The sequence below is a fragment of the Corapipo altera genome, unplaced genomic scaffold, assembly GCF_003945725.1.
Source record: "Corapipo altera isolate COAL_440 unplaced genomic scaffold, ASM394572v1 1, whole genome shotgun sequence".
NCBI classification, from domain to species: Eukaryota; Metazoa; Chordata; class Aves; order Passeriformes; family Pipridae; genus Corapipo; species Corapipo altera.
In genome coordinates this window covers 18,578,582-18,722,760 of record NW_020884873.1, presented here as the reverse complement: position 1 = coordinate 18,722,760, position 144,179 = coordinate 18,578,582, and the positions used below count along the sequence as shown (strand labels likewise).

Sequence of the window (144,179 nt, the reverse complement as noted above, 5' to 3'; positions counted from 1 at the left end):
AGAATCCGACTGCATCTCCCATGAATTTTTAAGGGTGGCAATACCAAACAAGACCAAGAGATGGCAGCATTGGGTTATCACCGCTCAGCCTCCCTTCTCGGTGCTGGGCCAGATTTGTTCATCGTTTCATTGGTGCTAAAACTCCAACCTCAAAAATGTTCTGATTAAGCATTCCCTGAACGGCTGTCGATTTGCAGATCTTGCTTATGTGTGGTACAAATGTGGACTGGTAAAAAAGGGACGTATTAGAAAAGAGGGAGTAACTACTCTTCTTACTGGAACACAAGCCATCTCTAAAAGACTAGAACTGCCAGGCGCACAACTATTACGTTTACAATAAAGATCAGTAATTGCCTTACCGTAGGCCTCTGGTGTTCCAGTCAGAATTCTATCTAATTGTAGACTTGCTGAAAAAGCATAAATTAAAGGGCAGTCCCTGCAAAAGAAATTTACAATGTAGATTAGGACACACAAAATGAAAACTCACTGAAATCACTGAAAATGAGAGCAGAAGGATTGCAAAGATAATACAGAAAAATTATTCTACACACCCTCATACATATGACTTATAGCAACATGAAGCTGTACAGTAAAAATAGTTTTAAAAAATTGGTATTTTATAGAAAAAGAAGTATCTCTAGTAATCTCTTCAGTATGTCCAGCATATTTTAAAATCTAGCCATACAAGTCCTATTCAGATCCAGAAAAATGACTGCACAATGCAAGCTAGTCGTTTTGATTTCAGTAGGACTTCAGTCCACCTTTAAATATAAACTTTTGGTTCAGCTGTACCTTGGAAGATGATCTGAGGCTCAATCTGAAAGACACACAGTAGTCGAGCACTTAAAACACAAGAGGTAGACTAGAAGAAAATCAAGCACATTTTCACATAAACACATGGTTAGAGTTTCTGAGGTCACTGAGATCCACTATCAAACATTATTGTGAAGATCATTTTGCAGTACATAGTGTATTCATCACCAGTGTTAGAAACTTAGAGAAAGAAACAGTTTTGAGAGACTTAGAGTCATCCAGCCAATGCTGTGGTCACACAAACTAGGTATATTGTCTTTGACCCCATCACTTAAGTGCAATACAGGCACCAAGCCAGAGAGGCTGGGAAGTCCCTTGGGACATGCCATTTGTGCCCATGATCCATGGACAGGCACTAACTAGAAAGGGGAACCAGTGGTTCCACTGCAGGGGAAGCTGAGGGACATATCCCCACAGGGCTAGAGGGAGAGATCAGGGGACCAGGAGCTTAGGCTGTGGGGTACAAAGGGATGCTCTTCTCCTGCACCTCTCAGGTTGAGACTTCATGAGACAACTCAGTCAGTCTAAGGTCTTCCTGCCTTCTAAGAGGAGGTCCACTGCCTCCCTCCCACACACACCCTGCACCTACCAGTACTCTCCACCCCTACAGCACCCACCTGACCCGTTAGTCAACAGTGCAACTAGTTCGGGAGCAGAAAGGAAACCAAGCAGTACAGCAACAATGGTTTTCTGCTGTTTCAGCAAGAGTCCAGCTCACTAAAAGTCACCCAAGAGCCAAGAGTACAGAAGTACACATGGGAGCAGTTGAAAGGCAAGCATGCCTGACCCTCTCAATAGCCACAAGTTATTTGATCAGCTCTAACTATCATGCAACATGACCCAAATTAATATCTGAGGATTTTAAGCAAAGTGCTTTCAAGTAGCGTCAATCACAGCTCTATCCTAGTGTTGGCCACAAAAATCGGATTTGTCACTCAGTATGCAACAAGCCAATAATTACACACTCAAGAGAGACATTATTTATTTCAGAGTCACACAAGCCTGGCTGCTTGATGGTATTCCACAAATCAAGCACACCAACTATCAAAACTTTTTACTATTTATACATTTTGCCAAACAAAGGAATTAATGTTCATTTGCTACAAGTTACCTAGTTCTCTTATTAATTAGTATTCCATTGGTTAATGATTCTCTCGCTTCTCATGCTAAGTATTCCACATGCTCAGTCTTTCTGTTCAAGTCGGTGCAAAGAAAGCTAAAAGCTGAAGGTTCATATTTTACATCACATTCCATAGAAGAAACATGTCATCAGCAGACAAATTGAACAAAAAATTCTACAGTTACAATAGAATAAGTAAGTTTTGCGTGTGTCACTGTCATTTTGTAAACAGACTCCTAATCTTTTATTAGAAAATTAGGTTTATTGGTTTTCAAAATTACTTGCTCAAAAAACCCCAAGAGTTCCTGCTTAAATGATGGAGCTAAGAAATGTCTTTCCAAAGTTTGCAAAATTTACTAACCCTGCATTTACCAAACTGATGTGTTTGGAATTACAAGCTAATTAGAGGGAAATTTTTTTAGATATCATGTGCAGTAATCTGCAGCAAAGAGATTGTTGGGTTCATGCAGTGTTTCTTGAAATTCTGGAATCCTAATCACTCATGATGTGTGACTGTATTTCTCTGCATAAGACACAAGCATTATTAATAACAAAACAACCAGTGCAGGGTTCATTTTAGGCTACGACATCATCCTAATTCCAAGGCACTATGCACATTTTATAATGGTACTCTCAACGCCTCAGAATATCTCAAGATATTCTCAAGAACCGTCTCAAGAATGCATGCTATACAGACCTGATTTTTCCTGATCAAAGGCATTAAAGCTGTTTTAACACAAAAAAATTGATAACCCATAACCCACGCCACATTGGATTGACTGAAGAACAGAAAAGGGACCGTTGACCGTCTCTTCTTCTGTATTTCTGTTCTCCTGGAAGTACACCACGAAGTCTTTAAATGATGAAGAGACTTTTGGCAGTGTAGAATGGCCACATAAGCACAATGCCAAAGGCTGTTTTCTTTAAGAGAGACTATTTTAATTGCCTGAACTATTTTGCAGGAAAGCCCAAATGTTTGTGAACCTTGGTCAGATGACAAAAAACTTTACTTTTTTTTTTTAAGAGAGACAGAACAGGTTTCTCTACAGGTTTTTTGATAAAACAGTTGGAATAATCAGCAGCTGTTCTAAAAATATCTGGGTTTATTCACACAGCAATAAAAAGATAACAATAACTTTTACATAAATATTCTCTCACACAGAAACTATGGGGGTGCACTCTACTGTAATGCTGGCAAAAACACAGATTTGCTCCTTCTACAACATAAAAATGTAAGTCATGCAGAGTATTACTGATGAATAAAAAAACATTAAAAAGATTTTCCACTTTTCACTTTCTGAAGACTCTTCAATGATTTTATAAAACTTGAAATTGAAATGAACACTGTTGTTCCTGAAACAGATATGAAAGCAAAATAACATGGCACACAAAATTAAGTACTTTTTCAAAAATTTAATAAAATAAAATCTTAATTAAAAAGAAAAAAGTCTTTACTCCTGGTAAAAAAAATGACTTCTTTAAATTTTATTTTTTACTAAAGAGATAAATATTATGACCCCTAAGGTTAGTGTCCTGTTAATATTTTAGTAATGCTTTAAAATAATGAGGTAATCCCACTTCAACATCTTCACTATTTAAACATTAGAAAATGCCAGACCTTTGCTCACATGTACATGTAACCCTGTCCTTCAAAGAGGGGCATTATTATTGCTATTCAAACTTCAAATATTTCTTAGTCACATGGTCATTAAAATATAATATGCTGTTTATAATATTATTTTTAAAAGCCCACTACATACTAACAAGTAATTTCTTTAATTTATGTTGCGACTTTTTCTTTCTTCACTCTTTTTTATTAAGATCCTTTCTTTGCCTATGAGAATACATTTTGCAGCTATGAAAGATAAGAATCTTTTTCACAGTAGCTGAGATGTACTTACATGGTGTGAATTTTTTTTCTTCGTGAAGTGTCCGTTGGTCTCACAGAAAAGCAGATACAGATATACTGAAAGCTGGAAGTTGAACATAGGTTAAATTAATATGAAACAGTGCAAAAGATTGTCTATCAGATAAATTATTAATAGAAACAATGTTTCTCAACAGATTCATTTAAATCTTTAATTCAAGACTGAATATTATTTTGAAACTCTAAGCAGAAACTACCAAGTTTGATTTAAAAAATGGCGGTTCTACAGTCTCCTGAAGCGGGAGGTCAGAGATGTGTTGCTTTCACATCTAACCTTGAAACATACAATGATAAACATAATTCTCAAGATTACATATTTTATTTTTTTAATTTAGTCATTTCAAAGCACTTATGTGGAGAGCTGCATATTTTTCCTTACATTGGTTGTTCCACTGCTCTGCTTTAGTAGTGCTGTCTTGTAAACAGAGAAATACACAACATCATTAGGCAATCTCATTCAAAAGCTTATGCCTGCTTCAGAACATTCCAGTTCCACTTACATAGACAGAAAAAAATATACCCAAAATTATCAACATCCTGCACAGTATCCTTTCTTCACTTGTAATATAGGAAAGGAGGTCATTAATTGTGAAGCTAACATAAATGCAGAAGTAGATAATCAAAATTCCCAGGAGTACAACGGCCCTCACCTTTTCACAAAGGCAAACAAGGTTTCAGCCTCCCAAGTTGTCTGGCAGTTATTTCTGGAATTATTCAAATTAGCAGTGTTTAAACTCAAGTATTTTCCAAAGGGCACAATTCATCTCAGGTGACCTGGGACAACCAAAACTGCATTAGCAGGAGAGGACAGAGTCTGAAAAACACATTTGTTGTGATGCTTTCAAAGAGGATGGTGAGGACATGGGAAATACTTAGTGTCTCAGCAATTTGTGCTATAAATAACAGCCAACTATCCCCCAAGCAATTATATTACAGCTGCTGGCCATGAGAAGAGAACTTTGTATTGTTAAATAAAGCTTTTTAAACTACAAAGACATATTCTCCAGTCCAGTATGTTGTTATGCTACCTCTCGTTAGGGTTTTTTTCCTATTCCCACTTTTCTACCGCCTCTTAATTGTTAGTGCAATCAATGGTTGTTAGTCCAATCCTGGTCACGGATCTCTCAAGAGCTCACTACTTTCTCCATCAAAGTCTTTTCATTTTCACAATATCAAAATCAGGATGTGAAATTCTTTATCTTATCTGTCATAGGTTTACTTGTTCTAAAAAAACAAGCAGGGAATTTTTCTTTCCCCTGCCTCACTGTAAAAGAAAGACATGTAATGGGGGAGGGTGGTTTGCCTTGGGTGATTGATCTACACAAAAGAACTAATTAGCAGGCCTGCATTCCAAGCTGATGGCCCTCTCTAAGATTGTGGGGAAGGGTGATGAGTTGTTTTTTCTTCTCTCTGGAAACAGGGTGTGGCAGTTTGAGCCACATTAGAAATCCAAAATCCAATTTCCAGGCTCCCCACCCCTTCCCACAATTTATCCCAACACCGGAGAGAAACTTTCAGGCCAGAGGCTTCTATAGAGGAAGGGGAAGTATATACATTTATTTTACACAAATAAATACTAGACAAACTAAAGGCAACTATATATATATATATATATATATATTTACATTTCCGTCAGTCCTTTTAAGTCCCTCCCTTTAACTTTAGTCCAGGAAGAGCTTTTCAAGGCTGCTGGGTAACCAGTCTCTCTCTCTCATGGGAATGTTCTGGGCCCCTGAAACACTCCCTAACCAACCTTCAGCTGTTTACTGCAGTTTTTCCTCCTCATGAAGTCCAAGAAGATAGCTTCAAGTCCTTTCTCCTCCATCCTGTGTCACTTCTGCTGTGTGATCTCTCCCTCAGTCTCATACCTCAGTTCGTAGGCTGCTGCAGTGTAGTTCAGCTTATCAAGCGTCCTCCAAGTCAGTTTTCGGCTGCCCCCGGTCAGCTTTGGTAGGGCAACTCCCGAGCTCTTGGCCCGTCTCCAATTTCACCTGGGATTCTTCTCCCGAGCGCCGAACCTACTTCCTCCGGCCCGTCTCTTGGCTCAGCTTCAGTGCTGAGCCTCTCCTCCACTTACAGTGGAGGGAAAGAAAAAGCCCCCCTCCACAGCTTAACTGCAGAAAAGGAGGGGGGAAAGGGCTTGGCTGCAAAGCCTGCCTCTCTCCTCTTACCTCAGGTGCTGTGAATTTCTCCCTTCACAGCACACACTCTAAATGCTGTCTCCAACTCCAGCCCAGGCAGAGTTGGGGGGGCCGCAGGGCTCCCCTCTTTCCCCCAGAGGGGCGGGAAGAGGGAGCCCAGCCACCCCCTGGCCTCCTACACCTACACACATCAGACACCAACAGCACAACACTGCCAGCAGCTTCCGGTGCTGTGTATATATGATTTTGAGCAGAAGCAAACAATATGGACGGTGACTGGCTCTCCAGGGAACACTGCCCTGGCACCCAATCACCTCTGAGCCCCCCCGAACTCTCAAGGGGGGGGCCAATTTCAACCCATGACACAGGGGCACTTCATTTTTGCCTTAACTCAGGCAAGGTGTGTGTTGGAAAGGTCATTTTGTTCTCGGCCTACTCCTCTGGCTGTTTTCTGGCCCCGGCTTGCCTGCGCCCTGTTCTGCCCCTAGCCCAGATCTGCTTGGATTTTATCAGAGAGGCTTGACCCATCTGCAGAGGAACTTTTTTGGGGAGGAGGTCACCCTTTCCCTCCTCCACGCCTGTGTTTGGCAGCGGTTTGTGCCCATCAACAAAAGGGGGGAAATCCCGGCAACAGCCAGCCACAGATAGCGTGAGTTTTTGTGGGAAGAACCCCTTTTTCGCCTTTTTGCCTTCCCCTTCTTGGTGTGTGGGGGAAATCTCCATTGACATTTCTCCTGCACACCAGGGCCCCACACAGTGACCCTCAGAGCCCAACAGCGCCCCCTGCTGACCGTGGTTAGAATTGCACCAAAAAGCAGAAAGTACTGAACTGCTTCCTTTTGAAGGGGATTTCTGGGTACAGGATTATCATTTGGTTGGGGTTTGTGTTCTTTTGTTGTTCTGCCAATACACATATATCCTTTAATAAAGGGCTGATATTTTTCTTTCTCCATACTTCCTCAATTGGAACTTCTTAATTTTGGATTTACAAGTGCTTAGAGGGAGGAGTTTAGTCTTCCTCCTAACTCATTCTCCTCAGCAAAACACTTCAGTCTCATTAAACTGAGACATCATTGCTCCCAAGAGAGACAATACTGTCTTCAAAATTATAGAATATTTTCAAACTCCCATCCTTTTCAGTAAAGTCTTTTATTCTTTAGCTTTAGGGAGGGAGCCCACTCTCATACCAAACATTAAATTCACACACAAAAATATTGGCTTCCTATTGGCTGCTCTACACAGAACTATGACTGTTCTCCCATCCTGAAGATTCTGAAGTTTTATGTTCTATTTTTTTCAACTTCAGCCTGCTTCTTTTCCCTTTTCCATCTTGCTATCCTATTGTTCTTTTCCACTTTAACTTAAAACTGAACTCAGGAGCTGAGAAGCACTCCCAGGTTCCCACAGTCAAGAAGAGCTAAAAAGATGCTTTGAAGGCAAGGAGCTATTCAAAAAAATCTCACAGCAATCTCTAATCCCAGCTTTTGCTCTTCACAAGAATAAAAACTCATGAAGAAGATGTAAGTGAATAAAGGCACTGTCATGGAAAGCAGCCTAACAAACAGTGCTCGGTGTATGGGGCTCCTACTGATCTTCACAGAAGGCAGCATAAGGGATCCCTGCACAAAGCAAACTCTTCTGTTCACAGTTGCCTGAATTCAAGTAGAAAAGTGATAAAAATAAATACATGATTCATCAAATAAAATCACAGGGAATCATCTCTTTCTGAAGTACAAGGTGCACTCAGTGGTCTTCTATACCAACTGCAGATATGTAGATCTTCTCACATACAGATGTTGGAGGTATCTGACAAGCAGATGTAAACAGAAGGCAAGTGCAATTTTATCTGGAAGAAATGTCCCTTTCACAAGCAGCCAACTGTAGCAATCCAAAAACTCAGGTATCAGCAGAAAAGGAACTGCTAGGATTATGTAGCAGGCCATGGACAACAGGGGCTGAGGGAAATTCCAACATCTAAGGACCAGACAAGACCCACTGATATTCAACCATGTGGATTGTCCTACCTCCTGCAGCAGGATATGGAAGGACTGTGATGATGCTATCAGTCCATGCAGAAACCCCTTTGTTTTCTCCCCTCCCTAGTAATCCTTGTTTCAAGAAATGTTAACCATCCTCCTCCCAGTGTAATCCTGGTTACTGAAAATATCAATCCTCTTCCCCCCACATGTAATCCTGGATACAGGAAATGTTAACCATTTTTTCCCCATATGTAATCCTTGTTACTGGAAATACTAATCAATTGGGTAGTCCCCTAGCTGGCATAACCCGGCCTCCTCATTAGCACGTTCTGCCCCCAAGATAGCATTTTGCGTGTTCAATAAAGATTCCAGTTTCTACCTCCAAAATTGGGATTGTATAGTTTTTGGACCTTTACAGCCAACTCCCAACAACTTCAGTACTCCCTGCAAGAAACTTTCAGGTGGACTCAGGCAACAATAAATAATTAAGAAATACTACTGGTACTACAGTAGTACAATACTGCTAAAAGACACTGCAAAGTTACATGCAATCTTTCAAAGCAAGTTTCATGTAGAACTTGTAGTGTACAAGTTTACATTCATTATGAATAGTACAGTAATTAAAAAAAAAATCAAGTTGGAGTCCACTGAAAAGGCAATGTCACCCTACAGTGATTCAATTCACCGTTTCTTTTTTTTTTGACCACACATTGTGTAACTTTCATTGGTCACAAGTAACAAAGAAAATTATCAACACTTCCTGTTTTGGTAGTTGATGTCCACCACAGACAAGACGAACACCAAAACCATAAAGCAGTGTTCCTGCAATGAGCAACATAAATCAATCTGGTGGGCAAATGATTTAAAGTCTTGCACATAAGAGCATCAATAAAGTGCCCTTAAGGTGCTCCTGTTACTTTCAGATGGAAGATATCAGCAACTTGATGTTGCAAGCCTGAGTGCAGACTCTGTTGCATGTCTTCCCACCTCCCCCTGCTCACGATGATGCTTGGAGAGAGATAGACGGCACAGTTTGTGCTCTTGTGGTTACCAAAGCAATAAATCAGGGCAGGGTCAGTAAAGCGGACAACAACTGAGACAAAGACATTCCATCATCTAACAGACAAGCCTTACTGGATACACAGCATACAACTATACAAAACGAAGCAATAACCATAGTTCTCTTAACAAGACCTCACGAATCCTAGCTATCAGATATCCCAGCAGCCTTGGGGAGCCAGAAACAGTATAATGCAGAGATCCATGAAAATGCAGCTCCTTTATATTACGTTTTCATGGGTCCTTTCTTCTTGTCATTCTTTTTTTTTTTTTCCAGTTCTTTTGCGTCTTCTAATTCCATCCCCTACTTCAGCACTTGTTTTTCCTGCCTCTTTTCTAAATCCTTAAAAAAATTCTCCTCTCACTTTCTTTATCACCTTCCATTCTGCTTACAGGCTTTGAAATCACACAACAGCAGCTACTCTTTCTGTTTTACTTTGCTGGTCCAGTTCTGGATTACTTAAGCCAGCTATCACACACACCAACTACAGGCTGCTCTGCCTACATTAGAATGGCATGTGTAACGATTCTCTGTCTTGATTAACCTAGTATTAGACTCTAGGATACTGCCATCTCCCTAGCTATCATTCCAGAACATCAACCTTATTTCTGTAACCATGTCTGATATTAACATGAAAGAAATGTAAAGAAATATGAAAAGTCAACACATAGGATGTATTTATCCAACTCATACAAAGCCAATTTCCTTGAAAAACAAGTGAAACATAAACTCCGATTTAAACAACTCAAGCTCACAGGAGTTTGACTGTAAAACAACATGCAAGCAAAAAGGTTATAATACTTTCATCAAGCTCAAGAAAAGGGAGTGATATGCAATATGTCAATTTTAGCAAAGGAAAGCACAATGACTTTTTAAGATCTTATTTTGTTTTTAATAAAAAATTCCCATTCTCTCCAGATTTAGTGATTGTTGTGCTCTTTTTCTGAAAAAGTCAAGCTATGCTGTAGAAAAGTATAGGACCAACATTACTACTCTTATGTAAGCAGCTCTATGAGAGCATGCCAGGAAATTTTCTTGCACTGCCAGCAACCAGCAAGTGTATTCAGCTCTCAGCTCTCAAAGATCTCAGCATCCTTTGTCAGAGATCTGCAGGCTTCATCACTTGCCAAGAAAAAATTTCAAACTCAATTTTTCCAATTCCTTACCTCCTGTTCATTCACCTTCTCATCTCCTGCATCTCAACTCCCACCCCTTTCAACTCCCAGCTCTTTGCAGATTATTTTGCACCATGTGATCAATCTATTCTGCTTCCAAGCCTCCTGAATATAACTGAACACTTCCTCAAGAAAGCTTACCAGAAGAAATTCAGTAAATTAGATGTGTTTTTTCAATACTCACTCCTACATTTCTAAACCACATTTTTGTGACAAAATTAGATTTGTGAATAAAATCTTATGTTTCTTTCACTTGAAATATAGTGCTGCAGCATTACATCTGCTTCTGTGTATATTTTTCAGCTGACATTTCACTGACCATCTTGAGGATTTTAACATATTTCAAGACATTTGAGAATGACACTATCACTAATCTAAAATGAGATGATACAGAAAGAACCCATGCCAACTTCTGGCTATCCTCTGTACCTAGGTTTCCAGGAGTATTATCAGACTTTCATGTAGGAACTCAAACACCTGCTCTACTTTAAATTCTGTGCTAGTTTCTGTAATCACAGCAGATGCTAAGGAATTATCAAACCAAGATGAAATAAGGCATAGGGATAAGGAACAGAGGCAAATTCACATATCTGTAGAAACCAAATTTTGACATACATTTACACATGAATTTTGAACTTGCAGTCTTTCCTATTTAAGTACTGTTTTCAAATCTATTATTTTTAATGTGCTAATATGTTCCATAGTTTCTTGCTCAATTATCCATTTGTTATGCACATATTAACTAAAACTTTAGCAAATACACAGAACCAAAGTGGCAGAGGTACATTTGGCAGCAACAATCTCCTGTAGATTCTTATGAAATCTCTTTCAACTAAGGCTGCAGCCAACTCTCTCAGTCAGCTATAAAAGCTTTAGGTCTTGTGTATCCCTGATATAGACCAAGACACTTCTGAAGCCTGCAGGCACAGCCTACCTGGATGTCCATTAGATCCTGTCCTGGTTCTGGCCAGAACAGGGTTAATGTTTTACAATATCCAGGAAGGGGCACAGCTAGGACCCAGAAGTTATTCTGTACCATCTCACATCACTGCCAGGGGCAGGGGAAAGGGACTCTCTTACGAGGAGGAGTTCCTTCTGATCAAGAAAATATGGCAGTGGGAGCTGTCCAGTATTGTCTACTGTCAGGAGTTTTCTGTGTGAATTGTTTCTTTTCTTGTACCCTTCATCATTAGTATTGTTGCTGCTTCTGTTTGTTTTCTTATCTCATTGCTGTTTCCAGTAAATTGTTCTTCTCTCAACCCATGATCTTTTCCTTTTGGGCCCCCAGTTCTCCTTTTCATCTGTCACAGGAGGGAGAGGGAAAAGCAGAGGAGCAAGAGACCAGTGTGTGGTTGGACAGTCTCAGTGGGAGCATTGAATGGGAGAATACCATTCCTAAACCATGACAGATCCTTATTTGGCACCCAATGTGAGGTGTCGCAGCCCAGAGGGAATAAATGGATCAACCACTTTTGGAGTTAGAGGTGCAAATGGCTCCTTTATTGAGTGAGCTTCTTCCACTTGCTTACATGTTACTGGCCACTCATCGATTTCATCGGTGTTAATTGTAAAAAAGCTTGGTGTTAATTGTGAGAGTCCCCTAGGAAGCTATCGGTAAGGTCAGACAGGCCTATTGATGGTATACCCTGGGCGCCGCCATCTTGCCAGATGTTTTGGACTGGCAACCCAGAAGTGACCTGGGCTTTGGCACCGCCCTCTGCCCAGATATTTACATCCGGGAACCTGGAAGTGTCCTGGGTGGCGCCATCTTGGAGGATGTTATGGGTCACTGATGTTAGGGAACTTTGGGTTGCTATGTCGCCATTTTGTTCCTCATTAGCATTCTCGGATTCAGATATGGGTGTTAGTAAATTGTCCCGTGACTCTTGGTGGCCATTTTGTGATTGACCTTGGCAGGGACCGCCATTTTGAGTCCAAAGGTTGTGGCCATTTTGAGTTAGTACCTCATGTCCTTGCCATCCACCATTACATGATTTCCCATCACTAAGGTTGTTAGTTTCACTCCTGCCGCCATTTTGATGGTTAATTTTGGGTTGTGGGCTATTAACTACTCTGTTGTCTCCACGTACCACAACTCTCCCTTTTTATTGTTCACGCTGTTTTAGCAAAGCTAGCACCAGCCTCCATGCAATTAGAGCTTGGGAGGCTTGTTTGTCTCCCGTGTTGTTTTCCATAATGCAATCCCCATCCGAACCCACTGCTGATAATTTAACATTTTGGGGATCTTTCCTCGCTTTTTTGCCATCCACTTTGCAAGGGCTTTTAGGGAATCTCAATCTAAAGGATGTCCTTGCACACTTATGAAGATTTTTATATGATGGTATGCATCCTTTTCACATCTAGGAAGTCGAGCTCCCATGGTGCTAAATAAATTTTGGGATGGGTAGAGGGTGTATTAGGAAAAGAAATGTCTTTGTGACTGCTCACCTTCTCCAAAGGTTCTGAGCCTGCCAGACCTAGGACCCACTTTCGCCGTTCAGTCACGAGAACTGCCAGAGCTTACAGTCCAGTCCTGTGCAGCTAGAGTCCCTTGCGGGGGGTGAGTTCTCTAAATATTAGAGAAACATCTAGCTCTGCTCCACCTTGGGCGCCATCTGTCGCAGCCCAGAGGGAATAAATGGGTCAACTACTTTTGGAGTTAGAGGTGAAAATGGCTCCTTTATTGAGTGAGCTCTGGTTTATAAAGGGTAGGAATGGAAGGTACTGGAAGGAAAGGCAGGATCAGGGTGGAGCATGCAAATGAAGGACATAAAAAGAAGGTGGGGGTGGATCTTAACCATAAAAGGGGAATTATAACCTTATAAGGGATAACCATAAATGGAAATACTGCAATGCAGCATTTAAGGACCAATCAGGGAAAAGGGATGAAAGGGGCTTACAGAACCATAGGAAACTTTTACAAAAACTGTAGAAAAAAGGGATGCAACAGAGGGTAAAAGTATGGTTTGTTCCAAACACAAGCACAAACACAAGGTCCCAACATCTCAGGTCTTCAAATGAATGTATCATGGGCAGGGGTGCTGCAAATCTCCTTGCAGATTTCTTGCTCCTTCTTCCATCTCTCATTTCTCTTCTCACCTCCAACAGTGAGGCTCAAAGGGTTGAGATAACAACAGATCTGCCAGAGCGAGTTGGAAACAAATTTGATCTAAGCATTTGTTTTATTAGGTCCAGAGTCACTGGTCACGATGTTGCTTGGTCTGTTCATGTGGGTGTGTTATCTAACCCTGTATATGTTTCCGTTTATGCATCACGGGGCTCTTTTTTAGAGCAGGGAGAGGGATCAGGATTGTTTTGTTGAGATACTGGTAGGGGGGCAATGGTCAAAATAAAAATATGGGGAGGTCTGGCAGATTGATTACATCACACTCCCACAAACCTGCCACGGCAAGTGTTATGTGCAGACAATGGTGGTAACAACCGCTGGATGGCTGGAGACGTACCCTGTGCCTCACACCACTGCCTGGAAAACCATTTTGGGCCTTGAAAAGCAATTCCTGTGGCAACATGGCACTCCAGAAAGAATTGAGCTGGACAATTTCAAAAATAGCCTCATGGATACCTAAGCCAGAGGTTATTCCGTACCACCTCACATCATTGCTGGGGACAGGGGAAGGAACTCTCTTCTGGGGAGAAGGGGCTCCTTCCGGTCAAAAAAATATGGCAGAGGGAGCTGTCCAGTGTTGTCTACTGTCGGGGGTTTTCCCTGTGAATCATTTCTTCTCTTGTACCCTCTGTCACTAGTATTGTTGCTGTTACTGTTTGTTTTCTTATCTTATTGCTGTTTCCAGTAAACTGTTCTTATCTCAACCTGTGATCTTTGCCTTTAGTCCCTCCAATTCTCCTTTCCATCCTGCTGGAGGAGGGAGAGGGAGGGGAAAAGCAGGGGAGCAAGAGAGTAGCACAGGTTTTGGAGAGTCTCAGTGGGGGCACTGAACTGGGGAGTACTACTCCTAAGCCATGACAGATCCTTAAAGACTTAACCAAGATTATATACCCAGCAGTTTTAACAATCCATCAGTTTACCCACACTGAAATAGTGTGGTTCTCAGGCAATTGGTCTTTTACTGAAAAACAGAAGTTGTGTGAGTGCAAAAAGCAGACTAATTAATTCAACTGAAAATCAATTTTCTACCAAGTTATCAATAATTTGTAAAATTAGCAAATAACTTTCGTAATTCCTGTTGAGCTTAAACTGACCACTAAATGAACATCGAAAAATAATCCTATTCATATCCCCGCCTGGCTCTATTTCCTGTTGCTGCCCTTGGGCTGGCATTAGTGTTTGCACTCCTCACACAGGAAAACTGGGCTAGCAAAAGATAAATTAGTTTTCAACTGGAGCAATACCCTGACGCAAGACATCACATAGCCACAGGCATATGAGTGGCACGTAGGAAGTGGTGGGAAGAAGGAGCAGAAGACAGCAGGAGAAGGAAAGCCAGCATGCTCCTTTCAACAGCAACTGGTACTTCTGCCAGATAAAAATAGCAGTGCAATGACAGTCTAAACCACTTTGAACAAAGGAGGGAAGCTGCTTCCAGGAACATTTTTTTCCTTTGAAATTTCCATAATAGAACATTTGTTTGCTAAAGGGAAAGCATTCAATTATGACAAATTATGGAAAAAACAACACATGTTAAAAAAATCTCACAGTTATGTCAGGGTAGGAGATCTAAGTCAGTTTAATGAGCTGAAAATTCTGAAGAGTTATCACAAGACAATCCAGGACAATAAAAAAATCTATTTGACAAACAGCTTTCCTAAAGGATTCTGTCTAATTTACTAGAATGCTTGAATTTTCTGAGAATATATACTCTCCACTGAGAAAAAAACATAGGTGTACTCTTCATTAAAAATACAGTTGCTGAAGGCTAGTTTGGGGTTTTATATGGAAATGTTGGAACAGAATTGCTTGAGCTTTTATTACATTTCTTCTACATTCCATATTCTCTGAAGTGATTTTGCAAAGATTTTTTAATGTTGATCCTATCTTCCCTTTGCCTTCTAAATAATAAAATAATCTAATTGGCTACTTTCTTATAACTCAGACTCTGACATGCCTTATTCATCTCTACAGTTCTGCCCTTTTCTTTCCTGAATGCATCAATACTAATTGCTAACACGAAAAACAAAACAAACACAAAAACTCCAAATCAAAACAAACAAAAACCAAACAACAACAAAAAAAACCATCAAAAATTGTTCTCGCAGTCATGGTCCTCCATCTTAGGGCTCTGGGGCTCCCAGCGCCCTTTATTAGTGCAGAATACTGAAACAAAGAAAGCATTAAACATCTCTGCCTTGTCCATGTCCCTGTTTGGGAAGTGATTGTCCTCATCAAGTAATTGGCAAATGTGACTTCTGGTTCACCTTTTGCTATTAACATATTTTTAAAAGACCTTTTTATTATCTCCCACAGTACTAGTCAGCTTCAACTCTAACCAAGCTTTGGCCACACAAATTTTCTCTGTACAATGACAAACAGCTCCTCTGTAGTCCTCCCATGTCACCCAAACTTGCTTCCCCTTAGGTCCAGAAGACTATCCCTGCTCAGTAACGGGCACTGTCAGAATTAGAGTAGGAAGATTAGGTATTACACGAGTACCCCTCAGTCTATGCCCAGCCTCTTCCTTATACACAACAATAAATTAATTCCTTTTTTTTTGCATACATTTCATTAATATGACTCATTAAAGCCAAAGGTAAATATTGTCAGTCTGCAGTCTGTCAAATTCCCTTCAACTGATTGACTCCAGCTCTTCTCCCTGTCACCAACTCTTCAGAAATAGAGCCACCTCTTAGCTCCACTATTCCTGGCATCATTCCAGCATTCTGAGCTTGACTGAAAGTGAGCACTCCCCTTAGCAGATTTCCTCTTGGCTTATTTTCAGAGATATGGCAAGATTTATGTTTTCATTTCAAGATTTCAGAGGTGAATTTTTAAATACATAAATATTCATTTAACTATTCGATACACTGGAACAAGTATGTACACACAGAATTTTTTGCTCAGCCACATATTCACTTTGAGTTCTTCATGTATGTACAAAAGCCAAACAAAAACTTCCCTACTTACAACTCCGCAAATCTGGAAAAAAAATAACTGCCATTGGCCACGAGAGGGAGACAAATGAGAACAGCCAAAATCAGGACTATTGGTGCTCATCCTAACTGAGGCATATTGCATTAGACAGAATTTTTCCCAAAGAGGGCCAGTGGCACATGCCTGTTACAAAATAATCCATATTCAGTTGCAATGTAAAACATTTTTCTGATTCCTTAAATTCCTGAAGGTTTCTACTTTGTTTTCTGTGTTAGTCAGATTCCTGTAGTTACACATAAAAATCCAAACCTCTTCCCTAGACTATTTCAGAAACAGTCTGACCTGTCTTTTCTAAGGAAATCAGGGAAAGGGTGCAAGGGAGCAGGGCAGAGACTTTCCCTTTGTTGGAGTAACCTCCCAGAGCCACAGCCAGGTCTGCCAGCATTTGAAAGTTATAAATATGGTGTGAAAATGAGAGAATACTTTCAACTGTATGAAAAATGTGAAAATGCAAGTATTTTCTTTTGGCATGAGGGCTGAAGGCAATGAATGAGCTGGGGGAAGGGGAAGCAGTGCTTTCTATAAAGGGGCTAGTCCCTTTTAGCAGAGACAGTTGTTTGCAGGCAGCCTTCTGTGAGATAAGAGTGAGGCTTTTTTTCTTATTCTTTTAAATCATCTCTGTTTTACAACTAGGCAAGAACTATCTGTTTTGAAAAGCAGCATTCTTCTACTCCTGGAGCAGGAGTGTGCAGATGTGTGAAAGTTTGCACACGTGCGTAAATTTCCCGGAAGGTCATTGCTGTGAGTGGTGGTGTTTCCTTCGCAGGCAGTGCAGATAGTATGTGAACAGCCTTCTGTAAAACACTCTGCAGCTGGTGAAGGGATTTCTCACACTGTGGACAGAAAACTGGAAGAGGAGAGGTCAATGCTTGATGGTTGGGCTGTCACTCAACAGCAGTCCCAACAAACTGGAAAAACAGGTCAACAGAAACTTCATAAAGTTCACCAAAAACAAATGCAAAGTCCTCTACCTGGAACTGAACAATGCTGTGAAACTGTAAAGTTTAGAGAATCAACTAGAAAGCAGCTTTCCAAAAAAGGACCTGTGACTTCTGACAGGCAAGAAGCATTTACACAGCTCAGCAGTGCACTTTTGCAGAAATCAAGGCTAGCTACTGAGCTGCATTAGCCAGAAGCAAAAACAGCAAGTTCAAGGGAGTTGTTAATTCCTTCTATTCAGCACAGCACATTAGTAATTGCACCACTTCAAGGTAGGGTCCTGTTTTGGACTAGTCTAGTATTAGTAAGATATTTACAAGCTAGAGAAAGCTAGCTAGTGGAAGGCCACCAAGATAGTTTGGGGCCTGAATCAAGTAAGGTAGGAGAAAGGATAGAAAACGCGGGAAATAATGTTGCAATATTGTAGCAGCAATAGAACACCCTTAGGAAAAGATGATTTCATTTTAGAGAAAAACTGGTTTAATTTGCTTATTCACACTTGGTCCCAGTGGTCTTGTCAGGTTTCCTTGCAATTACACTTAAGACAAATGCCGCCAGCAACCAAGTGCTCCTCAGCCTTCCCGGGCTCTTAGCTTTGTGTCAAGATGTTCTGATAGATGTGATTTTTTGGTTCTGGGTACAGTTAGTGGAGGGCTTTTAGCAGGCTTTAGGAGCTGACACTAAGTAGTCTCTCCACCTTCTCATCTCTGTAAGTCATTAGGATATACCGCAAGCCATTTGTGTCTGTGGCTGTATTCAGATCTTAATGACCTCCTGATCTATGTGCCAGCAACATATGCCATTCTATAGCCATTTTTTCTGCCATTCTTGTACCACGACACCCGTTCATTCCCTATTAATACCAACCTCAATGTTTCTGTCTTCAAAAACATAACTGGGTTTCTTTAAATTGAAAAGGTGGCCATGGGGGAATTGAATTGCTGCCTTGAACTACCTATGCATAGCTACAGAGTAAACAGAACTGGACTGCTCTCAGGGGAAATATTAAGTAAATTAAAAGGAAAAAAATTTCACAGCAATGATGCTCAAATACTGGGCAAGGTCTGTTAAGGAAACTTTCCTGTCTGACCACCCAGGAGCCACTCTTGCCAGTCACATTCCCACCACCAGAGATTTTACCTGCTGGGACTGACGCCCCTATGCAGCAGGTGGCTCCAGTGAGCTGATAGGTGACCCTCTTGACTTCCTACACACACACACACACACTCATGCAGTCAGACAAGGTTTCTTTACTGGCTTGGACCCAGGTTTCCCATACCAGTCTCAGACCTCTGGATCCTTAAAGCAATTTAATCATGGTGTGATAATGCAGAAACACCTCGAGCTGGTGCCAAGGAGAGACCATGAACAAAGGAAGCCCTGGGCTTTTATACCCTCAGCCTATGTGCAGTAGTCTGGGGCCTACCTGCTGAGTCCTTGGCTCCTGCTTCGTCTCTGAGTGTCTGGTCACCTGGCTGGGCCATAGGTTCCCACGCCCTTTATTATTCAAAGGGTTGGCACCAGTTCACAACCACTTGCCTCAGGCTCCTACCATTTCCTGACACCCAGAGCTTAATCTGCAGCTTGCACACTGTTTGCACTAAATATATTGCTCAACACTCTCCGCCATTCTGCTGCGAATGGGGAGCATGCAAGCAGCTGGGTGAGAGCATGACAGTATGAACTTTACTTCCTACTTTACTTGAGGAATCTGCATTCTGCAAACATTTGTCACAACACACCAAGTAGGTGACTTGTGCCTGTTGTCTGTGCCTTAAAAATAACAGGAGTTGTACACCTATTTTGGCATCCAGATATGGGTGTGAATGGCATGCACCTAATTGAGAAGTCTTTACATCTTTAGTGTTTATACTCCTAAGGATGATAAATGTTTGACTTTCAGAGGTTCAGGTGCAGGTACACGTTGTTTCTCACTGAGGAGGAACTGTTCAGGAACAGCTTGACAGTGTCAGTGAGAAAAATAAATCCAGCTTGTCATGGCTTGCTGCCATAAATGGGGTTGTTTACTCCTTTGCTGCACCCCACTTGTGTGGCAGACCTACTCTAGAGTTGGCTGCAGCACTTTGCTGGACTCTCTGGTGAGCCTGCTCAACCCATGGATCTGGCAGAACATCTCTCGGAGGATGGGAGTAGGATCTAGTATGTTAGTGAACTAAATTGGCTCAATGAGGTGTCTGACAAATGCCAGAGCTAGCACAGGTGAAAGTGGGGAACTCCTTCAGCAGCAGCCGGCTGCTAGGTCTACTCAGCTGAATCGTCAAACCAAAGCCAGGTAAGAAAGTAGGAAACGTATACCTAACTGTCCCCCTGAGGTGTGTAGGGTCACTACCTCAATGCTGTAAGAAGCATGGAGGTCTGAAAACAAAGTTTCCACTGAAATTACCAAAAGTGCAGCAGAGCTGGCTAAAGCCCAGGCACATATACCACTCCAGCATGGCACAAACCCATGCTTGGCAAAACCACTCAGCCACAGAAAAATTGTGCCCTCTGCCTCCAAACAGGAGAGAGGCACCCCATGGCACCCACAGGGTGAGGCATGCTGTCTCCCTTCTGCTCCAGATGCCGCTGGAGGAAATTGCTCCACAGAAGGAAGTCAAACCTTCATGCAATATCCTCTCCAAAATGGAGTCAGGCTGATTTCCTTTAATCTGTAAGAATGGGGGGGGGGCTTGGGGGGGGGGGGAGGAAGAAGCAGTGTTTTCTGTGGTGATGAGGTGACAAAGGCAGGATGTATTTATCTTCTTGGTATCTCTGTGGGGCAGAAAGGAACGCGTAACACCTAGGTTTGTCTCTGTGCTGACAGGGTGACTAGGGGAAATGGGTAGGCACAGGGAGGCCTTTCTCTGCCATGGTGGTGGCCGGCAATGGAGCCACACTGCTTTCTGCAGGGCTATGACAGGACAGGGCAGAGCAGCTGGGGTCCTATGTCATCAACGGGGCATACATGTGCCAGGGGAGCAAGAAGCCACATCCAAGCATGGGACAGGCAGGAAGCTGCACCCAGAGAGCTGCACTCGATTCAAGGGGGGCAGGGGACAAGGAGCCCCCTAGCCCCCTGCAGCCATGTCCCTGCAGAGGCGGTTTTCGCCAAAAACAGCAAAGCTTGTGTTCTGCATTTTTTATCCTTAAGTGTCAGACAAACAAATATGCAAAATACACAGTATTTCCCTGACTCTGGAGGAGAATAAAATTGTGGGTAGGAAGCCAGGGCAGAGAGATAACACACTAATTGTATTCAGGAGCAGCAGCAGCCCCACAGGCAGCCCATGGTGGTGGGACATGCCTTGCTGTGGGGAGGGTGCGGGGGAGTCTCTGGGAGAGAAGCTGACGGAGAGAGGCCGAGGGAGGGAGAGAGAAGGAGGAGGAGGCGGGAGAGGACAAGGGAAGAACCAGCAGATCCGGTCTGGGCCGGTTGGAGCCGGTTGGGGCCGGTTGGGGCGTTGCAAGGACACAGCAGCCGCTGAGGCCGCCCCTGCACCCGGGCGGGAGCTGCTCTCCGGAACGGATCTTCAGAGCCCTCGGAGCGGGGCTCCGCGCCGCCGCCGGCAGCCGCGGGATTGCGCCCGGCCACGCCGCAGCGGGGAGCTGGAGCCACCTCCAGGCGGGAATCCTCTCCTGGCTTCCCGCCGCGCCCCGCGCGATCCCAGACCTGCACAGGCAGGAGGGCCCGGTGTCGGGTTTCAGAGGAGCCGGCTGCTGAGCCGGCTGCTCGGCCGGCGGAAGGGAGCGGCGGGGGAGGGGGCGCCCCGGGGCCGAACTGGGCCGGGTGTGAGGGGTTGCCCCAGGCCTAGCCGCCCCCCGGGATGCTGTCCCAGGTCCCGATGCGGGTCCCACCGCACGCATCCCGCTTCTGCCTGACGGAAAGACTGGGTTTATACCGGCCTGGGGTGTGCCAAGTGAACTGCACGGAGGGCAGGCAGGGCTGTGGGCAGCGCCGCTGAGGCAGCCTGGGATGGATGAGGAGCCTTTGGCTCGCTGGTCATGCGTGGGATAAGGAGCTTGGGTTTTCCCGGTAACCTTTAGGCACAGGTTTTTGGACTGAAATACCCATTTTCTGGATACCTTTTGCACTGTATTGGCAAATATATGTGTTGCCTTTGATCAGCCGCGTTACCATTGGAAGTGCAAAATGGCATCTGAACCTTTTTGTAGGGGAAGCGACAATGCTGCCTGAAATACGTTTGCTGTTTTTCCTCCTGTGGCCGATATAATCTTGGTATTGAAGTGTCTTGTCAGAGGAGCACAGAGCCACAGGCTCCTGACTTTCTTTGGAAAACAATTTCACGCTTTAATACCTTACCTGGTAGAAAATTCTTTATCCTTCCTCAGCCTAAATTATGGTTTCATTACATTGTACTTTCTAGATCCATTTTCAATGGCCACCTGCAGCATAGTAAGTCCATCACCTTCTAGCAAATGGTACACTTTTCACCTGTACCCATTACTTGAGTGGACATCTGCAATTAAAACAGATTCAATTCCTGGTCTTCATGTTCTTTTGTTCTGTCACACTGGGCTAGTACAGCAATGTACATTGGCCCATGGTGTTTCAACCTAAGGGCTAACTCAGATCATTTAGTCATTAGACTGAACAGCAAAAAAACAGCCTTGTCACCTCTCTTTGTATTAGATCAGATATGTTCGTAAGCATTTGATCTGCTTCTAATCTCTGTCTTTCATCTCTGCCTCTCTTACTGGGTTATACTGTTCTCCAGGTAACCCTGATAAATGGAAGATGCTCCCTGTCCACCTGTCCATCTGTCCATCATTAACAGTGGTTTTCCTTTTTTTTTTTGTTGCTGCCTCTCAGTGTGTAACCATATGTCACTTTTTCGTTGCTTCCCCAGCTCTGAGAATGGTGATACAAACAATGTGCTCCCTTGCTTAGTTATCTGATCCATCTGTAGTCTACGTAAATCCATTTAGAGAGGCCATTGATAAAAATTCTTGTGGTCACACAGCAGTATTGCCAGAAGTGGAGCTTCTCTGATAACTCCAAAGCAGTCACAGGAGGTAATCTAGCTGAGGCAAAACGTAAAGGTGTAGAAAGAGATAGAAACTGTATTTTGTTCTTCAAAAGCCCAGAGGAGTCAGCGTATGTCAATACGGACAAATTGGGTTTTTATAAGTATTAAATATGGAAGTCACTGGACCAGAGGTGTTCATGGTTCATCTCAGTGTGCTTTGTAAAAGAGATGTCAGTTGTTCATATCCTTATTTCCCTACAAGAAGATATGCAAGTAAATATAGCTTAGCAGCAGGTACTCTTGCTCCTTGACAGAAAAGATAACAAAGCAAGAGAGCTGCTTACTATTTATATTGGTTACTACAGTGCAGTCAGCTGTGGTGGTTTGGGTAAGTGAGTTGGGCTATACTCTTCTGATACTCTGTATTGTCAAAGGATGGGAGTGAGTCACATCCTGTTCTGTGGAATTAAAATTATATTGAAATGCATGGGACAGTTTATCCTCTTCTTCTGTTTGGTTTTTTTTTCTGTTTTAATAACAATATGCATACCTGTGCCTCATCACAGGAGGAAAAAGACAAAAAAAATTTCCAACCTTTCTGTTCTTCAGTTTCATGGGTATTGTGTCTTGAAATATTTCTGTACTTAAGAAAGTCAGACTTGATTATCTGTGACACCAATGCAGGAACTGTAAACTCTTGTTGCAGACAGAACTTTTTAACTCATGCTTACTTGAGAAATGTGACTCGATTAGTAAGCTGTTTCTTTTATCTCTTAAATATTGGTGAATATGTGTTGCTTCAGTCAGAGTTGCTCTGTTAATTTTGTCATGTTTGAAGTGTATTGAATTTTTATAAGAAGAAAATGTAAGTTTCTAAGTTATAAAAGACCGTTTTCCTCTCCTCTCTTATCCCAAATGTATCCCCCCAAGTATTTATTCTAGCATTCTGGTGTACCCATGAGTGTGTCAAATATTACAAGTGACTCAAACATGAAGGCAACTCTTTTGTCATTTGCATATTTGAGATATCTTGGTTAACACATTGCACAGTAAGTTTATGTTTTGGCACTTTTAAGGAACAACATCGTATCACCTGTGTTGCAGATCCTTTTATAGGCTAGACATGAAAAAAATTTGTTCACACAAGCATGAGAAGGAGGTTAAAGGAGTCATGCACAGGACATCCATCATCTGACAGCTAACTGCTAGGTCATACTACTCTTCTCAGATTACTGGGGTTTACATTTTTAAATAAAATTGAATTGGCACCCATCTTTCACCTATCTGCAAAGACTAGAATTGATGATTCTGTATCTGTAGAAACAGTTGAGAATACCATAAGTTTACGGTGTTCAGTGAAATATTTTGCTTTCATTGCTTTTATCCACTGTTGCCTAGGCAACAATGAACTTTGAATATGGGTCCTGCAAGAGAAGTGAAAGAAATACCATCCTTTTAGTGTAAATTCTACATATACAAGTGTACTGTAAAGAGTTGCTTAGTAAAATTGAATCTTATAAATGCAGTTTGTTGGTCTAGTCCTCAATTTGCCTGATGTTTTTAATGGAGTATAAAACTGTAGGACTAACAAAGTATTCTTCCAGAAGATCTTGGAGCATCTTGTCTCTTGTCACTGTCTTATCTTTGAACATAATGTCTTGGCCAAACTCCAGTTTGTGTAATTAGGTTTGGTCAGCTCAGGATTCCTCTTGTGTACCCTAAGCTACTGTGTTATATACAGCATGTGTGTGCAGAATTACAGAGATACTTCTGCCCCAGACCTGGCTGAATTTTAACCATGCAGACAAGACCTCTTAGGGATAACCAGAGGTGAAGGGTCTGGAGCATAAGTCTTATGAGGAGCAGCTGAGGGAGCTGGGGTTGTTTAGTCTGGAGAACAGAAGGCTCAGGCAATACCTTTCCTCTCTCTACAAGCATCTGAAAGTTTACATTAGCAAGGTATTACATATCTCCATAATTTTAAATGGTAACATGGTCATGAGTGCAGGTTTTTTACAGTCTGAAGTATTTTGGTTACTCAGAACTTGACGAAATCAGGGAAGGAGGAAGAGATGAGGAAAGCAAAACTGTCGTCTCTTTCTTGCAGAGTTTAAACTCAAAATTAGAAGAGTTGAGGACAGTTGTTCTGTGAGACAACACCAGAAAAGAAGGAACTATGGTGAAGAAAATGGAAAGAGAGAACAGGTTAGAAAAATTACATAAGGCATAGGAGGAAAGGGGAAAGGATTGTAGACTGAACAAAAGATAAAATGTAATGAAAGGTGGTTAGCACAGTGTTGTGGTTAAGGAATGGTACTCCCCAGTTCGGTGCCCCACTGAGACTCTCCAAACCATGCACTGCTCTCTCTCCCTCTCCCACTTCCCCCTCCCCGCTGCCCTGCAGCACGCTGGAGAGGGGAATTGGAAAGGTCACATGTTGAGATAAGAACAATTTACCGGAAACAGCAATGAGGTAAGAAAATGAACAGTAACAGCAACAATACTGAGGGTATAAGAAAAAAAATTGATTCGCACAGAAAAACCCCCAAAACTATAATGGACAATACCAGATGGCGACCTTCCACCATGTTTTCTTGACTGGAAGGAATACTTTCTTCCCCCAAAGGGAGAGTCCCTTCCCCCCTCCCCAGCAATGGCGTGAGTTGGTATAGAATAACCTCTGGGTCCTAGCCATGCCCCTTCCAACCCTGTCCTGGCTGGAACCAGGACACAGAGGAAAGGAATAAACCAGGAAGAAGGTCAAATGAAGAGTAAAACAAACAAACATACAGAGAAAAAGTACGAATTAATGAACAAGTAGATTTGCATCTTTCCTTCCAGAAATCCTTCAGAGGTCAAAATATCTCCATGGACCTCAGTATAAGGTCTACTTTTTTTTCTCACAGATTTATCTTCTAAATGTTAAAAAGTTTTGTTTGGTACAGTGTAGCTTAGAGTTCAAAAGCAGCACAAAACATGATGTATCTTGGTACGGCAGTGCTGACTACAGTTTATAAGTGTCCATGTTTACAGGTCTTTGAGCTATGAAATGACCAAGTAATCGTGATTCATCTGGTCTTTAGAAGTTACAAGGCTTTGCCTCAGAGCAGGCATAAGGTTAGCAATGTGATATTCCTGGAGATATCTTTTAAACTACATTCATTGATTGGACAGTAGCACTCATCTGAGTTACAGCTTTTTTAAATGCATTTTTCTGATTTCTGTTGTTTACCTATGAGTGGTGGTGGTGGTGGGTGTTTTAATGAATGTGCTCTGAAATACTTCTTTTCCTGAACTTGTGTAAGGAACTTTCAGCGTTAATTTTTCCTTATGCTGGAAGAGTGTCTCACTTGAAATAAGCAACAACTACCTCATTTCATTGAAGATGAGAAAAGTTAGCACTCCTTTATAGTGCCAGAGAATGGTTTCAATCACCAAATATGTGCATATATTGGCAAATAAAACCGGCGGTTTTTAAAAAAGTGTCTACTGTTATTAGGTTCCTGCTGATTTCAGGCAGTATTACTGTGTACAGTTTTTCTGAAGAAGTGGAATTGATCAAAGAGCCTCATGCTTCTGCTGTCATTTTCAACCTACTAAAAGTAAACCACAGTTCCCTGAGTTTGAGCAATAATTTGGGTAACTATATAAGATACCATACCAGTTCTGGATCACACATTGCCCCATACTTCTGTTGTGTATCCCTTGGCTAGAAATAAGGAATATATGTACTGAATGTCATGGATTTCACATGCATATTTTTTAAGAGTGCCTCTTATCACAGCAAATCATGTGTTAAAACAAGGTATTTCTTGTTTTTCTCTAATTGTTTGTCAGTTCTTTTTCTTTAATGCTGGAGTTACACAAAGTGTTGAGTGTTTGATAGCATAGAGACTTAACTCCAAATGCCAGCAGAGGTATGTAAAGAACTGTTTCCTAGAGCGAGAGAAGAATGATGAAAACTGATGAGACATTGCAGCAGAATTCAAAATAGCACTAATTTATGTCTAGCTAATGGGTGTATATCATAGTTCCAAGGTTTTCTTAATGTAATTTGAGCAGGACACATATTTTCAAGCAAACCATACTTCCGTACGTGAAATGAAAAGGCAGAAGTACTTTCAAGTCTTACCATGAAATGCTCATTGCAATCAGGACTATGAAACCAGTGAAATATTAAAAAAAAAAAAAAAATCTTCCTTTATATTTACATCAGGATTGCTAAAAAAGGGGAGAAGAGAGAAAATTTTTCTCATTGATAATTCAAATAACTCACGAGTGAACAATAGTGCTCTAGCCAAAAGCCTGCGTCTGGAATGGAAATCCTCTCCCACACCCTTCCAGACTGACCTTCCCTTCCCCATCTACCATAGCTCATATTTCAGAGCTGAGCTGGTTGCCAGCAGACTGTGAGCTGCTAGGAGGAACACATTGTTTGCTCAAAAGAAAAGGAAAGGCACAACCATTAACTGCCCCCTCATGCCTCACTCCCCACAGGATTAGGCAGATTTCTCCGTAAGGAGTGAACTTGCTATTCCTCATTGGTACAGAAAATGTCATAAAAACCACCATGGGTGCCCTCCCACATGAGGAGTTTATCATGATTAAGAGGCTGCATCTCCTGCCAGAAAGCTAAGTAGGTCATGGCAGCTGACCTGTCCCTATTCTCATGTGATCAAGTCCTAAAGCCAAATCCAGATTTGTCCCAATTCCCATGTGATTTAGGCAGTCTGCTCACATCTGGTAGGCAGTAAAGACCTGAATAAATCTAAAGTTTATAAAGGGGCATCAAGACTATGCTGTTGGCCTCGGACACAGGACATTTAACAACAGGTCTTGCCTCTACTAAGAAATGTTTATTTAGATAGTTACATGTTTGTACTAGCAGACACTGCAAGTGGATATGTATCAATAGCTGAGGATCTTTTGCCCATGCTTTGAACAAAAATTAATTGGCAGCAGTGCCCCTTGCACTATAGCTGCATCCATTCTTTGAATTTTTGGCCCTGTGGCTCTGTTAGTCATGGAGACTGAGATGGCTGAATTTTCTTTAATTTTGTCAGTCGAATAGGAAATAAGGAAGAAAAGTTCAAAAATCTGAAATTAAAAATGCTGCAATATTAGAAAATATTTATAAAAGCCAAGAATATTTTTGCTTTTCTTTTGCAGTGAACATTCACTCGCTACTAATCATCAAACATAATTGCAGCATATATGTGCACACTGTGCTTGGAATATATTTTGATTCCCAGATAGGCTTTACTTTTAACTCCAGGAGGACCTTTCCATAGAATTAGGTGTGATGAGGCAGAGGAAATTATTTAGAAAAATGGCTGGACGTAGTGACATGATGGCAATATAGCAAACTCAACATTAAACATTCCTAAATAGATGAACAAATTAAACCAAATGGCTTTGGTTCCTGTACAGGAATTTTTATTCAAGTAACCATTCAGATATGTTTTTCCATTGAAATATTCATATTTGTTCAATAAACATTCTTTATATCATGTCATCATGGGAAGCGTGGAATGGAGAGAGTTCTCCAGCACTTTAGGATGACACAGAAAAAAAAAAAAAAGGTCAAGGGCTGTCTGTATAAATGAAATATTGTGAAACAAGCCGGGGTGTAAATGTAAGAGCACAACAGTTATTCTCACGCCTTCTTAACTAACATGAAGAACACTCATTCTGTCTTGGATTATCAATGTTACACTGGCACAAGGTCTCAATTATAATGTTTGTTTTAACCGCACTTTGCAATTAATGTGAGTTGGGGGAGGCAATGAATTTAAAAGTGCAGTGGCTGCTCTGAAATAACTGTGCATGGATATTCCTTATTCAGAGCAAGAGTATCCACACATGGATCTAATCAGCGGCAGTTTCATGTATAAACAAGTATTAATGAAGTATTTATTTAGAGTCTAAGTGGCAGAATTGGTCAGTCAAAGAGCAGTTATTTATTAGTTCCACTTAGAAGATATAAAACTGAATCTAAGCAAGGCTTTTGGATAAGAAAAGACTCACCACCTCAACTGAGCATTACATAGGCAAGGTGTCAGAGAGGAGGCCAGCAAACCATCTTTCTTTTTTCCCCTGCCTCTGGAGCCAGCTTAAAGCCAGACCCATCCATTTGTAACTGAAAGAAGTCTGATGATGCAGTTAACTATGGAGGAGTGATCTTCTAGGCACCAAATAGGTAGAGATTTTTGAGCAGATATGTTGACAAGACCTGGGTCCAGAAGTATTGAGTCATAATTGGTTTTGACTCGACATACTTGAGAATATTCAGCATCAGTGCTGCCTCCCACCCTCAGCAGATAAAACACTTTTAGAGAGGACACAAGTTTAGGCTTGTATGTACAGGTTCCCCACTGCCTTTACCTTTTTGATTCTTTATTGTTAGAAAAAAGGTCTCTCCCCAGCACATGGAGAGATACAATCCCATGCACAGATTGCTGTATGGGAAGCCATACAGAGGAGCATTCTAACTTTTCTTTTTCTTTTTTTAACTGTGCCTCATCTTTTTTCCAGGTGGGGAAGAAGACATTGTCAGTTCACAGTTTACAGGAGGTCATGGCTGCTGTGCAGGAAATGCTGACAACTCCTGTACTGTTGTGTAAAGGCCAGCTAAACCTGATAAACAAGTATAGCAGCTCCCAGACATTACCACAACTCTGCTCTGCAGGAATGCCTGTGTATAATGCTACTTGTAGTCTGTCCTTCCAAAAGTGCATGGAAGAAGTCACTAGATTTGCTTCTAATTTCAGGTTTCAATGCCAAGGGATGGACAGAGCAGTTCCTTCACAATAGAAATGCCTCTAACCACTTCTTGTGGCTTAAGCTCTTGCCATCTCTTACTTTAAATGAAACTACATTACTATTGCAGCTACCAATGGAAGAATGAGCTGAGTGCATACGATTTAATTCTTTGGTAGCAGCAGCCAGTTCAGCATGGACTTTGTGCTTACAGGCTCTTGAAAGAGACTCTACCCTCATCAAACGAATCCTGCCTGGATTCCTTCGAAACCAGCTGCTGCCCTCCCCCACAAGAGGTGACTGGAGCTGGAGCATGAACCTTTGTACATTGCCTTCTTCATCCAGGATGACTAACACGTCTGCATGGCAATGCCGTGGAAACAGTTGTTAGGAAAGCAATAGAATTGCTGGTGACCAGGCCCAGGAACAGAGCTGGTGTCATAGGCCAGAGCTTTTCAGGACATCCAAACCTCATCTGACTTAGCTTCTCCCAGTGCTCCTACAAAGAGACAGCCCTTCAGCAGGTGACCCAAAATAGTTCTTCCAAATACTGTTTTCTCTGCACCAGATCCTGATCCTCAAAGTGTTTATTCCTCCTAGTACTTCTCCCTCACTAATGCAATTTATCCCACCTCAGTGAATCAGATCCATGAGGTGTGAAGCTACATGGTTAATTAGGTCATTGAAGAGGTGGGTGGAAAAAAAAAAGAAAAACACCCCAAACTATTTTCCCCTCTGTAAAGTTACATTTCAAACTGACAATTTCTGTTATCTGCTGTAAAGTACATCTCCATAAATGGTTTATCAGCACAGGAAAAGGGGTGGCAGGCAAGTAGGGGTAGGAGTGAGCTGACCTCTGCATCCCTATTAAGCTGATATCAAACTCAAAGCCAGCCTGTGGTGTGATGGTGCAGCTGGTGGTGTCCTCCTCCAGTTAAGTGTTAATAATAGTAGAATAAAGTACTTTTTCCTACAGGTGATTTTAAAAGAGAACTTTCTGCCTTCGACAGATCACTGACAATGACTGTCTGTTCCCAGAAGAGATGAGGTGTGAGTAGAGCATATGAACTTTAACACCCACTCTACTTCCTCCTTCCCCTTGACATTCTTTTCTGAGCCCACAAGACCTCTGCTAAACCAAAAGAAGTTTCATTGCCAACACAGGGACTGTGTTGTAGCAGGATATGTGAAGTAGAGGGATATGAACACAACTTCCTCAGAAAATAACCATCAGCTCATTTTGTACAGGCTGCCAAGAGCCACAAAGCAAATTAATCAGTTTTAGTCACTCATAGCCTGAGAACAGGTAGAAAAACCTGGGTGACAGATTCTGGTTTATTGATCCTTTTAGTTTATTTTTTTAAACATCTGTGGCACCATCCTGCCTTTTTACAGTAAGAGCACAAGAAGGTCCCTTCACTGCTCCGTTTGCTCCTTGCTGTTCATCCACCATGTTCTATTTGTTTACTTAGCCAGCTGAGTCTGATTTCCTCTCTGTGCTGTTCTTCACCTTCTTCCGCCCCTCCCCCCCATCTTAATTACCATGTATTTCCTTCCTGGCTTTTTGTCTGTTCCTGTCAAAAATGATGGTAAAAAATAATCAACCAAAAAAAATTGAATTTTGACAACATTGGAAAAAAGTATGTAATTTCATTTGCCAAACCATTTTCCCTAGAGAGAAAATCATCTTGCCTATAAGACAGAAAAACACTTTGATGAAACAAAGCAGAAAGCATCAGGAAAAGTTCGGTTCTAGCAAGATGTTTCTCTGGGCATTCTACAGCAAGGAAAGCATTATTTTGATAGATTAGAGTTGTTTAATTTAGTATACTTTCTCTTATAGTAATCAGTGTTAGTTGGTTCAGGGGAAGGTACAAGCTGAGGACTAACTTACCCATAAAAAGTCTCTTTTAACACTTCTCATCCTCCCAACAGAGCTTGTCTTCATTTGACTTTACCTTTTTGGCCATTAAACTTGAGGCACCTGATATTTTTGAAGGTTAATGTGCACATGCATCACACAACTGATCCAGATTCTAGAAGTTTCTTCCTTAAGATAAGACTATCTTAATTGATAAAAAGGGGTACTGCATGTGTGCATTCCTAAAATTTCTCACTGTGGAACTCTAGTGGAGACAAACACCTGGACAATGACTACTTCACTACAGTTGGACAAGGTCAGCATTATGCTTTAATACAGTCTTTCCACTCACACTAGTTGTAGTGTAACAAAAATGACAAGGCTCTGACTTTCATGGGATTTCCTAGCAAGATGGTTACTAAAAAGGAAAAAACCCTGTATTTCTGTCTGTAAGAACCACAGGCTGCTACTTGCTTTTCCCTGGAATCTGTTAGTTGCTTTTTCCCTTCCTCTTTCCCCTGTTTAAATATCATTCTTAAGTGATGACTCATGACAGGAAACAGAGCTGCCTCGTGTCCTTGTGGAAGCCACAGAAGGCATATGTAGGTCAACGGAGCATGTACAGAATGTCCTGCAAACTTGAATGCAGTGCACTCCCCATTGTAAGTGCTTACACTTAGCATTCATCAGTGCTGAAAGTACTAGTGAAACACTATGTCCCAGAAAAAAAAAAAAAAAAAAGAACTCCAGTAGCAAAGAATGGCATCTCCTAGGAAATATCTGGAATCATTGTTTTTGAGAAACTACTTTGTTTCTGATTACTGTTTACTAAGTTGTCTAGAGGTGCAGAAATGAGAGAACACCATGAAGTTTAGGTAATGTGCAAATTCCGATTAAAAATAAATAAATGTTAAAATTGTGTGGTGACCCAATTAGCTTTTTCCACTATCCAGCTTCTTCTGTTGCCTCTACACCTTTGATGTATGACAGGTCATTATCTCTGATTCACAGAGAATTACAACCTGTATATGTTGAGAGGTTCTGTCCAAAAGTAGTCAGAAGCATCTTCCAACAGTATCAGCCATTATTGACATGGAAAAGAACATGGAGCTTAGCCATGAAGATAAAAGTTTTAAGATTTGTTCGGATCTGTAGAGCCCCAACAATATAATGTGGTTTGCCATTTCACTTCCAAAAATCCCCAACATCCACTTCATGCTACAAGTCATGTATAGGGAACTTAAATAGATTTCTGAGGACTTTGCAGACATTGGGCTGATGTAAAGCTGGTTACTGCTTCAAAACACCACAGAAAAGCTGACATCTATGCAGCCAACCACAAAGTTATTTTTTCAAAGTACCATTCCTATGTATGATTCTACTTTATCGGGTTTTGACAGTTAAATTTTCCTGTTTCTCAAACTGTCTTTCTATTTACAATTGTAGGAAAATAGCTGTGATTCTGACTATGCATAAAATGGTAAATTCACAAGTTCAAAATGTATAAATTTCCTTGCCAGTAACCTCTCTCAGTTGAGCTGGAAATAAATATAACACCAGTTAATTATGGTGATCTTATGCTTTATCCTCCCAGCTCTTTAAGCTCTCCTGGGCCCATTTAGGAAACATTCTACCTTTTTTACTATTTATTAAGCCCTGAAGTGCCAGCAAATTTATCTGCTCTGAAACTATGAACACTGGTTGTCAGAAGTAATTTCTAATCAGAGGGAAATATGTTTTTAAACAATCCTTGCTCTGCAAGGAACCCAAATCTTATCTGCCTTTCCACTTGCCAACAAAACTGCAAAAAACTGCTGTATACATTTCAGACCTTGAATCTTTCTGCAGAGAGACAAGATGGAAGGCCATCCTCTAACTATGGAGGGCCTACATTGCCATGATGGGCAGTGTATGTGTGCCTATGCACATGGCACATGAAGAGTATAAGACTGAACGGAGAACAGAGAGATGGAGCTTTCTTGTTTTCCCCATGAAAACCAACAGGTTTGTAACTGTTGTGCTTCAGTGTACACGACTAACGGAAATAAAGTTGGAAACACTGGGAAGAGATGAAGTCAGACTTAGTTTCACTCTTTCATATGTCAGTCACAGAGAGAGAAAAGCCCCAATAAAAGAAAAGTTATGCAGGTTCTTGTTTGACGTAGTCAATATATTTCCCTCACAGCAGCATTGAAAATGTGTCTTTGTTAGAAAATGCCAGTAATCAAAAGCACACAATGTCCCTAGGAAATGTAAGTCACATCCAAAGGTCAAGAGACCTCTATTAAGGCAGCAGATTTTACCTCTCTCATTTAAGGGGTTAGGACTGTTTGCTTTGGGCTGGAGAGAAGTCACACAGAGTGGGGTTTGAAGAGGGTCAAATGAGGTATGCAGAGGCTGAAATGAGCTCTGTTCTGCAAAGAAAGGGTTTCAGCTGGGGTCCTAGGAAAAAACTATGCATCTGAGCTCTTTTGGCTTTACCCAGTTAGGCTTCTTGTTCATCAGCCCTGTCAAGGAGAGGCACCAGATCAGTGAATTCCTTTCTCATGTCTTTCTCTTACCCAACCTCATCCGCTGGGGGTTGTGCTTGTGCTCAGGCTGGGAACAGATTTCATTGCACTGTCTGATGTAAAGGGCTTCCATCGCTTCCATCTGGGTTTTATAGTATAAATTCTGGATTCTATGTAATTTACTTTAGCACAGGCTTTAAAATAGATCCATATAGCTTTGCAAGAGATTTCAACTGCTAAGCGCCGTTTCTCCCATGATGTTAGATAGCCACTGAATTTCCATTAGCCGGGTGTCTCAACCAAGTACATCTTGAAGTTGTAGCATGACGTTTATTTGAGGTGCTCTAGTGCTGTGGGAACATGAGCTGTTCAGATCTGGCACTGCCAGTAGAAAACCTGACCATGCTAGGAAATTGTGTAAGCTCATCGTCCTCATAGGTAATCTCCATTGGTTGGTCTTCTGATTGTCTTTGGATACTGTTAATAGTCCAGGAACAAATATGTTCACCAGCATTCAGCCATAATAACATAAATTTCTCTACTTCACATCTCTGCTGACAACACAGAAAAAAAGAATTTAGGGGGAAACAAAGGCAGGAGGTTTGAACACTGGATGTTCAAGAACAGATATAATTTTATTTTCTTCAGAATTCTCTATATTCAGAGCAGGCTTCCCAGAACACCATTTCCATCAGAAAAAAAAAATGAATAAAATAAATTCTTTAACCTGTAAATCTGCCAGACAGTATTCCAGATCCTGTGCTGGGTTTTTTCTTCAATATTTAAGATCACAAAACAGCCTGATTTTAAACTTTTCTATAATAAATTTAAGTAGCACTTAGTCATCAAAGGCAAAGTTTCAAAATAACTAAAGGTATGCAAAGTACCTAAATAAATGGCCAGACAATCAAGTTTTCAGGATGCTGGAAGCTAGGTGACTTTGGAATTGTGGCCAGTTGTGACCAAAAGTAATTATTATCAGACAGTTGTTTCTTACTCTGTGCAAAACAGTTAAGGTCTGTAGTTTCTAATGATTAGATGACTGCCTCCCGCTACGCACCCGTGTAGTTAGGAGTGTTGCCAGTTTTCAGCTGACTGAATTGAAACCAATAATCAAAAAGCTTAAAGTCTTTCCTGTTGTCAGAAACTGGGACATTGCAGTGCTAATGGTTGTTTTTATTTAGTGTACAAATACAGAGACACGCTGTATATGGCAACCTAGACTTCCACATATTATCCACTTCCTATGGATGAAAGTATCAGCCTGTGAGTACAAGATAAAGGTGGAAAGACCTTCTGGATCTACTGAATAGCCTGTTGTATTGGGTCTGTGTGAAAAGATTTTGGCCACAGGGGAGCTACAGGGATGGCTTCTGTGAAAGGATGCCAGTAATCTTCCCTAGTGTCTGACAGAGCCAATGCCAGCTGGCTCCAAGACAGACCTTCTGCTGGTAGAAGGGGGAAAAAACCTTTGCAAAGGCAGCCAGGAGAGAGGACTGAGAATGTTTGAGAGAAACATTCTTCCTAAGAAGAATTTTATATAATAAAATATTATTTATTCAACATGATCATGATAATTTAAGTAAACAGGGAACAGTGGATGAATTTCCTTTTACTTCAAAGTGAAAAGCTTGCTAAAATCTTAGCTATCAAATAGTATGCCCAGTTATGGGCACTACAGTCCAAGCAAATATGCATGTCAGCTGAAGAAAATCTGAAGATGAGAAACAAGAATTGTAAGTAATATAGAAACCTTAACCCAGGGTAGAAATAACTGGGCATGTTTAGTCTAGTGAAGAATGAGAAGAAATTTGGTTACAATTCAATTATTGAAAAAGTTGCTGCAAAAAGGAGCAGAATAATTATTTTGTTTTATGTCCACTGGAATAGGATGAGAAGTAACACAGTGGAAAGAGAAGAAGGTAGTTTCATATTAAGAATGTTTCACAGTTTTAGAAAAACTTTCCTAAATGTTAGGATAGATATATACTGGATGAATCCCAGTTGGAGGTGGTGAGGAGTATATTTATTGCAGGTACCTTGGGGTGCAAGCTGCAGATTGAGCAAAACAAAAGTCATGGGGTCCTGTGGCACCAGCCAGGTGACCAGACACTCAGAGACACAGCAGGAGCCTGGATCCATGGGAAACCTGGAGGCGAACTGATAAGGAATCCTGGTCTGACTGCATGAGAGTGGGTGTGTAGGGAGACAAATGGCTCACTGGAGTTGCCTGCTGCAAGGGGGCCTCGGTCCCAGCAGTCTCTGGTGGTAAGAGTGTGGCTGCCAGAGTGCTCCTGAATGATCAGACAGGAAAGTTTCCTTAACAGGAAGGCTGCAAAATATCTGTCTTCTTCACTTGTAAGATTTCTGGCCATTTGGTTGGGATGCAGCTCATCAAGTTTGCCCTTCATCCCTCTCTTCCTTGGAGCTTTATCAGGGGACAGCCTCTATCTATTAGGAGTGCAGTGGGCAGGTGGAAATAAAGAAAAAAAAATGACAGATCTTTATTGCCAAATACTAGGCCAAGCACAAGCAAGGATGACATTTTCTTTCTTTTCTTTATCATTTTTGGTGATTCCTATTCCCAGTTTGAAGTGCACTTGAAAAGGACTTTTTTTTTTCACTTGCAGCTCATTTCTACACAACCATCAAGCCTATACAGAGTTGGCATTCACTTGGAGAGCATCTAATGAATCTGCAGCTGTGATTGTAATTGCACGCTCAGACCTTGTGGTAAATGGTCAGAATTGTGCAGTGTTACTCTAAGTCTGTGAGAAATTGATAAGGCTGGTTGAGAAGAACATGAGCTGGGCCCCTTGCTTATCTTGCACCTGGCTCGAGTAAGGCATAACGATTGAAGGATCTTCTCTAAAAAGAACAGGGATCTGTCCAGGGAATCATGATATGACTATATTGAAGCACAGAAGGAGAGAAAAGTGTGACCACTCTATGGAGGTCTGCATATACTTGTAAACAAGTTGCAACTGCGAACACTCGTACTGCATGGTGCACTTGGCATTTAGACAGGAAGGTGACATCAGGTTAAGCTGATTTGAGAATAGGAGAAAGCTGTACACAAGTAAATGGAGAAGCTGATCCAGGTGAGGAGGAATGCCGGATGGAGAGCGATAGGCAGCAGAATGGCTTATCTTGAATATACGGATTCAGTGTGACCCTGTTTCCTGTAGGGCTCTCATGTGTGCAGCACTGAAACAGGTGAGATGACTTAGTGCCAGACTTTTGGATATATTTGTCAGTGCTGCTGTGGGAAGAAAGAAACCAGCAGGAAGGTTACAAAGATCTTTTCTTTGTTGGTCTTCATATGTAATGAGATCATTCCTTCTCCTCTTGATATAATCTGGCAATGGGTATAACGCCGTCTCCTGAAACTATGTGAGTCCTTCTGAATCATTAGTTTTCCTTTTGTTTTCTTTAAAAAAAAATAAGTGGGTTCTAAGGCAAAAGATTAAATATTCCTGAGGTGACTGTACTTTCATTTTGGCTCACTGGTCTGTTTCTAAATGTCTTCCAAGTCTTTCCTTTGTTAGTCATGTTAGTTTAAGAGGTGTACGTTGATAGTAGAACCTGGGCATCGTAACTACCAGTGCCTTCCAGAACTGGGTTTCATTTTCTGTTTTAGTTTTGTTTTTTTGTTTTTTTCCCTGTCATGTACATTCAATGATTTCAGTGTATCTTTTTTTTTCATGGTATCATGGTTTAACCACATTACTATTCTCATACTAAATTCAAATCACAGCATTTATCAGCTACTAAGAAGAAAATTAACTCTATCCCAGCTGAAAAAAGGACATAAGGGGGAAAATATAAAATAATTCTAGAAAAGCACCTCTTTGAAAGGAGATAGACAAATTACGCTTGTAATATCAAGAGGAAGCCGGTGGCTTCCCCACCCCCTAAATATTTCTAGAAAAAGCAACTTGGATTCAGGCACATATACATATAGAGGCACTATATTTCTAGGTTCTCAAACAGATCTTGCCTCCTAAGCACTTACACATTTTTTTGTCTACACTGTGGTAGTCCCAAAATTAAAAATATCTTGTCATCTGTTTGTTTAAGATCAGAAAGCAAATGTAATATCCAGTGATCAACTGGTAGAATACCCCAGCATTAACATGGTGTCATGGTTTGGGAATGGCACCCCCCAGTTTAGTGTTCCCACTGAGACTCCAAACCACACTCTGCTCACACCCCCCTTTTGCCCCCCCCCCCCCCCCCCCCCTCCCCCCCCCCCCCCTCCCCGCTTTTCCTCTCCCCCTTCCTGCTGCAGTGGACTGGTTAGGAGAATTAGAGGCACAAAAACAAAGATCACAGGTTGGGATAAGAAAATGAACAGTAACAGCAACAATATAAGTAACAAAAGTGTACAAAAGACGGAGTGCAGAGCTTGACCCAACCACAGCCAGGCCACCCTGACCACTCCCTCCAGCTCAGGACCGGCACACCCAAACCACTCCCTGCATCTCAGAACCAGTGTTACCCCACTGCTCTGTCTGCCAGGCTTGCTCAACCGGAAGGAACGCCTGAAGAGAGTCCCTTTGCCCTGCCCGAGGCAATGGCATGAGGTCATACAGAATAACCTCCAGATCCTGGCCCTGCCCCCTCCCAGCGACTGCAAAAAATTAACCCTGTCCTGGCAGGAACCAGGACACATGGTACAATTTGTCTTTGCATTCCAATTTCCCTCTTCTCTGCCTCTTGATGTTGGATATTTATAAAAGTGAGCTGTTCATATTTAAGGATCTTATGTTGGGTTTCAAGTTTATCAGTTAATCAGTTAATCAGTTCCCACCCGCCAGCATGCCTATACAGGAGACTGCCAAGGAAAACACATTTGCTTCAGTTAAAAGACTAGATTTTTTTTTCCTATGGTTTTCATTTTTATAACTTTGATTAAAGAAGACCTTGAAGTACTTTTAGAAAAGGAAATGTTATGCAGTTGTCCAGTACCATTCCACTTCAGACATGGTTCCCATTCAGAATGAGAGTTTTCCTACATTAGAAGTTATGCACTGTGATCATTGGTCTGTGGAAGAATTGTTACACATTTGTTGTAACACTCATCAGTTGTCTATGATGTTCATACCAATAGCATTACATATTTAGGTATGACATGATAAAACAGACCCACCCACGCAATAATTATTACCACAGGAATGTGAGACACCTACTGAAGGTCCACTTAGGAACAAGTCTGTTCATAGATGAATATATATATGGTGATATAATGATCATAAATATTGATAGGCCTTGCTTGGTTCAAGTACTTCAAAGATACATGTTTTCTTAGATATATTAACCTGAATTTATTGCATGCAGGTAAGGTGAGCACAATAGTACATAGGCTTAGAAGTTAATTGACTGACTAAGCTTGGTAGCTTACAAAGTAAGTCTTCTTGAGAAGTCACTAATGAGAGCCTTATTCTAAGTATTTAATACTACCTTGTCCTACTGCTGTGCAGGCATGCAGCTGTGGAAGGGATTTGAATATATAACCTTACACTTACAGATGCAATGATGCAATAATGCAATGCAGCAGAGTATGTAGTGTGCAAGGTTGCATTAGCTTTCTTGCCTGTCAAGAGAGGAAGTTAGAGAAACATTCTGTTGAAACTGAACTATTGCGACCAGTGGGATTGCACAACAGGGATGATGTTGCAAAGGCATCCTGAATGGTAAAGGAGTATCTTGACTGACTTAACCACACATTTCTACTCTAATTACCAAATATGCAGAAGTAGAATCGCAGACACATTGGCAAATAAGTCTATTTTATCTGCATTCTATTCTCAGCAGTTGTTTAGCAGTACAGCAAGTAGGAGAAAAATCATTATATCACACCTCATCATTCAGTGACATGGTTTCCATGCAGTCATCTTCCTCCCCAAAATCACTCAGTGTTTATATGAGCTAAGCGGAAGGATAAACATTTTCCTGTATGGACTCCACCAGAGTTTGGTTTTGGCAGACACAGAAGTAATTTCCATGGTCTCAGTGATGATGTCTCCTGACCCTGTCTAATGCACTGCTTCCCTTAGGGCTCTCACTTCCTTCTTTCATCAACATTGCACTTCCTGCGTCCAATGGTTCTTCCCAACCTCTCATTCTCTTTGTGTTTCCTGCAACCGTTTTCCTACAATTTTCTGTCCTATAAAGCAATTGGACAAAGGCACACCCCGAAACTGAAAAACCAAGACAGAAATAATGGAACCAAAAAGATCACTGCTACTATTTTGCTCTACCTTTGTCTTTTTTCTCCTTCACATCTTAGATTTTAAGCATTCCTCATGCTCCATAGTGGAAGTCTTATTGCACTGTAAAACCTTAAATATTTTCAACCATTTCTTGTGGAAGCTAATGTGAAGCATGTCAATAATAACGTGGAACATTTAATATACTAGTCTTTCTAATAGCTTAAAATTGTAATGACTTCTCATATTTCTTAACAGAAAAGTAATATTACAATCCTAAAATACTACATCTTACCTGTTTTTGAATTATAAAAGCATCAAACCCAAGTTTGGATCAATTTCATCATACTCAAATAATTCAGTGCTTAAATTTCTTTTAAAATGGAGCAGGTCAACACAGACACATGATAAACAATTGCATGTAGCTGAAAATAAAGTGACTATGTCAACTTTTAAAATTATGTGCAATGGAGAGTTACAATGTTTTGTGTTCTATGCCTATGAGATATCAACATAATCACACAGTGATTAGTTACAGTGCAGTTTCAGTCCAGTTGAGACATGGTTATAGCAAGGTCATACTTTTTAATGATTAATTGATGCCAATACAAATATGAAGTAACTATACAGGTATTCCATTCATTCCCATTCTACACAACAGACATGGGAGTATTTTATATCTGAATTCTACATACATGTATAGACAGACACGCAAACAAACTCATCTATATATATACATATGAGCGTATATGTTTCTCAGATGTACATTGTGTTCACACCAGTTATTCTTTGTGGTTATGTGAATTATTGGTAACTGCAGGATAAAAAATTACTTGTGTAACTATGCTGTAATTTCAGTATAACTCCAGTCATTGTATTATGAATTTTAACCTAGTATCAAGCCTGAACTCTTTCAAAATATAACATTTAAGTGCAACCATTGCATAACTTTCTGAAAATTTCCTCTTTCATTCCCACATTAGTGCCTTTCCTGGTTTGTTTGGTTTTTTTTTTAAATAATTAAAAAGAAGAATCTGTGCAACTGAAAAACTCATATACATGAAACACACTTGGCAGATAAAAATAATGGAAAATTAGCCATTTCCTTCAATTGCAGAGTTGAGAATTATTAAATCCTAACTATTTTTTCTGAAGGGATTTACAGTAAAGCCAACATTTGTTGTAACACATTTCTGTAAAATACTATAATAGGATATTTTTCCCTTTGGATCTTACTTTTAATCAGTATAATTCCAGTATTTATTATTTCCATCTGTCACTTTACTGTAGATGCATGGAACTCACATTCTGTCTTGAAACTGAAAGAGAAAATAAGGAAGATCTCTACACTGGTGTTTGACCACAAAATTTTACACTTCCAAAAATACAATGAAATCATTAATTGATATAAACAGGGAGGATTGTTGCTTTTCACATGAAAGAAAGGCAGTTACTTTAGTTATATGTCCCAAAGAAATGACCTATTTATTTTGCTGCTGAATAGCAAAAATAGCATTTAATTTGTAAAGTAGAGCAACCCAACTTAGGATGCTCAGGAACTAGAGCATCATTGCTAATTGTCTTAGTGCACAGCATGGCAGCTTCAGTTGAAACCTCCAGTAGCTGACTGTTTTCCTCAAGCATAGGCATCTCAGCTTCTGACGTCCACCTGCAAATAAAACCCATGGTTTAAAGAAGATCCATATTTTGTCCCATGCCAAGTTCCCCTTGATAGTCACATCACAAGCTGCAGACAGAACATGCTTTTGGGAAAGAATGAGGAGTGGGAAAAAACAGCACACCGGAGACATGATAGTTTAGAAGTGAAACATTAATTTATTTATTATTTTATGCAGAGTGGTAGTGTCCCCAGTATAAAGAAAATGGATTTGATGACTACATGCCCCACAGAGCCAATAGGCACAATCTTGGGTGCCAGAGTGAAAGGAAGCAGCAGCACTGCACCACCAGTGCATGAGCTGTGGGTGATCTAAAATGAGAAAAGAAGTTTTTGAGTAAGCCTAAAGGTTTCTGAATCAGGGATTCCTAGCCTGTTTATTCCTAAAATGTTTTATTGTTAGTGCAAATGTCAGATAACCGTGTAAACATCTACAGGCTCGCTTTTTCACTACCCTGAAGCTTATGACATAATTTACAAAATCAAAATTATATATTAACAAATCAACATATGGTAAACTGTGAGGCAGAGGAAATCCTCACCTTCATATATAATTGTTTAGCACCGTTAAATAGTAGAAGAGGGCATATGCAATAGTTGAATATATGAAATATGGTGCTTTCAATAGCAAGGTTGACTATAAAAATCTGTGCTTGATATTAAACATGTTTTCAGTCTAAACTCAAGGTGAGTGTAAAGCAAGGTTTCTTTACAGATGCAATTATTCTTTTCCATATATCTTATCCATATATCTCATAAAGAATAGCATATAGCATATTCTTTATTCTTCTAATGCAGCAGACCGTAATTTGACCAACGGGTCCTGGGAATTTTATCACATCAACTAGAAACCAGGAATAAAATTCTACACTTTAGAAATGCTACAAAGTGTGCTCATGTATCATAAAAAGAACTTGCAGTCACAGTGATTTGTACTTTACAGTAAAATTCAGATGCCTGAAGAACTTGGGATAGTTTATGCTTTTTTGCAGCACAGGAACTGGGGTGAAGGGGCACTAAATCCAGGACTTCACAAATTTGCTTTTAGCACTGTGGCAGTGAATCTACCTAGATACTTGCTTCCTAGCATGGCTCTTCATCAGCTGCCCCTTAACATGCCCACTTTGCAGATAGTAGAAAAGTTTGTTCTAGAATGGCAATTCTAAAATGATAAACAGAAGCCCTGTAGAATAGGTCTGGTACCAGAAATTCAGCTTGACATGTAGGGATTTTAAGAAAACAATTAAAAAATTCTTTACCATTGCACAGTTTGATAGCAATGGCAAAAGCTCAGAATTGGTTTCTTTTGTGCATGCAAGAGACACAAGTTTAATGCGTGGAGTAGAATGAAATCCAAGAAGATCAAAAGTAGATATATTTTTTTATTTGTGATATCTTCGAATATGTAGAATCACAGAATGGTTTGCATTGGAAGACACTTTTGAAGACCATCTAGTCCCCTCAATAAGCAGAGACACTTTCAGCTAGATCAGGCTGCTCAGGGCCCAGTCCAACCTGACCTTGAACATTTCCAAGGATGGGGCATCTACCACATCTCTGAGCAACCTGTTCCAGTGTTTCACCACCCTCACTGTAAAAAACTGATTCCATATAACTAATTTAAATCAACTCTCCTTCCATTTAAAACCATTACCTCTTGTCCTATAACAACAGGCCCTGCTAAAAAGTCTGTCCCTATCTTTCCTATAGGCCTCTCTTAGGTACTGGAAAGCTGCAATATGGTCCTCCTGGAGCCTTCCCTTCTCCAGGCTGAACAAACAGAACTGTCTCAGCCTACTCACCTGTAAGTAACTATAGCAAGACTGATGTCTGTCTCGATATACCAGCAGCCATAATGCTGCAGATATATAGTTGCTTTGCAGAGTTTTACTATGATTAGTAATCGGTAGTGTTGTGTTAGTGATTAGCCAAATCCTGTTGTAGCTGAACACTTGAGAGGTATGAAAACCTTGAGTAAAACTGCATTTGGGGTGCCCCAGTTTGGCTGAAGACACACCACATCCATGTATAAATATTTACCCTTGTAATTCTGTACTTTTCATACGAGTCTTTCTACTCAGTCGGCATGAACCAGTTGCGAATTTTCCAAACATCTAGCACAGAAAAACAAAGGAAGTTAACAATCGTTATACAGACACTTGGTTGTCTCCATTAGCTTCCTCTGGACCTCTCTCACTTGTGACCTCTTTTGTTGGAATGCAAAGTCTAGATCTCAGCAAGTCTCTGTAAACACATTCCGTTTTATGGAACTGTACTTCACCTATTGGCATTACTAATGCTACTGAAAAAAGGAAAGTACAGTTATGATTTTAGAGGGCAGCTCCACTGCCTGAGGGTGATACACTCAGTGGGCTCCTTCTGATCTTGGTCTCCACCAAGAAAACCAGAATTGGGGCAGGGATGGTCTGTAATGCCCTTTCACATCACGGCAGGCTCTGGGCTTGCCCTGGCAGTGGTTCGGTAAGGGTGGCAAACAGCAGACCGGCAGGATGAGCAGTGCATGCGTGGAGCCAGGACCCATGGTGCCAAGCCAACACTGCCCCTGTATGCCCAGCACATTCCTGCAGACGCTGGCTGCGCCTCTCCTGCCTCAGCCCATCCTTGGTCCTGCCGTTTGCCCTGTTTGCAGCCTGTTTTCTAGGCACTCTCCCACTCCCCACTGTGCTCCAAACTCTCTGAAGGTGCCTCAGGCCCCAAGTCCCTGTGCCAGGCAACACTGCAGGGCCACAGGTCCCTGGGGTGCCATCCATAGGCTGGAGGCCCCAAGCCCAGACCCCATTCCCTGCTTTGCCCTACACAGTTATGGGACTACTGGCCACTCCACGACTCTGAAAAACGCGATGAGAATATCTTGTTAATATTTCTGTTCACTAAAAGCAGAATCCGGGCATTCAGGTGGGCTGCGCAACTGCCCATCATGCGCCTCACCACAGTTCAGCCAGTGGGCAAACATGTTTTGTTTTACTTCTATGTATGCCATATGTTGATAGAAGTAGTTTTCTCTGAAGGTGACTGAGGGATTAGAAGAGCATTTTTGCATGTGCATGCACATGCATGTGCACGGCTGGAGAAAATCCACCATGAAGGGATCATCTTGAGTGGGAAATAAATTCCCCAAAGCGTTCTATTTCCTATTCTAGGGAAACCACTCCTTCCATTCTAACACTGAACTAGCAAGTAAGTAGTAAGTAAAACCATGGTGCTAATTTTTGGCAAGAAGCAGAATGGTATAGGGGAAAATCAAAACCCTTCTAGCAAATGGGACATTACTTCTGAGTAATTTGAAGAAGCTCCTTTAAAATTAGAGAGAGCAAGGCCACTAAAAAGAGAAAAAAGAACTCTGCAAAGCACTAGAAACCTGAAAAACCTGAAACAACACAAACCTGTGACCTCTTTGCAATGTGTGTGGTTTTCCTGGATAAATAGCATCACCTCTTTTTCAGTGTTACTGTGACATAATTCCAGTTCTCACAGTTTTGATGGATATATATAAAACAATCTTGGTTTTCTGCTGTTGCTCCAGTGCTGTAGCTTATAGGTTTGCCAATTGGTAGCTATGTAGGTCCTTGCTGGTTTTGCTGTTGGGTCACCAAAATTGTGAGTAAACCTCCTATTTTTCCAACTGAGATTTCTCCCTTAGAAATATGTCCCTACTCTATCATAATGAAGAAACTGAGTATGATGAGATAATGTTTTGATTTAAATTTTTCCAAGTTGTTTGCTTCCTTTTGAAACAAATGAGGTACATTTGAAAAGATGGTTTTGCTAAGGGTTTGACTTACATGATGAGCTATGTCAAGAAGACATTAAAATTCCAACTTGTAAGATTATAGCAGAATAACACAAACAAAACAAGAACCTGTGGCAGCTTGTGTTAAAAGGAACTAATGTTTCAGCACTTTTATCAAAAGGCAAAGAATAAAGAAAAATATATGATTTATTACACAATAAGATCTTTGGGTTCTTCTAAGTTTGAGATAGAGGAAGTGAAAAGGTGGTGTTTTAATTTTTGTTTTTACTTCTCACTATGCAAATCTATTTTAAATTAATATCTTACCCAAGTCAAGTCTGTTTTCTCAGGGGCAGTAACTGGTAAATGATGTTACAGTCTATCTCGACTATCCTAAGCTTGTCCACTCTATTTTTACCAACTGATCCTGTTGAAGGGGGGGAGTGAGAGAGCAGCTGGGTAGGCATCTAACTGTTAAACAAGGCTAAGCCACCACAGTCTTAGAGATTTAGTGTCCAACATGGGGCTGAAAGAATTAAAGATGATGACAGTAAATAGGAGAGGTAATGCACAAAACTTGAACTGAACATTGCCAGTGAGTGAAATAATTCGGGGGAGCTTTGATACTGGTGTGTGGTGGAGATTTATTGTGTGTGTATATTGTTCACCTTTGCCAATACCGTGATGGTGTTACTTTGATTTCGATGTGTGTTGTGGTTTAGGAATGGTACTCCCCAATTTAGTGCCCCCACCAACACTCTCCAAACCACATACCCTCTCTCTTGCTGTCCCATTTCCCCCCTTCCCTTCCCACTGTGGCACGCTGGAGAGGAGAACTGGAGGCACAAAAGGCAGAGATCATGTGTTGAGATAAGAACAATTTACTGGAAACAGCAATGAGATAAGAAAATGAACAGTAACAGCAAAAATACAGATGACAGAGGGTAAAGAAATGGTTCACACAGAAAAAAACCCCAGCAATAACAGACAATACTGGATGGTTCCCTCCACCACATTTCCTCAACTGAAAGGAACCCTTTCCCCGCCTGCCCCTGGCAATGATGTGAGGTGGTATAGAATAACCTCTGAGTCCTAGCCATGCCCTCTCTTGGCTATTGAAAAAAGTTAATCCTGTCCTGGCTGGAACCAGAACAATGTGGGGAATTTTTTGTTGATGTTGTAAGTGAAGTTTGTGGAGAATGTGTGATTAATGTATATTTTAATGACAAAAATGTCTGTGATTTCAGGTCCCTGTATCATAGGAAATGTCTCTGTGAGAGGGCTCTGCTACGCTGGTAGAGGGATAAGACTGCTTCTGTGTGTACATGTTAGCCTGCTAGCCAAATTCTGAGTAGGTTTTCTCATCAGTGGCTCCCTTCCTTCCTTTCCTTCTTTCTTATAAAGCCTCCTTTCTCACTTCCCCAAGTACACCAACATCTGGAGAAATCATCTAAAATTATTCTGCTAAGTCATGGAAATTAAATGCATTATTAAGTAAGATGGTGGTAACTGTCAAAGGGTAGTGCTGACTTCTCCATTTGTTGATGACTTTATTCAGGATCAGTAAATATCATGTGTTTTGGTTAGTTACCTGCCTCAGTATTGGAAGAACTGACGGATATTATTTAAGTTGTATTTATACAAGAGATATTCAACTTTGTTTACCACATAATCAAACTCTACAGGACAAAGTAATTGACAGTTACCACCATCTTACTTAATAATGCATTTAATTTCCATGACTTAGCAGAATAATTTTAGATGATTTCTCCAGATGTTGGTGTACTTGGGGAAGTGAGAAAGGTCTTAGTGTGGGCCTTCAGTCACCTTAGGTTGAATAGGCTTCCATCAGTACGATAATGAATGTAGATTCCATCTTGATCATTGAGGTCTGCCGTGGCCCTTTGGAGCATCATGCTAAAAAAGATTGTGAATAGGGTTGGTGCAAGAATGCAGCCTTGTTTCACACCATTGGTTATTAGAAAGGGCTCAAAAAGTGCATTGCCATATCTGACTTGGCCACACTGATCCTCATGAAGTGAGATGATCATTTTAAGGAACTTGGAGGGACAACCTAAGCGTTCCAAAATCTGCCATAGACCTTTCCTGCTCACAGTATCGAAAGCCTTGGTGAGATCAACAAAGGTTACATAGAGACCTTTATTCTGTTCCCTAAACTTCTCTTGCAGTTGTCTGAGAACAAATATCATGTCTGTGGTACTCCTGTTGGCTCTGAAACCACACTGGCTTTCAGGTAGAATTCCTTCTGCTAATAGTGGGTATTAATCTGTTCAAATGTATTCTTGCCAGGATTTTGCCAGCAATGGAGAGCAGAGTAATACCATGGTAATTTGAACAGTCTGATTTAACTCCTTTCTTCTTATACAAAGTGATGATGACTGCATCATGAAGGTCTGATGGTAGTTTTCCTTGTTCCCAACACCACACCACAAACTCGTGAAATTTAGCAAACAAAAATTATAAATAAATAAACCCAAGCAAGCACTTTTTTTACATTCCAGACTTCTTCTGTCAGCCAAGTTTTTATTCACAATGTTTCCAGCAAGTCTGTAGAAGGTTGATCGTTCTGTGTTTGAGGGGAAAAAAAGAGAGACCTTTCCAAATACAACTGATAACGAGATATTCTTAATTCTCAGTTAAGGCTCTCTCAACATAATCTTGAAAGGTTCACTGTTGCTAAGCCCAAGTATTTTACCTTTTTAAGCTGTTATTAAACCACTCTGCATCTGATTCTTCACTGGCAGTGTCCTCCAGATACATATCATTTATTCAGAAATTTGGAATCTGTATTACCACTTGAATTCAGTAACACATGACTCTTCTGCTTTCTAAAAAGACCTAAAGCAGGTATTACATTGAAAAAGACTAAGGTTAGAACTGAGAAAAAGAAACTGAGAGAAGAATTATTTGCCCTGAGAGTAAGCTTTTATAACAGTATAGAAAATTTTCTTTTAAAGAAAGTATTTCCGTTGCTAAACATTCAAGAAGATAAATTTTTTAATTTACTTAAAATAAGTCACTAACATGAATAGACAAAAATCCTATGGTTATCCAATATAGCCATGTATTTCAGATCTGCATAATTTATTTCCTGAAGACTTTCCATATTCATCACATTCCAGACGTGTTCAGACAGATTTCTTCCGAGAGGTCAAAACATATTCCCCAAGAAGGAAACGTATTAAATATTATTTGCATTTCTTTATCAGTTCTAAAAACACTTAAATATATCACATAAATATTAGTGAGATACATGTTCATAAAACTGTGTAATCTGAAGACCAAGTACCCTTCATCTAAGAAGTATTGTGGAGGTTAAAACTGAGCACTAATTCCTCAACTTGTACTGTAATAACAATGCTACTTTACATCGTATTAAAATAAAAGGCTTGTATGAAAAAGGATTTTTAAAATTTTTCAGTTTTAGTTCACCAGAAAGTTATCATGCAACTCCTTTATCAGTGACATTTTAAGCCTTTAAAGTGAAATTCTTGAAGACCCAAATCATAGATTTATAGAGATGTTAAGGCTGGAAAGGATCTATAAGATCAAGTCCAACCATTAACCTAACACTGCTAAATCACAGATTATATTGTCAGACAGAGATTTTTTTTCTTCTCATCAGAAATATTTCTGTTAGTGAAATTACTTTCTGATATTATAGTGTCTCTTTTGCCCTTTGTAGGAATTATTTACAATCAGAGAAATTGTAATCATTCCATCCTATTGCGCTATTAATATGCAAGAAATACTTATTTATCTAGTGATTTACCAAAAAACAATTAATGTAAATTTTAGTAGCTTCAAAGTGTCATCCACTTAGGAAGGTGACTTCTTTAAATACACATTTTCCAGTAATTATTTAAAAATAAAATGTACCAAAAAATCGTTTTCTTTTTTGTCCCTCTTGCTTCATGGTTTTGTCAGTAGTTGTCTTTATATAAAAAGTACATTTTCATACTGAGAACTGTACCTCTTTTGTGCATCACTTTCCTTTTTTCCTTTTATTATTCCCTCTTATGACTGCAATGTCTCCAGTAGCAATTATTAAATCATAGAGAGAGAGTTAATATTTGGGAAATATTCACGGTGTTAAGTATCGTACTTCTAACACTATTTGACATAAAGAGACAAGGACCGTGTAATCAGCCTTCTAGTGATATGTCATTCGTAGGTTAGGAGCTGTCCTATAACAGTACCTGGAAATAAGAAAATGAAATGTTGTATGCAGACTTGAAGCCTTAAGTTCATTGGAGAACTGAAACCCCCTCTGCTTCCCCCCATGAGGAAGCCGTAGACTGCAATGAGGTCTCCCCTTAGTTCCCTGAGGAACCCCACTAGTGACTGGTCACTAGCCTGACATAACCCCATTTACTACATTCCCTTAGCACCTGTAATCATAGTCATAGTATTTTCTATTTATTTGTGAGAAAAAAATCATGCTACTGGCAGCAAATTCATACCTTAATGCAGTCTTAACAAACTGTATATTTTTTAGGTAGATAAAACCTTCTTAACTCTCCCTTTAGGTGTATGAATTTTACTGCATTGAACAAAACTATATTTCTCCAACGGCTTCCATACTAAAGTAAGTTTGGAATAACACCGATTGTTATTCAAAGGCTGTACTAATACACAGTCTTCTGAAAACCTGCATCTTTTAGCCACAAAGCATTCACTCCTGATTGACTCCCAAAGGATATATATGCATGGACTCTGCAAAAGTGCTCACCAGCAGTGAAATTTCAAGTTAAACAACAGGCGTGGCTAGGAACTTCTGGATAGTTCTAGCCTTTTCTTTCTGAAATGTCTTGTCCTCTGACTGTACACAAAACCTCAGAAGACTCAACTTCAAATACAAGTATCCGTTTTTCTAAGACAGTATTGTGCTGTACCTCGACAATGCTAACTGTGAAAGTTTAAGACACTATTGTTGCAGGTTTCTGCCACACTTCATCTTAGAAATTGTCATACAGCTAAGCAAGACGTATGTTCCCATTTCAGCAGCTCAAATTCCAGGCTAGTGCCACTTTTTAAAGACCTGTTGCAGATGTGTTTGCACAAATTTATGGGCACATGTATACATTTACTTCTTCCATCTTGGCTGTGCAATGGAAGCATGTAGCAGGGAGGTCAGGCAAACCACTGGGGATGGCAACACCCTAAAATACTGCCCCTCAATCTCTTGAGGAATACATTCAGTGCAGGTAGATCAGTGTGCAGCTGCAGTGCCTGCTGGAGATTGAGGTCTAGGTGGTGGGAAATGGCCAGAACCCCACGCAAGAGGCCACGAACTGGTGCTGACCCTTTGCATAACAAAGGGCATGAGGGACCTGTGGCACCATCCAGGTGACTGGACACTCAGAGACAGCAGGAGCCAATGACTCAGCTGGAAGACTCCAGGCTATTGTGCACGCAGACTGTCCCTCCTCAGAGGCACAAGCTTGAGCTGCTATTCTGTTGTTGCACCATGAATGAATTATTTTAAGGATCCAGATGTCTGAGACTCTATTCTGTGAAACCTGCTGTCAAACCAGTACGGAAACCTTGTCTCACTGTGTGAATGTGGTGAGCATAGGGAATCAAGTGGGGCACCTGCTGGCTCACTGGAGCCACTCGCTGTGAAGGGGCTTTGGTCCTAGCTCGGGTGGTGCAAGTGACTGCCATAGTGGCTCCTGCCTGGTCAGACAGGAAAGTTTCCTTAACAAATCCGCCAAGCACATCTGACAAAACTCTTACAGTGGCTGTGTCATAAGTACTCTTTCATGACATACAGACACAGAGCTGACCTGTTGGTCAGCCTGGTAGGTGACAGAAAGAAACTTCTTTCATATTTAGCTTACTCTTGAAAAAAAATAAATCAAGATGCCATTTTTCACACCTTCAGTGGGAAAAATGTGAACTTTATTTGCCTTAACAAGGAGGAAATGGAACTCTCCATTATCGAGCTATTTGGTGACTGGTACGTGACTAACACTAGATTAGCGCAGGCAATACATAAGCATTTCTGGCAGAAAGTCTACATGTGTCCTTCTATCCTCTTGTGCCTTCTCATGTATCTGGTCTCTCTGCTAGACCTGACCCATACCTCATGGGACAGACCAGCTGCTGGCAATGGTAATTCCTGCCTTTGGCTATGGTACAAAAGGCACCAAGTTCTGGCTCACATCAAAGCAAGTTCTATGGTTTCCCCCCCCCACCCCCATCCCTAAGGCCCTGAAGGTAGGTGGGAAATGGCCACTTGTGGTTGACCTGCAGCTCACTCAGGATAACCCCGTGTGCCTCGGATACATTTAAAGTGCAGCCAACAGAATGAGTGGTTTCCCTCCACTCCTAAACTGCAAAGCTGGTTATAAAACAACCCCAAACATCTGTGCTTTGGCCAGGCACAGCCATAGTGCGGAAGCAGGACAAGAAAGGTGGTAAGGGACCAGCAGCAAGCAATTCATGACACTGATAATGCAGCCCGGCGGATTTTAGGCAGGCTTTCGAAGGTGTCAGAGAGGCTGCAGAGCCTCGCGGCGCACAGCTGCAGTGGTGGGAAGCTGCAGAAGTGCAGGAAGGGTGGGAAGGGCAGAAGGGAAGAAGGGAGGGCCGGCTGTTCCCGGCACCGCCCCCCGGGCCTGCCGCAGCGCCCCCTGGTGGCCGCAGCCGTAGCGCGCCCCAGCGTCTCATTGCGCCTAATAGTCCACGACGTCCGCCAAGGGGCGGGGCCACCGCCTTATTTAAATATCCCGGCGGTCATTTGCATGCCGCCAAGATGGCCGGCTCTGTGATTGGCCGGCTCCGAGGCAGCTCCCCACTGCCGGCCCCTGTGCCCTCGGAGGGGGCGGAGCCAGTCGGGAGATGGGAGGGGACACGGGGCTCATTTGCATAGCGGCCCGGCGCGTGCGACGCGGGAGGCGGCGTTGGCGCCCGGAGCGGGTTCCGAGTTTGAATCCACGGCGGCAGCGGGCAGGCGGGAGCGGCGGCGGCGGCCGCTGGGCGCTGGGGCAGGAGCTGCCGCGGGACGCGAGGGCGCAGGTACCGCGCGGGCGCGCCCAGGGCGCGGGGGCCGGGCTGGGCAGGGCAGGGCAGCTGCAACACTCGCTGCCCCGCGGCGCGGCGGCAGCGGCGGCAGCAGCAGCGCGCATGCGCCGTGGGGCTGCAGCTCTGTACACGCGCCTGCATGGGAGCACGTGACTCGGCTCCAGTGCAGCGGCCGCGGCGCGCATGTGCGTTGCCGCTGCTCTCGCGCGCGCGGCGGCGGCGGAGGCGCGAGCACAGGTGGGTCCGGCGGCGGCGCGCACCGGGCACCGACGGTACTGGGCGCGCGCCTGGGCGCGATCCGCCTCGCGCGCCCCGGGCGAGGCGAGGTGGCGGCGCGTGTTTGGGTGGGACAGGGGTGCGCCCGGCGCCTCGACAGCCTTTCCTCGCTCCCTGTTGGAATTGGGGTGGCGTGGCCTCGGGGGTCCTGTGTGGCACCATGGAACGCCCGTACAGGCATGGCGCAGCACGTGGGTTGTGGAAGCAACGAGGGGAAACCGTTGGTGGTGTTCCTACAATGATGCCTGCAGTGCACAGTTCCTGTGGCAATACGGGCGCACTCATTCACTGGAAAGCAGAGCATTTCGATGAGGGAACAAACAGAAGGCCCAGTTGGGCCTCATCCGTGCGATGTCACCACTAAACAAGGCCCAAGCAGCTCATCCAAGTGTCATGGCCGCCCACATCAAACAACATGGCGACACCAGTTTGAGACGTGTGTTTGTGTAAAGAAGGTACATTTGAACTGCTAATCTTTTTTAAATGTAAACATTGAAAATACCAAAACTCTTCATGGTTTAGAGTTTTGCACTTTTAATTCCAGGGCCTGTTAGAGGTGTAGCTCTGTCCTCGAGTGGTTTGTTCTTTTAGCAGGTGAATCCTTCTTTTACTGGATCTCCTGATATTTGACAGATGTCGGAAGTGCCAACATTAGGATGTTTTGTTGTTTAACAGTAATCTTGGAATAAATTTATGTAATGTGATGTCACTGTGACCCCTAATGCATATAGACTTGTTGGAAAAACTGGAATAGTTGATGGAAAAGCATTTGCTTAAAATCAAGGGGTGAACAGCTCTGCTGATCTAGGGAGCAGTCAATAAGCTTAAAACTGCAGACTTCATGCAGTCATAGGATAATGACACTTGTACATCTAGACAGCGTATCTGATGTGCTAATGAGACCATATTAACAGATATGTTTGTTCAATATCCCAAATTATACAAGTAAATGCAATATATTATTAATAAATGTACTGGAATTTGCATCGACAAGATCAGGATATTCTACAAGCATGCTGTTTGTCTCTCTTTTGCAAGTTAAAATATATTTTAGGCCATTAACTGATACACTAGTTTGATATACTTGCACTTATCGCAGTTACAAATATTTACTTTATATGTAGGTTTTTAAAATTGAAAGCATGAAGGACATACTTAACATCTGCTTAAATCTGCAATTAATAAGTTAAATATGAACTCTGTACACAAACCTCAAATATCAATGTAAGAAGTGTGTTTTTCTTACTGGATACTGGGTTTTGCAGTTCTACAGGAAGGTATGAAGGAGAGTATTCCTTCAGATATTAAGAGTTCCTTGGGGGAAAAAACCAAACACAAAAAACAGTGCCATTTGATACTTCGTCTTGGGTAGGTAATTTCTTGGTTTCAGATCTAAGAAACAGGGCTAACGGTTGTTGTTAGGCCAATCATAAAATCAGTTCACTAACAACTGCATGAGGATTTGTGCAGTTCATAAATCGTGGCAACTACACCCGCTATTTATTCCGCAGGTATGGCAGTTAAGATAACTTTTTTTTTTAGTATTTTTAAAATATATTATTAAAAAATTAATATTTTGTATATTGCAAAAGTACCAAGTCAAGTTCCTATGTACATATAATCTGGAAAGGAACTGTACTAAGAATTTCAGATTATTATTATGTTCTTAGTTCAGAAAACTCAGTATACGTTTCTTGAAGTAGAAGGCTTTTTATCAGCTGCAACCTTGCTACCAAATGTAGCAGTGCTGAACTGATGTTTCCTGTGATAATGTGGAACAGTACTGTATTTTTCTGTATCAATTAATTTAGCAAGACTGTCTTGGATCTTGTGTAGGTTTGAAACCAGTCATACCAGAATTGATTCATAGAAGGATACAGTAATTATATGCATTAATTTAAATTGTCATTTTGATGCTTTCATTGCGAGAACTCTTCTTATTTCCTATCCATTACAAAGTTCCAGAAGATGCTGATTCCAACAGATACAAATGCATGCCATACTTTTTCATGGTTTCTGGTACCTCCTGCTTTGGCTTGTATTGGTGTGCTCATTTCACATATTTAGAAGATAAACATTAAGTCTAGTATGTTAGTTTTTCTGTAAAGGCTCCTTTACTAATGCTTCCACGTGGGACATGAAAGACAACCGGCAAATGCTTTCCTACCAGCATGGGAGGTGATTTTGCCAGTGAAGAAACTCAATGACCTATGGGTAAAAATAGCTTAAATACTGATTTCAGAGTATCTGGTGCAAACAGTTTACATGTTAAACAAATTGGAAAATCCTGTTATTGTTATCAGTTATTAACTGATTCTTACTTAGTAACTAAATCATCATTTTCATTGTGTTTGTGCATTTTTTTCTGTTAAAAACCAGAAATATTTCCACAGTGAAAAGTAGTGGACTAAACCAGATACTATATTTTCTTTTCAAAACAAGAGGAAAAATCACTTTTCTCCCCATCTGGATGATTTTAATAGTATAATCATTTATAAGTTTAGCTGGACTTAATTGTCAGAAACTATATTTATGCCGAAAATCCCAAGTTTATTCATAAAATGTAAATAGGAAGGCCAAAAGACACTTTACCAGTATGTTCCTCTTACTTAATAGTTTGCAAGCTGAATGCATTTTTTTCCATTTGCTGTCCATTTGGTGTTTTCCTGTATTGTGATCATTGATTGTCAATTGTTCTGTCCTTGATAAGTCTTGAAAGAGTTGTTGGTTTTCAGTAAATATAAGGAGTATCAATTAATTCCTGCAAATTTGGTGAGAACAGCTGGGGTGAGGAGAGGCTACCATTGTCACCAGTAAGGGAACTTGGGAGTTACGTGTTGTTTTGGGGGGATAACTTGCTGTCAGTCAGGACATAGGTACTGTCTGTCAAAGCAGTATGGCATCTGTCACATCAGCAGGCAGCTTCAGACCAGCTGTGGACCTGCACTCACTTGCCCAGTGTTCTAAGGCACCAGTGACAACCTGATTAAAAAGTAGCAAGACGACATTTTTAAATTTGTAGGAAATGTGGATTCATTAGTTCCATTGTTCACTCCTTATCTTGTTTAGTAGCACTGACGTATACTTTTTAAAACTGCCAGTATATATCACAGCAAGTCTGCCCCCCTGTTCTGTTCCTCCCTCCCTTTTGGGTTTTTTTGTTTTTTGAAAATAAAGATTCCTTGGTGGTGTAGCTGAAGGCATAGTAGTAACTATATGGTATTAAATAAATGCCTGATCCTCATTTGTATGTCAGCTTCCATCATATCACTGTGAAGGAATTCACAACACTGTATATATGTATATGTATAGTATAAATGCCCTTTACTTTCCTTTGGGAGTTATGAATATCTTGAAGGAAAAATAAAAGGCAAACTATGCTCTTTCTTTTATTGTGATCTGTGCATGTTACAAATTACTAAAACCTGGACTTATGAATTAATAGATCTTATTTTTTTCCATGAACAAACATCAAATCACCTGATGTATTAGTAATTTTTCCTCAATACTGTATTTTCTGAAATATTTAGGTAAACTAATAGAGCTAGTTTGATATGCGTAACTTGGGTTTTTTTAACACAGGAAAAATATTTTTCTCTTCTAGATTCAATTTCTGAAAATGCTCTTAAGTAAGTTCATGTACTTAATATATGTTTAATTAATTATATGACTGTGGATATGTCAGGTAGCAGTTAAAATAAGTTGTGTGTTTGCTCTGTTATTTTGTGCTGTCCTAAGCATTATCTTTCATTTCACAGTAGTTTAAAGAGATGTTATGGTAAAAAATCTCAAACCTCGAACAGGCCAAAACCTGGCATGAAAGAAAGTTTCTTCTAGCTTTGCCTCCAACTTAATGCAGTTTCCATGAAGTAATTATAAAAAGATGTTGCATTCTAATTCATTACTTCTTTCAAAAATGTGTTTAGGCACATAAACATATCTAATTGCTGACTTCAGTCAGTACATTGAAAATTGCCTTCATTGGTCCTACTGTCAAGGGGCTTGGAATTATGAAAAGTCCTCAAATGTTGTGCAGACTTTTGACTTTCTGAACTTTCATATTCCTTGCCTCATGATCATCAAGGACTCTTTTTTCCCACCAGTACTTTAGGTAGTTTTTGTGAAGTTCTTGAAGTTCTAAGTGAGAGCTGAGATGTTTCTTGATGTCAGCTTACTGGCTTGTGTAGATAAAAGAGGGTTTCAATGGATAGTCTTTTGAGACTTCAGTTCAGATGCTTTCAAATAATAATCTCTCCTCACCGAACTTCATCAGTCTAAGAACTGATCTGTCCACTTAATGTTAACTAACATACCAAAAACCCAACAACACAGAAGAGATCAATAAAGGAAAAGGGTAAATGAGAAAAGTGGATAAGATGTCGTTTGTACACAACGATTTGTGGATGATACCTAGCAGACTGGTTTCTAAGCATATAATTTTTATGCATATAATATATAATATTTATGCTTTGCCTGCTTCTCTCCTGCCCTTTTTACATGAAATGACATAAAACCCTGTCTGAAAGTTCAGAATTTTCTGCTTCCCCTAGATTCTTCAGGGTAGGAGCCCTAATGTGAATTGTGTCTCTTTGTAATGATATTTAAGAGCTACGTGCAGAGGGTGACATTACTTACATAGGGCAAAAATTAGAGAAATGACAGGGTGCCATTCTCTAGAGTTTCTTGTTTGATGTTCATGAGAAGTTTGAAAAACAGAAGCCCCGTTTTAAAATTTAACTATGACTAGAATAACTGAACTTGTTGAGATGATACTGCAGTGTGTTGGCATGTCATCAAAAGAAGGCAGAATTAAGGTTGTTGGGAGTTTTTATTAGGTGTTTAAGAGAAATCTAAACATAACATGAAGTTTAAATTCCATCCTCAAATCTTTCTAAAATGCCTGATTTTCTTGTGGTTTTGACTTCTTGACCACCTATACAGATGCCAAGTTAAGTAACAATAAGAAATTGTAGTCCTGCACTAATATAGGAATTCCACGTTAGCATATGTTCACTCTTATTACTTCCTGAACTAAAGCATTTTCAGAAGAATTATTTCATTCCTAATCTTGGGTTTAATTAAACATTAGTTTTATTTTTAACATGCTAATGCATCTCTGTCTACTAATGGAAATATATGGAAGTGAACTCCTGAGTAAAGGCACATGGTTTCTTACTATTCAGTAAGATTTCAAGGTTTTCTGCAGCTGTGTGTCTGTGTTAAGATATGTTACCTGCATGTTCATGAAGCTTTCTGACAAGGCAAGATGTTTATAGCAAGTAGACTGTGACATGGCTTCTTGTTTTTCTCTGGCTCAGTGAAAGAGTTCTCTGAAATATTTTGCCGAGTAGTTTTGCCCATTCAAAACTTATTTATGTAATTGAGTTTCCATAGATTGAGCTCCAAGCCCCAATGTTAAGAGAACACAATATTGTACAAGTGCAGCTCTTGGGTTCCAGATTATAGCCTCCCTAGGTTTTTGGTAATATTCCTGAAATTCTAGGATTGGAGGTCAGAATTCACCTTTTGATCTAGGAATTTTGTAGGTGTACTAAACATAGGTTTTTCTTCAATTTAAAACATTGCTAGTGTGGAAATCAAAGTATATATTTGTCCTACACATGGAATATTAATAATATTGAATTTTGAAAAGTTATAAATTATTGTAAATTCCTATAAGCTTAAGCTATGGTATGGTATGTATGAGGTTCAGAATAAGCAACATGGGGTTATAAACGGCGAATAGAAAATGTTTCTTTTGAATTTGTTGTAAACTTGATTTTTGATTTAGTAATAGGTCTTAGTGAAGAAAAGCTTCAGTGTAATGAGTAATTTTAAATTAATTGAAATGAGTTTGTTCTCCAGTGCACACAGACTTGTTTTTTGCGAGATCTCTCTTCTGGGCATTTGAACATCAACTGTATTTTAATTTAGTTTTCTAAATCTGAACAGTACTATCAGACACAAAAATTATCAATGTAACTGTCTCGTATGTGGCACATGCTCTTTCTTGTATTGCAAATCATGCTAATACAAGGCCAAAAAGAAAAGCCAGATGGTGTATTTTACCATTTTTTAGTTTGAAATACTAACTGTGGTGTTGATGAATACATCAGACAACTGGGCATGATTAATCAGTCCTGAAATAACCAGCTGCAGCTGGCAACAGACATGCACAGTTACGTAAGTTTAAACATTTTCATAAAACAAAGCGGTTGGAGGGCATGTTCTAGTTTTTTGGGAGGGAGCGGAGTTGGGCTAATTTTGGATCACAAAGACAATTTTTCGGTAGAAGGTTAGTTATAATTCATCATTAATTTCCTTCAGAATCGCTCCATGTGCTCTTGCAGTTATTTTGTTTACTAAAGTAGACATATTTGGATTTAGTAGAGAAGTGAAGCAAATATAGAGGACCTCCCTCCAGAACTGATCCACTGTTTCTGGACAACAGCACATGATTGGTGTCAATGAACAGATTTAGAGCAGAACTTGTTTTGTGTTTAATTCTTAATGAACAGATTTAGAGCAGAAATTGTGTTTAATTCTCTTTGCATTAAAATTGTGTTTGTTTTGACAACGCCTTTGTCACCCCCATAGGTTCTCAAACCTGCTCTTCAGGAACTACTTTTTTGCAACAAGATTCCAGCAAAATTCCTGAAGTGATTCTAGATATGACTGTTCTTTGAAAAACTTACACAACAACATGCTGAGTCATTCATAAAGAATTCAGTACTTGATTTCTGTGGGCACTGAAGTTCTGGAATGTTCTTGGGGTTTTTTGCTAGCTTTCTTATAAAGTGAACTTCCTTTTTTCTTCCCCAAGTAAAACTGTTTTATTGGGCAACTAATATTACAGAATATTTCAAAGTAGGTCGGGCTGTAAGAAGGTACAGATCAGTTTCTTAAGCACTTTTTTTCTTTTTTTAACTCTGAAATGAGCCTGCTCTTGAAAAGTATTCCCTAATGTTCGTCAGTTCTATGCATGATCTGGCTCTGTAACCTTGACTGTTAATATGTGACATGGATCCTGAACTGCCTTGGAGTTGGGAGGGATTTGAAGTACATGTTGCAAATCCAGGATCACAGGCCTAGGAGGGCTGCCTCTCGATGGTTTTTGGTTTAGTTTTCTCTTTACCAGTTGTGCTGAGTAGCTGCAGCATTGCAGCTGTGCATTAATCACTTCCTGCCTGTCAAAGAAACCATTCCTCTGCCTGCACAAACACACGCACCCCGCCTGTGCAGTTTGTTGCAGTGTGGTAAAGAGGGAGGTGCTTTGCTTTATTAATGTTTTATTCACTGCTGAGTCGTCACTGAGTGGCAGGTCTTGAGTGTACATTGCAGCCATCTTAGTCTCATTTTCAGTGCAGCTGAGACAGTGCAGTTTCAGAATGGCTGACAGAGTGTCTTCACTGCAGCAGTTTAACTTGACTGTATGCAAATTAGCAGAGCTGGTGGCATCACGTGCTCCAAACCTTAGAGGTGAGCACCAGCTCTGCTTTGCTAAGAAACAACTTCAAATTTTGGTCAGGCAAAATTATCTAATTCTAAGCTGTATAATATACCCTTCCCTCCCCTCTCTTACTGAATTAATTCACAGATCTCTTGTCTCAGTTAAAGGACAGATCACATGGGACAGGACAGATCTAAGGTCATATCTGTATGTCTGGCTAATCAAATTATTTCTTTTTGGCTTACTTTCTTACCAGGTCAGAATAGCTTTTATTTTATTCTGTGCATTTTTCAAAAGCTTGCCTCAGACTTTTAACTAAAACGTAAAATAAACTCTTTACAAATTTTATTAAATTTTTGTAACCAAGTGGTTAGATTTTCATTTGATTATCATATTCTTAACATGTAACTTTTCCAGTGATAAATAACTACAAAGTCTGTGTAAATACATTGAAATAGCAATGATTATGTACATGCTAACTGTTTTGCAGGTAGCAATTATGAACTACTCAAGAACAAGTAGAAATTTTTCAGAAATTTTTCAGAAATTTTTCAGAAATTTTTCAGATTTGCTGCAAATTATAAAATTCAAATTTTGAGATAAATCATTGTTTAATTCCATTGAAATCTGAGTTTCAAAGTGCTAGTGGTTTCACATGGCCTAGTTAGTGTATTTCTCTGTGTGGTACTGCTTGGTGGCCTACCTATCTGTCAACCTGTACACTCATTAAAAGTGTTAAAAGTGTCCAGGAGAGGAAGGTAGGAGAAAAGCAATGCCCAGGGTTTTTTTCCATTGGGGAGGGGGACAACAGAAGAGAAGCAGAAGTAAGACATTTTCCTTACAACTCTCTTGTTTTCTTGTTCTGTGTCTTAAACCTAGTTAAGGTCTTTATAGGTTCTTGAGCTGCATAAACTGAGAGCAATTAAATAGGGAATTATTTAAAGTTCTCCAGAACCATGTCAGGAGCAGCAGAAGAGCTGGATAACTCATCTGAGTGTAGCTTATATTATTTTCCTGGCTGAAGTTGAACTTTGTGCCAAGGATGTGAAAGTCAGTCAACCTAAAAGTTTAGTCCTTCAGAATTTTTGCACATTAATTTGGTGCTTTTAGTATCATCTACAACAAAGTACTAAGTAGTTAAATTAGTTTTGAAATATCTATGTCCATAAATGATCTTCTACAAATAAAAGCAACACACTGTTTATGAAGAAATGAAGTATTCTGGGCAGACAGTGCACATCAAGTTCTCTGGAGACATGTTTGCTCCTTGTTTACCACATGCATGTGATAAAAAGAAATTTAAAAAGTCAATAAAATACAGAATTTTTAAGCTCAGGTTGATTGCTGACTTCAGCTAACAGCAAATTTTTAAGTAATTGACCATGAGATTTTCTTTCTTTAAGAGATAAGTAACAAGTATGCGAATGTGTGGTCGCAGGTGATGATCAAATGGGTAAGCGGGTAGATAGTTTTACTACTTTTATTGCTAGTGGAACTTTGCTTAGTGGATTTAAGGCAGATTTTAGTTCATAGTGGCTTTTCTTGATTGGGTAAGATAGTTTAGATCCTGGGAACATTTGGGTACTTTAAAACGTCTGAAAATTCAGACCACAGAACGTCTGAAAATTCAGACCACATTTATCTTGGTGAAATGAGAAGTTTTGCCATACGTTCACCTCATCTACTGAATGCAGATTAATAATATAGTGAAATCTCCTTCTTCCCATGCCTCAAACAATAATCTTTCTGGTTTTTTGCAAGATATTCTGATTCAAGTCATCCTGACCCCAGCCTTATAAACGGTTACTGAAGTTTGTGTTCGTGTGGTTTTTAGTCAGTTATTGTTGTTGATTAATTCCAGATGTTAATACATCATATTGTTTGAAGCAGGCAGAAACAATTCATGCTTTATGAGATCACTGAACTCCTACTTTGCAATCACTAAGGGGGATGAAGTTTTATGTTTAAAACATACTTTACCATAAACATCTTGTGGCGGTTTGTTGGTTTTTTGGAGGTTGAGCTTTTTGGTTGGTTGTTTGTGTTTTTTTAAAGAAAACGGCCATATAAAAATTGTCAAGTGCTGTTTGTTCTGTTGATTTAGGGGTGTTTCATTGACCCTCTCTTTAATGGAAACATGAAAAGTATCATATTTTTGACGTTCACTGTAAAGAGTGGTTCTTCATGCGTATTGTATTTAAGTAAAATGCTACACGTTCAGACCATGTCCTTCTTACAATTGTTTTAGTACCCTTTTTGTTGCCCATGTTTTTCTTCTGTGAGATGAATAAGCTTAGTCTCATTTTACAGAAAAGGCATGGAGAGATTGCCAGAGTTCAGAGGAAAGCTCTCGTCTCAGTATTTTCCCTTCCCTTTGGTTTTGGTTTCCTTTGCTTTTTAAAAGGCCATTTTGAAAACAGTTCCATTTTTGGGAGTGCTGTACAAAATGACTGGCCCAGCAGAAAGCTGTAGCTTTTTGTTGTGTGGGCTGGGTAGGTGGTGTGGATTGGATTTTGAATTTTTTTGGTTGATTTTCTTTTTTCTTTCCTAAAGTAGGTGTCGGAATGTATAAAGTATGGTAGGTTTTTAAACCTGTTCTGCATATGAAACACATTCTCCCTTCCAGAACTCTAAATACTCTGTAATGCTTGCTTTATGGTAGTACTAGTAGCTGAAAGCGTAATATCTTGTCTGTTCCCTTCCACGGTGTAATTAGTTTGGGTTTTAGTAGTCAAAAAGAAAACGAAAACCACAGTTTACATTCATGGGAACAGGCCACTTCAGTGGATGCTAAAAAAAAGCTTTTATTAAATATGTAAATTAGATATTCACAGTTTGAATTAGATATAGTTATGTATAATGAATTAATGATTTCAATTGAATTGATCTCTATACATTTTTAACGAGAGATGCATTGTCAGACTGTGTTCAGTGTTCTTATGTCTACATGTTCTAGAACGCTGAGCTTTGTACTGCTCATAGGTAAACTTGAATGATAGGCTTTCAGGAGTAAACCAATTCCTAATAGGACAGCAGTCTCAAATACATGTCACTTTCCAAGAGAAAAACAATAGTTTATTCTGGAGTGTACAGAATTTTTTAGTTTTTTTCTTTTTTGCACATGCTGCACTTGCTTATAAGAAAATTCATTTGTGCGCCAACTATCTGAATAGTTTTTCATTGCTAAATCATAGTTGCTTGGAACCATTCTAATACGGCTTATTTTTTATGTTCCTCTTAAAAGTCAGAATTGTCTCAATTTGCGCAGCTGCATCTTCTGTTTTGGTAGCAATTTTGGGAGCAAACAATTTCAGGCAGGATTCTAAACGAACTGGAATGGACTGCTGAATGAATGCAATACTGTTTAATGTATGTAAATCACTTTGAAATAGCTGACTCGGTTCTTTAGGTATTAGAAATAAATGGTTTAAGAACTGTTTAGAATCTTAATCGTGGTATGACTATTATTATATAATTGAATTGGACCTTTATTTTTAACTGTAAACTTTAGTAAGTTTTTTCAAGTGTGTACTGTCTTTGAAGGAACAGTAAGGCAAATTTTTTTTTCCTCCATCATCTTGGTTTTCAGGTTGAGATCTGTCAGCTTTTCAGTCTTTGTTTAGTAAATAACAAAATACTTAATGTAAATTTAAGTGAGCAAAATATTGATAAGGAGTCAAACTGAGTATTTGCCCTTTCTAGAAGAAAGGGAGTACAACATTAGACTCTGCTACTGCTTGGAAGTTACCCATTTTAGACACTTTTTCTCACCCCTTTTCTGAAGTAGAAAAGCGGATACAACTATTGTTAGCCCTCCCTCCCCCCTTTCCCGTCTTCCCTGTTTATTCTGCTGATACAGGGCTTCTGCTGTAAAATATGTTGAAGTAAACCACACTGGCTAAGATAATATGTTGATCAACAGTTCTCTACTTTAGAAATGTACATAATTTTCTGTGCCTTTCAAACACCAGTGTGAGAAGACTCTGGGAATTACTAAAGTCTTAGCTGACTGTTATATGAAGAATTTAATAATTCATTCTGTTTTGTGCCTTTAATTTGCTTTGTGGTAGGTGTTTTTTGTTGTTCTTCTGGGGTTTTTTGTTGTTTTGACTTTTTTTAGGTCAAGGTATTAGTGACAGATTAAATCATGGTTGGGTTTGTAGGGGATTTTTTTCCTTTTTATTTTAGACAAACTTTGTCAATTGAATGCTTTAATAGCTAAAATGGTCTGAATTAGGGAAATCACTTTATATCACTTTTTTCCTCTACTTTCCTATTTTGAAATGAATCAGCTGATATTTAAAATTTGAGGATGTTATCTTTGATAAGTACCTATTGAACCCATAGAGTTAATAGCAGTTATTTTGAACACAACCGGCTTTATTACTTTTGACTGACACATGTGCTTTTTAAGGTCATTTTGATTCGAGAGTAGAAAATTGTGTACATATTGGAGGAAGAGCCCTGTTAACTAGCTTTGAGAAGGCAAAATCATAAAAGTACTTAGATGTTTCCAGTGACTGTATGAGAAACATGGGAAAGGCAAACAGGCATTTTGGCTTTTTCTGTAGTGACAGTCACTGGAGAATATGATTGAGTATGCTGTAGTTTAATCTCTCAGGTTATAAAAACCAATCGACCAACCAAACCACATCCCTCTCCTCCCCCCCCCCCCCCCCAACCCACAAAACGAAAACAAAAAAACCCCCAACCAACCAAACGGAAAAAAACCAAACGAACCAACAAACAAAAATAAAACACCACCCCCCCACCCCCACTCCCTCCTCCCCCAAATTTCCTGGTTTTGGAGGCTGCTGGAGGGTCCCTGTCTTTTTTGTACTCGGGGTTGGCTGCCAGCGCTGTGCATCGCAGGCAGAGGCTGCCGCTGCTCTGGGGTTCAGCACGCCCTGCTTGTGTAACCGAGTCGGTGCGTTTCTAACTTGTAAACCGATTGCTCCTCCTCTTTGTGAAAACGTTTTGCGTTTGAAAGTGAGCTTTGTCATAGCCAGTAGTGCGAGAGGGAGGAAGGCGCAGGGAGGGGGGAGGGAGTGACTCTGCAGGAACGTTCTGGAAGCGGGGTGGTGCTTCCCACAAACTGCGGATGAAGAGCTCGCCCGCGGGGCTGCCGGCAAGCTCTGGCCTGGATTTCCCATAGCAGACTGGAGCCCAGAACGGAAAATGCTTCAGGGCTCTTATTTTGCAGTGTCTGTTTTACTGTGTTGAGAATCATACTATTATTCTGGTATTTGTGCATAAGGCTGTAGAGCTGGGGAGGGCGGGAGGGGGAGGGTGGAGACACGGCTGTATTTGGGAAATCCAAGGAGTTTTTTTCATTTTCTTTTTATAAAGCAACATTGGTGTCCTATATTTTTAAGCTCAGAGGTTGTTAATCTGATGATTCATTCTGCAAATGACAACAGTATCACTGAAGGACATATTCTGCACAGCATTTAAATGTGCTAATTTGAAAGTAAAGCAAGTCAAAAGATACATGTGACATAAAAGAAGATGTTAGTGACTGTCATTTTAATGTGACAGCCATTTTGGAAAAATAATTATTTCTATCTTACACGTCAATTTAGGTTTTTGGATACAAAGGTGAGGATGAATTGTAACAACCAGTGAAGAGTAATTTGCATTACTAAATACTTTCAGATACAAAATTAGTATTTTTTTACATTGCAGATAAGCAAATTGTATTATGCTCTAATAATCTAGAACCAACCTTACAGCAAATTATGCTTGCAGCAGAAAATGGGATATATAATTCAACTATATATAGCATTGACACTGTTGGCATTCTACAGAGGAACAATGACGGGAACTAGAAGAAGCCTGGGGTGTAAAGCAGGCTCTTCTGGTCCTGAGGTGCTCTGCTTTTGCCCTGCTCAAATTGACAAGCATCGCTGTCTCCATCACTTAGCTTTTCCACTAAATGGTGCTAGGCTGACACTACAGCTGCACATTGCTATATGTGTAGCTAGCCAAACTTGATTTTATTTAGGGTTTCACAAATTCCTGTTTACAGCTAATATAATAAATAGTATGTTTATTTGCATTGAGTTGTTTTGTGCTCTAAGAGTTCTTAAAAGGCAGCACATGAGGACGAAAAGGTATTGGCGAATGATTCATCCTTTACATACGTACACTTAAAGCCTGGCTTCTTTTTTTCCCCCTAAAAACAGTACAATGACTTTCAGAATAAGCCTTTGTAAAATATAATTAATTTATTAATGTAATTGGACTTTGATTAAAGGTAAGAATTAAGAAATTAACTATTTGAAGTCAGATTGAGGCTGAAATCCAAGTTTCTGCCTCTACCTGTTACTGTACCTTAGAGGTACTTGAAAAGATAACGCTCTGGATGAGAGATTTTTTTTTTTATCCTTCATCTACCTAATGATGAAAAATTAAATGTATAGTGGAAACAACAAGTGAAATGGCCAGACATGTTACCATTTTTAGCATGAGGCTAAAAATGCATCTTTTTTACTTGGAACTGATATTTATTTGTTGGTGGTAGTCTGTGAAATACTGAAAGTACCAGGTTAAGGAGAGCCGGTTCCAGGCATTATGCATACCTATTTTTCCGGTGTTATTTCAATTACTACAGAACCACTGTGAACAGTGTGTAGTATCCTACTAGGAACAGGCTTCAAGATGGAATTTCTTTTGCAGAGGCTGTTGTCAGTTTTCATTTATATGAACGATAAGACGAGCACTTGACTTTTGACACAGATCTGGATTATAATTAAGCAAATAACTAGAGGATATATTCTAGAACCCATAGTAGTCTCATGGGGGTGGGGAGGGGGCGAAGGGGGAGGGGAAGGCTTTGCTAAGCAGTATCGGGCTGCAGTATAGTCTTGAAATGAGGCCCCTTTATGTAAATTTTTACTGGCGCCAGCTAGCTGTAACTGCAGTCTGGATCCATGCCGGCAGCAGCTAACATGTGTCATGGACTTCACCTTCACACGGATTGCTGGAGCACTCTGGCTTCCGGACCGAAAGAGCAGCACTGATGAATGTGAAAAGATGTACAAAGGAACCTAGGTGTAATTAGATTGCTAGTAAGTGAAAATACTGAGGAAATTTCAGCGTTCTTTTTTCAGTGTGGTGTCTTTTGCTGGGCTGTAATAAATCAATGTTTGTTGGTACTACTGTGTGGTATGTGGGAGGAGGTACTTCACTGCACATAGTTGCTGCAGCGCTAATAAGTTGGCAGCACAGAAGGCAGTACAAAGAGAACACTGGAAGCACTTGCAGTTGCAGTAGTATCCTTGGAGGCTGTGGCATGCTCAGTGAGCTGCAGGGGCACTCCTGACACATTCAGCTACTTGTGTGGAGAAGTAGGAATTCCAGCAGGCTTTAACAAGCAGATGTAGGCTACAAGCCGACAGGTATACTAGCTGTAGCTCAAGCTGGCTAAAAAACAGTACTCATGCTGCTATGTAAACAAAACAAGATCTTAGTATCAAGATGGCCGACCTGGGAATCTACTTGTAGATAATACTTTATGCAAATGAGCTGCATGTCAGTGGCTTACTCAGAGGAGGAAGCTCATTTTGCACGTGCCATCTTCTTGACAGGTAAGAGAAGCAACTAATTTTCTGCATTAATGGTTTAGAGGCCTTTGAAATTATTTTTCCACTTAGGTGCCCACCCCCCCACTTTGGCACAATGCCAAGAATTAAATTTAAATATACATGGCATTTTCTGGGAAGCTCAGAAGACATTTGTTCTGACTAATTATTTTTGGGTTGCCTTTGTTAGCGGAATGTTAACGAGAACTTACTGCAAAATGTTTACTTTAGTAAAACTAAATACGTTAAAAAACATTAGAAATTTGAGTACGTAGTTTCTGTTGATAATATTACTGCTTTTGTTTGGTTCAAACCTCTACCGTTTTGCTACTGTGTTATTTCTGTCTCTGTAGTGACACCAGTTGATGCACATGGAGGCTTAGCAATACTGAGAGTTTAGCCCTGAAAAGGGTGCAGAATTAACAAAGTTGAACCCACCAACTGTGGTTTTTTGGCTTCATGGTGTTATGAAGGATTTTCATTATCTTGGTTGTAGTTTTAATTCTCTTCTTTTTGAGATTACAAAGCTGTTGAAAGTATTGGATGCTGAACTGTTTTCCATGTATCTTTTAGAATAAATATACATTCTCAAGTGCATATATGTACATTTTTAAAAGTTGTTTTTGTAAATAGGGAAATAGATCAAGATATTTATCTGTTCTACCCCCTTACAGCAGCAAATTTTAACAAAATTACTGTATTGCTAATTACATAATATGCTCTACTGTGGTTATGCATGTAGTGCATGAAATGGCTGCATGGCGCAGATGTGCTGGTTCTGCACAAATGTATTTGCGTTGTTTCTGGTTTACAAGTCAAGGTAGGTACAGGGCGGCATTCTGGAAAGGGGAAGTGGTAAAAGAAAATTACTGGATAAGGAAGGTGTCTGAACTAGAGAAAGGAAATAATTTGAGATGCATGAACAGGCCAACAAAACATGGCCACTTGAAGGCAGACAGCACCTCAAGAAAGGGACGTGGAACTGGAAGTAGACAGCCTGTTCTGGTTGAAGGAAAACGAGATTAATAGAAGAAAATAAAAAGGCAGAAGAGCAAAGTAGGCAGGTAGATTATTAGAGCTTAAAATGCAGTGATTGGGACTAAACGTATTGGAGCCATTCTGAAATGGCATGAATTAAGGCCAATTGAGTAAATATACTAGGAAAGAGAACTGTAACTGGTTGATATTGAGGAGGGGGGATGTAATGGTAATAGAGAGAACAAAACTTCTGCATTGATCTGGCAGAGAAAAATACTACTTGCCAACAACATGGGCCAAATGAGTCACGGTTTGTAGTTAGCTCATTTACTTTGAAACCTTTGATAACTTTTTAGTAGTAACTTCAGATTTAATATGGACAGAATTTTGCTTGTCACTGAGAAGTCTCGTTTATATGCATGTCCACAGTACAAAAAGTAGAAAAATTGGATGAAGTGGCGGCTGAGAAGCATAGGTATATGATAGATTTCACCAAATAAATTACATTAAAAATCACTGTTAACAGTTATAAAGGTTGTCCATAAATGTCAAATTCTGTTAGAGCCAGTCTTGCTTTCATTGCTGCATTAAAGAAGCAATTCAGGACCCATCCTTCCTTTTCTGTGAAGTGTAAGTGTAAGGATGGTAGAAGAGAAATGGCATTGAGTGGGGCGTGAAAAATGTAGAAGGCTGATTAAAATAAACAAAATGTTCCTGAGAGAAAACCTTGACTGATAAAGCAAACGATAACAAAAGTGAGATTGTTAAAAATAGAAAAGTAATTCTAACAGTGATGTAGGTGGTAATGATAACATGAAATCATAGTGAAAGAGAAAAGGCAGATTACAGTAAATTTTTTTTTTATTTTTAAGTAAAAGTGAGATTACATTACAACATTACATAGGTGATCAATTATTTGAAACCTGGAAATTCCAAGGAAGATACTAAAGAATCCATAATAAATATTTCTTAGCAAAGGCTATAAGCAGGTCTTTGTAATCTGCATCCAGGAGTTCTAGAAGAATTGGCTGAGAATACTTCTTTTCTGACATGTCCCTGAGTGTATCAGCAAACGTGAAAGAATATTATTTGAATTAATGCTGAGGTGGTTTAATTGTTAAAACACTATTATAAAAAAGATATTCCAATGTAATTTGGTTTAGAACGAAGTTCCTTGGTGTAAATACCCAGTATGTATAATGCAGTTATGCTTCGATGTAGTCTTTTTCTTAAATGACAACTTCCGCACCCCAAACCCTGTATCAGTAAAACATGAAATTGATTTTAAAGCCTTTCAAAGCTTTTGAAGTGAATGGGGTATCAATCCATGCTCCAAGTAAAGTTTCTTTATGATTGGTACTATCAAGTAGTTACTTTTGCTAACTTACAGAGGGAAGAAACACTGACTCTTACAGAGTCATCGGGATCATTTGCTTAGTGGGACCTACTCAAACAGTCTACTATTGCACACCAAAATCTGAAGTTGTACATTTATAGACATTCCATCATAGAACATACCTGCTTGACAGGAGACTTCACTCTGGAATTGAGTGGTGATGATACAGACAAAATAGTTAGCTAAAGCCCAAAATAGAAAGTTAATGCAGAGGGTCTGAAAATCTGTTGAACATAGAGAAAGACTAAGGAAGTCATACTCTTCATTGAGTTATACTCAGGGTTATAGATGATACTAAATGCTGATGATGTGAATTATGGATTAATACAGGTTGCAGTCCTATTGTCCATACTGTTTTTTTACAATGTTGAAAAATAGGAAGGGTCCTGTCAAAAGCCACAAAAATCACTCTGGCTCAAGAATGAAATTGTAAAATAATTTAAAAGTTAAACTGATAATTTAGGTTGGAAAGGACCTCCGAAGGTCATCTGGTCTGATATCTTCTGCAAAGGAGGTTAACTTCAAAATTAGGCCAGGTTCTTTTGGGGTTTATCAAGGGTGAATCATAGAATTTCCTGAGTTGGAAGGGACCTACAATAATCATCATGTCCAACTCCTGGCCCTGCACAGAACAGCCCCAAGAATCACACCATGTGCCTGAGTGTGTTGTCCAAATGCTTCTTGAACTCTGGCATGCTGGTTCTGTGACCACCTCCCTGAGGAGCCTTCCACAACCACTGTGGACAAGCTGTTTCAGTGCTTGACCACCCTTGTAATGAAGAATTATTCTCTGTATTTATGAGGAATTTCTCTGGCTGCAAGCTCTATCTGTTTCCTTGTCAGTGTTCTGTGCATCTCTGAAAACAGTCTGGCTTTATCTTCTCTATGAACACCAGTAAGCTTATTGTAGAGCACAATTAGTTCTCCTCGCTTAGCTATTTATTCTTCATGTTACACAAATTCAGCACATTTCATCTCATCTCTCGTGTTCTGCAGCCCTCAACTATCTTGGTGATCTTCCAAGGATCCTTCTTATCAATCTCTCTTGAGCATTGAGTTCCAAAAGTAGATGTACCATACTTCAGATGTAGCTTCACAGGTGCCAGGCAGAGTGGAACAATAATTTCCTTTTATGTGCAGGCTATGTTTTTACTTACGCAGCCCAGTCTTGAGTTTTAAAAAAATAAATTGTATAAAGAATTCCACTGAATGTAATCTTTCAGAAAGCAAAAATGACTCCTAAAATAGGTACTCCAATCCAGAGAGGAAAAAACAAAAGCAGTGGAGAGTTAGAGGCAAACCAGCTGATCTTTTAAAATGTTGCTTTTTTCTTTTTTTAGTTTTGCTGTGAGTAAAGGAAACAGTGAACTTCTTTTTGTTTTGTCTCTTTCTAGAAAGACATCTAACTTTGATTGGAAGACAGGTTTAAAAGAATGGCCAGTCTATGGGATTTAGATGGCATAGGGATTTGGAACAGTTGATGTATGGCTTGCCCACTGTGGCAACTCAGCAGCTGGGTTATATAGGATAATGCTTGCATGAAGTCTTCCATGTAATCTAAATTTCTAGTTACTGTATACAGTTACTTAGTAGGGTTTGGTACAACCTACTAGTTTGATTCGGTGAAGAGACCACACAAAAGTAGTCTAGGTCTTCTCCCCAAGAATAATGTCTGCATTGTCGCATCTTGTGGCTCACACCTGAAAAGATATTTAGATGATGAGTCAAAATTAGCCAGAAAGCCAAGTGCCTTTTTGGATTCAGCAAATGGATAGCTAAGGACATTTAATGGTCTGATGAGCCTCAAAATAATTCCTTCTGTTCTCATGCTTTATGGTGTCTTCCTTATAGATGTTTGGTATCTTTCACTGGAGATGTTGCAGAGATTTTGGATACTTTTGTTGTTTCCCTCCCTCCCTTTTGAAAGGACAGTGGGCAAGGTTTAGTGTCTATGCAGCAAAACCTGTTAACTGCTGAATGAAAACCTTTATGGTCAAGAAAAGTAAAATACCTAGCAAAATTCAATCACCCTAGTGGCGTGCAGTCAGTGACCTTATCTTGTTTTTATGTACAAATGTATTTCTCTTTTGTTGTGGGTCTTTTTTCTTTATTTGTGGTCAGACTTACCCTAGAATTTCACCTTATGTGATGACTGAAAACTGCTTTGTTGGTTTGTTATGTTGAGTTCTTTTGGTGGGGGGGCATGTGGGGGGGGTCTGGGTGTGTATGTGTGTGTGTGGGGTCTGGGTGTGTATGTGTGTGTGGGGGGGTGTAATCAAAGAGAACAATATTTAAAACTGTGAGCAGTGTGACTTTTATAATGCCTTATTTTAGAACTTCAGTGACATTGAGATCATTTACAAACATAGCTATCAGTTGTGGTACAGGCCTGTGCTCTGTAAGTATGTGCTGGGGTGGGAGAGGAAGATGTCCCTTGTGTTCTCCATCAGCAACCTCATAGAGGGAAGGGTTCAGCTATCCTAAGTAGATCTGAACTAGAGTTTTTCTTAGAAAAGATCACTTAATCTATGCTGCAAACAGTGAATATGTTATTTACTGAAAACAGTTATAAGTTTTCCATCTTTAGTGTTAAGATTGAGCATCAGCAAATTCCAGTGCATGCAGCTGGTTTCATTATGGGGCCAGGAAGGGAAAAATTTTAAGCTTTCTCACCCCAAAATCAGCTATAAGAAGATGTGATGGGAAGGGAATTCTGATCATGCTGTGTAGCTCAGGATTTTGTGCTGACTGTCGTAATGGCAGCTATTGCATATTTGACAGCAGTGGGGACGATGAAACTGATGTCTCATGATGAGCTAGTTCTCAAAGTGAGGAAGCTTTAGAATTGCATCTGTTTTCTTCTACTGGTAAGGATAAACTGAGAATCTTGTATGCCAGTGTAAGAACTGCATGTGTGTTCCAGGAAGTGCTGCTGATAGTGTAAGACAGATTTTGTAAATAATTTGTGTTCTCCAGGCTAGAAGATTGGGTCAACTCAATAATGGAGGAGAGGCATTGCAAAACCAAATCCAAGACTGTTCATTTGGCAGAGAAAATCCAGCAATCATAGGAACTATCAAAATTAAAATGTTAAAGCTTAACTTCATGCTATGTGAAGTAGACAAATTAAAATCTGAGGTCTGTTAATGAAAGCAGCATATATCCCTGACTTATTAGTAACTGTTTGCTGCTACATTTCCCTAAAGTGGAAAGTACTTTGGTGATCAGTATGCTAGTTATAGTCAAATGAAAAAGATACTTCTCTTTCCAAGCAGCTGTGGTAATTAACTGTTCTGTTCAGATGCAGCATATGTAGTAGTCTCAAAACTGCTGATAGGATCTTTTTTTTTCACTTGTTGAAGGACTGCTGTGATACTGCTGGAGCTTCCACATCATTTGGGAAGGCCATCACACTGTGAGCAGCAGCCTTCTCTGTCAATTGTGCACTTTGAAAACAAGATGGAAATTCTAAGGATTTGTTGATTGTTGAAAAAAATGCAGTTGTCCTCTCAAAACAAATAGGTGCTTTTTTTAATGTTCCTTCAAGGATCAGTACTTTCTTGTGCAGATAGTTTTCTCTGGAACTGTACAAGATTTTAAGGAAGCTACTAACAGCTTCCAGAGAAAATGGATTTTCGGAAGGTTAACCAGTTCAGTAGCTTCTGCTACCCTTTCCTCAGTGTTCTGTTATTTAGAGAAGTTCTTCCCCAAGAAGGTCCTGTGGTGACAAATGAATATGACCTGGTCATAATCACCTTTTGGGCATATAAATAAGATCGTTTTATGATCAAAAATGCAAACTTGGGGAAAGGTCATACATGCAGATTAATGAGGAGAGTCTGCAGTTAGTTCTGAAAAACTATCAAGAAAGAGCTCAGCTATGTTATGTGCCAGAACATGAAGAGAGAATATATATTGATGTCTTCACTCTTTCGAAGAGAAATTTAGCCTTTGATTTTTGGCATAAGGAGAAACTGCAGTCCATCCTTTCCAGGAAGCACACAAGCATTTTGGCTTGATGGTTCATTGGGTAGAAGTCAGCCTGTGAAAGAGCATTCCTTTTAATGTTGAAGGTTTCTGGGTAGAACCTTTCTGGAGTTTGACTTATTACAGATAACCTTAAATCATCAAAATTTAAGATGCTTTCCTTTGAGTTTTTTAAACCTTTTGTCAGTGGAGGCATTCCCAAGTGTAATTCATACTGTCTGCTTCTGGCATCTGTAACTCTGGGTGACATTTGGGAAACTTTCTAGACAAGAAAAATGAAGTTTCTTGTCAGTGGTCACTGAGTGACTCTGCAGATGCGTTTTTCTTCATATGATTTTTTTTAAGGAATTTGGGAAGTCAGGCAGTCTATAATAGCTGTACAAATTCTTGATGTACTTCTGTATTTGTGACAATGGTGTTACTGGATAGTTACTTCATCATCTGCTTCCTCCCAGTATGGTAAAATTAAGGATGTTTTTTGTAGAGCTACTTTGAGCTTTTCATGGAGCAGTTTAGACAAGTCTTTCACAGATGAAGTATTAGCCACTCATGAAAGTGCTGGCAGTATCACTATAGCCTGGCCACTGTTTTTTAGTACCAGGCTCAAAAACTTTTTATGGGCTGTTCTGGCAGAATCATTGACAAATAGTTAACTTGCAGCTTCTTATTTTGATATTGTATACTACTGTGAGTGCTAGTTCAATGTTTTATGCAGACTATTAATGTTCCATGAATTTGTAATGTCTTCTTTGTTTTTGAAAATACAATGACCTCATTACTGGAAGAAATGTGTTTTGCTTTTGTTCACTTCTCTTCTTTCCACTTAGGAATGCAACATTGGCTTTGGAGGGTGGCTCTAGACCCTGGTCTTTCTGAGCAGAAGGTGGCACATGTCCTAGGCACATCATGTATCTAGATCTATTTCCTTGGCTCACTAGGCTAATATGTATGATCTCACCAGTCAGCATCAACAAAACATTGCTGGCTGACTACTTCTGTCCACATGTTCACTGCCAGCACCCATGCATAGTTGATGGTGTTGAGTGACTGCAAACTGGGACTCATGGCTGTCTTTGAAAAGCATTCATCAGGGAAAAAAAATTAAAACCTGTCATCCTAGATGTGAAGTTTAAAGCCAGGGAAGCCTTCTAGAGTGTTTCTTGTGCATCCTGCGTAATTGCAAGCCTCATTTGGGTCATTAGTAACCAAATGTAAGAAATACTTCTGGAAGTGCAAATTAATTTCTTTTGAGGCCTGTAGCTTCTTAGTCTAAAAGAAGTCTTTATTAAACAGGTGGAACATCTCTGCAGTCTTCCTTTTTATTTTGCATTTATATCCTCTAAGAAACCCAGCCTGAGAGAACCTGCTGTCTAGTGTGGTCAAGAGGACATTTTGCATACAACTTTTTTCTGCTTAAGGGACCTTACTCTTAAGAAATTGAGGAAACACAAGGATGGATGGATTCTTTCATAGTCGTGGAGAAGAGATGCCTTCAGATTACAGATTTTAATTTCAGTTTCTTAGGTTTAGAAGTCCACGTTCCGTTGTAATATTAACAATAAGGTGTAATTCACAGAAAATATTTCAGACTCCTAGTACTAGAGTTTTGCTACAGAATACAGCATTTGGTCATCCCACAACACAAAAAACAGATGCAGTTGCATAACAGCTAAAGTGATAAAACTCTTCCTAATTGACTCCTTTTTATTAAGATTCATATTGCTAGATGAGAAAGTACAATAGCTGGATTACTTTTTTTTTTTTTTACTTCATGTCTGACACATCTATGTAATATTAGTCAGGTTTGTCATCTTCTGTTTCAAATGGTTAACTAGGCACTTGTTTTTATATCCTCTGGTCATTTTAGGGCTGTGATTTGAAGAGCTGTTAGCTGAGGTGCATGCATGATTCCAAATATTTAGTATTTCATAGAAACATAGCTATTCTCAGTTCTCATCATGAGAGCCTACACCTAATTATTAGCATTTCATCCTCTCTTTTTTCCCCAGTCCTTATGCAACCCAAAGGGAAATGTCACAGTATATAGTTCAAGTAACAGAACTCTTACAACAAGACAATCAGGAGTACTTCTTAATGCTTAAATGCTGCTTAATAAGGACAGGAGAGAGTTTATGAGAGCGGGACTCTGTATGAACACTGACTGAACTATTGACTATGGTACTGGGTGGCAGTGGTGGTGCTCAGTCTGCCAGAGTTCTGGAAAGCTCATTGCTTCTTTTGAATACTGTTTCTGTATGCAAAGGGTGCAGAGTAACTATGTGGGGCATAGGATGCTGTCCTGTAAGATATCGTTCAATAGGAAACCCTCTTTGAATTAGATGACAGTCTTGGGGGGCAGTCTCTCAAGGAGCAGTAACCTCATAGCAATGTTATCCACAGAAATATGTTGACTGCATGGATTTTTGCAATCTGTGTTCTTTTCCTGCCACTGTGGAATCTGCTGCTTGATGCCTGTATACTGGTAGAGTCACCAAAGGTCATTTATATTGGTCATTTTTTTTGTAAGATTGGTGAACGTGTATGGGCTCATGTGTCACACTCTTTCATTGAGAGACTTCAGTCTCGTTTATGAGAGTAAGATTCTAATCCATAGTACCATAAATCTAGATAAACACGCTGACTGCTCTGTGGTTTGAATTTTTTAATATTGTTTTTACCATGGAATTCTCTATTTCCCGCTCTTTCTTAAGTGGAGAAACTAGAAATCAGAAAAGGCAAAACAATTTCTGAAACTGAGTGGGGTTTCCCTAGGACTATGGTGACTGTTTCTTGCTGCAAGCAGATATTCTTAGATATTTTATCTACACATAGACATATAGAAAAGCATAGGAAAAAAAGAGGCTTTTCCCCTCTTTTTCTTTCTTTTTTTTTTTTAATTCCCCACATATTTTGCTATCTTGTGATTTTTGGCTCAATGTGCAGACTTGGGGTGGGAAAAAAGTCAATGAGAGAGAATCACCAAAATGGAATTGTATAGGCAGATTCCTACATATCCAATAAAACCACTGAGTGGTCCCTGAAAAATCTAGTTGATTACATTTCATAAAACCACTGTGAAAAGCTAGTTTTTTTCATTAGGTATCTGATGTTATGCAACCAGTGTCTTAAATAGTGGAATGAGATGGGGTTATTCAAAGAATGTAAGGTTCCAGTGAATATTCTGAAATGGCAAATATCAAAATAGAGATGAAACTAAGATGTTGCTTAGCAACTGTGGTAGTCTCTGGTGGCCACAGATGAATACAGTGAGTGTTTACAGCAACACTGCTGCTGTAAAGTGAGTCTGTGAAGCAGGATATCGAAAGAACCTAGTTCTCCTCATGAAATTTTATAATGATTTCTTCCTCATTCTGGTGAACCTTCAAACTACCTTTGTCAAGGATGGAAAACAAAAACCTGGCAATAAAACTTATTTTGCAAATCGATGTTTTCCTAGTGATAAACAACACTTTTTACTAAATATTTTGGTCTTGCATTTCGTACTAAAGCAGCAATAAGCTCCAGCTTTCCTGTTCCTTGACTTATCTTCACAATTTGATGCAGGATTATACTGGATTAGTTGTGCATAGGCTGCAGTAGCAGAACTGGGAGAAAAAAATATTTCATTATATTTGAATAATAAAAATTGCTTTCAGTATTTTTTCTTGTTGCATCGTATTCTGTAATCTAACTTCTTATTTATGCAAGTTGTGAACTGTTTTGAACATTCTTCTGAAATGAAATTTTGCAGGTGGAAAATGGGATGTGAAGGGTGTATGAAAACACGGTCTAAATTTGTGGAAATTTTAAGAGTACTCATTTTAATCAACAAGTTTGGTAGGTGTGAGGATCTGATTCAAAAAATGTGTTGCAGTTCCAGTTTATCCTGATGTTTTCACCCAAAAGAGTGTTATGTTTTTCATGGGTACTTTAAAGTCTGTTAGTTGCTCAGTGTCTCCTAGTTTAAACTCCTGAAAATAACCTTCCCCTTCTAGAATGGGATCTTAAGGCCTTGCAGTGTACCTTGCCTTTAAAACAAAGACATTCATAGTAGTGTTTATTTTACATCCTGTTTGTCTACATTGTTACAAAGGGTATTCCTAAATAAAAATTGAAAATACTTTTGTAAGATCCTGTCAAACTCGATAGTCCTTGTAGCTTCTTGAAGTATATTCCTCTATATTTCATCAGCAGTATTTACTGCCATGTCAGAACAGTAAACAGACAAAAAATGAATTAAAGATGCCAAGTGAAGTACTAATTTTATTAGTTAACCAAAGAAAGGAAAGTGAGGTGCTTGGAATTCATATCTTAGGTCTGATAGAAGTCTGTGCCTTATATGAATTAGACTCTGCTTCTGAAACTTAATTTCTTATTTCAGCTGTATCAATTTTTTTCATATCTGACCAGGGATAGCAAACAAGATGAATTTTTTTATTCTGGGAGAAAGTTGCCTAAAGATAAGTTCACTTCTGCTTATTTCAGTCTGATGATCTACTGTTTGCATATATTATTCAGCTTCCATATGCAATTATATGTAAAACCCTATGCAAATAAAACTAGATCCTTAAGTTCACAACCTAATTACCATTTTAGACTTTTCTAATTGTAAGCCAGCTGATGACATTTTCCCCAACCATATATATCTATATAAATACAAAATATATAAAGTACATAAAATATATTTTTTGTGTGTTTCTATGCAAATAACTTATTCAAAGAGGAGGGGATTTTTTTGCTTTTTAATGACTGAGCTTATTGGAAGAAGACGGTTTAACTTGAAAGGTACCTTTTCAACTCTGCAATTGCTGCTTTCTTGCTGAAGATGTAACAGTCCTTCAGAAGACTGGTGGACTAGTCATCTGACCACCTTCAAAAGTCCCATTTTAGAGGGGTTTTTAATATCTGACAGGTAATACTGATCTTCTGGTAGTTAAATCAGCTGTACAGCTAAGTTGGGAGAATAGCCCAGGTTGGAAAGGGCCCCAAAAGATCACGTGGTCCGACCTTCCTTGGAAAAAAGAGATTATCTAGCACCCTGTCTAACTGTACCTTGAAAGCCTCCAACGATGGGGATTTTCACACATCCTTGGTGCAGCTGTTCCAAAGAATCATTATGGGGGGTTTTAAAAAAAAAAAAAAAAAGTGTGTCTTGTATTGACGAGGAAGTTCTTCCTATTTATGCTTCTTCACCCACCAACTGATAACAGCCAAACTTTACCCCCACCCCTCCATGGTAAAAAAAAACAACTGAGAATATTTTGTTCATTTTAGGCTTCTGTTATATGCCAGATACAAGATATTTGCATATCAAGAAATGGCACAGGACTGTTGCCAAATGCAGTCCTTGTTATTATGTTCATTCAAAAACATTGATAGGAAGAGTAAATTTTTTATTCTTGTAAAGAGCCAAGTACAAAAGGATTTTCCCATCAACTGAGCAATTACTTTCAGGACATTACTGTCGTCCTCCTTTGCTTTTGTTCCAATATTTTTGTTTCTCAGATTATATGAGTTGACAAGTACGTTAGCCTTAGGTGTAAGTCAGCACCTCAGAAATTAACAGGGCATATCGTGCTTTGCTGCTTAAGGTGTTGCTGATGCAGATCAGTAAAACTTTGCCACTTAAACTAGTGTAACATAATTTCAAAATTTATTCCTACTAGTTCTATTCATTTATTTCCATGATTAGAACTCTGTAAAGAAATCATCTTGGCTTTGTGCGCTTTCTGCTTCCTGTTCCTTAGGCAGCTTAGCAAATAATTAAGTCTGGATATCTGTCTCCAGAGCTTGTTCTAATCATGAATAAGTTGAAGAATCAACTCTGCTATGGTTGCTTAGTGTTTGACTATGAAACGTTTCAATTGCAATTTGGGTGACACTATGAGTAATTTTTCTTACAAGCCTTTACAAGTTTGAGATGTGACAAATCTTTACCTAGCAGCAAATACAGAAAAATAATTGTCCACCCATTGACTCGAAAGAATTTGATCTGTCACTGTACCCTTCTACTAGGGTAAATAAATCTTGCTCTATTATTGAATGCTTGATATAGTAAGAAATTGACTGCCGTGGAATTTTATTAGAGTGACTGTTTATCATTGTAAAAACATGGATTGCCTTCATTGTCTAGGGTCCTTAGCATATTAATGCAGTGATTTACCAGCACTGAAAACATGATTTTTTTTTTATTTTTTTTTTCTATGTAGTAATAAAAAGAATATTAGGTTGGCAGGGTTTTTTTCAGTTCCCATTATTCCACACCATTAGTTGCTTTTGGAAGATATTTAGGCTCTGATTAATGAATAAATGTCTTGTGGTACATGGCACAGTTGCTAGTAAAATTTGTTTAGGTAGCAAGCCAACATCTATGGAGTAAGCTACCTTTCCATAAAGAATACGTGTGACAAATAGTCCTAACACTAGGTACAGGTAATAAAGTTTGGGTAAAGTAGCTTTTAGAAGAAACTCTTTTGTGGGTTTTGGTTTGTTTGGTGGTGGTTTTTTCTAATTTTATTTTGAAGCTTTATTATATACAAATATTTGTTTGACTTCACTTTAACTTTCCCATTAGGATTTCTGGTTAATTTTTGTGATTTTTTTTCTTGAGTCATTCAAAAGATATCAAGTCTCATCAGTGGTCACCGGCCATCTTCTTTGGCCACTTTTCTTCCTTCTCTTCTTAGTCAATTTTGACAGCCTTGTAGAAAGTGCATTTTTTCATACCAAAGGTGCTTATATACAGCTTACACTTCAGATGGCACTTTCCAGGATGCTGAAGACCTGTATTAGGTGTCTGTACATGTCCTGTGTGCACTGGATGCTCCATTCATCTTACAGTGTTGGCTTTCACCTGCCTTTAACACAGTTTCATGAAACAGAAACCTGGGAGTGGATGTGGTGAAAAGTGTGGAAATCTCTTTACTTGCTTCTGCTGCAGTCAGAAGAGTTTATGCTGTCAGTTCAGTACTACTGAAAATCAAACTTTTGTAAATGATACCTGTTTTGTAGGCTTAAATGTTAAAATACTCTACATGTAAATAATTGCTGGAGTTATCAAAGAACATGTATTTATATAATAACTTTGAAATTTTGTGCTTTAATTTTGTGCCTTAATTTTTAGTCTCAAGATACCTTATGTACTTACGGAATTTTTTTTCTTGGTTCATCGTGCTCGCCTTTCGAAATCCCAAATGTTTAGTTTCAGTAGAGGAATTGTATGGGGGGGGGGGGGTGTCTCTGGTGAGGTACCGAAGGGTAACTTGGGAGCCAAGAAGCAGCCTCTGTAACAGTCTATATGTAGTGAGGATTAGGTGATATCTGTTGCAGATGTTGTGGATCACCCCACTGCCATCTCACCAAACTGTCATGGGGTATTAAACAGAGTAAGAAAGATGGCTTCTGTTCCTGCTTGCTTAGAAATGAAAGTGAGAAAGAAGACAATGTGCAAATTATAATAGGTAATGTTTTGATTTGAAGAGAGAATTACTTCAGAAATTATTTTTGCCATTTAAAAAAACCCCACCAAAAAATTAAAAAAAAAAAAAAATCCCTGAGGAAGTGCAGTGTGCCGTGCCCGCCCATACCGCCAGGACAGGAAGGCTGTGCGTGTCTTGGCCCCTCGTGTGGGCCGAGCCGCTCCCGCTCCCAGCAGCAGCCCCGGCTATTTTTAGCCTGTTGCCGGGCAGATTTGGTTTATGAAAACAGCTCTCCCGCAGCCAATCCCGAGCGGGTATGCAAATCTCCGGCAGTCCCCGCCATCGGGAAGGCAGCTGGTGTGGGAATAAGATGGCTGCCGGGGCGGTGTCCTGGCCTCCCTCAGGCACCCACTGAAAGAAAACCCATCCTTTCATGTAGGAAATGGCCAAATAGCTTCCCTGCTCCCCAAAATCTGGGAGTCCCCATCAGGCTTCAGTTGGATGAGTTTATGAAATGATGTGCCCCCTCCAGCCCCGGGTGCTGCGCTTGTGCGGGGCAGGTCTGGGTGCAGGTGAGGCAGCAGGTGCAGAGCCCCTCCTGAGGAACAGTGCCTTCCCCGGGGGAAATACTGATAACCCTTCCCACAGCCAACTCCCAACTGCTGGTTTTGTTCCATTTTAAACTTTCTATATTGTTACTGAGAAAATGTAATGTGCAAAAAAAAAGAATTCATAAAAGGCGCTTGTATGCGTGCCAAACAGTAACGTTCTAATACAGCATCACCTTTTTTTGTTGTGAGTTCTCACTTCTCTTTCTCCTGGTATTTGAGAAGTGACCTCAGGGGACCACTGTCAGCATCAGGCAGCTTACCTCCTGAATTGCAATGTCACCAAGCTGCCAGTGTTGGAAAACCAAGGTTACACTGCTACAGCTAGTTGTATAAGTGATACAGGAACTAGTCTAGAAAATATGGACTATTGCGGTAAATATATCAATTTTTTCATTACAATAATCCTGCATTTTATCTAACAGAAGACTTGTAAAGAAATCTGCCTCAAAAGGATGCAGATCTGTATACGTTAGTGATACCTTCTCAAAGCTGTAGCCTGTTGAATTTTCACTTGAAATTATAAATTTTGAATTTATAAATTATAAATTATTTCCTTATAAAAGGAAAAAATACTGTATTTTATAACACCTGGAAAAGCCTAAGCATGAACAGAACATCTTGCCTTGGTTTTTTCGAGATTTTTGTTTCACAGAGTTTCTTGTATTTTTTGGTCTTCGTGTGCATGAACAATTCAAGTTGTTCAGGTCTTATGTTTGGAATATCAGAAGTTGGGTAAGTTTTTAATTGTAGATGTGTTCTGGCAGTTGGTGCCCACTTCTATGGAATTTTTAGGTCCTATTTCTATTTAAGGATAACAGTGACTGTTAATCCTATGCCAAAGCTGGAACTGCAGTATAACATTGAAACTGTGTATAATAGTACTCCACAAATGTATCTTAAATGCACTAATTAACTTCATAGATATTCAGTAAATCCTTTTTTTTTTCTATGGAAAGAAACATACTTAGTGTTTAAGCTTGTGCTGAAAAAAAATCAGTCTATAGGAAAGCTGAATTTTGCTGTTACTGTTGTTTCAAACAGCAGTATTTGTTTAGTGTCTGGAGATCTCACAGTTGAATTGAAAGCTAATGTTTTGACTTGTTGATAAAAAGTTGAAGTCTAACACTTGTGGGAAGTAAGAGAACACATTATCACAGCCCTGTTGCTGAGTTCCAGATAAGCAGTTTTACTAGTTTAATAATCTAAACAGCTGTTAACATTTAGTTTACGGAAAAAGACAAAACTCTCCTTGAAGAATCAGCTTAAGGTCCACGTGCTAAAGAATAGGTGTTTCTGAGGCACTTGAATTGCTTGTAAAAGTTGTCTAGGAAAGACTCTCCATGTTTTCCATTCTTCCATGTTCCAAAGTATGTGTTTTACTCGTAGTAGTTATCAAGGCATAACCTGATGAACACATAAGGACAATTCTGCAAAACCATCAGCAGATGAAATATCTTAACTGTGTAAATGGGCCTGACAGTCATTTTTTTCCCCCAAGAGGAATCTGGTTTTCCCACAAGGCAGTGCAGCCTCATGAGGAAAAAAAAAGCTCTACAGTTAATAATTTGGTTTGAGAAGCAGGTTCACAAGCCAATGTCAAAGGCAGTAGTATTCTCTTGAGGTAGAGGAGACACAAGACAATGCTTAATTCACAGTGATGCCACAGTGACAGGAATGTAGTTCAAGTTTGTACATGAAGTTGTCCATCACATACAGTACACAAGACTAACCTGTTTGAAACTGTACCACGAGTTTACTCTGGTTTCAGAAGCCTTTAACACGTAAGATTTGGGTGTTTTTCTTAGGCGTAGATACATACGTGTACTTAAGTGTTTTGCTGAACTTCAGAAGGCAGTTTGCAAGGGTGGGGGAGAACGGCCTCTGCTTTCAAGGCAGAAGGTCATACTACACTCGTCTCAAAACACCGATTTTCTGCTGGGATACTAGAAAAGCACAGGTTTTGCATGGCATCTGAAGAAAAGAAAGCTTTCCAGCTGCCGTACTTAAAGCCAGGTTGGATCTCGGCAGTTTTTTTGATTCAACAGTCAACATCACAGAATTTAGCGATCTTAAAACCGCCTAAAAATGCTCTTGCGCATTAAACACCTCTTCTTTATTACGTCTGTACAGCCGTGTGCCTCGCACTCCTGGGTCAGCGCTGTTGCGCAGCTCCAGGTCTTGCGGAAAGCCCTTAAGTTTCCATCAGACCGTTTGGAAAATCCCGTTCTCTTAACGCGCGCCCCCGCGGCCGTGCCCGCGCGCGACGCCCGCCGCGTGGGGGCTTGTTGCTAGGTAGAACTTAAGGAGCTCCCGCCTGATTGGCTGCGGCGCGGCGGCTCCGTTCAGCCAATGGGAGGCGGGGTTGGCGGCCGTCCCCCCGCGGTGCCGCGGCCGACGGGGTGTGGCGGCGCCCCCTGGGGAGCGGCGGCGGCACTGCAGGGCTGTGCCGCAGGGGAACGCAACGCCCGCGCCCAGCACCTCTGGAGGGGGGGACAGATTAGCTAGAGGGCTGCTTAATTGCCGTTCACCTGGTCTTGCTGCCCGTGCAGCTAGGTGAAATAGGGCAGGATGGCGACGTAATTTTTTTCTTAGATAACTGTACATCCTTCTTTCACTTTCAGCCAACACTAACTGTAGCCTAAAAGGGAGGAAAACTCAAGTCACCTGTGATGTGCTAGAAGAAATATTATCTGCACATATGATAGTCGTGGCCTCTGCTTTCTTTATTACGTTTAAAAGCAAAGGCATAGTTGTAAATGGAGATCATTAGGCTGGTGGTTTGTCTTCCGTTCAGTTAGATCAGTTGACTTGTATTAGTGGTAGAAAAACAAATTATTGGCATGTTATTTCAGCACATGTTCTGTAAGAATAGGTCACAAACAGTATTTTTTTTCTTTGAAAATAATTTTTAAATTTCTGAAAACTTATATCAACGGCGTGGAGGAATTCAACCGAAAACTGCTTTTTATGAACCATAACTTAAAAGGTAGGTTCTATTCACCACTTTCATTCTCTGGGGCTCTCCACCTAGAACAAAATACTCATGACCATTTGCTGCCTCACTTTCCTTGATTTGGCTATGCCGTATTTTAAGTAGATTTTAAGTAGATTTGCACATTTGAGCACTGATGTTCATGATCAGTGAACTTTCCTTCATCCATGTAGTTCTTGTGCTTTGGCAAACGTTTTATGGTTGCCGTGCTTTTGGCCAGCTCTGCAAGCTCCCCAGGAACCCTGTACCTGTGCTGTTCTAGACCCATGATATTATGCAAACCCCATTGTGCACTATTGTTTAGATTGCAGCTTCTCCCACCCCCCGTGTTTCCATGACCTTCCTTTTGTCTGCTGCCTGTTACTAGGCAGGATTCAGGCAGCTCCTTGCTGATTGGCTTAACGTTTAGAGCAGCTCATGGGCTGCTTACCTGAGCACATGATCATAGGCTGATCCAGAGCATCTAATACCTTCCTTTGTTACTTTAGAGCTGCAGTCTCTCTGCAGAATAATAATAATGTAAAAAATAAGGAAATAGAGGGAAAACTTTTTAATTGGCTTAGAGAAGAGACCTCCCCATATTCCTAGCTGCACTGGTAGCCATGTAGCATTTTGTGCCATGCAGCACACATTTCATCATGAGAAAGAAATTTTCAAGTATTGGAGGGAGGTGCCTAATGCTGTTTGTGTCTCACATGCTGAAGCATATATGACTTTCAAGCCTAAAATGAAAAAGGGAATTTTCATATCTAAACAAAAAAAATATATAGAAAATATGTGCATGTTGATACTCCAAAATTGAGTATTGAGTTTAAAAAAATCATAACAAAAAATTCAGCTCAAAACCTACCACCTTATTTACAGGTTTTAACCCTTACATGTGTAACTCTACATGCAGGAGTCATTTTCTGCTGTTCTGTACAAATGCCTTTAAATGAAATAAAACATGCCCCTCCATTGGCTTGGTGCCTGGGCCACTCATTTCCTCCTTGTGACTTGGTCACATGATGAGTAAAAAAAGAGAAAACACCCAAGCATCAGATGAGCAAAAGTAGCTTAAGTTTGTTAATGTTAAGTATTAAGGGAGACTACCAAAATACATTCATTTAGAATGCTAGTAATTTTAAATGTTTTATTTCTGCAAGGTAGCTTTGCCCTGGCATTGCTCTCTGAAGGGCTGCCTCCTCGCCTCTTTGAGAGGCTGGAAGGCAGTGTTTATCACATGGCGCCTGATTGGCTTGCACAGGTGTGACCAAACCTATCTGGACTGGTTACCGATTGATTTGTTTCTTTTACTCAGCTCTCACATGAGATCTGTTCCTTGGCTGCACTGTGCTCCCTTGTGGGTATGGCTGGAAACGCTTCAAGGCTGCTCTGCTGTGCTGCGTGATATTTCGCTGTTAAAAGATGAACACTAAACGCTAGTTCATCTCATCTGTGCTTGTAATTTTGTCACTGAGGGTAGCTTTTATTGAATATTTTTTAGTAGCTTTTATTGAATACTCTTTAGTTGCAAAAGATTGTGGGATTGAGCTGAAAATATGCATGAGTTACTCAAATAACCATCTAACAATGGAATTTTGAGAAGCCTGTTTTTCTTGCAGGTTCTTTCTACAACTGTATAAGAGCTTTATTTTTAACTAGATTTTGAATAATGTCCTAAGATAAAAAATAAACATAATTTTTAAACATATTAGAAATTTAGCTGGTTTTTTCAGTATTTTTTAAGAAAAAAGTAAGGATGCATCAATATGAAGGTATTCTGATGTTTAATTTTTTAAGACTGCTATTCTTGGTAAATTTAAAATGAAGTGTCTTTCATTTTCTCTGTATTTACTCTTATGTTTAAAATATGAGTGAAAAACTGCTTAGGTAGTTAAGGAAATTAGAACAGAAAATATTGCTTTCTTTTAAGTTATATTTTTGATTACAAAGTGATGCACTTATAAATCTGATTTTAAGTTGTTTGTAAATGTTATATTAATCTGTTAGTATATCTTCTGGTGATAGGAAAAGTAAGAATATGAATACTGTGGTATGTTTTGTAAATTTCTTGTAATGCCTGTAAAAGGAAGCATTGTAGTCTGGGAGATTAAACTATTTGTCTGTTGTAATTTTGATGCAAAGGCCCTATATTCTCGTACTATGCTAACAGTAGACTCTAATTCTTGAGTCACCTATTAGGAGCCTTGGAATTATTCAAGGCTAACCAAACCTGGCATTTTCTGTTTTTCTTTCCAGACTGGCTCTACAAGACAAAAATCTGTAACAGCATACATGTTGGTTGTAGGGGATTATATGCATGGAACATGAGTATGACTGTCAGTATTCTATTGCATGACAGCATGACATATGTTTTTGTAATGATGTGAAAAAATGTACCTTACGTGCTGAGTTTTTGGGAAGACAGAAGGGATGTGCTTTCAAAAACTGCACGTGCACTTCAGAAATACTAGAGGTTTTTACATGCGTTCTGTAACTTCAGGTCTAGAATTCCTGTGTTAAATATGTTCTCTTCTGAAGAAACATGAAGAAACTGTATTTAGCATGCAGGCAGCTCTGGAAAGGCATTAACAGCTCACCTGGATTTCATATTTCATCTGACTGAAAATGGCTATGTGATGAGAACATTTTCCAAGAACAAGTAAACTGATGTTTCAGATCAGTGTTTCTATAGATGTTATGTTTTGCTCCCAGTAGTGGCCATGCAGTAATAGACAATCAGGTTCAGAAAATCTAGTTAAGACTGGCAAAAATGTATATCTTAATGGTATTATTGAGAGTCTGTAAGTAGAGCTGATACAACCTTCTGCCAAGAGATTTAGGTTGGAGATTAGAAAAAGGCTCTTCACCCAGAGAGTGGTTGGGCATTGGAACAGGGAAGCGGTCCCAGCACCAAGCCTGGCAGAGTTCAAGAAGGATTTGGACAATGCTTTCAGGCACATGGTGCGACTCTTGGGGACGGTCCTGTGCAGGGCTAAGAGTTGGACTCCATGATCCCTGTAGGTCCCTTCCACCTCAGCATATTCTGTGATTCTGTGATCTGTTCCTGAATGTGAGTGTCCAAGTGTTGTTTAAGCACTATCAGTAACTCAAATACAAAAATTCCAGACTGTCTTGCAGAAAAGAACTGTAATAAAGTGGAAGGGAAGCTCAATGTTGCATTAATAATAGGAAGTGCAAAAAGTTGCTTTCTGCTTTGTCCCTGGTTTTGCCAGGTCATGTTAACTAAGCGTAAAAGAAGCCTTATGATTGTAAAGTATGACCTGTCATGATTGTGGGGTTTAGAGTTTGTCTTGGTAGTTGAATTCATATTGTACCTTAGAATATATATTCTTATCTTACAATGTAGAATATTGCAGTTGAGGATAAATGTTAAGTAATTTTCTTCATAAGCAAACTGTTCCAAGTAAACTAGGAAAAATCCAGCAGACCAAAATGGTAGGAGCTTAAGCGTGTGACCTACAAGGAGATGCTGAGAGAGCTTGACATCTTTAATCTCTCAAGAGAAGGCTAAAGGGCACTCTTAGGACTGCCTAAATAAAACTTGAAGGAAAGGTTGGTTGCAAAATGGGGTGGAACCAAATTGTTACTTAGAGGCTGTGGAATCTGTTTTCTGAATTTTGTGACTTGGTTCATAAAATTGTAGAATAGCCTGAGTTGGAAGGGACCACAAGGATTGAGTCCAGCTCCTGGCCCTGCATGGGACAACCCCAAGAATCACTCCATATGCCTGAGAGGGTTGTCCAAACGCTCTTGAACTTGTGATTACACAAAGCCATCGATTTGAGCCAATGTTCTCAATAGTCCTGCTTTCTTTTATCAATAAAATTTTAAAAATAATTTATATTGCACCTGAAAAGACAAAATGCAGTTTATTAATTAATTTCTCAGCTCTGTGAATGAAAGTGAATTGAGGGATGATGCAAAATGAATCATCCTAAATACTTAAAATGCATCATTTGTCTAATAATTCTGCTGTATCAGTGTTATAAACATTGCCTATCTGGTGCTTGTGGGCGAAAAAATCATACAGAGATAACTGCCAGATTTTTTTTCCTACTTGCTCTGTCTTTTAATTACTGTTACCTAAGTTAATTTTTGCATGTTTTTGAGAAACTTGATAAAAGCTGTATCTTAGACAGGAGTAACTTATGATGGTTTGTAACTTCAGTAGAGCTAAATTGGTTAGCATCAGCTGAATCATGATCTCAGTTGTTGAGTTACCTTTAGTGTGTAACAACTTCCTTAACTGCTTTCTGCTTCTGAATATTGCCAATATGATCCTTTAAAAGTAGGCTCTAAAGCAAGACCACATGGGGGAAAACTATTTTAAAAATCCCTGTAGATTTGCTTTGTTTAATGGAAACAAATTAAATAAGATTTTCTTGTATTTCAACAAAATCATTATAAATTCTTAGGTAATGCTGAATTTATCTCCATTTATTGATTTGATAAAGTAGATTTTCTATCATTATTTTTCTTAATTTTTTTAATAAATGTTCTTGTTTTTCTTAATATTTGTGTGAGTGAATGGAGTGAATATAATTGTATAGGGGGCAAACCCACCCATTTTCCTTGAAAGAGGAAATTTTTCTGTAAGGTGCTGCAACACCTGTAGTTTTATGGCCAAAAATAGTCTTAGTAAAATATTATTGCAAATTGAATGAAAGTGCTTTAAAAACCCAAGTTCAGTTAACCATTGTATAGATAGGGAAGATGAAAGTGTGTTTTATCTATACAAAAGAAAGTATCTTAATGAAACGTTCAGAAATTCTTTCTATATAATGAAGGTTTTTTTAAAGTAACTTGATATAAAAATCCTGTCATTTACCCCAGTTGTTAATTCTATTTGAAACTCATGAAATTACATATTTTTAGAAAGATAAAAATATTCCCGGTCCATCCATTTATATTTATTTTTACTTTTTTATGAGAAGAAAGGCTGCTGACTCTTGCCTTAGTACAGTATCTGAGACATCTAGTCAAAAATGTGTAGTCAGACTACTGCTGCCTAATGTGTGATTTCTGTGATCTTTGCATACAGGTATTTGTGCAACATGTATAGAAACTTGTATTCACTTTTTGTGAGGTCAGGTAGTGTTTTAATTATGTTGACAGTTGTTTCTTTGGTTTTGTTGATACGGTTAAACTGGTTACTTTAAAATGTGCTAAATGCTACAGGAGTAGTACTAAGATAATGATGATAAATTTTTACCTTCACAATTTTTTTTAAGGGTCAAGATGGATAGCACAGATGAACCTCAGAAAAAAGTCTTTAAAGCACGAAAAACAATGAGAGTAAGTGATCGACAACAACTTGAAGCTGTCTATAAGGTTAAAGAGGAGCTGTTGAAGACAACTGAAGTGAAACTGTTAAATGGAAAACATGAGAATGGAGATTCTGATTTAAATTCCCCTTTAAGCAATTCAGACTGTATGGAGGACAAGAAGGAAGTTAATGGCATAGTTGACTTGTGTGTTAACTCTGAAGAAGAAAGAACAGCCTCTGATGAAATTAGTGAGGCCAAAAGCCCTGAAAGTAGGGCAGGAAACATAGTCAGTGACATGGAATCCAAACCTCTAACACTGTCTCCAGAAAATACTACTCCTGAACAAGATAAAGATACTGATACTCCAGTAGCTTGTGAGACAGAAAATGGAGTGCTTGGTAGCAATAAAGACAACTTCCATGAACAAAATAATACAAAAGATCATTTGGACCAAAGAAAGAGTGACATCCCATTGGAAGCTGAAAGTAAATCAGTCGATGATATTACTGACTCTTCTGAAGAAAAGGGAGAAACAAATAATATAACAGTTAATTCCAGTTCACCTAGAGGGGAAAAGAGGACTGAAGTAGTTACTGTTGAAGAGGCTGTTGGAGAAGCAGCCATCTCTAGCAGTATGGAAGCTGACCAGGAAAAACAAGAGGGCAGTGCAGGTCTTTCAGAAACCGCTGTTCCGAAGACATTAGATGAGCCAAGTCAAAGTATCTTGGACAATACTGACTCTATGGAAACAGATGAAATTATTCCAATTTTGGAAAAACTAGCCCCTGCTGAAGATGATCTGAGCTGTTTTTCTAAAAGTTCTCTGCTTCCAGTGGATGACACAGCCCCAGATTTAGAAGAGAAAATAGACAACTGTTTGGGTTCACCATCCAAGCAGGAAAGCAATGAAAGTCTGCCAAAAGAGGCTTTCTTAGTACTGTCTGATGAAGAGGATCCCTGTGATGAGAAAGAGGAACGGGTTGAAGGGGTAGTATCGAACAAGTCAAGTCTTCCAGGTAAGAATTTTTTAAATTGGTAGTTTCTATTCAACTTTGGGATTTTGTTCATTTCTTAGAATGGCACACAAGTTTCATGTTTCTGAATCAAAAAGGCAGTGTTACCCTCCAGTTATGTTATGTAGTCTTGCAGTTTTCAAGGGTGGCATTTGAGGCCCAGGAAAAAATAAAAGTAATGCCAAAAAACTATCATCTTAAACATCTGGTTTGTTTTGATTTGGGGTTTTGGGTTTTTTTTTTCATACTCTTTGCAAATTTAGGTGCAAACTTGGGTGAGGTGGTAGGTGGAAGAAGAGAAAGGATGAGTAATTGCCAGAGATGGAACAGAAGGGTTTGTGAGAAGTGCATTCATGTACTGCTCTTCACGGGAAGAAAGGGTTTCAGCCTTCTTTAATGTGGAAATAAATGGTAAGAAGGAAAACATATTTGTAATCCAGGCATGCCACAACTCTTATTTGTTGTAACTTTTTTTTCATTAGAAGACAGTATTGGAAAAGTTTCATGAAAAATGCAAGGCTTTTATTCATTTAACTCATAGTGGGGTTTATCTAACTTTGATAACTGTGGCAACTGATTAATGCTTTTAAATGGTAAGTGTGGGAAGCTGGTACTTTAATCTCTTCATGTAGTTAGCAGAAGATTTTTTAAGTTAAACTGAGTGGATGTCCTCTATAGTCTATTATTGTCAGAGTTTTGTAAGCTGTTTTTTCTTTTTTTTACATTGAGCATTCATTGTCATACTGTTGCACTTCAGAAAATAAAAGAGATTAATAGTTTAGGGATAACTTGACATTGCTCTTCTATCTGTGATTAAGAATGATGTTGTTTCAAATTATCTTGGGGTTGGATTTTTTTACTGTTCTTCTTTCTTCTTCCTCCCCCCCCATATTGTTTTATGAAATTATGACCATGCTAATCCAAGTGGTTTTAAATATACTTGACTGGGTAGAAATTCCATAGCTTAAACAAGATTCAAGTGTTTTTCAGTCAGGAAGTTAGTAACCACAGTTTGTCTAGTCTTGTTTCACTGTTGATGAGACTGTCTTTCACTAATGTGGGATGGCATTCTGAGTCTTCAGTCTCTAAACAACTAGAGAAATGGAGGTAAGAATGTCTCTTCAGCCATATTTCAGACTCCTCCTTTTCTGGTATTTACCTTTGAATTTGTGCTAGTTAAACAGAGATAAGGTAGATTCCATAGTTTTTTCTAAGGATCTTATTTAAGTTAATTGTTGCACTGAGATTGCACTGAGATTGCAAAAGTGATACCATTGTTGTGCAGTTAAAGTCTTCCAGAAACTACTGGAGGTGGAGGAGGCAGGGAGAAAGAATGTGTGTTCTTGTGTCTAAAATTATAGTGTGTTACAAGTAGCTTTTATAAAGTGAATATTACAAATTAATTGATTACCCTTGTTCTCCCTGCAGTTTAAGTGTTCTGTTATTGGAGACATTAGGGTTGCTTTTTCCATCTTACCCAACGAAAAAACACAGTGGTCACAGAAGACTTTGCACTGAGCAAAATGCCTGAACTTAACATTAAATACTGGATCACTGTTTGCAGAAGTTTGAATTGGTATTTTTGCAGATTTTCGGCTTTAGTGACAAAATAAATTCTCTTGACTAGTTATTTTATTTATTAGCTATAACAATTTGGCTTTTACAGTTGCATGACAGTAATTGAGACTGTTCATAAAATGAAAATTGGTCACTGTCCAGAAGCAATAACAAAGATAATAGTAGAGAGGTTGCATGGGCAGGAAACAATTACACGAGAAAACAGGTAGAGTTATCTTAGAAGATAAAGAATAACTCTGGAAAGAGTCTGTGAAAATTAAAACTGTGGAGACCACATGAAGATCATTCCAAGATGCTCTGTTGGAGGCACAGGTGCAAACTGTTCAGTTAAGAAGTAAGATATTAAGAAGTCCAAATGAAAACCAGCATGGCTAAACAACAATGGAAGAATGATACTAGAAGATTTTATTCAAATGGACAGATTAAGAGAACCTTTTTCTCAGGTGGAATTAGTAAATACAATAGCTATGTTGTCACATATTTTTGTAACGAAAGATCATACGTTAGAAAACCTTGGAGCTCTTTGGATAAGCAAACAAGCACGTGATAAGGAAGACCTGATTGATGTATTTGAATTCATTTGGATATCCAAGCACAATTGATTTCTTACCAAGAACTTTTGGAAATTAAATTGTCTTCATGTAAGATAGAAAGTCCTCATGGAGGAAATAATGCAGTTATCTGTTCCAGAGACTGCACTGCGTGACAGAATTAATAATTTGCCTAAAATGAATGGTAAGTAGTGAGATGACAGTTTGCTGATTATATTGTGAAGGACTGGAGAAGAATTTTTACAATGCTGAATGACTGAGGGATAAATATGGCAGATGAAACTCATTGTGGTTATCTACAAAATGGGTCTCATGAGTACAAAAATGTTCATAAATTGATAGGAAAGTAGAACTGACTCACCACTTAAGAAGAATTTTCCAGGATTATAGAAGGCAGCTTTGAGGAAATACTGATAGCATAGCAGTTGAAGAAAGCAAGTGAAGAATGCTGGGAACAAATTAAGAAGCTGAGGAAAACTTTACCATGAGACACCGAGGTCTTAAATGTTTTTGTTCATTCTCTTTCCTTCCCACTCCCCATGTCAAAGAAGATAGCACAGAATTGGAAAAGGTGCATGAAAAAGCAACAGGGAAGATCATGGAGTAATTTTAATTTCACCCTCTGATGGTCTTTATTTCAACCTCCTACTCAGAGCAAGTCCAGTTATATCACATGGCTCAGGGACCTTGGCAGTTTTGTGCTTCTCCACGGGTGGATAAACCATAACGTCTTCCAGGGTGACCTAATATTTAACCAACTTTAAAAGTGAAAAATTTTCTAAGTTGGAATCTTCCAACTTGTGTCCACTGCTTCCAGTTCTGTTAGTGTGCACCTCAAAGAGTAGTGGTTCTGTCTTCTCTCTGCCCTCCCTTTATGTAATGGAAGGCAGTGATACAATCTCCAATTAGTGTTCACTCATTGAGGCTGAGCAAAGCAGTTCCTCACATACCATGTTTTTCCTCCCCTTAACTGTTCTGGTGACCCTCTGCTGGACTTGCTGTGGTTTTGTCAGTGATTTTTTAGGATTAGGGCTCCAAAATCTGGACATAGTGCTCCGGATGGGAGGAGGAAGAGCTCAACAAAAGAGAATCACTTCCCTCATTCTGCTAGACACATTTCTTGTTAGTATGGCCTGAAATGCTATTGAACTTACTCCACGCTGCTGATTAGTGTTCAACTGTAGCAATTGTGGCACAGACACCCCGGCTGGTCACCAGAGAATCATTTATTTATTTAAAACCTCTATTTATAGAGGAACTAGTTTCGTTTCTGGTCTGTGAGCTAAGCATCTTCAACCTATCAACAAGCAATACTTGACCCTATAAAATTACAGTATGCATATTTCTACCTATTAACAAATAATGTCCATCTTTGCACCTATCAGCTTTCAACACGCTTTCTTCTTTTCTTCAATCGTGTTCTTGTTCTGTGTCTTTCGACCTTTGGCTCCACGCACATCATAGTTGGAGTAGAGATATGACAAAGATGTGGAAAACAGCAAGTGGTATGGAGTCTAGATACTTCCTGTCTTTTCCTCTGTAAGAACCACATGTATCAAATGGAGAAAAGGAAAAAAGTGAGAGGCAGGATCAAGGCATGAAAGAAGAGGTGATTTTCCATGTGGAGAAATATGGAGTTCACTGACTGGTAGAAGTTTACGTACATTTGTCTTCTGTGGAAGAGGAATTTTCTTGGAAGTCTGTCAAGGACAGAAACCCTAAGGCTCTGGAGGTCTTTCACCAGCAATTTTTCAGAAAGCTGAGGAAGTTTTCTAGGACTGTATGTAACTGTTCTTTTCTCCTCCTTATACCCCTCCCTACTTGATAGCTGCTGTTGACATGAAAGTGTTAGAAGTAGTATCCTGGATTGGATGAACTGTTGTTTTTGCCTTGTGGAGCTGTTGCTATGTTCTGTCTCTTACCTAATCTGTACACTGTCAAGTTGGACCAAGTAAGTATCTCCGCCAGAGCAAATCTGAAGTCTGTCTTTCTCAGAATTTCTAGCGCTTCAAGTGCATTCTAGACACCTAGGTTCTAGGCTTTTCTATACAACCTTTTAAGAAAAAAACCTGCAGTTAACAGTTAAAAGAGTACAGCCTATCTTCTGAAAAGAGAACTTTAGAACATGTTAGTGGCAGATAAACAACTAAGCATGAACTTTTGTTCCTATGTTGTGATAGAACAAGCTGTCCAAATTCTTGAATTCACTAATAGGAAAGTAAGTTCCATTTAAGTAGCACCAATGAAACCAGTCTTCTGCAATAATATTTTTATTTTTGTTTTTTACTTCAAAAAGGGATATTGGAAGACTTTCAGAGAGTTGCTGCAGAAAGTATTTCAGCATTTGGAAACGAGCTTCATACTGGAAACCTTAAAAGAATATTGATTTTGTTCATCCAAAGGAGTATTAAGGAGGTCTTTAAATCAGCAAATGGTAGCTGAATATATTGGTAGAAAAAGGTTTCTTTAATGCAGCAGACAAAGACATGGTGCTGCATTTTTAATTCACTGGATTTTACAAACCAGAAATCAGGCAGACTTCTGTCTGACAGACTTTGAAGGACCCATTAATGGATATTGGATTGCTCAGTTGTAATCTTTCAGTCCTTTAGGGATATTTTATTCCCAACTAAAATGTGTTAATAAATAAAACAAGGATATTTTGCTTTGCATTTGATTCACTTGATTTATTTTTTTATATATATTTTATGATATACAAGAGGACCTAAAGAGGTTCAGTCTCCTTTTCGAAGTAGGGTCAACTCTCAAATAGACAAGGTAGCTCAGAACTTTATCTAGTTAGGTGTTGAAAACTTCAATTGATAAGACTGGATGACCACTCTGGGCAACCTGGCTTTCTTCATGTGTTCATTTTTCTTTTTATTGGTTGGAATCTCTGATTTCTGCTTACATGTATTATCTCTTATTCTTTGCTATGCACCTCTGCAATAAGTCTGGCTCCATCTTCTTAAAAGCCACCTAACAGACACTGAAAGCAGTTTTTAAGTCCCTGTTAAGATTTGTTTTCTCCGTCCTACACAAGCCTCTCTTACAGGTCCCCAGCCCCTAAGCAGTCCCTTGCTCCTTACTGACAGATGGCATAAGGCTACCAATAAAGAGCAATAACTACTTGCTACGATACACTGACTCTGTTCCTGTAAGCCAGCTCAGGGAGTTCTGGACATCCTCTGCTGCCAGGGCACACTCTTTGCTCATGCTTTGCTTGCTCTCTGTGTGAGCCCTCAAAGGAGAGCTACTCTCCAGCTGTGTGGCCCAAGCCTGTGTCATTGCAGGGGTTCTCCCTTCCCAGGTGCAGGATTTCTTTATTTGTCCTTGTTGAGTATCATAAAGTGTTTGTCATTCCATTTCTCCAGCATGTCTAAGTCCTGATGATTCCGTTGAAGGTACATAAATCTATGGTTTTTTTGCAAAACAAAAATAGTCAAATTCTGTCATGCTTTAGGGGGAAAATCTGTATTTCTGTTATTATAATTACTTTGGTGTAGAGTTTGGTCAGGGATTCACTACTTAGGAAGACTGCGCTTTTGTTCTTCTTGTGATTGCTGTCTATGCACCTCATTTCTAGCCAGTCTATAAGGACAGTGTTGCAGTCACAAGATTGTTAAATAATGAGTATGACTGTGCAGTCCAGAGTAACTTTCAAATACTGTTCAAATCCTTTTAGGCTTATAGATTATTCTTGTTTCCATTTATATATGTATTTTAGCAGAACTGACATCCAAATAGTCAACCAGACAGTCACTAAGCAGATATAAATGCTTGTAGCTGTATAAGTTATCACAAGGTATTTTCAATTGTTTAGTAACAGACACTCAGTCAAAAAAAATTTAAAAAACCCCAAAACACCTTTGTACCTTTGTGTTGAGATGCACAGCAAATAGTGTGACTTAAGACAACTGTGATTGTAATAAATATAGTGATAACTTGATGATACAATCAGGTTTTTTAAAGGGTTGCGTTCGTTGCTTCTGCCTGTCAAGCATCAGGATAACAAGATCACAAATTATCAGTGAAAAATAAGCTGATAGTCAGTTGTAAAATTTTCTCCTTCTTAACTGGAGAGGTTTAACTGGGCATTGTGTTTAAACCACTTTTAGTTAAATGAGCTAGATTTCTTCACAGTGATGGAAATTTGTAAAGGAAGGACTTCTTCCTCCCTGACATTACTTGTCCTTTACATAGAACTGAAAAAAACTTCACTTTGAAGCTTTTAACTTATGTTAAAGACATTCCAGGTGTGTGTATCTTCCCGTGGAATATTTGTGTCTTTCAACTGAATATTAAAATCTATGAATTGTGGGAAATGTTCTCTTGAACTTAATTACTCTCCTTTAGATTCTTAGGTAAATGAGTCCTATTTTATTTATAACACTTAAACACATGAAGCTTATCTGTAAGTCTTAAAAAGCAGGTGGCATAGGCACTATACCATTTTTATTACCTTAAAAGTAAATCAGCTTTGCAGAATTTATCTTCTGAATATTATTTCCTGTATGACTTAACAAAATAAAAATTGTCATAATTTCAGATTTTTATTTTCTGACTCCTTCCTTTTTCTGATTTATTAGGTGACTTATTTTAAATCATTCAAATGTTCTTCATAATAGAAGTAAAATTTAATTTTGAGCATCAAACATACCTTTGCAGCCCGAACTTTCCCTAGAAAAGGTAGTAAATGCTGTGTAATGACAAAACAAGTACAGGAAATTGAAGAAGTGTACAGAAGATGTGCGTAGCACAGTGCTGAGTTGCTCTGGATAGATTTTAATGTAATCTCAAAAACAATAGTTATAGGTTATATCTAGCCAGTGTAGGAGGTAGCAAATACGACCTATATGAAACACATAATGGAATGTAATGGAACAGATAATAAAGTTTTTCAGGAAGCGTTAGCATTTTTCATTTTAACCTCTGTGTGTTTGGGGATTCAGATTTTTCTTTATTTACGTATTTCCTAAAATGTATAATTTTAAATGACTGGTCCTCTATTGTGATATTGTATTATCAAGATTTGTATTAGCGAGAAACTTTAAATGAAAATTTGTATTTGTTAACCAAAGAAGAATCTAGGCCTTTTCTACCATAAAGATTATGGTTGAATTTGCCAATTGTAAATAGAGAAACATATTAGTAATTTGTTACTGAAATTTTTATACATTTTCCCTATGGAGAAAAATAAGCTAAAATAGTTTGTTGACAACTTTAGCTAAGTTTAAAAATACATTCTTTTCGTTTCAGAGGTAACTGAAACATTATGTTACCTCAGTTATTATAGTTATTATAGTCAGTTATTCTGATTTTATTGCTAAGCAGATTCAGAAGTGAATCTTACTGTGTTAGATGATAGTTCAAATTTTTGTTTTGAGGGTATTCTCTTATTTTTTCATATCTGCATTCCCTTTCTGTCATTCTTATTTCCCCTCCCTGACATGGTCTTTAATAAGTATTCTAAATTTGCTAGTCAAACTAGGACGATTATAAGACTTTTGGACGTATAAGTAACACATAGAGTTCTTTCTTCTGTTTATAGAAGAGGTGAAGGAGGAGAGAAGAAAGGAGAGTGAGGAGAATAAAGAAGGAGAAGAGACCCACAAAGAAGAAGAGAAACAAACAGAGAAAAGTACGTAATGTTAAAACTATTATGCTTCACTTGGTGGTTTGTGTTAGAAGCACAGAATCATTGAGGTTGGAGGGGACTTTCAGTGATTATGTAGTCCAGTGCCCCTATTAAAACCTGGTCAACTAGAGCAGTTTGCTCAGAACCGTGTCCAGAGAGAGGTTTTGAGTATCTCCCCAGGTGGGGATTCCACAACCTTCCAGTGTTCTGCTTCCAGTGTTTGACCACCCTCACAGTAAAAAAGTTTTTATATGTCTGAGTGGAATTTCCTGTATTTCAGTTTACATCCATTTCTCTTGTCCTGTCACTAGTACTCATTAAGAGACTTGCTCTGTCTTGTTCACTCTTCCCTAATGGCCTTCTCCAGTTAAACAATTCCAGCTCATGATGGGTGCTTCAGTCTGTAAAACACCTTGGTGAATCTACACTGCACTCTCTCCAGTATTCTTGCATCTTTCTTGTATTTAGAAGCCCGGAACTGGACATAAGAGTCAAGGTTCAGTCTCACATGTCCTGATTAGAGGGGAATAATTACCTCCCTCAACCTGCTGGCAATACTCATCATCAGGCAACCAAGGATATTGTTGACCTTCTTTGCCAACAGTGTACATTTCTGGCCCATGTTCAACTTCATGTGCATGAAGAGCAGCCAGGCCTTTTCTGCAAAGCTGTTTTCCAGCGAGTTCCCAACCTGTACTAGTACATGTGTTTATCCCTACCCAAGTGCTGTACTTTGCATTTCCTTTTGTTAAAATTCATGAGATTCTTGTTTGCCGTTTCTCCAATTTGTCAGTGTGACTGAATGGTGTGACAACCATATAGTGTACCACTCGCTCCTTCCAGTCTTGCATCATTTGCAAATTGTCCTGTTATCCCATTGTCTAGGTCATAAATGAAGATGTTAGTGTTGGTACCAGTAGCATCTGCTGGTGTACTTAACTAGTGAGGAGCTCCAGCTGGACTATGTGCCACTAATCACAGCTCTTGGAGCCCCTCGGTTGTGCCAGTCCAATTATCTAGGCCATACATCATGAATTTGTCTCTGAAGATGTTTTGGGTGTCAAAAACATTACTCAAGATAAACAGCACTCATTGCTCTCCCCTCATCCACCAAGCTAGTTGTCTCACCATAGCCTTCTGTCAGGCTTGTCACTGCAAACCGTGAAATAAACTCTCCAACCAGTTGCTAGGTTAGAAAGCTGATGTTACTTTATTCAGCACGCTGGGGCATGAGAATAGCTCCATAAAGCATGCACACCCAGCAACCTAACAGACCAGGTCATGTTCATGACACTAATACATATTCATCACAATTCTATTACATATTCATTACACTTCCTTACATGCATATATACTAATTAGTTCTGTGGACTTACTGGGATGTGGTTGCAGATGTTCTAATGAATCTTTTCTCCTTGAGAGTATCTTAAATATAGGGCCAGGTCATAACGTACTTCTTTGCACTGACACACAATCCTTGTTCTCAAAAGTAAGACATCTGCTAGTACATACTAGTCACTGATACAGGTAAATAGGGAAACAATAGCTGACACAAGACTATTAGTCACAGATGTAGGGGTCAAAACACTTTTGTACTAAAGTAAAAAGAATTTTCCAATGTCTTCCCCAATGCTGCATAGACTCCTTTTTGGAAGAAAATACAACTTTTTCGGTAACAAGCTGATAATGCATGATTTCCCCTTGATAAATCCATTCTGACTATTCCCATCACCACCACCTGAATGGGTTTAGACATAATTTCTAGAATTCCTTGTTCCATCATGTTCCCAGTGATTGAGGTAAGGCTGACCATCCTGTAATTCCCTGGGTCCTTGTTGTCCTTCTTGAAGATTCCATGAAAACAAATGTCACTCCTGTCCTCAGGAATCTTCTGCTGGACACAGTGCCAGGAGCTGGAGGAGTTAATGAGGTCTCTTTGGTTCTTTTGTGCTTCATCACTGTGATGAAAATTACTTTTATATTATAGTTCTGTTTTGAGCCTGTTCTTTTGTTAGATTTTTACTTCTTACCCAAGAAGTAAGAAAAAAGTTTGAATGTTTTTTGAGTCAGACGTTGGAGGTACAGGTTAAAATTCATGGCAGGTAAATACAGTTCATTGCTGGCACAGTTAGAATGAGATGCAGTTTAATTGAGCTGGAATCCTGAGAAGATGATTCCCTTTTCAAAAGAGGATTTTGTTTTGCTTCTCAGAAGCTGTATCTCATTATAGGATGGTGCTGATAGGAGCAAGAAGAACTGGAGGGAAGTTCTGGAGAGGGGAATGGTGGTACTAGAGCCATTTTGCATGTGTGGTAGTGATTTGGGGAATCACAAAGCAGAACTCACTGACAGGGCAGTAATGTATAGATACCAAAGGGACTGTTTTTTTGCTCTGATGTCATTAAGCATGTTGTTTTCCCAAAGGCATTCTTACTGGTTTAGAATGAAAAAACTTAAATTGAAGACAATTAAAACTTTGTAGTAATCATGGCATTCTGCAGATATCTGTTTTTTCAAGAGTTCCTCACGAGCAGTTGTATCTGATTGTTCCAGGTGAAGCATTAAAGAGAAAGCGTTCCAAATCTGAGGACATGGATGATGTTCATTTGAAACATCGTCGGTACATGGAAGAAGATTATGAGGCAGAACTCCAAGTAAAAATTACAGCCAGAAAGGATGTTGACCAAAAATTACAAAAGGTAGAACGGAGGTGCAGAGCGAAGAACGTCCGCGCACCTGTCACTTGTGTTACCAGCTTTGAATTGGCTGTCCTTTCCCACCACTCCCTGCACCCCCAAACACTTTTTTGTGGTTGAGCACTGGATATAATTCAAATAACAAAAGTTGGCTTATTTTGTATAAAGTCCTACATTGCCTTACTTTTAAGAAGAGACCAAATATAATTTGCAAACTATGCTGCAGGAGTTATATTTGAAATGTATAAAATAGTTAAACTCTTAAGTCTCATATGACTCCAGTATGAGAATCTTGGTAAAGGTGTTATTTCAGCGTGGGTAGCTTATATGTGATGCGCTTTATTTTGTGCCTAGCTTTAAAGAAAGTGTCTCCAAACAAGAGCACAATCAACATAGCATTTTGCAGATTTCTGTAGAGCTGATTGCACCATTGCTATGTAAGGAACCTATGATCTTGAAGAAAAAAAATTGTACTATTCTTCCATTAGTTAGCTAGTGTGTTGTAACTTCATAAATGTAGGTTGGCAAAAACTGAACCACGTTTGTTGCTTATTTATTTTTGTTTCCCAAGACATTGTTTTTGTGCTGCAAAAGGTATAAAAGGGAGAAAAAATTTAAGTAATAAGTTTATCAAAATTTTTGGAAATCAGTCTTTTCTTTTTCTGTTTTTAGCTTCTGCAAGAAAAGCAACACTGCATTTTTGCTAGGGGAAAATACATCTCAGAAATAAGGTTTTGTTAAATGTCTAGTTTTTGTTCTTTGAATGCCAGTGTCCCTCTCAAGAACAAAAAAGTAAGAAGAAAACTTTGTGTAAACACTGCACTTGAAGAAAATATCTTCTGTTATTTTTATATTCAGTAAGATTTTATGCACTTATCATACAGCAATGAAATTAATTTCTTAAATTAATGGCAAAGAGGGACCATTTGTATTTGCCAAAGTAGATGTAGAAACTTCTTAGCTATGCAACCACACACTTATTGGTGACTATAGATTTATTTGATTGACAGGGCACAACAGTTCTCATTGTTCTGTTTATAGCAGGATACTTGCTAAGAGTTGAGAATATTTTTATAGATGGTCTACCAAATTTTGGAATTGCATTGTTATTTTTTTATACAATAATTTTGCAGGTTATCCAGAGACTGTTAGAAGAAAAACTTAGCACTTTACAGTGTGTGATATTTGACAAGACTCTGGCAGACTTGAAAACGCGAATAGAGAAAGCTGAATGTACCAAGAGGCATAAAACTGCGTTTACTGAACTACAGGTGAGCGTGTGTTCAGCTGTGTACTGGGGTCAAAATCAAAAATAAATTCCTCAATATTTATTAGTAAGTCTCCTGTAGTTGTCAGTAGGGAAGCCATTTTGGCTCCACAAGGGGAGAAGAGGGTGGGGGAGCAGCAAATACGAATGTTCCTTTTGAGTTTTAAAACTGTATTTTCCAACTCAGAAAGAGGAATGCAACCAATTAATCATCAAAAAACCCCAAAGCAGATCTTCCTTCTGGCAAACTGATTCATAAGCTGCTAGTAAACCACTTTTCCATTCTCCTCTTCCATTCTGTGCTGTTCTGTTAGATGACATTTTTCAAATAAATTCTAGGTATGAAAATATCTAATGCCTCTATGAAGCCAGAATTTTGCTGACTGTTGTTTCCCCAGAAACTAAATAATCAGCAAGGAAACAAATAGCTAGTAGTGAATGAAGCATGCTTTCTTGTATTCTTTATAGAAAATACATACATAGTGGTGACATGAGGAACATCACAAAAATCAAAGAATTTTGAAGCGACTAGACAATTAAAAGCTTCTGTCATAACAACTTCAAACAATAAGGCTGTTATACTTTTAGCGTTAAAAAAAATATGGAGTTTGCCAGACCAGTTCCTACCACACAACTCTTTCCTCTTGCTGCCCCAGATGTTTTATGTTGACTTTTTAAGTGCTAAGACGCTTACAATATACTTGTGTACCAGTGTCTTTAGCCATCAACTACACTGTCAAATTAATAACATCATGTAAGGCTTTCATATATGTAGAGTTTTGTGTGAATATGAAAGAGGGATTTGGTTTGTGCAATTGTGAATAGGAAGGAAATAATTCAAGCTGTCTGTAAGATAGCTTGATTGTGATATGCAGATGTGTCCTTCTGCTATTCTGAAATAATACAGTTGCACTGTATTTCAAGGAAGAATAATTTCCCCTCATACGAAGATAACCTTCGACTTGATGTGTTAGTTGTATATCTTTCAGTTTGTATAATTTCTTTAATGGTTCTTGGGGAGGACATTTATGGTTTTGTTTGTTTTCATCTTCTTCCCATTTAGGCTAAAATTGCTAGATTGACAAAGCGGTTTGGAGCAGCCAAGGAGGACTGGAAGAAGAGACAGGAAGTAAGAACCTAGATAGTGTTGTGGTTTGGTTTTCTTTTTCTGAGTTAGCCTAAACCTTGTGTTGAAAAATAAAGAAAATTTATATGCAGAAAGATGTGATTTGGTTGTTCAGTGGCATTCACAAAGTAGGTTTGTCTGGTTTGGTTAAAGACAGTGATATGAAAGAAGTTTTTCAACATGTGTTTGTAATTCTGATTTGTACAGAAGCTTCTTTAGCCGTTATTAGCATGAAAACACCTTAAACTGTATATAATTGAATCTAATTTACTTTAGTATAAAGAGTACAGTGTAAATAAGAGTGAATCCCATTACCTTGATTCTGGGGTGGAGGGGCAAAAGGAAAGAGAGGATATAGGAGAGGGAGGCAGGTAGGACCAAGGAAATTTCAGGGGGTTGTAAAGTTCTCCTGCAGTGTTGGCTTCAGAAAATGAATCTCTTACATAGAAGTGAGTGGATATGAAATAGAATGAAAGCATAAGTTTGCAAGCTGACTTAGAGTTGTTTTGTTATGGCTTTTCTTTCACTCTCTCTCATTTGGTGTAGAATTCAGCAAATGCACCTGCATCTCCAGGGAAAGCAGCAGCTGACACTGCAAATACAAACAATGCGACGTATAGGTAAGCAAACCACATCGCTGTGACCATGTTAAAATTTACAGTAGGATACTTCAGATACCTAATGTCATGGATAATCCCAGTATTTTGAGTTTTTTTAATGAAAGTGTTCTTCCTTTTCTTTCATTGCTCTTCAGTTGTAAAATTCAATTTGCTTTCACAGAAGTCATAAATTGACAATACTGAATGTATTCTTAGGTAAATTGGGCTGTTGTTTTAGTGGTTAAAAATTATGGATAAAACTAGAAGTTTAATTTCAAGAATGAGAAAATTCTCATACTGGAAGGCAAACTTGGTGAAAGCAGTTGAAAATGTACAAATAATTCTGCACTTCTTTAGTAGGAGAATATTCAAAGTTAATTTCCATGAGGACCAGAAAATGGGTTTAGAAAATCTCAGTGGAAAGAATAGCTCTAAAATAAGGGAATTTTTTCACCATTGTACTGTTCATAAATATACCTGGCATGACTTACTGAGAAATGCTACTTGAAACTTCATTCCATAGAAATGCTGGCACAGTGAGGCAGATGCTTGAGTCAAAGAGGAACGTAGGAGAGAGCACACCAGCAACTTTTCAAGCACCTGTGAGTGCAGGTAAGAAACTCCCTGTGGACTGTAAACACATTTCTTAAAAGTTTTATTGGTTTCCATTAAAGAAGTAACTAACTAAAAAGAACAAAACCAATTTTGTTTCTTTTTTTTTCTGACATGAAAAATCATTATTTTTAACTCTGTACCACATTCCTGGTTTATATTTGTGCAGTGGGCTTACCAGGTATGTGAAAAAATGTGTTGATTTGGCCAGCCAAAATTAGATTAGGATAAATTAGATGCTTCAGGAGATGCTAGATATGACAGCAAAACTGGCAGAGTTTCAGCTGCCAAGAAGTGAAACACATGACTCAGGCCCTGTTTTGTATTTGGTCATAGTAGGATGTTAATATCCTCCCCTCTACCTAATGGCTACAGAAATTGAGTGGGAAACTAAATGGCAGTTATAAACCCCATTTCTTAAAGGAATCATGTTGAAAAATGGAATTTCTAGATTAAAATTTTATAGGGAATGTAGACTCAAACCCACCGTTCATTACTTTCATTGTAATCTCACCATCCTCGGTTTTAAAAATAGTTTAATATTGAATGCTGAATCTTTTCCACAGAATTATCTAACAGTAGGCATATATAGGCTTTCAGTAGCTTATGCTCCTGATTTTTGGATTTAATCTTGAAATTTTGTTGCATAAAAGTGAGTATTTTCTCTGACACATTAATACTTGGTTTCAGTAGAACCTTCTGGATACAAGGTCCTACCTATACAAGGCAAATTAGTCATAACTGACATAGTTTTTCTTGTGTTTTGTGAAGGACCAGTTGCTCTACCATTTCTGTAATGAGTGTTTAAAATGCTGTATTTTATATGTTCCCAACAGTTAAATCTTGGAGCTTTCTTCAAGCCTGTTTGTCATAATTCCTTATATATCTTTTTTTTTCCTGCCACTTCTTTCAAGCAGTACAGTATTGTCTGTGTTTTTTAACTAGGCCATTGCGTATCAGAATGTACAACAGAAAAACAGTATTTATAGCCTTTATTTGCAAAAAAGGTTAATCATACACCACCTCTTTTATAGAATGGTTTGGGTTGGAAGGGACCTTTAAAGATCATCTAGTCCAACCCGCTGCCACGGGCCAGGACATCTTTTCACAGGATCAGGTTACTCAAATCCCTGTCCAGACTGACTTTGAACACTTAAAATGATAGGGCGTTCACAGCTTCTCTGGACAACCAGTTCCAGTGACTCACTGCCTTCATGATAAATCATTTCCATTTGTTGTGTTGCAGTGAAACTTCCCACTTGGTTCAAACACTTAATTTTTTTTATAATTTTTTTATGTGTAGTGCCAGCTTCCAGTCTTGCTCCTTATCCAGCAGTTGTCAGTGGACATCCTAAGCTTCAAACTCCAGTGACCTCCACCAGCTCTTTGACGACAGCAGTTCTTCCCACAGCTAACACAGCTACGGTTGTAGGCACTAACCAGGTGCCCACTGGAAGCACTCAGTCAGTGGCTGTCTCATTGCAGTCTTTGCCCGTAATCTTGCATGTCCCTGTTGCAGTGTCATCCCAGCCTCCACTTCTGCAAGGCCACACAGGGACTTTGGTCTCTAACCAGCAGTCAGGCAATGTTGAATTTATATCTGTACAAAACTCATCTACAGTTGGTAGCCTTACCAAAACTACAGTGTCTTTGGCATCAACTAACACAACTAAACCAAATAGCATTCCACCTGTGCCCAGTCCTGGTATTCAGAGGAACTCTACGGCCAGTTCTGGGTCAATAGGCACAACGTTGGCAGTACAGGCTGTTTCTACTGCACATCCTGTTGCCCAGACCACAAGGACTTCTTTGCCCACAGTGGGTACTTCAGGACTTTATACTGCTACCAGCAGTCGAGCGCCCCTACAGATGAAGATTCCTGTCTCTGCATTTAATAATACAGCACCTACTGAACCACCCACCGTTGTAGCACCCAAGATTGGTAAGTTATGCTTGAATTTAAACACTGGGAAAGGAAAACAGTTGTCAAAGGGAAACACAAAACTGCACTTCTGTGGAAATTTGTTTATTGGTGTGTTTTAGAGAGATGATTCTTCCGGTTTGCGTTTCTGTTGAAATTTTCAAGATGAAAATCATCTGTATGGTAGATGTGTTTCAGACATTGTTGAAAATAATCCCTCCTTAGAAGGATTCAGCAGTGTGGCTTTGTAAGCTTTGTTTTATTTGAAACTTGATTTATGTAATTCCTAGCAGGAAGTCAGAAACTCCTCTATTCTACCATTAACAACTTGGTATTTATTTTTAATACAGTCTCTCAAAATAATTTGACTACTTTTCTAAGCAAAGACATACTGAGATGAAAGTATAATCAGGAACTTAATTTGCACAACACTTGAAAGTGAACAAAATGGGAGAAAAAAATCACAACTGAATACTAACCTAGTTCCAAAGAAGTACACTTATAGTATTTAAAATAAAGTCTCTGAACACAATAAATGTTCAAATAATGGCATCTAGATTAACTGTTTTAAAATACTTTCTTTCAATCTTTGTCCATGCCATGATGTTTCTCTGCACTTTTGGTTTTACACACCTTGATTTCTTTTTTCTGAGAGGTTTTCAAGATTTATGAGTTGGAGTTATAGCAAGTTCGTCATTGGCACAATATAATGTTAAAATAAACTCAAGCAGAGCTTGACATCAGAACTAGTTTCTTTTAATTTTCCCATCTCTAAGTTACCTGTGTTAAAATATGTCTTCCATGGAGCTGGACATTTATGTTTTGTATTGACTCCTAGCTCTATAGCGAATAAAAATGATTTAACACAATATAAAAAGGGTTGTGCCAGATGAGACCCAGTGACACAAAGAAGGACCTGTGTGTCCAAAAAATGTATCCCATTTTATGCAGTTCACATAGCCTTAGTGGATGTAGTTTTCTCACCAGAATTGAAACACTGATTTGGGCCAGCACTGGTTAAAATAAAAAGAGAGAGAATTTGGATTTAAATGTTTACATCAAATGTTCAAGCAACTTCTTAAGTTTAGATACATTTAGATACTTGGCTGAGCTAGTAAAGATACTCAGTCTTCCTGCACAAATTGTCTCAATTATACATTTTGTAGTCTGTTTAACCATCCATTTTTCAGTCAGTTTTTTTGATACAAAAATATTTAATAATTGTAATATTTTTTCAGTTTAGTATTATGTCAGTTTGCATACAGACAGAGGAGAGGTTGGAGTTATACTTTGTACTCAAATAGGCAAGAGTATTGCTCATAAAATGTTTATAATACACTGTCAAATATACAAGGAAGGGAACACTTTAATCAAACTTGAATATTTAGAATTGAAAATAAGGGCTAAAAGTTAGATATGCCACATACTGAATGTTTAGTATCAAACAGTTTTGAATATTGTCTCCAAATTTGTATAGTGGATAGCAGTAATTAGTACTGATTAAATACTGCAAATGAACAATTTCTTGACCCCCCAGACAGCCAGACAAGCAGGCCACCAACAGATACTTCGGCAAACAAGCGAACTGCTGAGGGAACAACACAGGTAGGCTGTTGATTGTTTCTTTATAAAATTCTAAAGTTACAATCCACAGGAGAAAAGTTCTCTACCTTTATTGCTTATAATGAAACAGTTTTAATTTCTTTTTGTACCATCCTTTCTAGTTTCTGTCTGTTTGTATTTTTCTTCTTCTGATTCAGAGTATTATTTGGAGCATGAGCTTCTGATAATCTTTTCAGAAGTTTTCTGATGGGGTTTGTGTAGGTAGATGAGTTAGTAAATTAGGAGCACACTGAAAATTTGTCTGATAAAACAGAGCTAATATACAAAGAAAACCTGCCCCATCTTTGTCTGAAGGGCTTGAACTTAAAGCTACAAATACTTTATACATTATGAAAGTGCTCTCATTTCTGCGCTAATCCAGAAGTTAAAATTGGAATTCTATGTATGATTGCTATATGTCATAGGAAAACAGAAAGGAAAAGAAGCTTTCCTCAGGAATAGCTACTACATGATAAAGGAGAAAATGTAGTACTTCTGGATTCCTTGTCTAAAATTTGTTGAACTTGCTTTGAAATGTAAAGGTTGAAATTAAACTATTTAGAATTATTCATAAATTATTTTCTTTCTGTATATAGGTATTTCAGAAATCACCTCATAGTTATACGTTGCTGTTAGAAGTCATTTTATTAAGGTGAATAAAATTAATTTCTTCTAGCCAAAATTTACAAATTCATTAGTGTTTCAAAGTACAGTTAAATCTAAATTGTATTTCAAAGCAAGAAGAAAATATACTGGACAATATTCTGGTTTTCACCTGTCACAGAAATAGTCTGGCAAAGGTAACCAGACTACCTAAAGGTATTTTAGTGTATAAACTGTACCTCACTCTACCTTCTTATTAAGGCATTTCATAGAGAATGGTTGTTTGGAACTTCACAAGATACCTGTGGATTATAGCTATTAAAACACTTGTACTTGATACGTAGGAAATCCAGTACCAGAATGGATGACAGAAGTACAATTTTAAGATTTAATTTTCAGTATAGGATGCATATTCTGGAATTTTTTTTCAGTTAGAGTCTGAAACCAAGAAAAAAACTTGGAAAAACAGAATGTGTATGATAGTGGCATTTAGCAATGGAAGATGAGCAGGGAGGAGGGAAATAAGACATAGGATGTTTTCCAGTTTTCAGTCTTCTGTTGTAGTGTATGTTCTAGGTTTGCTTTCCATGCAATCAGTTAATGTGTAATGCCATGGTTAAAAAAGACCTGATACATTTTAATTGGGTAGTGAGATATGGAATTGACATGCCATATCATTTGAAAAATCCAGTTAATGCCACCTGCTTTTTGTTACATTAAATCCAAAATATTACATATTACTCCACGCTTCACAACTCTCAGATCAAAAAGTAGTTCACTGTGTGCCGTATACCTGTGGCATATTTGATGGTACAACTTTGATCAATTGTTTCGAAAAGCAGTTGAAACAGGAAGAGACTTCATCAGAAAATAAAGAAGCACTAGAAGCAGCACAGACGAATTTTAACTTCCCTGAGGATGTCCTCTTTGGCTTGGAGGAAGAGGAAGAGGATGCTAAGAGCATCAAAAACACCCACAAGCAGACTGGCTGGGCAGCTAACCTATTAAAACAGTGGCTGGCCAAAAATGGCAAGGATCCTAGCTTTGAATTGGTCCCAGTAAGTGAACTTAATGATATCTTAAGAGAGTTTTATTACACAATAAGAAATCATGATGGAAATACCTACAGTGTGGCAAGCTACAAGTCAATGCGGGCCGGCTTAAACCGGCATCTCAAAATGCCACCTTATAATCGTCAGATTTGCTTAATGAAGGACAAAGAGTTTGCTAGTGCAAACATGGTCTTTGTGAGCGTGCTGAAGATGCTGCGCATGCAGGGGAAGGATGAGACTCACCACCATCCTCCTATAGCTGCTGAGGACTTGCGTAAGATTAAGCAATCTGGTGTGCTGGGTTTGCACAGTCCACTGGCACTCGTCAACAAGGTGTGGTTTGATTTGCAGTTGCATTTCGCCAAGAGAGGGAGGGAAATTTTGAGAGATCTGGCTCCGGATGCATTCATTGTTGAGAAGGACAAGAATGGGCGTCGATATGCTATGTTTAGGTATCCTGGCAAAGGAAAAAATGGAGAAGATCCTCATAAAATGGGTAAAATGTATGATATGCCAGGTGACCCAAACTGTCCTGTTTTTTCATTGGAACTTTATTTGTCCAAGCTGCCTCCAGAACCCCCTGCCTTTTATCTGCACCCCTTAAAGCTAACATCAGAGCAAATGCAAGAGCAGCCTGTCTGGTACAAAAGAGAACCAATGGGTGTGAACTACCTGGGTACCATGATGCCCAGGATAAGTATGGCAGCCCGACTCTCTCAGCGGTACACCAATCATTCTCTCCGAACTACCACCGTTCAGCTGCTGTGTGAAGCAGGACTGGGGCCTAGAGAAATAATGGCAGTGACAGGCCATCGCTCCGAGTCTGCTATTAGACACTACTGGGGATCTGCAGAGGTTCGCTACAGGGCCTGGTCAGATGTAATGGAAAATAATGCCCCCAATTACCTGTATAGCAAGATCCCAAATGAAGTGATAAAAGAATCACTATCTGGTGCCTCCACCTCTTCTGTAAAACATGTTGTTCTAGAACAAAACAAAATTTTATTCCCTGCGAAATCAGTAGTGCCACCTGGCATTAATTCTGTGGCTTTAGTCCCCGAGAGATACACAGCTCTAAATTGCAAAAGCCCTGTCCTATTGAATCACAGTTCTTCCAAGGTGTTTCTCCCCAAGAATGTGACCAGTGGGAACCTAACTGCCGGTCCCCTTCAAGGCTGTTGTAACAAACCTGTCTTTATAAAGCGTGTGATAAAACAAGAACCAATGACTTGATGCTTCTCCAATGGAACTGATTTCAAATGAATTGCTAAAATGGAAAAATTATCAGATTTGTTTTTTCACTTGGTCTGCTAAAAAAATTTCTTACGGTCTAGTTAAGCAAGAAGAATCCTGTTCGCATTCATGATGTGAGCTATGGAATAGAAATTTAAACAGAGCGGGGCTTGGAGTTTGTATGACTTTTTGTGGCAACTGGGACTCTTTAGGTGGCTGAGCAGAGCTATTTTAAAAATATTAAAGGGAAATATTGATTTCCATTTAGCTGAAGATGTGCTTTCTTCGCTAAGAGTGTGGGTTTTATATTTTGTGAGGAGTGTATTTATCATACCATTTTGTGCCTGCTGGCACTGATGTAGCATCTTACAAATCAAATACTTGATTACTGAAGAGCACCAAGAAGGTAGAAGCTGAATTAAATAGATGCAGATCCACTACAAATGTATACATATTCATGAAAACACCTGGAATTGCTTGACCACTGTTACCCTCTGTTCAAATTGTTATCACACCTACCAGAGGCTTGTGCCTTTATTTGTTTTTTTTACCATTCCTCTAAATTGATTCCTCTCTGTGAGCTGCAGATTTGCATTGCAGGTCTTTCCTTTTCCTGTTTAATATTTTGGCTTAAGATTTCAGTTATACGGTTCTCCAAAGGCACTGCTTGATATGCATGGTATTAAAATTAGGATCTCTTCAGTTGTGCATGAAATGGGGAAAACTCTCAAAAGAGCTGGACAGGTTTGTTGCTTAAATGGCAGTAATTAGAGTCCAAGTGTTGTCTCTGTGCATGCAAAAGGTTTTTTTGTATTTCCTCTCACCCACGCCTTCATTACATTTCACATCATCTTTGCAGTATAATCTTTGTCAGTATAGTATAATTCATGAGAAGTATGTCCTGTTCTTCCCCACTGAACCCTATCCAAATATTTTTTTGGTTTTAACTTCTTCGGAGTAGTAAATTGATCCTGTCATTAAATTTCTCATAGATCTTTACAGATTAGAAATTCTCAGGATAGTGGATATAGGAATAATAATTTTTGTCAGAGATTCTAACAAATAAGAGATCTTCCTGTAAATAAAAACAGAAAACTGATCATAGGAATCACAAGTTATGGTAGGTCCACTTTGGAAGAAGAAACAGTGGAGCGTTTAAACTTTTCCATTATATTAACTGAATGAAATAAGAATTGCTTTGTCCTTTTCAAATGTGTGTACACACGTGCACCACATGGTTTATCACACTAAGGACTTCACTGGAAGTGTTTATGTTGCTCAGCAATGGACAAAAAAGAGAAAAATCTCAGCTGAAATGACAGATTGACCATGATAAATTCTTTAATTCTGTGGAGAACTTCCTTGCTGGCATAGGCTTTCAAATATTGGATAAGATTTATCACTCTATTATAGTGTATAGTCTACACAGACACTGCTATAGTCTGCACAGAGGGCTTGATGCCTGAACTTCTGAGTTTTTATCTTGGCTGATAATGTTTGCCTTTGTGGCCTTGGGTAGGTTACTCATACTTAATGCATCCATTTTCCAAAGTGTAAGACTAGCACAATCCTCCATTTTCTGATGGATCGTGTTAACAATTAAGTTTTAAAAGCTGTGTAGTCATCTTGTGTATTATATTTACAGTCACTTTTATTTGCTGCTGTTACAATGATTGAGATTATTGATCAGATGTAATTGTTAATACAAAAATTATTTCTGCACAGTCCTGTACTTCCTTAGTTGCAGCATTAACTTACAGCGTCAATGACTAGAGGAAAGAAAGCATGGATCCAGAATTATAATTTTGTCAAGCCTAAAATAAATAGAAATGGTAAAAAAGTAATCCTTTCTAATGGCTAGATAGAAGAAAAAGTGAAAAAACAAAGGGCAAAAAGTTCTTACAATATGCAAGAACTTATTCTAGATATATAATCTAGGTATATATTTAGGGTAACAGAGATTTCCAAATTTTAGGGATTCATAGAATTCATAATTCAGCCACACTGGCAAATTTAATTTCTTGTTTGAAGAAATTCACCCTAAACTTTCACCAGGATGGGTATGTATTACTTTCCACCCCAAAAAATACTCCTGTCTTTTTCTCAGGTAGTTGCATCTTCCAGCATACTGGCATTGTACATTTATCCTGCAGAAACAAGTAAAGTATGTTGCCAGAAGACTATTCTTTTTTGTTCCGTGTTGCTGTGTACTCTGGTCATACTGAGCATATGCCCTGCTCTGGTCCTAACTGTATGTGGGTGACTTACTGTAACAGCATATTGCTGATGGCTTCGTTCTTTAATACAAATCTACTCAGTGATTGAAATAGAAAAAGAGAATATTTGGCCAATTTTGGCATGTCTCTGATTCTTTTTGATCATCATTTGGCTTCTAACTTGACTTCCATTCTGTTGGCATATAATTGGGTATTTTTGGATTCTCATTTGTTAAATTCTAATTCTGTTGGCACCAACTATACAGTGTCCTCTTGCTACCTTCAGTTTGAACCTGATACTTCAAAGCTACTGACTGCAGTATTACTAGCTTCTGTTTTTTTGTATGGGAGAGGGGTTTTTTTAATGAGAAAAGTATTCCTAGTTTGAGCAGGAAGTATTGCTTCATATGAACTGCGGACATTGTTCACTAAGCTTTCCGTTAATATTCGAATTAATTCTTATTAATGGAACATGTTTCTAACCTTCCAGAACTGAAAAATCTTTCTCCTGTTTCCCCTCCCACCTAAAGTGTTAAATGAATCTTTCCTATATGTATTTTGTTTCTAGAAAAACTGAAGCAGACAAACAGAATGGGTGTTTTGTTGCTTTTGAAAAGTCAATTTTGGGTATGCGTACAGTAATACTGGGAGCAGGGGGTCAAGTTTCAAATCAGTTTTATTCATTGCAGTACAGGTTATGCTTTGTGAACATCATGAATTGTATCAAAATGGACATGAATTGTACTCCTCAGCCACAGTATCGGCAGAGAACCTCAAACAGCAAGATAACAGTTTCCTTTTTTCCTATTATTTTCCCACTATAAGTGAACCTGGTTGGTGAACCGCTCGGTTAAGTACAGTTTGTTTATCTAAACTTAAATTTACACTTTGACTGTAAACTTAGTGCAAAATTGTTAATCATCATTTAAAATTCGCTTTAAAAATCTGAATATAACAAATATTCTTTGAAAGAAATTTATCATCTATCACTCTTGAATTTTCTAATTAGATCTTTCCCTAAAATAAGACTATTTCAGTTGCCAAAAAAAAAAAACCCAGCGCTTAATCTTGCCTAAATCAACTGAACTAATTTTTTAAGTACTGGCAGCTATGTTATTGATTAAATTCCGTTTCCCTTGATGGGGATGACTGAAAACAGTGGGGAATGACTGGAACCTTAATAATACATCCATACATTTAGGTTTGCATCTCATTTTCATAATTCAGCTTCGGTACTAGTGATGTGAATCTAGGACTTGTTTTCTGTGTGTTTTCCTGTTAAGTTTGAAAATCTGGGCTGTTACTTCAAGGGGTACACTAATTACTTTTTGTTTTTATGAATTTGGCACAATATCTGAGAGTATGTTAAATTTTCTTTAATCTATGCATCTTTTCTGTACTGTGTGAAGAGCTCCTTTGTGCAGTGTCAAATACTTGAAGGCACTGAAAGGATGCTTTGAAATGGAATGTGTTTTGGGGTTTGTTGTGGTTTTAGTCTAGTATATTTGGTTATCCTGAACTGTACGGTTTCTCAGTAATTGCTGTTTAGGGGTCAGTATAGGCAGAGTTTCCAGTAAGCAGCATGGAGATATGGTTTTGCAATACAACTGTTTCTCCTTTTCTGCATTCCTCTGTTTCTTGCTCCAAGAGGAGTGGCCACAGGGATGTGGGAGGGGGCATCTTACTGTGTTTGTATTAGTCTGTTATCTTCACTTTTTCCTTCATACACAGAAATTTAAGAGTTGTTATTCAGTCCCAGACGTTTTACCAACAGCCATTCTGGTGTCTGGGGTCCTAGAGTTGCATTTCTGAAGACATGACAAGCACTTTTAATGTATTGGGGTAAATATTATTGTTACAGAGGCAAAGGCATCTTTAATTATATAGCAAATCTTTAGAATGGTTTTTCAAGTATTTTAGTATGTATCCCAGTTATAGATACAGGATTTATATATATTATATATAATATATAAATAGAGCTATGGTATACTGAGAGAATCTATGAAAGCAGCTTTTATTATATTGTAACATAAAGTAAGAGTGAACAAATTTGAACAGTATTGGATGTGTTAAAAATGACTGGCCTAAGTCAATCTTCAAGAGTGATTGCATCATATTTATTAAAGCACCAGGTCAGGTGAATAGTCTTTTTTTCCCCTGTTTCCTACTCCAGGTGCACCTTTTCCTCTTACGGAGTAAACCATTTTTTCAGTCTAAATTTAAGCTGTGCATTTCACTTTTCAGCTAATATTAGTTTTTTTAATTTAATGCAGTGTGCTATCCATTTCCTATTGTTTTTGACATACCTTGATTTGTTTGGTTGAACTACAGTTTAATTTAAGCTATTTTGCTGACTATTGGAAATTCATCTGGTAAAACGTTAATAAAGTACATTTATAACTCCTATCCCTTTACTTTGCAATGTGTATTAAACTCTGTGAATGTCTCTTCAGAAATGTGAGCAAAGTAGATATGTCAGCTTACAGTTTATAAGTAGCTATTAATTCTATATTGTTGTAGCATTATTGATGAATATGTTTCCTTGCATTTCATGGTTTTGTCACTGAAAATAAATATATAAGTATATATGTAAAATGGGCTACTTGACTTTTGTCTCTGACCCTGGGGTTATGTTTATGCTATTTAAAATGCTACTAGCTCTCATCTGCAAGGTGGAACCTTTGCCTGAGGCTAATTAGAAATCTGAATTATAAAGATGTTACCAGGATATCATGTAGCCGAATTGGATGACTGTTTTAAAGAACAAAATTAAGGTGAATCCATTCTTGTGTGACTTTTAAAGTGATTCGTCTTTCCCTGCAATCATATCTGTGTTACCTAAACCACCCCCAGCTGTTGAGAGCAGCTTTTAATGAATAAACATACTTGTGTGTTGTAGGCTTATTTGGGGCCAAAAAATTGAGAAAAATATTAAAACAATCTAACTGATTATATCATTACCTCAGACATGGATAATAGATTTTAAAAGCTGCATTAAACAAACCCAAAAAGTATTACAAATATATTTACTATTTAGTAAGATGGTCTTCCGCTATCCAAGATGTCCTTCCCACATAATGCTGTTGGGAAACTGTCACTGGGCTTTGGGGAAACAAGGTAGATGTTTCACCTTCAAAGAGTAAGAACCAGTAAAGACACGTGTGTGCACATGCATGCATGTAAGTATTTTTTATATACCCTTTTAACTGTTTGATTAAGGAAAAAGCAAATCACAGCAGTAGAAAAGTACTGTTAGCACTGTGTCAAGTGTTTCTTTATGACTTTTAGTTGGAATTATGATTGCTAGCATCTACAACCAGCTTTTCTGTCAACCAGTCTCTTATTTGTGTTCTTGTTAATAGGGGTAGCTGAGGCAACCTCTGCTCTTTGCACCAAAGAAATGAGAGGGTATATAATACTTAGGGGGTTACTGTGACTGGTTATTAATTTTTTCCATGCTTGTACTGTTCTTGTTCTATAGAAAGTGTTGCACAGTACCAGTTGAGGGTACGGGGAATGCAGGAGTCTTGTGAATACAATACATAAAATGTCTGTTAAAAGTATTTGAGTATTATACAAGTATGCAACCACACACTATCAAGACATGTATTGCAGCCCTGTGAAATCTTTGTGTATACTATGATCTTGGTAAACTACTCACTTCATTGCATTATCATTTTTATTTTTATTTTGGTAAGAGATGACAAATATATTTGGTACCTGGTTGAGTGGATTTTCATGGCATCTTTGCGAGGCTGAAATAATTACTTCAATTTTTTGGGAGTTATTGCATTGGAAAAAATTACTGTTAAGAAATTATAATTCTGACACTGAACAGTCAGTGACTGAAATGTGCTCAAAAATGTATAAAGAAGGTCATTTCCACAACTGCTTAGACTGTGCTTGAGATCTGTAGTTTTGTATATGGACAACTGAAAATGAAATATCAACCATATAGTTATGCATACAAACACAGTATTGCCACCCTCTCCACACACACATCATTCCCAAAACATATTTTTAACATCACTCCCCATAATTTAAGATTGATTTTGCTATTATATAACGCCTTGGTGCGTCATGTATTATTGTGGTGGTGTGATGCTTCATGGATTGTCTGTTTTACAACCTCCAGATTTTTTTCTAGTTTGTTACAGTAGAAACTATTAATAATAAAATTGCTTGCACTGTGTCAGTGTGCCACACATAGTCTTCAGAATTTTGATCTTTACTTAGTTTGCAATATATTTTTTGTTGTTGCATTTTTTCCCCTTAATTTTTAACTTTTATATACTGAAATGTTCCTTTATGAAAAGCAGGTGGCATTACAATCAATAACATTGTTGTCTCTATGTGATGAACTGAACTGTGGCGTTATATAATAACAAAATTTTAAAATCTTATACATCATATTTAAATAGAGAAGTGCATATTCAGAACTTTCTTCAAAATACCAACATGTAGCTTTTAGTTTTTCATGTGGTACAGTACATGTGCATGTTACCCAGCTGTTCAGTTTGAGTTTTAGAGATTTCTTTCCAAGTTTTCTACAGTAGTTTGCCATTGACGTATATATGCTGTGATGATGTAACTTCTTTCTATGCTAAATTTCACAGTTGTAGATATGGTAAGAGATAACCTCCTTTTCTCAATATCATGTCTGCCATATGTGCTTTGACCTTTAAATCCCATCTCTTTCGTTGCATTTGTTATCCTTGTGGAATTGGAATAGGTCTTTTACAGACACCTACCCCTAGCATTTTTTCTTTCTCTTTCTTTTCAAAATTCAAATGATGAATCAACCTAATTTGCAGCAGTAACAATCTGAAAGAGTTGCTGATTAGCAAAGCTATGGTGATATTCTTTCTCCCACTACAGTGTATTTTACAACAATAAAATGGTTCAGCATGGGGAAAAAAACACGTAATGATAGTAGCTTGTCTCAGTGTCCCTAGTTTTCTAGAGGTAGATGAGGAAACTGCTTCAGAATCACTTGAACACCAGAGACAGCCCTTCATTTTATTGTGAGGCTGATTCCTTTCTGATTCCCCTTTATTAATCTACTATTTGCTAGTGCATAGGTTAATTATTAGATATTGTAGTCAATGACATAGAGGATATAATGACAGTCTTCCAAAAGAAGGAGGAAAGCTCTTAAACATTTACATTGGTTTTATTGCAAATCTTAATTGTGACTTCAGGTGGCCCTATTCACTGCATTTATGCATTTTTTTACAAGTTCCAGGATTTTTATTACCTCTCAGAACCCTTCTTTTATAGTTATTTTTTTAAATTTTTATAATATTCCTATGGCACTGGTCCCAGAAAGTCGATATATAATTATTTTCTTTCTCAAGGAAAACTGTATTATTCCTGCTTCTCCCCATAAGTATATCTTAACTTGTCGGTACATCTGTATCTCAGTATTTTCTTTAATTCTTAAAAAGAATGTGGTTGGGATTGGAAGAAAGCAGATGTATGGTCTATGTGTATGCAGTAGAAAATGCATGAAACTGTGAGTATAGGTCATTTTTACTGATCGTTTGTAGAAAACTCTGAATTAAAGTGTAATTACTGAAATATGAATAGAGATTTTACATAAGTAATTAAAACAAAGTCTGTTTCTAGTAGTTTTCATGGTAAAGAAAGTCTGAAAATGGTTACTCAGAAGAATCAGTACTATAGATCACTTTTGAGCAAGTTTTGCAACTAAAAATATCAGTTTCTAATATTATGTGAGAAAAAATGCAGAATTCTGAAAAGTTGCACTTATTTTATACCTTCTTTTCATTCTTTTGTTTTCCATATGCACTATAAAGCAGTTTCAGCTTAACTGATGAAGAGATGTTTAGGAGAGGTTATGAGTTGGTGTCTGCCTGTTTCAGGTCTTAGCAGCTTTCACTCACATATTTGAAAGGGATGAGTATTTACTTTTTCAGTTTTCCCCTCTCTTTTAGGGTCTTTCAGTTGCTGCTTTCACAAGTTATGTGCTAGCTGTTAAAATACTTTTCCTTCACACTTGCCAAGTTAGATGCTTGCCTGGGGCATTTGGCACACAAACAGATAGTTACATATTGGTAATGGCAGTAGGTGCGGACGTGACTTTGCAGACTGAAGCAACTGTGGCAGAGGGGCTGCAATTTGACAAGATTTTCTTTAAAGAACACACTTTTCAAAACAGATCAAGATTGTTAATTGAAGGGCCTTCTCCTTGGCGGGCTGGTTCAGGGGAGGTGCACAACACAGAATAGCAAAGTAACTTTACAGTACACTTACCCCATCCTCCCATGTTTGTGGTGGTGCATGCTCAGTTGCTGCTTGGCTGTTATTTTCTTTTCCCCTGCTGCCTTTTTTCCTCCTCCTGCTTCCTTTTTTCACCTTTGTTTCTGCTCTTAATCATATCTTGCAGTCCTCTTCCCCGGCTTCACCTCATGTTTTTGCCTTTCAACTCTCAAGTTTGCATGTGTCTTCTTGGACTGGATCTACAGTAGATTTCAGTATGAAATGTTCAAGTTACAGCACACATTGCTTTCATGCAAAACATCTCAATTGCAAATTTAAGTTAACCTAGCTGAAGAATAAACATGAGACTATATTAAAATTAGGAAGTTAGGAAAATATGAAGACTTGTATTTTTCTTGTTTTCTTCCTAATATTTTTTTCACATATATATATTTAAAACTCTGACATTCCAGAGTAGGATTTGTTAGGTTTAATTTTTAATTCCATTTTTAATTCACTTTTTTCATGGCATTGTTTTGTGTTAAGATTCTTACACTACTGGCTGCCATATGAAAGCAGAAAGAAATTTAAATGAAGGCAGCTCAGATACAGTTGTGGTTAACTGGATGGTTCAGTCTATGATGTTGCTACTTCCAGACAGTACAAACTTTGCTCACCTGCTATGGATAAAAGAGGTCCAAAATGGCAGCATGGCAGTATTTTGGAGGATTTCTACTTACTTGGAATTTAAGGGCATATACATTAAGATACATGAGCCGTTCAGAAGGATGGAGGAGGGAGTTTGATAGGTTACATTTCTTTTCACTCTCACTGTAAACTTTTTTTCTGCTTGATTACTAGAAATTCCCGAGATGCTATTGTAAACAATCAGATTTAATGCGAATTGTGGTCTGTTTGAGGAGTGGTGAGCTGTTTCTGACAAATGAAAGGGTTGTTTGAGGGGTTGTGATTTTGTTTGCTTTGGTTGCTTTGCTTTGGTTTTGGTTTTGCATTTGTTTTTTGTAACTGTGGCATTTTAAATAGATACAAGTCACTTAATATTGATGTGGTTATTTTGTTTCGGTTTCAGCTTATTTGATATGCTAAGATGATTGAATCTCTTCTTATTAAGACTTGCTAGATATGTGAACTAAAGCACCAGGTATATGTTTGGGGTTCTCATTAATTATCTCATTCATTAGTGTGACTGCACTGATGAAAAGGTGTTAAGATTTCATCATCTTGCTCTTCTGCAGAGATCAGCTGAGGCAGGTTAATGCTGTTGGATTCCTGTGTTTGGAGATAACTAAAAAGTCTTGGTAGACCAGAATGCTTTGACTTTGCTTCTCTGCTTTACCAGTTTCTATCCAAATGCCTGCTGAAATCTAAATTAGGAGCTGAAAGACTTGTTCCCGAATTTCCTTTTCATTCCTGGAGTTGAGATGCCTACAGGTATCTGAAAACTGTGTGCCAACACTACAGAATATAGAAATGGATACTTCGCCTCCTTTTGAATGTAGGTGGATGCCTTTATGGCAGGCATAATTAGCAGTCTGTTTTGTGTGGGGATTACACTGTGCTCCCCTAGGTAGGAAACACGGTGTTCGGCATTTTTGGGTTTTCAAGTTTCCTTAAAATTTTCCTGTACCCCTATATTTCATTTGAGGGAAATGCATGGTTGGTGAACAAAGGGGGAATCTAGTCAGGGAGGCTGGGGAGTCAGGACTGCATGGAGTGCTGTGTGTAGGGTACAGCATCTGCTTGGAGTAGCTGGAGTGTGTGCCCTGGAACTGGGACTGGGGGATGTACCACAGAGCGCCGCTCAAAAGGCTGCCCTGCTGATCTGCAGCTTCTGGTGTGGGTTGCTGAAAGAATATAACTGCTTATGGATGGATAACTCCTGATGATTGCTGTCAGGGTCATTTAGTAGAAAACCTTGAATAGTGTGGCTGAATGAGAGAAGGTCTTTCTTCCTGAGAATTGCATGAATGAAACCTCGTTGGCTGATTTAATACATGCCTGTTTAACTAACTTAAGATTTTGGTGTTCAGACACTTGAAAGCTCTAAGAACTTTATTGACTGGCACAGTCAAGTAGGGCTTCAAAACGGTTAGCTGTCACACAGAGTATTTTCCTAAGAATTTGTATTTCCTTGCAGAGGAAGAATTTAAAGGAAATTACTTCAGACTAATGTATTTTATAGTGGAAAGAAATTAATATCTTGGTGTTAGCTTTTTTCTTTTTCCAGTTCCTTATAACTCTCCCTCTCCATTTTTCAGTCTTCTTTCCCCTGGCAGAGAGAACCATAGTTCAAAATACACATTGTTGACTGGGAAGATCATCAAGTTGGAATGAAATTCCTCTTGACTTGATGCTAATCAGTTTATCATTGATTATTTTAATGTGTTTTTTATGGTTCAAGTGGGTAAATCAGCTCATCATACTAAGAAAACTGAAGCTAGAAAGTATTTTAAATAGAAACCACTCAACAGAAGAATTCCATGGTTAATAATTCTGAAATATGTTTATGTATAGCAAAGATAAGAGTCACTATAGAGGTCTCTTCTATCACCTGTGAACATAAATAGTTAGATATTTCTTACTCAAATTGTGTATCATAGTTTATTAGCACAATTTCATCAGTGGCAGCATCAGAACTTAAGGCAAGAAGAAATCAGGCTGTAATAATGCATAATGAAGAGAACAATCACATCATGCACTCCAAATTCAGTGACTGATAATTCATACACAGCTTTTGCTTGCATTTAGTTATCATATGATACCTCTTTTGCCTCTCAGACCCTTGCCTGTGCAAGAATCGTCTTTTGGACCTCCTTAAAGGCTTAGTTTTGCCCAAATGAAAGGTCATAGAGCAGACAATCTCTTCCACAAAACAAATCAACAACAACAATGAAGAAACCACAACTAATTTTTGCAGCAAGGAACTAGAATATCATTCAAGGTTTTTTCCTAGAAAGTATATTTTAAAACACAGAAATATATAGGATTTCCTCTGTATTTTTTTTATCACCTGCAGGAAAATGTTGGTGTTCCCTTCAGTCTGAACAGCCAAGGGACAGCAGTTGATCCAGAAGATAAATCTTGTTTGATGGTCCTCTAAGGCTTTTTGCTATAACATTTAGCTTAAAAGATCCTTTTATGCTAAAGGGATGGTTACATCTCTCTAATCATATGTAGAATTATTATTCATGTGTAGGAAAATAGAATGCTAAAATCTGTGCTAATGAGTGAGAATGCAGTAATGAAATTACTGGATACAATTGGATTTTTCTGATTGCTTTTGATAAATTTTCAAGCATACAGGTTGCAGTGTAGCTTTCCCCTTTTCTTGTTGTGAAGTCAGTGTCTTAATAACCACATAGGCCAGGCTGTCTCAAGATAAGTAATGTATTGTCCTGGTGACTGTTCTGTCAAAAGATTATACTACTACAGAGGAGAGCACAGATTACAGCCAGATTAAAATGTTAAGCGTCATCGTTGAAGTATACCCTATAACAGCAAATTATATGCTACTAGTCATCAGGGTTTTTTACTCTTTACAAAGCTAAAAGTACTTTGATACTTGTTACTGCAGTACAGTCACTTGGTTATCACCTGTTCTCCAAGTCCTGGGATATTTGTCTGAAATTTCCTTCTTCTGTTCATTTCATCAGTTCCTTTCTAATAAGTATCAATTCTGAGACCTCTCCTTCTGAATGTTCAGCTTGTGTCCCTTTTCCGCCTGTGTTCTCTGGATTTGCTTTTGCAAAATGAAGGAGTTTTGTCTTTCAGAGCGGGAAGGTCACAGGAAGTGAATCAGGAGGTGTCATTGATCTTACACTGGATGAAGAGGATGATAACTCTTCTCCAGGTAGGTGGAAGATATTTTGCTAACTGCAGGGATAATTGAGCTACAAGTATTATTTCATCACGTGAATGACAGAAAGTAATAAACTTATGTTTCTGCTTATAGTGTATTTTTCCTTGGTGTTTCAGTTAAATACAACTGTTGTTAAAAAAATTTATAGGTGTTAAATAAAAGGAATTTTACTCATAGTCTGTAAGATTTTTACCTTTCCACTAATTTAAGTATTGTTGCTATCTATTCTTAAATCTGTTAGGCTTGGAGAGTAATTTGAGGCGTTTGAGTTCTTGATAATATTTTAGCGAGTTCTTCTAGATGTATTTCTTTTTTCTCTTTATTGATTAGTTAAAGACCATTTAATTCTACAATTGGTATTCAGGCATTAGATTACTACAGCTTCTAATCTTTTGTTTAACTAAAACACTTTGTTGCAAGGGTTTAAAGACCAAATGCAAATCTGTTGTTTACTTTAGAACTGTATGCCAAGATCAGAGTAAATATAGTTGTGCTCTTATATCCTTTGGCAGTCTGGATGCACTTCATCTTCTAAAAGAATACCTTTCTTTTTTTATAAGTCTTGCATAAATTTAGGCAGATCTAATTATAGCTAGCGTTGGATTAGTGAAGAATTATAGTACTTCAGAGAAGAAGTAAGAGTCTGTGCTTAGACCATGTGTTGTGCTGCCATCTGCATTAAAAAACCCCTATATTTCTGCTATTGGAGATAATATTTTCTTTCTGTGTGGTCCCTAAATACATGTCCGTGCACTGCATTCTGAAGTCCAGCCACCAGGAAGTTTTCTGGACAACCTCAGTAGCTCTTTCTCCAGCTAGTGCATTCAGGTTCTGCACAAACATTCTTAATAGCTTAAATTGCTTTATTTGTTTTACACAAATGTAGAAAATCATATTGGCATGTGGTAGCATTTCTTTCAGTGAGGAAGAAATCATAGCCATAGAATGGTTTGGGTTGGAAAGGACCTTAAAACTCATCTCATTCCAACCCCCCTGCCATGGGCATGAACACCTTCCACTAGACCAGGTTGTTCAGAGCCCCATCCAGCCCGACCTTGAACACTTCCATGTCATGTTATCACCAAAGTGGAGTGCATGTGGTATACAAGTATTAGGGAAGCATGATGTAATTCAGATAGCTGATCATCTGGTTCTTTTATCAGTAGAGAATATGTGGTGCACACTGAATTGAGTATGAGCCAACAGTGTGTTCTCATTTCAATTTAAGTAATTACTCCTCCCATATTGTCACTGGTGGGACCACAGCTGAAATACAGTGTCCAGTTTTGGCTCCCCCTTCCTTGAGCTCAGAAGAGTTGTGGTAGCACTGGAGAGGGACTCACAGATGGTGTCAGGGTGGTGGGGGCCTGAAGCGTATGACCTGTGAGAAGAGATCAACAGACATGGCATGTTTGGCAAAGAGCAAAGCAAAAGACAACATAATAGTAGCCTACAACCAGGTGGAGGATCATTACAGAGATGATGGAGCACAACTTCTCAGCAGAACCATGAACTACAAGTTCAGGAGGTTCAAGCTGAGCTTGAGGGGAAAAGAAATCGCCGTAGTGCAGCACAGAGCGATGGTAGAAGCTCCACTCTCAAAATGTTCTTGTGGCAAAACCACAAGCCATTTGAATTAAGTGTTGGTGACAGTCGAGCTTCAACAAGAAATTGGACTACATGGCCACCAGAGGTCATTTTCAGCCAGGGTTTTGAATTGCTGAGTGGCAGAAGAGCTCAGGCAATCAAGTTTTTACCACTGTCATCTCTTCTGAGTGTTAGTTCTCAAAAAGATAAAAAAGATGGTTGCCCTGGGATTGTACAAACCTGTCAGATAAGGTTAAGCTTCCCAGTCCTGCTTTAACATTCTATAAAAGACATCGAGCAGATAGATCTAAATGGATTTATGGTATGTTTTAAAGTAGTGTGTCACAGTATTGTAATGTATTTCAACTAATCTTTTTCTATCAAAAGTAACATTTTCCAGAGAGTTTTTTTCTCCCTGATTGCATTAAGTAGATGTTCACCTCACAATTGCCATAAAAGATCAACACTATGGTTGCATGTAAGATGCTTCTCTAGGTAGGAGTGCTATGGAGTTGTAGCTCAATTACAGTGTAGTAACTTAACTCTTCCTCAGTTTCTTAGTTGGAGCTCGAGCCTATATCTTAAAAATTTCTCCAGTGGGATATTCTGAGATTCTTTCCCTGTAGTTGTCACGTTTTAGAAAACTGTCCTTCCGTTAGGAGGAAGGTTAGTGGGGTACTTCCACTGGCTGGGTTAGCTCCTGTGTGTCTCTTCACTGCAAAGCAGAAGCTAGACTCTTACCGATAGCCTGAAGCCACGCAGATTAGTTCATGTTTAGAGTTTATGTGAGGAGTCAGTATTTTTTACATAAGCTGTAGAAACACAGGAACCAAAACCCCCTAGTAAAAGCTTGAGTTTCACAATGCAGTGAGAACAGATCACTAGGATTTTTGAGTGAGTTTCTTGGGAATGCGTTCTGATAATAATCAGGTTAAACAGAGGAAGAGTAGACTTCTGACAGCTTTTGCATAATCATATATATCTGTATACCTTTGACTAAATGTTTTTTTCCACTGCACTTTGTTTACAGCAAATGTGGAGCAAGTTTTATGTTGTTCTAGATTTATTGGTACACAACCTCGAAACAGAAAATGGCTAAAGCATTATGGTGTTTTCTGCAGGAATATTAGTTCAGTATTAATTCAAGTAGAAGAGCAACACTTACACAGTGTTCTTGGGAACACTCAGATCCTGATTATTTTCTTTAAAGCATTGTTGCCCACATATAAAGTAAACCTAATTATGTTACTTGTAAAAGGTATTTAAGTAGATATTAATATCTACTAATATCTAATAACACCTGATGTGTGCAAAAATTGTTAATGAAAATGTTGTGTAACCTTCAAGAAACCATGTTAATAATTTCTGTTCAGAACAATTGTCAGCCTTTCATCAGAGTAATCTGGATGCTTTTCTGTCTGCAAGTATCTTATAATACTTGTATTTTGGACTTTTTTATAAAATATTGGTATAGCAGATGGCATCAAATTATTTTATAAGAATATTAAAACAATAGATTAAAGTGGCTTTGTGATCTAAGAAAGATATGTTCCACTTTATTTTGTAGGAAAAATTATTAAATACATAATATCAGGGTTTTATTTTATAAGGTGTTTTATCTGATTAACAAATCTGTAGTTTCCTGAATGTTTTTTATTTTCTTATTCTTGAACATGGCTATGGCATGTTTGCTGTTCTGTAATCCCACTATGCCAGTTATGAATTAGTACAGTGTTTAAAACTCCTTCGTTCTTTAACTGCAGTGTTGTAGGCCCAGTTTCTGGCATGGAAATTAACCCCTTTTCCATTTTGTGTATTAGATTAGGAGTTTTGCTTACACCTTCAGTAGTAATGATTTCCATATTATGCTCATTTCCATAAGTCAGATTTTTCCATCTCCTGTACTTCCATGTTTGTTATGAATATGATGCTGTGTTCATTTAATATTGGAACTGTTTCTTAATTACTTTTAACCTTAGTTCTGTGCTTACTATGCACCAACTCTTCCTGTTTTCCTTGCTGGTTTTTTTATTTACATAGCCTTTGCCATTTGTTTCCATTTATTTAGCAAAGTCTAGATGGTTATCTTTCATCGTTTCCTGTGGCTCATGCAATCCTGACCTAGTTTCCAGCAGCTGGAATGTCAACAGGGTTCTTGATTTGTCAAGGATAAATGAACTTGCTCTGTGTGAGAGAAAAAACAAAAGTAAAACTGAAAAAAGCTCTCACATTTGTCCAAACTGACATTTTCCTAGGAAAAAAACCTACATTTTTACAACAGTAGTGTGTCTGGGATTTTACTTGTTGGATTATAAGCACATCTTTTAAGTCATGACTAAGAATGCACCGATGTCACTTGAATTATTCAGTGGTAGTTGAAATGTGCATCAGTCTGTAAATATTTAAAGTAAACATATCTGTATGAATCTCTTCAGAATCAAGCAATTTGTTGAACACTGGAACATTTCTTATACTCATGGAAAGTAAAAGAAGCTTGAACCAATCACAAGGCCTCTTAGTTGATGAAAGAGCAAGAAACATCTCACCTTTTGTTTTCAAAATGAGCATCCCTTTACTGCTCCTTTTATAGACTTTGAAAAAAGAAAGAAAATTGTATTTTGATCATATGGCTTCAGTGAAGTAACTTGGCTCTGGAGTCTACAGAAAGGTCTACAATTCATACTGTTTTATTTTTAAGGTCTTGAATTTGGGGATATGGTTTAGGGGTGATTATGGCAGTGCTGGGTTGACAGACTAGATGGTCTTGAAGGTCTCTTCCAACCTTGATGATTTTGTGATTCTGTAATTGTGTTTCATAGAATCCTATAGCAGTTTCTGAAGGGTACTGCTACTTCAAGCTGTTAGTAGCTAGTGTTAAAGGCAGCTCGCTGAGACCATGAAAATTGTCTCAAACCGCTAAAAACCACAAAATTTTGAGCTATGCTGCCATTAACCCTGTTCTTAATGTTTGAAATCTAGTTGGTATACTTAATTACAAGTTTCAAAAAGGTGTTCTTCACTATATTGTTTTCTCAAGAGTAAAATGAGTATTAATGTATTTTTATATTACATGCTCTTTTACTAAATTAGTGGCTGCTGCATGTACAATTAGGGCAAATCTTTTTTGAATGAGTGCCCTTAAAACCTACTCATTCATCTTGTGCTTTTTAGCTCTTGATGGTGTCTTCTCTGCCCACTGTTACTCTAATCTAGTTGAACTATCCAGGCAAAAGCTTCTCAGTTCTTCTTTATTCAACTTATGCAGAGGCTTGATTAGATATGGACTTGCACCCTAATGAATATTTTATGTTGTCACAAATAAACTAAAGGAGGAAAAAATGTTGCTGTAGTAAACTACAGATACAGACACTATTCGTCATTTTTCACAAGTCAGTAAGTCACACTGAGGACGATGTCAATGTAAGAAAACAAATTTTCTTTATAAAGTTTTCTACAAGTAATAAAGTGATTCCCCTTTTCAAGCAAATAGCATGAAAATTCAAACCAGCAACAAACAGGACTGACTTAACAGATTGAATAAACGAAAGAGTCAGCAAATAACAAAAAGATATAAGCATCAAAGGTAGACAAGGCCTTTTAAAGGGTTTAGGATATCTTTTTTTTTTTTAATAGAAACTTTTAAAGACTTTGGCATAGTGTTCCATTACATTCAGGTTTCCAAATTGCACTGAAATATGCAGACTTCATGATGATAGGATAGAACATTATGGTGTGAGGTGGGGGGAGATTACAATGATGAAAGTGAGAGGAGTTGAATGAATTTTCTGCCGATTTGTTTGCAGAATGAAAAGGTCAAAGAAATGTCATGCTCAGAAATATACTCACTAATCTATAAATGGGGGACAGGGGAAAGAGATTTTAGAACTCTGTGATATTTAAAATTCTGATTCAGAAATGAAAATTTCTATTTGCTATTGTCTATAACTTTATTTTATTTTAAAGCAGATGGCAAGAAGCAGAAGCAGAACCAGACACCAGTTACAGGACTGAGCATACCCACGCAGCCCTTGGCTCGGCCCTTGCAGCCCAATTTGCCGCCTTTGCAGCCAAACCCTGTGCAGCAGACAGGTGTGCCAACCAGTGGGCCTTCCCAGACCGCCATACATGTATTACCTACAGGTAACTTCATCTTACTTCATCACAGTGTGAATACAGGGTCTGATTTTTTCTTAGACTTGACTCTTGTGTGTTCTACACTGTGCTAATCTTTTCAAGTGAATATTCAGAATGTCTCGATCACTTCTTAATCTTTCATTCTGGTCAGTTTCCCATAACTTTTTTTTTTCCAAAAAAAACATGTTGAAGTAAAAGGGAAAAATAGTATTATTGGTTTGGAAGGAATTCAGGATCAAATTAATTCCATGGGGAGGAAGAAATCCTACTAAGGGTGGTCATGGAAGTTATTAAATATCCTGTTGTTTGTAAAAGTGAAGTAGAAAAAACCTGTAATAGCTGCCTTATACAAGTAATGGGGAAAAAATATTATCAACATCACTCCTATGTCTGTCCCTGTGCAGACATAGGGACAGTTAATCCTTTTGGCTGAGTGAGTGGCAAGGCTGGCATTGAAGTTCAATCCCTAGATGAATATTATTTTGTCTGTAGTGTGATTAAGTTTTTTCCCTTTCTTTCCAACATAAAGAAACATAGATCCTCTTTTTTTTCCCCTTATTTTACTCTATTTTACTGTATGTGATTGTTGAAGATTAGTTGGTGCTGAAATTGTCTTATGACTGATCTGTTCTGCAGGCTCTTTGGTGGTGGGGTTTAGATTCTCCACCACTGTCCTTACATTCAGGACCTTTGGGAGCAGGGGAGGTATAATGTTTATCTTTTCTGTTAGAAATTTGTATATATATTGACATTAACATTTCAGGTGAAAATACCGTTTGTTTAGATTGTTTTCACTTTTCTTGCATTATCAAAATCAGATAGAATTTCACAGAGGCAGTTTTTATTTTACATGGCTCAAATGAGTCAGTTTTCCAAAGGAGATGTGTACTCTGGAATAGGCATATATAGCTTCATGTCATGGAATTCGATTCCAGGGTCTGTCTGTCTTTTTTCAGCTCCGACAACAGTGAATGTAACTCATCGGCCAGTGACTCAAACTGCTCCAAAACTTCCTATACCAAGAACCCCTGCTAACCATCAGGTGGTCTATACCACTATTCCTGCACCACCAGCTCAGAATCCTGTAAGAGGAGCTGTCATGACAAATCCAGGTTTAAGGCCAGTCAACCCGCAGGCTGGAGGTAGGGGATGATTCTTTCCGTGCACTTCTTACCGTGACACTGCCTCATGGATGTGGGATTTAGTTTTTTGGTTTGTGTTTGCTGTTTGGTCTCTTTACAATACTAGTCCAAGTTACAGAGGTTAAGGGTTTTTTTCCAGCTTACAGACTTGAGAAAAATATTAGGCTACTAAGAAATTCCACCTGCAGCTATGTAAATAAAGAAAAACTGTATTTAAGTCATCTCAGGCACTAGCTCTGCCAATTAAGCATCTCTGGATGACATACAGAGTACTTTACAAGGTAGCAGAAGGTAATGTGATTGGCATCATGTTCCATGGAAAGATGGAGACCATTCTTTTATTATGGTATAAGATTAAAACATATTTATATGTAGTAAATCATGTTCGATTTCCTGTATAAAAGTCACATTTCTCTCAGACATCCTAATATAATTCCTTACAAATCTCTGTGTCCTTTGCCCAGCTGTCTCAGTTTAATGAGACTGAAGTGTTTGCTACAAAGGATGAGTTATGAGGAAGACCAAACTCCTCCCTCTAAGCAATTGTAAATCCAAAATTAAGAGGCTCCAGTTGAGGAAATATGGAGAAAGAAAAGATAACAGCCCTTTATTAAAGGATATATGTGTGTAGGCAGCACAACAAAAGAACAAAAAAACCCCAAACAACAATCTTGCACCCAGAGTTCCCACCAAAAACAGTTCAGTACTTTTTGCCTTTTGGCACAATTCTAACCACGGTCAGCAGGGGCGCTGTTGGATCACCGGAGGGGCAGAGCCTGCGGTGCTCTGTGTTGGTCGGCAGGGGGCGGGTTATATCAAGGCTTCGTATTTGCGTACTGGGTAGAGAGTTTTCACATATTATTGCAAAAAAAGCAATAATGTTTCTTGATTCCTTTTAGGTATCATGAGTTTCCAGTGTTTGCTTTCTTCTACCTTCTTCACTGTCTTTGTTATGCAGCTTTCAGAAATGGTGCTACTGATGTATATTGGTTTATATTATCATTGCAACAGTCTTTAGTGCGAGGAGTAGATGCTTCCAGAGTAAGATCTCTACACCTTGTCTTTGAAAGACTGACTGTGAGAACCCATCCAAAGTGTTTTGCAAATTACCGTTTTGTCCTTCTGCCTCAACCGAGTACTATGCCTAGAAATAATGCTACATTTGTACTTTATATCTTATTAAGGCATTTCTGACCATCTTTGGATTACTATAATTTCCTGAGACAGAACCACAGTCATACTAAACCAGTGTACCTGATAGGATTCTCATAGATGAGAAATAGCCAGCTCAGGTGACTGTCTATCCTACAGGAGTTTGCACAGCTTCATCAGCTTCTTAGATAGATGTGCCAATACAAAACAGATGTGAAACATCTACCTAGTGTTAAATGCTATTACTATAAAGTGCTAAGGTTTAGCACTCTGAACTCCCTGCCTCAGAGTTGCAGATCACAGACTTCTGACACTCATCCCCTGTGATTGTAGCTTGGTGAGTGTTTATACAGAGAAGAAATTGCCATTCAATAGCTGTGGTTTCCTGATATGTGTTGCTCTCTGAGCTTATCTTCTGGAATATTAGAACACTTCCATCTCACAGAGGTGTGGAACTCTAGGGGGTGGTAGAGATTGCCCTGAAACTTGTATTTCTAGATGGAAATGGAGGGACACTCTAGGCAACCCGTAACAACGAGCAAAAGCTTTGAGTTCACAGAACATACGTGTTCCAACAATGAATAGATAAAGTGTTACTTAAGAGAATTAAATGTAGTATAAAATGAATGAAAACTTGGTAACTTGCAAGAGTTTTAGATATTATGTACAAGGCTATAAAACTGCCTAGTTTATTTCTGCCAGTCAGGTCAATTTGCTGTGGGAATGAATGAAATGGTGATGCCTGTGAGTAATATCCATCATGGTGTCTGTTCTGTGAGGGAGGACAAGCAGCTTGGACTGTGACTTACTTTTTTTGTTTTCAGTGCCACACATAGCACAGCTTTCTGAGTGGATATCATTCTGCTGCAGCAGCATTTATCTTTTCTTTTCTGAATCTCAAAGTGATGTTTTTCTTTCCATACTTAAACTCCCTGTATCTCCCCCCCTTCCCCTCCCCACCCATTTCTTTCATGCTACAAATTATTAAAGCGACATTCTGCCCCCTCTGCAAACATAAATACTTACTCTCTTCTCACTTCTACAGCTTCAGGGGATGGGAGGTGATACTATTGTTAGGCAGTGCTTCATCAATCTGCTGGAAGCTTGAGGAGAGTGTGTCTGTCTGAAATTTGGTTTCATCCAGCTGAACCAAGGAGTTGGTCTTCCAATGTTCTGTTTAGCTGATTGTAATTATTGAATGCTCAAAAGTATTCTTTGTACTTCTTACAGGTGTGGCAGTGCGAATGCCTCAGACAGCCTATGTGGTGAACAACGGGCTGACTCTGGGGTCTGGAGCACCTCAGCTGACAGTGCATCATCGACCGCCGCAAGCGCATGCTGTGAGTGGTGCTTTTGAAATTACTTGATGCAATTTATAGGCCTGGCTCTGCATTAGTACCTCTCAGATTGCTTCTTAGCGTGAACTGCAGAATAGTGATGTGCCTTCTAGACACTTTTTAGCCAGTTCACGTGCACAGTACCACCAAATCACCTACAGCAACTTCTGTCCAGAATAGTAAAAGCTGTGCAGTCTGTTAGTTTACCCTGGCCTTCTCCAAATCACCAGTAGTGCATATTGAATAATAGTACATGAATAGTCTGCACAGACTTGTGGAGTCAAGGGTATAAAAGAACTGCTACTAAAAAACACTTAGTCATGGTTTGGCTATGAATTGGCTCACGAGCTTTTCAGTACAGCTGTTTGCAAAACTGAGGAAACAGAACAACATGCAAAACAAGATCCCCAAGGTTGCCAATTCCCATATTTCAGAGGGGTTTTTTTAATCACTGTTGGGCGTGATTACTTCTGCATTGACTCAAACCCCTTTTTGTAAGTATTTGAGAATTTTCTCTGACTCATTTCATTTCAAATATGTTGCCTGCACACTCACTGTTGGGCAGTTGTATTACTTAAGGTGTCCTGAAATGGTAAATATATTATCAAGAAGGTGGCTTACCATTCTTTCAGTCTAAACACCATTCAACTTCATGCATTCTCCAGTGAAAAATAATGAGATTAAATCCAGCCAAAATCACATAGAACACTTAAGATGCCAAAATCTCCCCCAGATTCCAACCTGAAAGATCTTAGGCTTGAAAAATAACAAAATTTCATACTCATTGTAACCATGTTCCTAAATGCATCTTAACTAACATAAACAAGAGACCTAGGGCTGGTTTTGCAGTATAAAAAAGAAATATCATTGGAAAGAAATATTTTTGCCCTTATTTCAAAATTTTCTGGAAACTGAGGCTGAGCTTTTGTGGTGAATTTAAGGGATAAAATCTGTGTAGCACCATTAGCCTTTCTTCTGTTTGTGACTGAAAACCTGTCTGTTGAAAAGATGATGAAATGTCAGCTTAATGCTCTGCCTGAGGTGTTTTGGGTAATGTGGGAACAGCAGCTCAAACGTAGATTGGCTCAAAGTCATTGTGAACCTGCCTGCTCAGTTGTGGTAAAGAGCACAGTGTTCACTCCATCCCCTCTTGGCTGGGAAACAAAGAGGATATAGGGAAATAACTGCAGCAATGATCAGTTGTAGAGCTAGAGATTTATATGTAAATAACCTAAGAATTTATGGCATCCTTGGTCCCACTCCTTCTCAACATTTGCTGCTGCTCCCTTGCCTCTGCACACAGGACTGATAGTTGTGATGGCTGGATGATTGCAGGCTCATTTGCTTCCAGTTACCTGGGGAATGATGAATTAAGGCTCCTTCCAACTGCTGTAAACTCTGACCTTTCCCTTGTTGCCCTTATGCTGCTTAGGAGCCACCACGCCCTGTACATCCTGCCCCACTTCCAGAGGCACCACAGCCACCACGTCTGCCCCCTGAAGCTGCCAACACTTCTCCGCCTCAAAAGCCACAGCTGAAGCTGGCACGGGTACAGAGCCAGAATGGAATTGTGCTGTCATGGAGTGTCATGGAGGTGGACCGGAGCTGTGCCAATGTGGACAGTTACCATCTCTACGCCTACCACGAGGACCCAAGTGCCACTATGCCCTCCCAGTGGAAGAAGATCGGGGAAGTGAAGGCCCTCCCTCTCCCTATGGCATGCACTCTTACACAGTTCGTGTCTGGCAGCAAATACTACTTTGCAGTCCGGGCTAAGGACATCTATGGACGCTTTGGACCGTTCTGTGACCCCCAGTCCACAGATGTGATCTCTTCTCAGAGCAGTTAAACGGAGATCTTTGGAGCCTTTAAACCTACCCTGGTACCAAGAATTACCCCAGTTTTGGGGGGAAGTTGATCCCATGCATGTAATTCACTTTTAAATCCACTCTCTGCAGAATTATTTTAGACAGTTGTGTGATACACTACATGCATTCAGAACCAAAAGAAAAATAAAGTGTCACCTGCAACAAGAGATCCTGTTTTTTCTGAATAGTTCATGTCATGGACCATTTGAAACTTTCATTTTTGCTCCCATGACAGCTGTTCCATATAGATACCTACGTACCCTTTATCCAAGGGCATCCTGAATGCCTGGGATTCTGCTTCTGAGTGGGAACAAAATAGTAAATTACAGTTTGTCTGAAGCAAAACACACACATTTGTACTGGAAGATTGAGTGGTCTGGTCTTACTTTACAAACTGGAATGAACTCTCTGAGGGGAGGGAAGGGAACTTCTAGTCTGACCAGGAACCTATATGTATGTAAATTTGGAAGTGGTGGGGGGAAAAAAAAAATCACCCCACAACCTCCCACCTCTTATAAATAAGAACGCTCCTCTACTTTCACCATCCTCCCCCACTTGCCCTGGGAGCATTCCCAGGTCATATCTGAGAGTGAATTGTAGAGCTGCATTCACACCTCTCTAGTTCAGACAGTTTCTCTGCCCCTCCCCTCATACATCCAGCCCTATTTTTTAGATTTATTTTGTGCCTTAAAGAATAATTTCAAAAATAAAATGTAGCCAGATACCTTGTGGTGTTCTTTTATTTGCTTGGAGTTATTTTTCCCTTTATCCTTCTAGTCTTTCACTAGTGCTTTTCATTTTCCAGGCCTGCAGTAATTATTATTTCTGTTAAGACCAGGAAGTGTAACATCTGCTGATGCTGAACTCGTTTTTATCTGCATTCTATCTGAGTATCACTCAACCCTTTCCTCACTGTAATTCTTGAGCAGTTGTTTTTGTCCTGTCAAGAATATTACAGTATACAGACAGTATTTTCCACCCAAGCCTTTCCCTGTTCTTTTAGGAAAGCTGTATGCTGCAATTCAGCCAAAGAAGAAACCTGGTGTGGCACTATGAAAGCTTCTGCAGCACTATGAAAGCTTGGCACTCAGTTTGGATGTTCAGTGAGTACGGAAAGAGAAGTTGGCTTCCCAGTTGTCTTCTCTCTCTCAGCACCTGCCTGCCTCTGCAGAAAGCCAACACAGCCAAAGGAGTTTAGAAACTATTTTAGACACTGGCCTAAACCTTGTGAGTAATTGCAAATGTTAGTAGATGCTTTCATGATGCTTCTGAGCTGAGAAAAGAAAATTGGTGCATCTGCCCCGCTGTCGTTGACATGTTAAACTTGCTGTTTGCAGAGCCAAGTTGTAACTCACCTGGACAAGAAAGTGTATGTAAGGTTTTGATTTTGGCAATTTTCAGTTGCATTCCTGCCCAACAAAACCAGACAATGGGTTTAGAGGGGAAAGATTCTTTTTTTAATCCATCGTATAGCAAAGGTGCAGAATACAATATTTTTTCATTTCGATGCCCTTTTTCTTACAACCGACATTTTGAAGTGTAAAGCAATGTTGAAAAAGTGTCAGAAAAATGAAATCCCAAAACAGGACTGGTGAAATATACTATGAGATTATGGGTTCTTTAGTTATGTTCCTTTTGAGAACTTTTAACACTGAAAGAAATGACATCGTATACTTTTGTCTGGTTTACTGCTCTCCATGTAGCTGGGATTGTCACTTCTGTCAAGTGAGCAACAGCTATTCTCGGTATGGGAACTTGCATTTAAAGTATAGCAGTTCTGTTGATTTGGGCAACCAAAAATTCTGGCTAAATCCAAGTATCATCAGAGAAGGTTCACACCAACTCTCATGTAGGAACAATTTTCTCTGAACTACAGCTCTCCCTGTATTTCTGGTGCCAATAATCAAAAATGCCTGAATTTTTCTATGTTTAATTAATTTTTTGTCTGCCTATTTCAAGGAATAATTACTTAATAATGCATTTAGTCTATTTAGTCTAAAGTGGGGTTCTTATAAAGCCAGTTCTGTAGTAGAGGTTAGAGCAGTTCTTTCCAGTTGATGGCTTTCAAGTCCTGCTTGGGCAATTTTTTTTTTAATGTGTCTTTGAGGTTGTACCAAAGAGCCCTTGGCCATGAAGTTTTACAGTTTTAAAATTAGACTACAGCCTGGAATTTATGCACTTATTTATGATTCCAGCCCAAACAATAAATGAGCTTTTCTATAGTTTGTGCTTGCATTTAGATCTTGGTTTTAGGTTTGTCTTGTTTGGGAAAGGCAGGGGGTGCGGGCCCTGCGTTAGAATTTTTTCTTTCCTTCAGTGAGGTATTATTAGGGATGGTCTGGCATTCTGTTTGGAGGTTTTGCAGGTTGCATCCTTAGAGAAAGAAGACTCATCTTTTATTTACTCCAGATGTAGTTCTTCACTGAACTGATTGTGAAAACTGGCTTCTGGCTTAACAGATTCCTTATGCTACCGAACACGGGTATTGCTTAGTTCCTTACCTCATGGCATTTACCCCATGTGGTGGAGTGGCTGGTTATTTTATTATCCTTTACCTCCTAGAAAGAATAAAGCTACTGAGAAACTAAATTTCTACTAGCAACAAACAATCAGAAATAATTTGTTTCATTTATTAGAATTTATTTGGAAGTATTACCAAAATATTCAGGAACACTCATTAAAGGTCTGTTACTACTGTGTCTCTAGACTGATCTCTTCATTAGGGTCAGTTGCTTGAGCCCTCCAGTAATCCACTTTTAAATATGCTAAAAAGCTGTATATGGTTTTTAAGTGGAAGAGTTGGTTTTAGTTTCTTCTCTGCACTTGATGCAAGGTTTTCCATCTGACTTTCAGTAGCCTGGTATAAAGTTGTTCCTGATTGTGTGTTTTGCTGCTGCCTCTGGGGACACAATATTTCCGCAGTACTGCCCTGGATTTAGTTTCCCATGTTTTAGCAAACACAGCACTGATTCTGCAGCTGTGTTTTCCACCATTATTTACTTTCTGATGTGTCTTAGGTTTTGGTTGTGTGTCACAACAGCCTCTCAGTGTCCCGGGTGAATGTAATTTGAGTTAGTCCATCTACTTGTAGAGGAGCACTGCTGTGCAGTGCTGATGGCAAAATGCCATTCCTGTCCACTGCATTTCTCCTAGTTGCAGCTTCACTGGCCTCTTTTATTTTGCTCTATGTCTAAAAAAGCTTTATTGCATACAAAAAACTAAAGCCGTGGAGGGGGCAGACTGCAAGTGTAGCATCTGTACTGCGCCTGCAGTGGTAGCTTCAGAAAGCACAAGGGTGCAGAGGCAGGTTCCCCTCAGCCTGTAATTATTTCTGCCTGTAACTATTTCCATGCTCTGAGCAGCTTCCCTAGGAGTAGCAGTTGGGCTTAGACTTTGCTCCTTTGAATTATTTGTACTACCTTTGGCCATGTTAGATCACTGAGCACAAGCACTGAGACACTCACCATTCCCAAGGTTTTTAGCACTAGGCTGGAAACACTCATGGTGTTTTCCCTGTAAAATTAAGGGGTCTTACCCTGCTTCCTTTGAAAACGAAGGCAAAACCCCTTGTGCCTTCACTGGGAGCATGATTGGACCAAGTAGTAGAATCTGAACACCATTTTGTACTGTAACAAAAACAGTCACTTCAGCCCACCCTTCATCCTGTTTGTCTTAAATGTCCAATAAATTAAAATCTGTATTGTATGTAGGAATGAGTCATGTTTGTTGCTGCTCCCTAAACAGCCATTCCCCAGGATGAGTATTGCATACACTGTAAAAAATCAAGCTGTGATTCTGCCTTCTTATAAATTCTTTTGAGTATTTTCCTTTAGTCAAAAATATCTATGCAGATATTTTAAATAGAAGCTTGATATATTAAATATATATTTTTTTAGTTTTGCTGATTTTGGTTGGGCTGGGCATTGTATGAAAACACTGGAGGGAGAAGAGTTCAAATGACACTGAGCCAGCCCTGCTACCCAAGTCTGTATTCCCTTAAAAACATCTTCTGAGGGGAGAAGGAAAATAATAAGGAGAGCTAGGAGAAAGCAAATGAATGATTTTTCCTTTTCATTCCTTTTAAGTTAAAAATGCATCTTTATTTCTTATCATCATTATGCAGGCTGCATATTCTTTTCTTCTCTTTTATATACATATACACATGCATATATATATATATACATATATATATATTTGAAGTGCTGTCTTAATGAATTGTAGTTGTAAATAAGATAACTGGGTAGTAGCTGTTTGGGGAGTCCTCTTCAGCTTTAGTAATTGATTGACTATTGGGAGTCAAACATGCAAAATCCTTTTTTGGGAAACTCCACATCTGATTTCTTGTTCTGTTTTGCAGCTGGACTTGTAAATACAAAAAAACTAATTTAATGTCCAATTTAAACTGGGCAGTTGCCAGCTCTCCCCATATTGTAGATTAGTGTGTGTCTGTATTAATTGTAGTGGAGTTTTGTCTGACAAGCCTGAAATTTATACTTTGAAATAAACTTTTGGGTTTTTAACATTTTGAGTCATCTGTGCTTAGTTCCTGACACCTCAGGAGACAACTCTCAAAAAAGAGCCCAAAGCCTGCTCTTCCTCTTCACCTCTTCAGAGGTGGCTCCTCTTAAGCCACTTTGCTTAAGTAACACTGAGCCACGACAGTTTGGCTCTTCGTCATTCCCAGGGAAGTAACTGCATGGTGCTGCCCTCACAGAAGCAAGAAACAAAAGCATGCTGTAACTTCTGAGAAGCCACCTTGCATGCACTTCTGTGAAGCTTGGACAGACAAAATCAAGTAACCTGCTCCCCAGAGTTGCCCCAGAGGGATACAGGAATGGAAATCCACTTGCTGGTGCTACTCCAAAAACAATTTTCCTCCAAGGTGCCGGGTTTGATCTCCGAAAAAACAGTCACTCTTAGCAAGGGGTTTTGACCAAAGTACTGGATATGACTTTGGTTTTTCACAGCACCTTGAGCCCACAGCAGCGGTCCCAGCACACTCAACTGGCCCTGGTTCTCAAGTCAGGGGGCAGCTGTTGTGCACAGCACTAATTGCATTGGTCAAGAGTAATGAAATAAGGGGTAAATGAAAAGGGTGTTTCAGTGCAGGGATCAAAGTCTCTGCTCCCCACCCTACTGCTTCAAGGGTAGAAGCCAGGAATGGCACCACGACATATGTTGTTCAACTCAGTTGGGACCAATAAGATGCTGGACTAGATGGCAGTCTGGGAAAAGCTGCTTCTTGGACCCAACTCTGTTGCCAAATTGTAGAGAACTCAAAGTACTTAGAACTTGGAGTTACAGACATGCCTACCCCGAGTTGGTGCTGACCCTGTACTTCGAGGGCATATAGTTAATTTGTGATGGTAATAATTAGTTTCCTTGCACTTACTAAAATTTGCTTCAAGTCACTGAGCAGAAGATAATGGACTCCTGTGAAGTGATGCCTCAGCACAATCCCACTTCAAAGTCCTGAGTTTCTCAAACTGGCTATTTAGACTAAGAGTATACCTACTGCACATAGTTTAGAACATGAGTTTTATCATCAAATACGGTGTAACCACTCTGCTCAAGCACTGCTGTAATTGCAGTTTGTGCTGGAGTAAAGCGAAGTGAGTAAGTGAACATGCAGAGCACTCACTGTTTTGCTGCAGGGTGGCTTTGGCACAGGCTCAGTGGTAGGTCTGGAAAGGTGTACATTCTGCCTCAGAGCAGAATGTACAAACAGCAAAGTGCACCTCTGCACACCACCGACACTCCTACTAAGGAAACTGAAAAAAAAACCCAGAAGCAGGCTGAGAAGTAATCTGACCCAGCAGCACAGCACCAGGACACTGACAAAGGAATGCGTTGGGTTCTCCCCAGGAAGTGCTGTGGAGCCTGGTCTGGGCAGTGTCATAGGTTTGAAGAGAGTTGTAATTTTCCCCCCAGTGCCCGTCCCCCTCGGCCCCCCCGATCCGTTTCTTCTGGGATGGGGGGGGCGGGACAGAGCGAGGCTGCCCGTGGGGGAGGGCGAGCTCTCTTGGGAAACCCGGTTGGGGACGGCTGGGAGTCTGTGGTTGGGGGGGTTTGGGGTTCGGTCCGCAGACTGGACAGAGCAGGGAGCCCAGTTTCGGCCGCCTCCTTTTCCTGAGAGGAAGTTTTTTTTCCCCACGGGACACCTTGCAGAAAACGACTGAGAGAGAGAGACCAACCCATCTCAGAGCGAGGTATTCTGCCTTCGGACTGCCTGTGGGAAAAAGGACTTTTTTTTCAGTGTTGGCTGCGAGCAGCTGTTGAACTGCCAGGACAGTCCTGCCTTCCCCCCTTCCCCGGGTTGCCGCGGGTTTGTTCCCCTCCCATCTGGGGAATTGGGACTTTGTTTTGTTTCTTCTGAATGTTTTTGATTGCACCATTTGTTTATTCAGATTTTTTAATAAAAAGCTGTTTCTTTTCCACACTTCCACCTGAAGTTTCTTAATTTCTAAATTGTAAGCTTGTTAAACTAAGGCAGGCACTGGTTAGACCCTGCACAGGTGTCTCCTGCTGCAGGGCAGAGGGTGCTGTGACACACTGTGGCCCCTGTCAGAGCTAAGGCTGTGTAGGGTATGACCAATACAACCACGAGAGGTGGGTTTGCTACTGGGCTTCAGAAAAGAGGAATGGCAAAGGAAGTGAAAGCCTGCATTACATGTGGCAATTCTGGTGGTCCTGCTGGGAGGAGTCATTTCCTCTGCAGGCATTGCCTAGTGACTGAACAGCAGGTTTCTTTTCTTTATTGCAAGAGAGATTTATCACAACGACCTCCTAATTTCATCTCCCTACCAAGTGTCTCTCCAGCCAAGCCTGAAAACCTGAAGTTTAGGAGAGAGAAGCTACAGAACTTGGAAAAATCTGGAAGTAGGGGGCAACTTCTGCCACAAATCCTTGGAGCACACCTTCCCCCCCTTTTTTTTTCCAAGTGAAATCTGCAGAAGGGAATAAGATATTCAAAGAGACCTTTAAACTTCATGCAGCTGCCTGACACTTACGCTGTCAGTCCTCTTGCCCCTGCAGCCCTACTCAAAGCCTTCTCCTCTGGTCACTGGTGCAGCTGAGCAGGGAAGAGGAGCTCAACCCAGCTGCTGTGGTCATGGCTGGCAGATCAACCTGGGCTGCCCTGCCAACAAAGGAAGCACAGTGAGAGGAATGCAGTGGCCTTTAACAGCACAATCATCAAAGGCAAAAAAAAATAATCACAGTCACACAGAATGAAGTCCTAAGGCTCATAAGGTCCCATTGATGTAAATATTTACTCATAGAAAAGGACTCTTAAAAGTAGAGCTGTTTTCCCACAACTCTGGGTTGGAGCACAAAGCAGCTCCTGCCTCAGGGTAGGACACCCAGATGGGAGCAGAGCTCCTATTTCCGTGCATATTTGGCGTGTCATGGGCACGTCACGTGCCACGCACCTCCACTCCCTGCAGGGGGAAGCATCTAGGTGTGCCCTGGATCAAGAACACTGTTCAACACAAATCAATTGGCAACTTCCTGGTCCCTGGGAACCAACTTTAACAATACTCCTCCATTAGCATTTTCATATAAGATTGTGTGAAAAAGCAGTAAAAACAACCTGCAATGTTTCTGCGTTTTCTAGGAGTGACAGAGAAGTCAAACCATCCTCCAGCCCCCCTGTGCTTCTAGTTTCAAATAAGCAGCTGATTCTTGGTCTTCTGCTTGCTGGCAGCTCAGATCCCTGCGCTGCTCTTCATGACCCAGCTCCACTCCATCTTTTAAGTGTGCTCCTTAATGCCTGTTACAGTCTGTTCAATCCAATTCAATTCAATCTGTGCCAGTGGCTCCACCACCACAGGAAGGAGGTCTCTGCAGAGAGAGCTTGGGGCAGGGATGAGGCACCCGGAGCAAGGGCTCACACAGAGGCCAAGGTCCCTGCAGTCCCAGCTGTGGGCAAGCAAGGCACCTTCACTGACTCAGGTAGGAGTAAGAGGGAGTGCTGTGTCTAAAACTCTGTGACCATGGCAGACTCCTCCCCATATATGCAGGTGGAGAGCACCTGGGCATCAAGCAAACATCACACATTCATCCTACTCTAGCACAGGCACAGCTGCAACTGGGACAGACACCAATGCCTACACTGCATCTGTGTAGGTACCAGAGCTGAGTCATTTAGCTCCGTAAATTTTACCAAAGGACTGTATTGAAAAGCAAAAAACAGCTCTGTGGTGAGTACTTCAGCAGTTAGTCATTTTAAACAGTGCTCCCCTAACCCTGCACATGCAAAGATGCTCTCTCAAGCCTTTCACATCTACCTCCTTCTACCTCAGCAAACAAACCATTTCAGTCCCTGCATGGATTTTTCATCCTTAACAATAGCTTTCCTGTAACTTCTGGTCTCCCTCTTTCCTTGGCAGAAATCAGCCCTACTGTGACAAATGGATATTTAGAGTAGAACCTGACCCATGTTGCAGTAACTCGCTCCCTTCCCCATCACACAAGCTAAACTCCAGGGGCTTGATTAAAACCTCACACTGCTCATCCTTCTTCACCTTCATTATACATGACAGTGCTGTGCACTGTTTAGCTTGGACCATCAAGGACATGTGGAAAGAGCTGTTTATTTTGTTTTACTTAATTACACGTATAATATCTAGCACAAAACAGCCCAGTGACTTGACTCCTCAGCATAAACACAGGTAACTAAGAGTAATGCGTCCAGCCCTGGCTCTCACATCCACCTCACTGTCACATTCCACTGCCACAGCTGAGGGAGCAGGTAAAGATGTCACCAACTGCATGGGCCAATCCATTGCAAAAAGGATCCATTGCACCACAGTTCTGTCCCTGCTGTTATGCTGCAGCTGTGGGCAGGGGCATGTTTCCAAAAGCATCAGGCTGCTTGCCCTTCACCCCCTCTGGCAGACTGATCATTGCAAGCTGCTTTGGCCAGACAAAGAAAACCCTGCCAACACCACTGAAAGCCGTGTCCTGTAGATAACAGACCAACCTGCCATGGGGAACACAGCCTTGACTCTCTCCACTAGTGACATTCCTGGATGGGAAGCAAAATCTTGCAGCACACCTTGCAGGCACTCCTCAGACAAAAGGCAGACATAAAAC

General features: G+C 39.2%; 1 protein-coding gene across 11 annotated transcripts; it reads left to right on the top strand.

Annotated features, from left to right (window-relative positions):
• The first annotated feature begins 51,950 nt into the window (after window positions 1–51,950).
• On the top strand, window positions 51,951–138,201 carry ATF7IP (activating transcription factor 7 interacting protein). Of its 11 annotated transcripts, none has more exons than XM_027654103.1 (16): window positions 51,951–52,084; window positions 90,019–91,070; window positions 98,748–98,837; window positions 101,388–101,533; window positions 102,664–102,801; window positions 103,861–103,926; window positions 104,470–104,543; window positions 105,046–105,134; window positions 106,438–107,076; window positions 108,593–108,660; window positions 110,100–110,318; window positions 123,776–123,854; window positions 129,414–129,590; window positions 130,541–130,726; window positions 133,109–133,218; window positions 134,648–138,201. In XM_027654103.1, the coding sequence occupies exons 2-16, from the start codon at window positions 90,026–90,028 to the stop codon at window positions 135,062–135,064; spliced, it is 3,543 nt and encodes a 1,180-aa protein (XP_027509904.1). In that variant the 5' UTR covers window positions 51,951–52,084; window positions 90,019–90,025; the 3' UTR covers window positions 135,065–138,201. The 11 variants fall into 11 exon arrangements, with proteins under 11 accessions (XP_027509904.1, XP_027509948.1, XP_027509893.1 ...); XM_027654147.1 differs by lacking the exon at window positions 51,951–52,084 and adding an exon at window positions 52,418–52,821 and having other exon boundaries at window positions 110,103–110,318; XM_027654092.1 differs by lacking the exon at window positions 51,951–52,084 and adding an exon at window positions 52,418–52,821.
• Window positions 138,202–144,179: the final 5,978 nt, after the last annotated feature.

What these genes read in the sequence shown, in the direction of transcription:
- ATF7IP (XM_027654103.1), top strand. Translation starts at nt 90,026, where the DNA reads ATGGATAGCACAGATGAACCTCAGAAAAAAGTCTTTAAAGCACGAAAA. An exon ending in GAACAAGTCAAGTCTTCCAG is followed by an intron (nt 91,071 to 98,747) that starts GTAAGAATTTTT and finishes TTCTGTTTATAG; the next exon opens with AAGAGGTGAAGGAGGAGAGA. An exon ending in GACCGCCGCAAGCGCATGCT is followed by an intron (nt 133,219 to 134,647) that starts GTGAGTGGTGCT and finishes TATGCTGCTTAG; the next exon opens with GAGCCACCACGCCCTGTACA.